This window comes from Triticum aestivum, chromosome 2A, assembly GCF_018294505.1.
Source record: "Triticum aestivum cultivar Chinese Spring chromosome 2A, IWGSC CS RefSeq v2.1, whole genome shotgun sequence".
NCBI lineage: Eukaryota > Viridiplantae > Streptophyta > Magnoliopsida > Poales > Poaceae > Triticum > Triticum aestivum.
The window spans coordinates 681,691,337-681,835,515 of NC_057797.1; the positions used below are offsets into that span (position 1 = coordinate 681,691,337).

The following is a 144,179-nucleotide window of genomic DNA, read 5'->3' on the forward strand; positions in this document are numbered from 1 at the left end:
GTAAGCACGAAGCAAAATGTAGCAAAATATAAGGCACCCGCCCATATTGACCCGCTTGAAGACTAACAACATCATATGCTTCTCCCCCTTTTGTCAGTGATGACCAAAAAGGTTTGAAGACATAGAGTTTTCTACGCGTTCCCAGGCGCAGCAGGGTCGTGGAGTTGTTTGGCGGTGCAGAGCTTGGTGCAGAGTCGACGCGCGCTGAAGGAGGTGGTGGTGATGTAGCATCGTCTTCTTCCTTGATGATTCTTGCAGTTACCGTGGCAGCATATGAAGAGAACTCTGAGTCTTCAAGTGACGGAGTTCCGCGCAGCACAGCTCTTCTAGGAGGTGTGGAGTCAAACTTGAATCTCTCTCTGAAGCCATCCTCGTGAAGATCTGCTTCAGGGCACAGCATTGTGAGTCCTTTCCAGGTGCGGCGACAAGTTTTATGAGCAACGAATGCATTCTTGGTGGCAAGATTTCTGATGCGGTTGACATCCACCAAGAGGCTTTTCATCTGTCTCTTCAACCAGTCGTGATGCCTATCCTGCTTTTGATGAAGGGCCACAAGAAGCTCTCGGTCATTGAGAGCACAAGCGCGCTTCTTGGGTCTTTGAGCAGGTGTGCTATCAGTGGCTTCAGTTGATGAAGGGTGTGGTGCACGTGTAGTGCCAGCCAACGGATACACTCTGGAGATGGCTTCAACACCTTCAACATTCTGAGTGAAGCTCTGGTGTTCTGCATTCTGAAGACACAAAGGTTGCTTGGCAGGCTCAGGATATATAGCTTCAGCAGAGGTATCCACATCTGGCAAGAGGATCCGATGGTTGCGGGCTGAGGGCTGATACGAGATTGCAGAGTGAAGCTTGATCCGTCTCATTACCCAAGGAGCATAGTACTTCAAACCAAATAAATCTGAGCCTGATGCTGCAAGTTGGCGTATGAAGAAGTCCTGGGCGTTGAAGCATTTGCCATGAAGGATACAAAATATCAGAGTCTTCATTGCACCCTCAATCTTGGCATGTGGAGAGTGTACCTTAATGGGCCAGAGAGTCCGCCGGATGATGTGATATATGGTTCTGGGCAGGTACTCAAGGTCTTCAACGAAGAACTCAGTTGGATAAGGTGCATCGTGGGGCAATGGCTTCATCATTGAGAGCATCTGACTCATATTTGGTTCAGGCTCTGGAATATGCTCTCAAGAGCTTCAGCATGTAGTTGACAGCCTTCCTCGAAGAATTCGCCAGGAGTGGGCAGGCCGGTAAGCTCAATGATATCAAATGCATTGGCTTCGTGATGGACATTGCCAGTCATCCACTCCAGGACCCAAGTCTTCGGATCTCTGTTGTATCCTTAGATGTGGAGGGTGGCATAGAATTGCAGCAGAAGCTCTTCATTCCAGTGCTCTTCATCAGTGACAAACTGCAGCAGACCCACTTGCTTAAAGCAATCCAAAGCTTCCTCTAAACAGGGCAGACCAGCAATGGCTTCAACATCAAGGCGCTTGTGCGGGAAGATGCGACCTTGGTTGTATAGGATGCATGAATAGTAGCTGCGCTGAGGATAGCTCCAGAACCTATCTGATACAATCCTTTCCCTTGAATAGGGGTTCTTGGAGCTGTTGAAGAACGTGTTATCTGCCTTGAAGCTAGTGATGTTGAAGGAGCCAGGAGCTGATGCAGGACCTGGGAACCTTGGCAGTCGTGGGATTGGCGTCTAGACTTGAGGCCTGTGCTCAACATGGTAATCAAATTGAGGGCCTGCAGCAGACTCAGGAACAGACGTGTTTGGATCAGTAGCTTCACTGTCTTCTGAAGCATTGGGTGGGGAGGGCTCCACATTGGCTTCATTGTTGGTTGTGGCAGCCTCAACATTTTCAGCCTCCACTTGTGTCGTTGGAGGGACAGACTCAGGCACGTTCTCCTGGAGAACTGCTTCTTGTTGGAGCGGGGGAGTTGGAGCTTGTGGTACTTCTTCATTCTCTTCGGCTGATGCAGCCGGAATGTCTTCAGCCAAATCTTGAGGCCGTGGTCCTTTGCGAAGCCTGCGGAATGCAGACGACGCCTGTGGAGTTGGAGTGGGCTGGACCTCAGATTCTTCTTCTTGTGGGTGATCCGCCCATGACGCAGCTTGTGCGATTGGCTTCAAAGGACAACCAATGCTGATGAGTTCGCTTGTCTCAAGCTGAGGAAGGGCTGCATCATCTTGTACATTGTCTTGGTGACCAATGTCTTCAGCAGCGATGGGGTCGGCTGCTGGAATGTCTTCAGCTTCAGGAGCAGGCTCATGAACTGTAAGCTGATGATCTGCGTCAGGATAGATGACAAAGAGGGGTTCAACCATCAAGGGCTCTGTGGGAGTAGCCCGAGCTTTCTTGATTTTGTGCTTCTTCTGAATGGGGGCAGAAGGAGAGGCTTCGGAGTGTTTCCTTTTCCTTGCTTCGGCCTCTGCAGTTCTTGTCTTCTTGAGCCCTGAAGCGGTTGACCGGCTCTTTGGCTTCGAGCCAGTCATTGCAATTGGGAAGACAATTGGAACTGCTTCTTGCCTTGGTGCCTCTGGTTCAGCCATAGCAGGCTTCTTCTTCTTCTTCGCGGTCATCCTGGGGTCGATGCCAGGACGCCCAAGTGCCTTGCGCTTCTCGGCCTCATTGTAGGCCTGCACACATCTGTCTGCCAGAGTCTTCATCCGCTCACGCGAACCCTGAGCTTCTGCACGCTTCTTCAGAAAGTTTTCTTTTAGCTCGTGCAACATGATCTTGAAGTTCTTCACTTCTTGCACGCTAAGCTTGGCCATGTGCTTCTTGAACTGAGCCTTTTCAAAATCAATTTTCTACTTCAGTTCAACAATGCGCTGAGCAATTGCAAGTTCTGAAGCAATAGCGCCTTGGAAGCGACGCTAAGGCCAACGGGCAGCTGCAGATCTTCGAAGCTTATGTTTGGTGTGGCAAACCACTCGTCAATGAAGTTGTGGATGATGGAGACTTCAAACAGAGGCAGATTGTTGAAGATTTCAGCTTCTTCTTTGCTTCTGATGAGCTGCTCAAGAGCGTCATCTCCAAGATCTTCATCGCTTGACAGATCAATGGTTTCACTGCGCAGAATGGCAGCAGCTGTGAGCTCTTTGCCGGTGTGTGGCTGAGGCACCTTGGCCTTCTGGGGCTTGGAGACGCGGATAAGTCTTCAGACTGCACACTGTCTTCAGGAGGTGCAGTTGCCAATGGCTTTGCCCTTGAGATCTTTGGTGAAGGGGCCGGCTTTGAAGCTTTTGGCTTCTTTGACTGCTTTGGCTTCGGTACAGCAGGCGCTTCATCAGACTCAGAGTCAGTAGGAGGGTCATTCACGGCAGTCCCTTGGACTAAGATGCGGGTGATGAGGCCCTCAAGGTTGGCATATGGACCGATGATATTGGGTTCTGCGTCGCGTGTGCCATCTGCCCTTGGTGCGGAGGGACCAGGGTTGAAGTCTAACCCCAACTTCTTCTTGTTCTGCTTCGCTGAGTTCTGGGCAAACTGGAAGTTGCGCTTGAACAGATTGTCGTCACGACACTAGAGTAGTGACGACGGATGTGCTTTAGCTGGCTGTGGTCCACGGACCATGCACGGGTAGAAGCCTTGAGCAATGGCTTCATCTTTGGACCTGGGTATGAGGTTCTTGTAAAGGATGTCCCCCCATGGTCTCTTGATGGCACTTTTCTCAGCATACTCCTGGGCGACGAAGCGGTATTGGAACCATTTCTCTGCCCAATAGCGTCGAATCCATTAGATTCGGGTCTTGCGCTGACCATAATTCTCTTCAGGATCAGTTTTGTACATTTCTGCCAGTTCATCAGGCAGATCTTTGGACGTTCCACCACGTCGCTGTCTGCCCCCTTTCCTTGCTACTGTTTCTGAAGCCATAAACCTTAACTTGGAAGGCTTCAAGATGTTCCAAGGCTTCAAAGGCTTTCTTTTGCTTGACCAACAGGAACTGGCTTTAGGAGAGTTGATGTGATGCTGTAAGAACTCTGCAAATGAATGCAGACTATGAGAACCAAAGGATTCTCCCACGGACATGTACCTGTGACAGCATTAAGGTGCGAGGGAAGGGGAAGAGGTCATATGCATTCTCAGAAGATTTTGAAGATAAATCGGTTTAGAAGACATTTACCTCATCGTGCGAAGACATTCACTCATAGAAAAGAAGTTGGTTCCAGATTTGTACGAACCCACAGATCAGTACAAGTGAGGAATCTAACTACTTCATGAAACACAAGTGAATATACTAGGCATGTTATGAGATGCAGATTGAGAGAGATCTAACTTGTGTGAATAGAAACTTCTTATGGCAGAAAGTGATAGAACCATAGGATCAAAAGGGGTTGTAAAAAGAAGATTTATTTACCACACTTGGAACTGCTAGACGGAGTGTGAGATGAGGCCGAGCAGTTCAATCCTCCGTGCCCTAACTTGGCGACGGAAGACACCTACGGCGACGGCGGAGAGGACGATGTCCGCGGTCGGCGTGAGAACGGCGTCGGAGAGGTTGCGGCAGTGAAGCGCTTCGTCGCCGGCGTCGTCGAGAGCTAGCGGTGGCGCTAGGGTTCGTGCGAGGGAGGAAGAAGGAGATAATGACCGCGGTGAGTGTGAATTTATAGGCACAGGGGCGGCACTGCGCTATTACTCAGGTGCCCCTGGCGATTCGCATCTGAACAGCACGTGGCCATCATGCGGAATATCGGGGGCAGTTCCACATCCCACGCACGCCTGGATTGTCGGGTGGTCGTTCCTACTTCTCCGGATTTCTTGTGGATGAATGAGCATTGAAAACGTTTTAAAGTTTGTCTCTGTGTCTTCTGCTGACAAGGACGCAGAGAAGACATTCGACAGTTTCAATAGAATGCATATGACTTGGAGAGATAGAATTTGAGATAGAAAGCATAGAGAGATTAGGGTCCGATCACATTCACTTAGTTCAAAAGATTCAGACAAGAAGCCATAGCTATAAGTGAATGCTGTAGAGGACAGAACACTAATATATATATCAATATAATCAACGTAGTGAAGATAATCATGAAAACATGTTGAGATTGAAGCCAAACCAAATGTGAAGACATTGCAAGGTAACGCCATGAGTGAAACACTTCAAAATAGAACGTTTGGTGGTGGCGTTACCCACCGTATAGGAAGTATTAGACCCAGACACGGCGCACAATTATCGTGGCGCTCTGAAGTCAATTTCCACATTAATGTATTCACACTTAGAATGTATGTCTTCATTGATTGAAGATATACGTTACTTCGTGTGTTGCACATCTAAGTGTTAGGATGTGTGCCTGATCACAGGACATTTGAGGATTCCAAGATATTTAGCTCACACCGTAACTTGCAAAATCTATTCTCATCCAAGGGCTTGGTGAAGATATCTGCCAATTGCTCTTCAGTGTTGACGTGTATGATACCAATATCTTCCTTCACAACATGATCTCTGAGAAAGTGATGACGAATTTCAATGTGCTTTGTCTTCGAGTGCTGAACTGGGTTGTTGGCGATCTTGATGGCGCTTTCGTTGTCGCAGTAAAGTGGCACTTGCTTCAGATGAATGCCATAGTCCTTGAGAGTTTGCTTCATCCACAGAAGCTGAGCGCAGCAAGATCCAGCAGCAATGTATTCAGATTCAGCAGTGGAGAGGGATACACAGTTCTGCTTCTTTGAAGACCAACATACAAGTGATCGTCCCAGAAAGTGACATGTGCCTGATGTAGACTTCGATCAACCTTGTCACCAGCATAATCAGCATCCGAGAATCCAACCAGATCAAACTCTGAGCCCTTTGGATACCATAATCCTAGAGTTGGGGTGTGAGCCAAATATCGAAGAATTCGCTTCACAGCTAAGTGATGCGACTCCTTTGGTGCCGCTTGAAATCGAGCACACATGCAAACACTAAGCATAATATCTGGCCTAGATGCACATAAATAAAGCAAAGAACCAATCATGGAGCGGTATACCTTTTGATCGAACTCTTTACCATTGTCGTCGGGACCCAGATGATGTTTGGCTGGCATTGGTGTTGTGAAGCCTTTGCAGTCTTGCATACCGAACTTCTTCAGGCACTCTTTAAGATATTTCTCTTGAGATATGAAGATGCCGTTGCGTTGTTGCCGTATTTGAAGACCGAGGAAGAACTTCAGCTCCCCCATCATAGACATCTGATATTGCTCTTGCATCATATAGCCAAACTCTTCACTGTACTTCTGATTGGTGCAGCCGAAGATAATGTCATCCACATATATTTGGCACACAAACAGTTCACCATCATATGTCTTCATGAAGAGAGTGGGATCGAGGGAACCAGGTATGAAGCCTTTGCTCTTCAGGAAGTATTTGAGTGTGTCATACCAGGCCCAAGGGGCTTGTTTGAGGCCATACAGTGCCTTATTGAGCTTGTATACCATGTCAGGATGTTTTGGATCTTCAAACCCTGGTGGTTGTGCAACATACACTTCTTCTTCAATCTTGCCATTGAGAAAGGCACTCTTCACATCCATTTGATACAGAATTATGTTGTGATGATTTGCATAGGCCAGCATTATACGTATGGCTTCAAGTCTAGCCACAGGAGCAAATGTTTCATCGAAGTCAATGCCTTCCACTTGAGTATATCCTTGAGCAACGAGGCGAGCTTTGTTTCTGACGATTTGACCATGCTCATCTTGCTTGTTGCGGTATATCCATTTGGTGCCTATTATGTTATGCTTCCGTGGATCAGGACGCTTAACCAGTTCCCATACATTGTTCAGCTCAAACTGTTGAAGCTCTTCTTGCATTGCTTGAATCCATTCAGGTTCCATAAAGGCTTCTTCAACTTTCTTGGGTTCTGAAATTGAAACGAATGCGAAGTGCCCACAGAAATTTGCCAGTTGAGTTGCCCTTGAACGAGTGAGTGGACCAGGTGCATTGATGCTGTCAATTATTCTGTCAATCTGCACTTCATTGGCAACACGAGGATGTACAGGGCGAAGACTTTGCTCTTGCTGATCTGTGTTGTCGTTGGGAGGAATGTCTTCAGGCTGAGCATTGTCTTCATGTGGATCAGGTGCTGAGATGATAAGTTCTTCTTCAGGATGAGCTTCAGAAGGTACAATCTCTCCAGTTCCCATAAGCTTGATTGATTCACTAGCTGGAACTTCATCTAGCACATTTGGCAGTTGCTCTCTTTGTGAACCATTGGTTTCATCGAACCGCACATCCACTGTTTCAACCACTTTGTAGTGAAAGAGATTGAAGACTCTGTAGGAGTGCGAATCCTTTCCATATCCAAGCATAAAGCCCTCATGTGCTTTTGGTGCAAACTTTGAGGTGTGGTGTGGGTCCTTGATCCAGCATCTTGCGCCAAATACTCTGAAGTAACTGACATTTGGCTTCTTGCCAGTTAGGAGTTCATAAGATGTCTTGTTCAGAAGCTTGTGAAGATAAACGCGGTTGATTGTGTGGCATGCAGTGTCAATGGCTTCAGTCCAGAATTTTCTTGGAGTCTTGTATTCATCTAGCATCGTTCTGGCCATCTCAATGAGTGTTCTGTTCTTGCGTTCGACGATGCCATTCTGCTGTGGCGTGTACGGAGCTGAGAATTCATGTGTGATGCCCAAGTATCAAGATATGTATCAAGGCCAGTGTTCTTGAATTCAGTGCCATTGTCACTTCTGATGTGCTTTATCTTGGCGCCATAATTGTTCATAGCTCGATTGGCGAAGCGTCTGAAGACATCCTGCACTTCAGTCTTGTAAAGGATTATGTGCACCCAAGTATATCTGGAATAATCATCAACAATGACAAAGCCATAGAGGCAAGCAGTAGTGGAAAAGGTTGAGTAGTGAGTGGGACCAAAAAGATCCATGTGAAGCAGTTCGAAGGGTCGAGTAGTGGTCATGTTGTCTTCGAAGGATGTTTTGCCCTTGTCATCTTCCCTGCTTCACAGGCACCGCATAAGTGATCTTTCTTGAACTTGACGCCTTCGATGCCTATGACATGCTTCTTCTTTGCAAGGGTGTGGAGGTTCCTCATGCCAGCATGCCCAAGCCTCCGAAGACATACTGCAAGCTGTGGCCCTGCTGAGAAATCTACCACATACAAATCATCTTTCCGATACCCTTCAAACACTAGAGACTTGTCAGATTCCATTAGTACCAGGCAACGATATTTTCCAAATATTACGACCATGTTCAAATCGCAAAGCATTGAGACAGACATTAAGTTGAAGCCAAGGGATTCAACAAGCATGACTTTATCCATGTGTTGATCCTTTGAGATTGCAACTCTACCTAGACCCAATACCTTACTTTTACCAGTGTCAGCAAATGTGATGTGGCTCTTGTCGGATGGACGTAAGGTTGAGTCCATAAGAAGGCTTCTTTTGCCAGTCATGTGATTTGTACACCCACTGTCAATAATCCATTCTGAAGACTCTGAAGACGCTGGTGTCGTACCCTACAGTGCAGTTAGGGGGATAGGCTTCACGAAGAGAATTGTGAAGCAAAAACATTTGACGAACCAGCGGGTTATGAAAACTTAGATCCAGATTAGGACTAATAGGGAGAGTAGCATGCGATTCAGGAACGAAATACATAGTGATGCCATTCGGGCATTTTATCTTGCGCCCCACAAGATTTTTAAGGTCCCCAACAATAGCGTCAGAAGATTTTGGTTTTCTGCTGGAGACCTTTCCCTGCAAAAGAGAGTTAAGCTTTCTTAACCACCCACATCTTCAAGGGTGGCTTAGAAGCAATAAGTCTAAGTGCAGCATCTGAGAATTTTGGCTTTGGAGCCCTAGCAAACAGTCTAGCAGGGGACAATAGTACTCATAAGAATAGGCAGAATAGTTCTTGGTCATATGAACATGGCGGTTTGATGAACCGTTCTCATATTCATATGCCTGAGTATGGTTTCCCTGCAAAACATTTGCGTTAGTGCGACTCAGGTGAGTCCTCTGTCTGTATGAAGCCTTTGGACCATATGAATCCTTTGGTCTGAGGTTTGTCTTCTTCATGTGAAGTGTCATGAAGACATTCACAGGAAGATTTTCCAGACACGTTTTCAGAACCCAGATCTTCTTCATAGGCGGTCCATTCCTGCAGTTAGTACCAATGTACCTGGCAAATACTTCACCATTCTGATTCTTAAACAGTTTATAGTTTGCATCAAAGGATCCATCAATGATAATGGGGTTAGCACAAGTGAAGCCAGATAGATTGGATGGATCTGCTGAGGATTCCTTTGCAGCAACCCATGTGGTTTTGGGGTACTGCTCAGGTTTCCAGTAAGAGCCATCTGCATTAATTTTCCTCATGAACCCAACACCCTCTTTCCTAGGGTTTCGGTTCAGAATCTGCTTCTTGAGGCACCAGAGGCCAGGCTAGTCGATAGAGATACAACAATCATACCATAGGCTAGCATCTAGGGTTTAGCCTCCTTGATCTCGTGGTAGATCTACTCTTGTAATACCCACATTGTCAATATCAATCAAGCAGGGTTTGATGTCCTTTGAGACTTTTGTACATCCCTGTTTCAAGCAATGTCTTCAACCTAGCATTCTCATCAGCAATAGCAGTGGTATCCTCAGCAGAGGGGTTAGTTACCACTTCAACAGTTGAAGATATTGCAACAGCAGTAGCAGTGGAACATTCAGCAACAGAAGTAGCATTATCACGCTCAATGCATTTAAGGCATGGTGGTTCAAATCCTTCCTGAGCGGAACTGATCTGTTCGGCGCGAAGTGACTCGTTTTCCTTTTGAAGATCTTCATGAGCCGCTCTCAATTTCTCAAGATCTTGCTTCCTTTGAAGATAATCATAGGAAAGCTTTTCATGAGTTGTTGAGAGAGTATCATGACGATCTTCAAGTTCCTGATACTTAACATGAAGATTTTTTATGTCTTCAATTAAGGATTCAGATCGAGTCATTTCAGCACCCAACAGATCATCGCTTCTGTCTAACAGTTTTTGAATATGTTCCATGGCCTTTTGTTGTTCAGTTGCAATTTTAGCAAGTGTTTTGTAGCTGGGTTTTGAATCACAATCAGAGTCATCGTCACTAGATGTTTGATAGTGAGTAGTGCGTGTGTTTACCTTGGCACCGCGTGCCATGAAGCAGTAGGTAGGAGTGGAGTCGTCCTTGTCATTTGCATCGGTGTCGGTGATGAAGTCATTGTCTTCAGTGTTGAAGATGGACTTGGCGACGTATGCTGTAGCCAGACTCGCAATGCCAGAATCAGACTCCTCCTCAGACTCCACCTCTGCCTCCTCAGAAGCGGACTCCTCCTCTGAATCCATTTCCTTGCCAACAAACGCACGTGCCTTGCCAGATGAGCTCTTCTTGTGTGATGAAGACTTTGAGGAAGACTTGGAAGAAGACTTTGAGTATTTCTTCTTCTTCTTGTCGTCAGAGTCATATTCCTTGCTCTTCTTCTTCCTTCTGTTCTCATTGTCCCACTGTGGACACTCAGAGATGAAGTGTCCAGTTTTCTTGCACTTGTGGCATGTTTTCTTCTTGTAGTCATGAGCAGAAGCTTCATCATTCCTTGAGCTTGATCGTGAAGACTTTCTGAAGCCTTTCTTCTTGGTGAATTTTTGGAACTTCTTCACTAGCATTGCAAGTTCCCTTCCAATGTCTTCAGGATCATCAGAACTGCTGTCAGATTCTTCTTCAGATGAGGAAACAGCTTTTGCCTTCAAGGCACGAGTTCGCCCATAGTTTGGACCGTAGATATCTCTTTTCTCAGAAAGCTGAAACTCATGTGTGTTGAGCCTCTCAAGTATGTCAGACGGATCGAGTGTCTTGAAATCAGGACGTTCTTGAATCATCAGGGCTAGGATGTCAAACGAACTATCAAGTGATCTAAGTAGCGTCTTGACGATTTCATGTTTGGTGATCTCAGTAGCGCCGAGGGCTTGAAGCTCATTTGTGATGTCAGTGAGCCGGGCAAATGTGTGCTGGACATTCTCATTGTCATTTCGCTTGAAGCGGTTGAAGAGGTTGCGAAGAACACTGATTCTCTGATCTCTCTGGGTTGAGATGCCTTCATTGACCTTGGAGAGCCAGTCCCAGACCAGCTTGGATGTCTTCAAGGCACTCACACGGCCATACTGTCCCTTGGTCAAATGACCACAGATGATATTCTTGGCAGTAGAGTCCAGTTGAGTGAACTTCTTGACATCAGCATCAGTGACACCTTCTCCAGCCTTGGGAACGCCGTTCTCGACGACATACCATAGGTCGACGTCAATGGCTTCAAGATGCATGCGCATCTTATTCTTCCAGTAGGGATATTCAGTTCCATCTAAGACGGGGCACGCAGCGGAGACTTTGATTATCCCTGCAGTCGACATAGCTAAAACTCCAGGTGGTTAACCGAATCACACAGAACAAGGGAGCACCTTGTTGGAAATATGCCCTAGAGGCAATAATAAATTGATTATTATTATATTTCCTTGTTCATGATAATCGTTTATTATCCATGCTAGAATTGTATTGATAGGAAACTCAGACACACGTGTGGATACATAGACAACACCATGTCCCTAGTAAGCCTCTAGTTGACTAGCTCGTTGATCAATAGATGGTTACGGTTTCCTGACCATGGACATTGGATGTCATTGATAACGGGATCACATCATTAGGAGAATGATGTGATGGACAAGACCCAATCCTAAGCATAGCACTACATCGTGTAGTTCGTATGCTAAAGCTTTTCTAATGTCAAGTGTCATTTCCTTAGACCATGAGATTGTGCAACTCCCGGATACCGTAGGAGTGCTTTGGGTGTGCCAAACGTCACAACATAACTGGGTGGTTATAAAGGTACACTACGGGTATCTCCGAAAGTGTCTGTTGGGTTGGCACGAATCGAGACTGGGATTTGTCACTCCGTGTGACGGAGAGGTATCTCTAGGCCCACTCGGTAGGACATCATCATAATGTGCACAATGTGACCAAGGAGTTGATCACGGGATGATGTGTTACGGAACGAGTAAAGAGACTTGCCGGTAACGAGATTGAACAAGGTATCGGGATACCGACGATCGAATCTCGGGCAAGTATCGTACCGATAGATAAAGGGAATTGTATACGGGATTGATTAAGTCCTTGACATCGTGGTTCATCCGATGAGATCATCGTGGAACATGTGGGATCCAACATGGGTATCCAGATCCCGCTGTTGGTTATTGACCGGAGAACGTCTCGGTCATGTCTGCATGTCTCCCGAACCCGTAGGGTCTACACACTTAAGGTTCGATGACGCTAGGGTTATAAAGGAAGTTTGTATGTGGTTACCGAATGTTGTTCGGAGTCCCGGATGAGATCCCGGACGTCAAGAGGAGTTCCGGAATGGTCCGGAGGTAAAGATTTATATATGGGAAGTCATGTTTTGGTCACCAGACAAGTTTCGGGGTCACCGGTATTGTACCGGGACCACCGGAAGGGTTCCGGGGGTCCACCGGGTGGGGCCACCTGCCCCGGGGGGCCACATGGGCTGTAAGGGGGTGCGCCTTGGCCTATATGGGCCAAGGGCACCAGCCCCAAGAGGCCCATGCGCCAAGGGATAAGGAAAGGAAGAGTCCTAAAGGGGGAAGGCACCTCCGAGGTGCCTTGGGGAGGAGGGACTCCTCCCTAGCCGCACCCTTCCTTGGAAGAAGGGCCAAGGCTGCGCCCCCCCTCTCCCTTGCCCCTATATATATGTGTGGGGGTGGGAGGGCAGCCATACCTTTGCCTTTGGTGCAGCCCTCCCCTCTCCCAAGTCCTTCTCCTCTCCCGCGGTGCTTGGTGAAGCCCTGCAGGATTGCCACGCTCCTCCACCACCACCACGCCGTTGTGCTGCTGCTGGATGGAGTCTTCCTCAACCTCTCCCTCTCTCCTTGCTGGATCAAGGCATGGGAGACGTCACCGGGTTGTACGTGTGTTGAACGCGGAGGTGCCGTGCGTTCGGCACTTGGTCATCGGTGATTTGGATCACGACGAGTATGACTCCATCAACCCCGTTCTCTTGAACGCTTCCGTGAGCGATCTACAAGGGTATGTAGATCCACTCCTCCCTCGTTGCTAGATGACTCCATAGATAGATCTTGGTGACACATAGGAAAATTTTGAATTTATGCTACGTTCCCCAACAGTGGCATCATGAGCTAGGTCTATGCGTAGATTCTATGCACGAGTAGAACACAAAGAAGTTGTGGGCGTTGATTTTGTTCAATATGCTTGCCGTTACTAGTCTTATCTTGATTCGACTGTATTGTGGGATGAAGCGGCCCGGACCAACCTTACACGTATGCTTACGTGAGACCGATTCTACCGACAAACATGCACTAGTTGCATAAGGTGGCTGGCGGGTGTCTGTCTGTCTCTCCCGGTTTAGTCGGGTCGGATTCGATGAAAAGGGTCCTTATGAAGGGTAAATAGCAATTGGCATATCACGTTGTGGTTTTGCGTAGATAAGAAACGTTCTTGCTAGAAACCCATAGCAGCCACGTAAAACATGCAAACAACAATTAGAGGACGTTTAACTTGTTTTTGCAGGGTATGCTATGTGATGTGATATGGCCAAAGGATGTGATGGATGATATATGTGATGTATGAGATGATCATGTTCTTGTAATAGGAATCACGACTTGCATGTCGATGAGTATGACAACCGGCAGGAGCCATAGGAGTTGTCTTAATTTATTTATGACCTGCGTGTCAACATAAACGTCATGTAATTACTTTACTTTATTGCTAACCGTTAGCTGTAGTAGTAGAAGTAATAGTTGACGAGACAACTTCAAGAAGACACGATGATGGAGATCATGATGATGGAGATCATGGTGTCATGCCGGTGACGATGATGATCATGGAGCCCCGAAGATGGAGATCAAAAGGAGCAATATGGTATTGGCCATATCATGTCACTATTTGATTGCATGTGATGTTTATCATGTTTATGCATCTTGTTTGCTTAGAACAACGGTAGTAAATAAGATGATCCCTCATTAAAATTTCAAGAAGGTGTTCCCCCTAACTGTGCACCGTTGCGACAGTTCGTTGTTTCGAAGCACCACGTGATGATCGGGTGTTTGATTCCAACGTTCACATACAACAGGTGTAAGACAGATTTACACATGCAAACACTTAGGTTGACTTGACGAGCCTAGCATGTGTACAGACATGGCCTCGGAACACAGAAGACCGAAAGGTCGAGCATGAGTCGTATAGAAGATATGATCAACATGAAGATGTTCACCAACGTTGACTAGTCCGTCTCACGTGATGATCGGACACGGCCTAGTTGACTCGGATCATGTAATCACTTAGATGACTAGAGGGATGTCTATCTGAGTGGGAGTTCATAAAATGAACTTAATTATCCTGAACATAGTCAAAAAGGATTTTGCAAATTATGTCGCAGCTCGCACTTTAGTTCTACTGTTTAGATATGTTCCTAGAGAAAAATTAGTTGAAAGTTGATAGTAGCAATTATGCGGACTAGGTCCGTAAACTGAGGATTGTCCTCATTGCTTCTTAGAAGGCTTATGTCCTTAATGCACCGCTCAGTGTGCTGAACCTCAAACGTCGTCTGTGGATGTTGCGAACATCTGACATACACGTTTTGATAACTACGTGATAGTTCAGTTAAACGGTTTAGAGTTAAGGCACCGAAGATGCTTTGAAACGTTGCGAAACATATGAGATGTTTCGAGGGCTGAAATTGGGATTTCAGGCCCGTGCCCACGTCAAGAGGTATAAGACCTCCGACGATTTTCTTAGCCTACAAACTAAGGAGAAAAGCTCAATTGTTGAGCTTGTGCTCAGATTGTCTGACTACAACAATCATTTGAATCGAGTGGGAGTTAATCTTCTAGATGAGATAATGATGTTTCTCCGAAGTCATTACCACCAAGCTGCTAGAGCTTCGTGATGAACTATAATGTATCAGGGACATATATGATGATCCTTGAGTTATTCGCGATGTTTGACACCACAAAAGTAGAAATCAAGAAGGAGCATCAATTGTTGATGGTTGGTCAAACCACTAGTTTCAAGAAGGGCAAGGCAAGAAGGGATACTTCATGAAACGGCAATTCAGCTGCTCTAGTGAAGAAACCCAAGGTTGAACCCAAACCCGAGACTAAGTGCTTCTGTAATAAGGGGAACAGCCACTGGAGCAGAATTACCCTAGATACTTGGTAGATTAGAAGGCTAGCAAGGTCGATAGAAGTATATTGGATATACATTGTGTTGATGTGTACTTTACTAGTACTCCTAGTAGCACCAGGGTATTGGATACCGGTTCGGTTGCTAATTGTTAGTAACTCGAAATAAAAGCTACGAAATGAACGGAGACTAGCTAAAGGTGAGCTGACGATATGTGTTGGAAGTGTTTCCAATGTTGATATGATCAAGCATTGCACGCTCCCTCTACCATCGAGATTGGTGTTAAACCTAAATAATTGTTATTTGGTCTTCGCGTTGAGCATAGACATGATTGGATTATGTCTATCGCAATACGGTTATTCATTTAAGGAGAATAATGGTTACTCTGTTTATTTGAATAATACCTTCAATGGTCTTACGCCTAAAATGAATGGTTTATTGAATCTCGATCGTAGTGATACACATGTTCATGCCAAAAGATATAGGATAGTAATGATAGTACCACCTACTTGTGGCACTGCCACGTAAGTCATATCGGTATAAAACGCATGAAGAAGCTCCATGTTGATGGATCTTTGGGCTCACTCGTTTTTGAAAAGTTTAAGACATGCGAACCACGTCTATTGGTGTATATGCATGAAACTCCATGCAAATGGACCGTTTGAACTCACTTGATCTTGAATCACTTGAGACATGCAAATCATACCACATGGGCAAGATGACTGAAAGCCTCGGTTTCAGTAAAATGGAACCAGAAAGCAACTTGCTGGAAGTAATACATTTTGATGTGTGCAGTCCAATGAGTGCTGAGGCATGTAGTGGATATCGTTATGTTCTTGCTTCATAGATGATTTGAGTAGATGTTGAGTATATTTACTTGATGAATCATGAGTCTGAATTATTGAAAGGTTCAAGTAATTTCAGGGTGAAGTTGAAAGATCGTCGTGACAAGAGGATAAAAGATCTATGATATGATCATAGAGATGAATATCTGAAATACGAGTTTGGCACAGAATTAAGACATTGAGGAAATTGTTTCACAACTGATACAGCCTGGAACACCATAGTGTGATGGTGTGTCCGAACATCATAACTGCACCCTATTGGATATGATGCATACCATGATGTCTCTTATCAAATTACCACGATAGTTCATGGGTTAGGCATTAGAGACAACCACATTCACTTTAAATAGGGCACCACGTAATTCTGATGAGATGACACCGTATGAACTATGGTTTAGAGAAACCTAAAGCTGTCATTTCTTAAAAGTTTGGGGCTGCGACGCTTATGTGAAAAAGTTTCAGTCTGATAAGCTCGAACCCAAAGCGGATAAATGCATCTTCATAGGACACCCAAAACAGTTGGGTATACCTCCTGTCTCAGATTCGAAAGCAATAAGCGATTGTTTCTAGAATCGGGTCCTTTCTCAAGGAAAAGTTTCTCTCGAAAGAATTGAGTGGGAGGATGGTGGAGACTTGATGAGGTTATTGAACCGTCACTTCAACTAGTGTATAGCAGGGCACAAAGAGTTGTTCCTGTGGCACCTACACCAATTGAAGTGGAAGCTTATGATATTGATCATGAGACTTTGGATCAAGTCACTCCCAAACCTCGTAGGATGACAAGGATGCGTACTACTTCAGAGTGGTACGTAATCCTGTCTTGGAAGTCATGTTGCTAGACAACAATGAACCTACGAGCCATGAAGAAGCGATGGTGGGCCCGGATTCCGATAAATGGCTCGAGGCCATATAATCCGAGAGAGGATCCATATATGAAAACAAAGTGTAGACTTTGGAAGAACTACTTGATGGTCGTAAGGCTGTTAGGTACATATGGATTTTAAAAGGAAGACGGACAATGATGGTAAGTATCACCATTAAGAAAGCTCGACTTGTCGTTAAGATGTTTTCTGACAAGTTCAAGGAGTTGACTACGGTGAGACTTTCTCACTCGTAGCGATGCTAAGAGTCTGTTGGAATTATATTAGCGATTACTGCATTATTTATGAAATCTTGCAGATAGGATGTCAAAACATTGTTTCCTCGATGATTTTCTTGAGGAAAGGTTGTATGTGATACAACCGGAAGGTTTTGTCAATCCTGAAAGATGCTAATAAGTATGCAAAGCTCCAGCAATCCTTCTAAGGACTAGAGTAAGCATCTCGGAGTTGGAATGTATGCTTTGATGATGATCAAAGATTTTGGTGTATACAAAGTTTATGAGAAACTTGTATTTCCAAAGAAGTGAGTGGGAGCACTATAGAATTTCTGATGAATATATGTTGTTGACATATTGTTGATCAGAAATGACGTAGAATTTCTAGAAAGCATATAGGGTTATTTGGAAAGTGTTTTTCAATGGAAAGCCTGGATTAAGCTACTTGAACATTGAGCATCAAGATCTATAAGGATAGATCAAAACGCTTAATGGTACTTTCAAATGAGCACATACCTTGACATGATCTTGAAGTTGTTCAAGATGAATCAGTCAAAGAAGGAGTTCTTGCCTGAGTTGTAAGGTATGAAGTTAAGACTTAAAGCTCGACCATGGCAGAATAGAGAGAAAGGACGAAGGTCGTCCCCTATGCTTAAGACGTAGGCTCTACAGTATGCTATGCTGTGTACCGCACCTGAAGTGTGCCTTGCCATGAGTCATTCAAGGGGTACAAGAGTGATCCAAGAATGGATCACAGGATAGCGGTCAAAGTTATCCTTAGTAACTAGTGGACTAAGGAATTTTCTCGATTATGGAGGTGGTAAAAGAGTTCGTCGTAAAGGGTTACGCCGATGCAAACTTTGACACTAATCCAGATTATTCTGAGTAGTAAACTGGATTCGTATAGTAGAACAGTTATTTGGAATAGCTCCAAATAGAACGTGGTAGCTGCATCTAGGAGATGACATAGAGATTTGTAAAGCACACACGGATCTGAAAGGTTCAGACCCGTTGACTATAACCTCTCTCACAAGCATAACATGATCAAACCCAGAACTCATCGAGTGTTAATCACATGGTAAATGTGAACTAGATTATTGACTCTAGTAAACTCTTTGGGTGTTAGTCACATGGGGATGTGACCTTGAGTGTTAATCACATATCGATGTGAACTAGATTATTGACTCTAGTGCAAGTGGGAGACTGTTGGAAATATGCCCTAGAGGCAATAATAAATTGATTAATATTATATTTCCTTGTTCATGATAATCGTTTATTATCCATGCTAGAATTTTATTGATAGGAAACTCAGATACATGTGTGGATACATAGACAACACCATGTCCCTAGTAAGCCTCTAGTTGACTAGCTCGTTGATCAATAGATGGTTACGGTTTCCTGACCATGGACATTGGATGTCGTTGATAACAGGATCACATCATTAGGAGAATGATGTGATGGATAAGACCCAATCCTAAGCATAGCACTAGATCGTGTAGTTCGTATGCTAAAGCTTTTCTAATGTCAAGTATCATTTCCTTAGACCATGAGATTGTGCAACTCCCGGATACCGTAGGAGTACCAAGGTGTGCCAAACGTCACAACGTAACTGGGTGGCTATAAAGGTACACTACGGGTATCTCCGAAAGTGTCTGTTGGGTTGGCACGAATCGAGACTGGGATTTGTCACTCCGTGTGACGGAGAGGTATCTCTAGGTCCACTCGGTAGGACATCATCATAATGTGCACAATGTGACCAAGGAGTTGATCATGGGATGATGTGTTACGGAACGAGTAAAGAGACTTGCTGGTAACGAGATTGAACAAGGTATCGGGATACCGACGATCGAATCTCGGGCAAGTATCGTACCGATAGACAAAGGGAATTGTATACGGGATTGATTAAGTCCTTGACATCGTGGTTCATCCGATGAGATCATCGTGGAACATGTGGGAGCCAACATGAGTATCCAGATCCCGCTGTTGGTTATTGACCAGAGAACGTCTCGGTCATGTCTGCATGTCTCCCGAACCCGTAGGGTCTACACACTTAATGTTCGATGACGCTAGGGTTATAAAGGAAGTTTGTATGTGGTTACCGAATGTTGTTCGGAGTCCCGGATGAGATCCCGGACATCACGAGGAGTCCCGGAATGGTCCGGAGGTAAAGATTTATATATGGGAAGTCATGTTTTGGTCACCAGACAAGTTTCGGGGTCACCGGTATTGTACCGGGACCACCGGAAGGGTCCCGGGGGTCCACCGGGTGGGGCCACCTGCCCCGGGGGGCCACATGGGCTGTAAGGGGGTGCGCCTTGGCCTATATGGGCCAAGGGCACCAGCCCCAAGAGGCCCATGCGCCAAGGGATAAGGAAAGGAAGAGTCCTAAAGGGGGAAGGCACCTCCGAGGTGCCTTGGGGAGGAGGGACTCCTCCCTAGCCGCACCCTTCCTTGGAGGAAGGGCCAAGGCTGCACCCCCTCTCCCTTGCCCCTATATATATGTGTGGGGGTGGGAGGGCAGCCATACCTTTGCCTTTGGTGCAGCCCTCCCCTCTCCCAAGTCCTTCTCCTCTCCCGTGGTGCTTGGCGAAGCCCTGCAGGATTGCCACGCTCCTCCACCACCACCACGCCGTTGTGCTGCTGCTGGATGGAGTCTTCCTCAACCTCTCCCTCTCTCCTTGCTGGATCAAGGCATGGGAGACGTCACCGGGTTGTACGTGTGTTGAACGCGGAGGTGCCGTGCGTTCAGCACTTGGTCATCGGTGATTTGGATCACGACGAGTATGACTCCATCAACCCCGTTCTCTTGAACGCTTCCGCGCGCGATCTACAAGGGTATGTAGATCCACTCCTCCCTCGTTGCTAGATGACTCCATAGATAGATCTTGGTGACACGTAGGAAAATTTTGAATTTATGCTACGTTCCCCAACACACCTTGCTCTGATACCAATTGAAAGTGTGTTATATCGACTAGAGGGGGGTGAATAGGCGATTTTTATGAAAGTCTTCAAAACGTGGAAGTTATGAAGACAAACCATAGAGATATGCCTATCACTATGCAGCGGAAGTTAGATTACACTAGGCAAGCCATGGTCAAGTATTCAATAGAGTGAAAGCACAATGACAAGTAGCTGCAGTGTAATAAGGATCGGGTAGGAAGAAGTTATGAAGCCAAACAAATCATACAGTTACATTGTGAAGACAAAAGATAGAGCAAGCATGCAATGGCTTCACAATGAGTAACAGTAAGTAAAAGGAAGTGAAGATAAAACCAGTGACTCGTTGAAGACAATGATTTGTTGGACCAGTTCCAGTTGTTGTGACAACTGTACGTCTGGTTGGAGCGGCTAGGTATTTAAACCAAAGGACACACAGTCCCGGACACCCAATCCTGAACACGCAGCTCAGGACACCCAGTCCTCACTGTATTCTCCTTGAGCTAAGGTCACACAGACCTCGCCCAATCACTCTGGTAAGTCTTCAAGGTAGACTCCCAAACCTTCACAGACTTCGTTCACTGGCAATCCACAATTTCTCTTGGATGCTCAGAACGCGACGCCTAACCGTCTGGAGGATGCACAGTCCTCAAGTGTAATAAGTCTTCAGATCACTCAGACAAGAAGACTCAAGTGATGCCCAATTTACTCTGGCTCTGGGTGGTTAGGGCTTTTCTCCTCGCTAGGAATTTTCTCTCAAAGGCTTCGAGGTGGGTTGCTCTCAAACGACAAAAGCCGTGCACTGAAATCTGAGCAGCCAACCGTTTATGGTTGTAGGGGGTGGACTATTTATAGCCACTGGGCAACCCGACCTGATTTGTCCGAAATGACCCTGGGTCACTAAGGAACTGACACGTGTTCCAACGGTCAGATTTCGAACTCACACGGCAACTTTACTTGGGCTACAAGTAATGCTGACTTGTCCGACTCTGGACAAGATTTGCTCTCATAGTCTTCGCTCGAAGACATAGGATTTGAATTAGGCATCACTTCAGTCATTCTGACTGGTTCTCTTGGACCCCACTTAACAGTACGGTGGTTCCTATGACTCAACACAAATGAAAAAGAACTACGAAAGATCTAAGTCTTCGAGTTCCATTGGCTTCACGTGGTGTCTTCTCTTGTCATAGTCTTCAATGTGAATATCTTCATATACCACCATTGTCTTCAATGTCTTCGTACATTTTTAGGGGTCATCTCTGGTAGTAAAACCGAATCAATGAGGGACTTCTACCTGTGTTATCCTGCAATTCTCACAAACACATTAGTCCCTCAACTAGGTTTGTCGTCAATACTCCAAAACCAACTAGGGGTGGCACTAGATGCACTTACAAGTAGCGCATTTCTAAACAAGCGTTGTAGCTAAAATACTTAGTAGTAGCGCATCTTTCTCTACCAACGCTACTACTATGATCACATAGTAGTAGCGCCCTATTTTCTCCCCGCACTACAACTAGGTAAATAGAAATTAAAAATAAAAAAAGAGTCAGAGGCAATATTTATGGAAATCAAGACAAGTCCAGTGCAAATAAACTAAGTTCACAGAACCATCTCACAAGCATTAACGACAAATACCACATTTAATATAACCACACAATCTCACAAACTCATATATAGTAGTCAATAATGCATGGATAGATCATAATTGATAAGTCTACTAGGTAGTCATACTAGCATATATATGGTTCAGCATCCACACGCATGCATGGATAGATCTCACAAGCATATATAGTTCTAGATGATATCGATGACGACCATCATCCTCAAGCCTGGGTGGTGGGTGTTCCTGATAGTAATTAGGATTGCATGTCCAACATGAAGATTCTTGCCGACGAGGAAGCTCTTCCACCCAACCGAGTTGAAGTGTGTGCGACCGTCCGTGTCCACGCCGTACGCACAAGTGGTGATGGAGCCCCTCGTGGTAAGGCGTATTCCAGCAGAGCCTTCTTCATCAGGCTTGATACCAAAACTCTCAGATAGGCTCTTTGACAATTTCCGAATAAGAAAAACATATCAATTAACAAGTAGCCTCACACATTCTACACTATCAAAATACAGTACTACATTTCTACACTAAGTATAACAATAAAGCATATATATAATTGGATTCACTAAGCATATAAGATTCACTAAGCATATATATCATCGGATTCACTAAGCATATAGATCATCGGATTTACTGAGCATATAAGATTCACTAAGCATATATATCATCGGGCTCTACACTAAGTATAACAATAAAGCATATCATCAAATTACTATAGTAAATGCAACATACCATGATATGCCGATCAACCATGGTACTTGTTAGGCGGGTCACGAATGGCACCCCGATGAAGTCAGCACGTGGCGGAATGATGTCTCATAGGTTGCACACCTCCTCCTCGCTCAACCTTATTCTTTGAGCAACGATGGCTTCACCAAGTGGGTCGTCATCATCCTCATCATCTTCTGCTTTGTTGACATAAATCACGGCCAACTTGGGTCTTCCTGCGCTGAAGGAGAAGCTGATCAACTCACCACCGGTGATACGCATGTGGGCGATGAAACGGACCCATCCATCTGCTCCCACCTGCGTCATATTTCGTCCTTTCTCGACCTCCATAGTGTAGGGGCCCCTAGGAGCCTCAAAGGTCACAGAGTCTCCGGTCAGCTTGTTGAATTCTGACCTCACATTGCATGGGACGATCTATGTGCAAAAAGCAAAATGATATATACACGATGCATTAATGTCAATAACACTAAAAATAAAATAGTGGTTACTAGTTCATATAATTTATTACTGCCGCATGAAGAAAACTTGACTAGTAGTAGATGTCGAACAGCGTGCCAGTTGCAAGGCTGCTGGTGCACCTTGACTTGCACCGTCGGCATGGTGGTGGTGGTGGTGGCGTCATTTCCCTAAAGCAATATGATTAGAGGATTAACGATCCAAAAAATAAATATAAAGTTTTCAATACACACATCAGGTTTTGAATAATATACACATCATAGAGAATACACATGAGGTTCACATGGAAAGCAAAATAACAACTAAATTGTAGTTTAGTTCAGACAATAACCTAATAGAGATCATGTAACCCAAACAGAGCCTAATAACCCAAACAGAGCCTAATAACCCAAACAGAGCCTAATATAGAATTCACAAGTGGGTCAAAATGTAGCCAGCATTTTCTACTACAAAATATAAGCACCAGACTAAGAGGTAATACAAGGTAAGAACAATCACACACACAGACAAAAGATAGCATCAACCTGTCCTAATTAACACAGCAAAGTTAGTTTTCTCATTCAAGAAAACAGAGACATGAGACAGATCAGTTAGCATTTTTTTCGAAACGGGTGTTAGCATATATTCAAATGCGCACCATAACAACTTGACAATTTGAGCATCACCACATACAGACACTCTCTTCAACCTGAAAGAGTACCGAATCAAGCATTGATTTTTCCATGAAACCACATAACAGTGAGGGCTTCTTGGTCATATCTTTATATGCATCAACAAAGAAGCTAGTGGATCAAATTCACACATAGGTTAGCTCATCACGAGGATACAAACATTTAGACCTTTAAGAAGAACTGGCACAATCAACATCATTCAGATGAAAGGAGGAGCATTCACGACATAACCCTAGTGTCAGGAAAGAACCCCTCTCTAAGCTGCATGGGTTTCATCGTGCAATCCCTAAATACCTTTCCCCCAAACGAAATCCCAAAACATGGTGAGCCGCCGCGGCGAATCGATTGGAGCCTAGCTATAGTAGTGGCGCGCGGGGAGGAGGAGATCGAGGGGGACTTACGGGGCTGGAGTGTCGGAGGAGGTGAGAGGCGACCGCGCGTGGTGGCGGCGCACCGCACCGTCGACGGGGGTGAGGCGGCCGGGGAGGAACCCTAACCGCGGCAGCGTCGTCGGAGGGGATCGATTGTGAGAGTGAGGGGTGCGGGGGCGCTCGCGGGCAGGTTTTCTTTTCCCCTAGTAGTTGCGCTGGGTAGAGGCCGGCGCTACTGCTAAGCCCACCAGCTGTAGCGCCCATTCGAAACAAACGCTACAGGTAAGTGGGCTACCATTTTTGCCCTGCGGCCCAAGTAACAGCAGCGCGGCCCAAGCTAACAAACGATGCTGTTATTTAATAGTAGTAGCGTGTTTTCTAACCAGCGCTACTGGTAAATACCAGTAGCGTGGGGTCAGAAACAGGTGCTACTGGTAAACTTCTACCTATAAGCATTTTCCTAGTAGTGTTCACGCAATACATGAGCGTGAGCCATGGACATAGCACTATAGGTGGAATAGAATGGTGGTTGTGGAGAAGACAAAAAGGAGAAGATAGTCTCACATCAACCAGGTGTATCAACCGGCTATGGAGATGCCCATCAATAGATATCAATGTGAGTGAGTAGGGATTGTCATGCAATGGATGCACTGGAGCTATAAGTGTATGAAAGCTCAAAAAGAAACTAAGTGGGTGTGCATCCAACTCGCTTGCTCACGAAGACCTAGGCCATTTTGAGGAAGCCCATCATTGGAATATACAAGCCAAGTTCTATAATGAAATATTCCCACTAGTATATGAAAGTGACAACATAGGAGACTCTCTATCATGAAGATCATGGTGCTACTTTGAAGCACAAGTGTGGTAAAAGGATAGTAGCATTGCCCCTTCTCTCTTTTTCTCTCATTTTTTTGGGGCCTTCTCTTTTTTATGGCCTCTTTTTCTCCTTTTTTTATTTTTCGTTCGGAGTCTCATCCCGACTTGTGAGGGAATCATAGTCTCCATCATCCTTTCCTCACTGGGACAATGCTCTAATAATGACGATCATAACACTTTTATTTACTTACAACTCAAGAATTACAACTCGATAGTTAGAACAAAATATGACTCTATGTGAATGCCTCCGGTGGTGTACTAGGATGTGCAATGACTCATGAGTGACATGTATGAAAGAATTATGAATGGTGGCTTTGCCACAAATACGATGTCAACTACATGATCATGCAAAGCAATATGACAATGATGAAGTGTGTCATAATAAATGGAACGATGGAAAGTTGCATGGCAATATATCTCAGAATGGCTATGGAAATGCCATAATAGGTAGGTATGGTGGCTGTTTTGAGGAAGGTAATGGTGGGTTTATGGTACCGGCGAAAGTTGTGCGGTACTAGAGAGGCTAGCAATGGTGGAAGGGTGAGAGTGCGTATAATCCATGGACTCAACATTAGTCATAAAGAACTCACATACTTATTGCAAAAATCTATTAGTTATCTAAACAAAGTACTACGTGCATGCTCCTAGGGGGATAGATTGGTAGAAAAAGACCATCGCTCGTCCCCGACCGCCACTCATAAGGAAGACAGTCAATAAATAAAGCATGCTCAGACTTCATCACATAACGGTTCACCATATGTGCATGCTATGGGAATCACAAACTTTAACACAAGTATCTCTCAAATTCACAACTACTCAACTAGCATGACTCTAATATCACCATCTCCATATCTCAAAACAATTATCAAGTATCAAACTTCTCATAGTATTCAATGCACTTATATGAAAGTTTTTATTATGCCTAAAAGCAAATTACCATGTTGTTCTAAAAGACTCTCAAAATAATATAAGTGAAGCACGAGAGTTCATCTATTTCTTCAAAATAAAACCACCTCCATGCTCTAAAAGGATATAAGTGAAGCACTAGAGCAAATGACAAACTACTCCGAAAGATATAAGTGAAGATCAATGAGTAATCGAATAATTATGCAACTATGTGAAGACTCTCTAACATTTAATAATTTCATATATTGGTATTTTATTCAAACAGCAAGCAAAACAAAAGAAAATAAAATGACACTCCAAGCAAAACACATATCATGTGGTGAATAAAAATATAGCTCCAAGTAAAGTTACCAATAAACGAAGACGAAAGAGGGGATGCCATCCGGGGCATCCCCAAGATTAGGCTCTTGGTTGTACTTGAATATTACCTTGGGGTGCCTTGGGCATCCCCAAGCTTAGGCTCTTGCCACTCCTTTCTCTACTACTATAGTACACCAATTTTCAAATTTGGATTGGCCAACCAGAGTGATGCCGAAGCATTTGTTAGCCGTTGATTTCTTCAACAGAATGAATCACTGCCATTTATCAATCTTGAACCGAACTTATCCAACGGCCATGGTTCATGGGATTCGCTCCCCACGGTGGCGCGCCAAAATGAGGTCAGGGATCTTTCTGGAGTTCAGCGGCCATGTGACCAACCTGACACAAAGTAACTTTCACGTGAGGAGCTGCTAGACTACAAAGTTCATGCTCGGAACTTTCTAGAGTTAAACGCATGCCAGTTCACATGAGGAGCTTCTAGCCTACAAAATTCATGCTCGAGAATTTGCACGTGAGGAGCTAGCTTTATATTGCGAACAAGTGTAGTACTCCAGTGTAGAATAGAAGTCTAAACAAGTGTGCGCGTAGAGCCTAGCAGCCTATATTACTGCGGTAGCAATTATCCCCTCGCATGCAAGAGTACTGTTGAATGCACACACGTAAGTATTTTTTATTTTTCTCAAATGAATTAGTACACTGCAGAAAACTTGTACGGATGGCAATATTGCTGTTTGTTGAGAGAAATATTTAAACAACCAGTAGAAAATTAAGACTTATATTTTAATTTATTTTCTTAATGGGATGTTAAGTTATTTAAAGCTTTGTGCGGTCGACAACGCACAAAAGAAATAGATTTTGTAAGGAAACGCCTATGGTTTGGAAAAGTAAATTATAACATCAAACTAATTTTATCTATAATTCAAATTCGAATATGAAAAAAATTAAAATATTTCACAAAGGCGTCAATAACATTTCTTTTGGAATAAAATCATATATTATTTCTATGCATGCTTCATATACTAGAAATCCGTTGTGCCACCATGATTTTATACAAATTGTAAGAAACAATTCACGAGTTCTCAACACGATAATTTTATTATAACATAACATATTTACTTTTAAGAAATGATTTAGCATTGTGATCACACATAATAATTTAACGTGCAAAGCACGTACAAATTACTAGTATTCCATAGTCCATCGAATCTTTACCCAAAACTTGAAAACTTCACAACACAAAACTTAACAGAAAACTCGTAAGCTCCGTTAATATAAGAAAATAAATCATCACTTAGGTACTGTTGTGAACTCATTCTAAATTCATTTTGGTGTAATATCTACTGTATTCCAACTCAGTTATGGTTCATACCCTCCTATACTACTCATAGATTCATCAAAATAAGCAAACAACACATAGAAAACAGAATCTGTCAAAAACAGAACAGTTTGTAGTAATCTGGATCAAACATATACCCCAAAAATTATAAAATAAATTTCTGGACGTGAGGAATTTTTCTATTAATCATCTACAAAAATAATCAACTTAATCGCACTCTCCAGTAAAAAATGGCAGCGAATCTCGTGAGCGCAAAAGTTTCTGCTTTTTACAGCAAGATCGCAAAGACTTCACCCAAGTCTTCCCAAAGATTCTACTTGGCACAAACACTAATTAAAACATAAAACCACTTCTAAACACAGGCTAGATGAATTATTTATTACTAAACAGGAACAAAAAGTAAGGAACAAAAATAAAATTGGGTTGCCTCCCAACAAGCGCTATCGTTTAACGACCCTAGCTAGGCATGATGATTTCAATCATGCTCACATAAAAGATAAGAATTGAAACATAAAGAGAGCATCATGAAGAATATGACTAGCACATTTAAGTCTAACCCACTTCCTATGCATAGGGATTTTGTGAACAAACAACTTATGGGAACAATAATCAACTAGCATAGGAAGGTAAAACAAGCAAATCTTCAAGATTTTCAACACATAGAGAGGAAACTTGATGTTATTGCAATTCCTAAAAGCATATATTCCTCTCTCATAATAATTTTCAGTAGCATCATGAATGAATTCAACAATATAACCATCACATAAAGCATTCTTTTCATGATCTATAAGCATAGAATTTTTATTACTCTCCACATAAGCAAATTTCTTCTCATGAATAGTAGTGGGAGCAAACTCAACAAAATAACTATCATGTGAGGCATAATCCAATTGAAAGTTAAAATCAAGATGACAAGTTTCATGGTTATCATTGTTCTTTATAGCATACGTGTCATCACAATAATTATCATAGATAGCAACTTTGTTCTCATAATCAATTGGTACCTCTTCCAAAATAGTGGATTCATCACTAAATAAAGCCATGACCTCTCCAAATCCACTTTCATAATTATCACAATAAGATTCAACACCCTCCAAAATAGTGGGATTATTACTTCCTAAAGTTGACACTCTTCCAAACCCACTTTCATCAATATAATCATCATAAATAGGAGGCATGCTATTATCATAATAAATTTGCTCATCAAAACACGGGAGACAAAAAATATCATCTTCATCAAACATAGCTTCCCCAAGCTTGTGGCTTTGCATATCATTAGCATCATTGATATTCAAAGAATTCATACTAACAACATTGCAATCATGCTCATCATTCAAATATTTAGTGCCAAACATTCTAATGCATTCTTCTTCTAGCACTTGAGCACAATTATCGGAATCCTTATTCTCATGAAAGATATTAAAAAGATAAAGCATATGATGTACCCTCAATTCCATTTTTTTGTAGTTTTCTTTGATAAACTAAACTAGTGATAAAACAAGAAACTAAAGGATTCGATTGCAAGATCTAAAGATGTACCTTCAAGCGCTAACCTCCCCGGCAACGGCGCCAGAAAAGAGCTTGATGTCTACTACACAATCTTCTTCTTGTAGACATTGTTGGGCCTCCAAGTGCAGAGGTTTGTAGGACAGTAGCAAATTTCTCTCAAATGGATGACCTAAGGTTTATCAATCCGTGGGAGGCGTAGGATGAAGATGGTCTCTCTCAAACAACCCTGCAACCAAATAGCAAAGAGTCTCTTGTGTCCCCAACACACTCAATACAATGGTAAATTGTATAGGTGCACTAGTTCGGCGAAGAGATGGTGATACAAGTGCAATATGGATGGTAGATATAAGTTTTTGTAATCTGAAAAAATAAAAACAGCAAGGTAACAAGTGGTAAAAGTGAGCGTAAACAGTATTGCAATGCTAGGAAACAAGGCCTAGGGTTCATACTTTCACTAGTGCAAGTTCTCTCAACAATAATAACATAATTGGATCATATAACTATCCCTCAAAATGCAACAAAGAGTCACTTCAAAGTCACTAATAGCGGAGAACAAACGAAGAGATTATTGTAGGGTACGAAACCACCTCAAAGTTATCCTTTCTGATCGATCTATTCAAGGGTCCGTAGTAAAATAACATGAAGATATTCTTTCCGTTCAATCTATCATAGAGTTCATACTAGAATAACACCTTAAGACACAAATCAACCAAAACCCTAATGTCACCTAGATACTCCAATGTCACCTCAAGTATCCGTGGGTATGATTATACGATATGCATCACACAATCTCAGATTCATCTATTCAACCAACACAAAGAACTTCAAAGAGTGCCCCAATGTTTCTACCCAAGAGTCAAGACGAAAACGTGTGCCAACCCCTATGCATAAGTTCACGAGGTCACGGAACTCGCAAGTTGATCACCTAAACATACATCAAGTGGATCACGTGATATCCCATTGTCACCACAGATAAGCACATGCAAGACATACATCAAGTGTTCTCAAATCCTTAAAGACTCAATCCGATAAGATAACTTCAAAGGGAAAACTCAATTCATTACAAGTGAGTAGAGGGGGATAAACATCATAAGATCCAACTATAATATCAAAGCTCGCGATACATCAAGATCGTGCTGAATCAAGAACACGAGGGAGAGAGATCAAACACATAGCTATTGGTACATACCCTCAGCCCCGAGGGTGAACTACTCCCTCCTTGTCATGGAGAGCGCCGGGATGATGAAGATGGCCACCGGTGAGGGATCCCCCCTCCAGCAGGGTGCCAAAACGGGTCTAGATTGGTTTTTGGTGGCTACAGAGGCTTCTGGCGGCGGAACTCCCGATTTTATTGTGCTCCTCGATGTTTTTAGGGTATATGGACATATATAGGCGAAAGAAGTCGGTCATGGGAGCCACGAGGGGCCCACGATGGTGGGGGCGCGCCTCCCTGCCTCGTGGCCACCTTAAAGCTTCCCTAACGTCTACTCCAAGTCTCTTGGGTTGCTTCCGTTTCAAAAATAACTCCCCCGAAGGTTTCATTTCGTTTGGACTCTGTTTGATATTCCTTTTCTTCGAAACACTGAAATAGGCAAGAAAACAGCAATTTGGGTTGGGCCTCCGGTTAATAGGTTAGTCCCAAAAATAATATAAAAGTGTATAATAAAGCCCATAAACATCCAAAACAGATAATATAATAGTATGGAACAATAAAAAATTATAGATACGTTAGAGACGTGTCAATGAGGTGGCAAACCAGGAAAACATGATCTCGCTTTAATTTGATGGCCACGCACATGACCGATGCGAGCTTCATATCAACTGGTTGATGTGATGTGTTCTCCAAAATAATTAGAATGAATTTTGTCCAAAATTGTGTTTGCAGAACAACCAAGTTAAGCATTAAAACACAAATATGGAAAATCTCATCACATTGTCCTGTATGTAATTAATTACGCTAGGAAAATCAAGATAAGTTGGATATTTTATTGATAATGCCGTGTAAGACATTATTTTTTTAGCAAAAGTAGCAGTAGAGGCTCCCATCGTGCCATTTTCAGTATTATAAGATGGCGTTTGGTTTTGGCCTAAGCTTACCTTGCCAGATTTTTGCCTAGTGGAAAGTTTGGTTGAAGTTATGTTAGCCAACAATTTGATGAGCATTAACAAGAAAATTTAATTAGAATGGACAAAAGATCATTGACATGCTAATATTATTTACTATGATTCAATCAAGATCCCATAATAAACTGTCTTCATGGATCTGTGGGCAGTAAGATCACTTAATTTTGCTAGTGTTAGCACTTTGTGTTGGCTCTTTTGTATCAAATACGTTAATGATGTTGTACCAGACAAACCGACTGTTTTCAATTTTTACAGGACATGCATGCACCTGTCTATCAATTTGCTAATTTCTTGCATGTTGTGATCAATGTTGTATCAATAGGATAATAAGTCGGAGCAAGTAGAGCATCTATGTTGCTACATATGTGGCATTTAGCAATGCAATTTGTAAGAGCAACTCTGGTAGAGTCATATGTTCCATCCCTACATAATAATTGTTAACATGGAGGCTAGAGACGCCAGAATTTACTATAGCGGATTCTCCGTACCTCCCTCTATCTCCATAATTTTGGGAGGGAGCTCCAAAAAGAGGGTAGAGCTTCTATATTGGAGGTTATGGGGGTGCAATATAGTGCACTCAAATTCAACTATTTTTTTCACACACAAAAAATCTAACTATTTTGGTTCACTAAACTTCAGCCACTCCTATTTACTCGTTTTGCAACTCATATCACTATACCAGTCCCAAATGCACTAAAACTGACTAGCAAGCCGATCTGCCCATTTGCATGGTAAGCTACCGTTCACTGTGTTCTTCAACTCGCCCCGGTCGATGGAGGTACGCCACGCGCTCCCGCTGCTCGTGCGTCGGGCCGGTGCACGGCTCGCAGGACGTGTGGCGCTCTGGCATTGGTCGGTATAGCGTGGCGCTCTGGCGTTGGTCGGTGTAGCGTGGCGATCAGTCGTTGGATGTAGCGTGGCGCGTATGAGTGAGCGACCCTACCGATCGAAGCTTGGGCGGTCGGTGGCAAACATTTCCATTTATATTTAGGACGCATTTAGCAGGCGCACGGCCGCCCGAGATGCTTAGGGGGTGTTTGTTTCCAGGAACTTTTTTGTGTAGGGACTAGAAAAAGTTCCTCTTAAAGACTTTTTTACCAAACAGGAGGGACTTTTTAGGGACTAAATTAGACATTTGGGACTAAATGAAGAAGACTCTCAAGGAGAGTCTTTTTTGGGACTTTTTGGGACTTTTCTAATAATGCCCCTCCATGCATTCAATGGCCTGCCATCCCATGGTGTTGTTTAATTGTTATTTTTCTATATACTAGGAGCAACATGGTTATTTAATAACCTTTGGAAAGGGATTAGGGACTTTCTCTGAAAACAAACAGAGAGGGACTTTTTAGGGACTAAAGTCTTTTTAGTTGGGACTAGAAAAAGTCCTAGAACTTATGAACCAAACAGAGCCTTAACCAGCGGCCCATCATTTTAGGTAATTTTTTGTCTCCTTTTTTAATTAGAATAGTCATCTAGTAGTCCTTTTTTCTGCTATGTATTAAATGCTAGCATATGCATCTTCTCCTGTGCATGCATATGCATGTGCATGTGTTTGTTTGCATTTATTTTATGATTTTAAAATTTTAAAAAGGCATAACTTTTAATCCGTGTGTCGAAATTCAAATCTGTTTTCACCGTTGAAGCCTTCACGATGTGCTTTTCAAAAGTATATCCCACATGAGAATGTTTCGACGAACTAATCTTCCTGTCAACTAAACATCAATATATGTGCAACTACACTGCATGCCGCGCCAACTGAGCATATGTGTATGACAATAATCCTTATACCAACTAAACAACAATGTGTGTGCAAGTAGACTACATTGCCGCGCCAACTGAGCATATGTGTGTGTCAATAATCCTGCCAACTAAACATCAATGTGTGTGCAACTAGACTACATTGCCACGTCAATTGCGCATATGTCTGTGGAACTAGTGTCCTGCCAACTAAACATCAGTATGTGTGCAACTAGACTAAATTACAAGCCAACTGAGCATATGTGTGTGCAATTAGTCCTTCTACCAACTAAATATCAATGTGTGTGCAACTAGACTACATTAAAAATAGGGACAAGGCTTGCAATCCACTACTATATAGTTGGTCGGGGTAGTAGACTAGTTGCACATCAAGTTGTTATGGTTGGTAGGTTGCAACCTCATATGAAGTTATATCATTTAGCTCCAAAGTTGGTTTAAAAAAAAGTTGCACCATGTAGTATTAAAGTTGTACAATGCAGTAATTTAGTTGCATCATATAGCACCAAAGTTCGCATCAAAAAAAATTCATCAAAACATACCCTGGGATCTAGTTTCGAAGATCTCGTCGCGATGAATCCAACGGTGAAAACGGATCTGAATTCCGACGTGTGGTTTAAAAGATATGACTTTTTAAAAATTTAAAATAAATGTGCATAAATCTGTTTCCCAGACCAGTCTGTACACATTTAATGCTAATAATAATATCCACTAGCTGACAAAAAACATACATGTGAGCCGGCCGCCCGTTCCTACGAAATAGTGCGCGTGCACTTTGAAGGTTTTAGATTATATTTATCTGTGTGGAAAAGATATGGCTATACGGTGGTGATGCTTCCATAGTTCATGCCAAGCTCCTGTGCCCCACCTCGCCACCTACTCCATCCAGATCCGGGGGGTCGCCGACCACGGCCCAACGACCCCGACCCGTTCTCCCCGATCGCCGTGCCGAGCTCCCTCCGCGCCCTTCCCCCCTCTCCCCATCCCCTAGCAGCTTCTACCAACTCCGGCCGCGCTCGTCACCAACCCAGGTCCGCCGCCACCCATCTCCTCCTCCACATCAGATCCGCCGCTCCCACCTTCCGCCGCGCCGTTGACCACCTCCCTCCAACGACCTCGTCCATCGCCGTGTCGCGGTGTCGCGCCGCCAGACCCCGCAGCCTGCCGCTGACCTCGGATGGCCAAGGCCGCATGCGTGGGCGCCGCCGGCGAACTCCTGGACGACCTCCTCCTCGTCGTCTTCGAGCACTTGCCGGGCGTCCAGGACCTCCTCCGCTGCGCAGCCACGTGCAAACAGTGGCTCTGCCTCATCAAAGACCCGGTCTTCCTCCGACGCATCGGCCTCTGGCCGGAGACAGCGCCGCACCCCTCGGTCCTCGTCGGCATCTTCTACCAGAACGTAGCGGCTAGCGCGATTCAGCCCGTGAGAAGGATACCCGACAGTCCTCCCCAATTCTTGAGCCTTCAGGCTGGCGGCGGCCATCTCACCTTCGACTCCTTCGTCGCCAACGACGACGGGCTCTTCAACTTTGCAAGGCCACTGGCGTCACGCCGTGGTCTTCTCCTCGTGCGCATCCTGCTGCCTACCCCGGCCGACCACCAACGCCGTGAGAAGCTCCATCTTGCGGTGTGCCGCCCTCTGATCGACAAGCGGGGTAGGCATTTGCTCCCACCGCCTCCCTTCTTGGTAAACCATGGATTCATCAACGGGCTCCGCCTAACTGGCTATGCTCTTCTCACCGATGAGGACCACCGTGCCATTGATGATCTGGATCAGCAACGACGGTCGTCGTTCCAAGTCGTCTTGACTTACACAGGCGCCAACAGAGTCATGTATGCCTGTGGGTACTCCTCTGCCACAGACAGTTGGAGCACGCCCATCAAGTGCCACCAGGTTTCACACCTCTCCAGGTGTGGACCGTATGCCGGCGTCGTCACCTGTGGCACCGTGCACTGGCTGTTCACAGACCAGAGAAGCTTCTACACACTCAATGTAAGTGTCGCCACCGCACATGTCTCATTGACCAAGATCCCCATCAACGTCCATGCTGGTGAGCAGCGGCGGCGAGTGCCGTTTCCATGTGTCACCGGAGAAAGAAAGCTCTCTTTTGTGAGCATACGAGATGATGGTGTGCTAGAGCTTTGGGCCAAGCAAGGGCAAGATGACAATGATCATGGCGGCGAGGCTGCTGCAGGAGGGTGGTTGCGCTCTGACCTGATAAATCTAGGAAGCGGTGATAAAATAAACCTTGTCTTCTTCGCGGAGAGGAGAGGTGCCATGCTCGTCGAGCAGGGTGGTGCTTTCTTCACCATTGATCTCAAGAGCAAGGAAAAGGCGTTGGTCGATCTCAAAGGCGAGGAAATGGAGCATGTCAGGGGCATCTGCAGGTTTCCAATGCATCGCTGTAGTAGTAGTTGGTGTAGTGGATTCCACTGCAGCTGGGGGAGGATCAGTCCTTGCGCGTATAACAAGCCTGTGCTGTACGAGGTGGATTGGATAATTGAGGCAAGATGAGGGCAGATTGAGTCTGCAATTTCTTAAAAACTTGTCCACACAGCATGTTGGATTTAAAGTTATGAGTGCCAATAAATCGGAGGTGCTGGAATAAACGCATAATAATGCACTGGAATGACAGCTGATGTTTCTTTTTGGGGCGCATGTGTTAATTCCATCTGCATTCATTCTGACTGTTCTATTTGGCTCAGTAGAACTGAAACTTTCTGTGATGCTGTTTTTCGTCTGGAATTCTGGTGTAGAAGATTGTTTACGAATGACTACAACTGCCATGTGCTTTCAGTTCTGAATATATCTAGGGTAGAAATGCATATCAGTGTCTAACTGTATGTAATCTCATCAACATTGTGAATTATATTTATTGTATATCTCATGATGGATTTGAGCAATGTCGTTAAATTTGACATGCCAACTACAGAACGGTCTTTGTCTGCCGGTTGTTTGGCTGTGAATTGGCCAAAATATGACCTGAGTTGGCATGCAACAAATCCAACACAAGCATAGCACTGGCCCAATCTGGTTAACACAACCAAACTTGGATGAGTGATGCTTGAAAGTTGAAGCTACAACATGTAAGTGTTGAACTTGGAGGAGTAGCGTACCAGGAGCAGCTGCTGTTGTGTCTTTCTTGGTGTGTGGCGGCTCTCACGGAACAGAGGAGGAGGAGCTCCTCTTCTAGGTCAACATTTCTCATGGGCTTGGGCCTAAGAGATAGGTACAGATGGGCTAGGGCCCATACCGGTTCAACACTCCCCCTCAAGATGGGTGGTAGATATCTATCATTCCCATCTTGTCGCAAGCTAGGTTGCATTCCTTTGCTGCCAAACCTTTTGTCAAGCAGTCTGCTATCTGTTGGCCTGTGTGCACATACTCAATCTTTATAATCCCAGCATCAAGCATCTCTTTGATGAAGAATCGATCAATCTCTACATGCTTAGTTCTGTCATGTTGCACTGGGTTGTTAGCTATGCATATAGCAGACCTGTTGTCACACCAGACATTCAGAGGTCCTTCTCTTAGCAATTTCAATTCACTTAGAAGGTTTCTCACCCACAACATCTCACTTAACCCCTGAGACATGGCTCTATATTCTGCTTCTGCTGTTGATTTTGATACAACTGGCTGCTTCTTGCTTCTCCATGAAACTAAGTTACCTCCCACAAACACACAATACCCAGATGTTGATCGACGATCATCCAGGCAACTTGCCCAGTCTGCATCACTATACCCATCAACTACCAAGTGGCCATTCCCTTCGAACCACAGTCCTCTTCCTGGTGTTCCCTTCAAATACTTCAGAATTCTGTGTGCTGCCTCCACATGTCCACTTCTGGGCTCATGCATATACCTACTCACTATGCTCACAGCATAGGCAATGTCTGGCCTTGTGTGACACAAGTATAGTAAACGCCCTACCAGTCTTTGGTATTTCTCCTTATCCACTAGATCTCCAGATTGTGCTGTTACCTTATGGTTTTGGTCAATTGGGGTAGTAGCAGCTCGACACTCTAACATTCCCATATCACTGAGGAGATCCAAGGTGTACTTGCGCTGGGACAAGGCTATCCCTTTGGCAGATCTTGCAATCTCAATACCCAGAAAATACTTCATCTGACCAAGATCCTTCACTTCAAATGCCTTTCCAAGACACTCCTTTAACCTTGCTATCTCCGTCCCATCATCTCCAGTTATGATTATATCATCTACATAGACTGCAAGGATGACAATCTTCCTATTCTGATGCCGGTAGAAGACAGTGTGATCCTTATTGCATTGTTTGTATCCCATCTCACACATAGCCCTTCGGAATCTATCGAACCAAGCTCTCGGTGATTGTTTCAGACCATACAAAGACTTTTTCAATCTACACACCTTGCCTTCAGTTTTAGATGAGTCCAATCCAGGGGGGACTTCCATATAGACTTCTTCTTTTAGTTCTCCATGCAAGAAAGCATTTTTCACATCTAACTGATGCAAAGGCCATCCAAAGTTTGCTGCACATGATACTAATATCCTCACAGTGTTCATTTTTGCTACTGGAGCAAATGTTTCGTCATAGTCTATCCCATAGGTTTGACTATATCCTCTTGCAACTAGTCTGGCTTTGTATCTCTCAATCTTGCCTTCAGGATTCTGTTTGACAGAATAAACCCATTTGCAGCCCACTGTTTTCTTTCCTGCTGGCAACTCAGCTAACTCCCAAGTCCTCTGTTTTCTCAATGCTTCTAGTTCTTCTCGCATAGCAGCACACCACTTAGGGTCCTTCTTTGCATTTCTCCAATCTGAAGGAATAACCATCGCTTGAAGAGAAGCAATGAACACTTTATATGATGCCGACAGAGCATCATAATTCACATAATTCCCAATATTATGCTCAAACCCATATCTCTCGACAGGTTTGGCAGCCGCAGCCCTAGTTCCCTTCCTCAACGCAATTGGCATCTCCGTGGATGAGTCCTCCTGTTCTATGTGTGACTCCCCCTGCATCACATTCTCATTTCCTGCTTGCTCCCCCTGGGGTTCATTTGCCTTGGCTCGCCGGGTGTAGACTTTAAGTGGCTTCTGTGCTATGCCCTGCTGCTGCTCAGGTTGCTCTTGAACCTGATGCGTTTCTGTTTCACCTTCTCCACTAGACAACGGCAACATGGGTATAGTGCCCACCATTGGCGGTCTTGCTTGCTGCATCACCTCTTCCTGACCTCTTCCTTGTTCTCTCCCTCTTGCTTCAGATACTTGAGGTTGCAACACCACCTCCCCCTCTGGACCAACCACAGGCTGGTCCAGACATTCAAACAACAAGCTCAAGTCAGTTTTTTCCCCATAGTAAGGATTAGATTCCCAGAATGTCACATCCATGCTCACGAAAGTGCGCCTATCAGAAGGACTCCAGCACTTATACCCTCTCTGTCCAGAAGGATAGCCAATAAAGATACACTTCACCGCCCGAGGATCCAGCTTGTTCACAGCAGGTCTATGATCCCTGACAAAACAAGTACATCCAAACACCTTTGGTGGCACACTAAATTTATTCTCTCCTAATAAGAGTTCACAAGGAGATTTCATACCCAGTATCATGGATGGTGTGCGATTGATCAGATAGGTTGCAGTCAGAACGGCTTCACCCCATAGACACTTTGGCACATTCATAGTGTACATGATTGAGCGCGCCACCTCAAGGATATGCCGATTTTTCCGCTCTGCCACGCCATTTTGGGGAGGAGTGTCCGGGCAAGATGTCTGATGCAGAATACCTTGGTCTGATAGGAACTCTCCCAGCCTTCTGTTGACATATTCTGTCCCATTGTCAGTCCTTATCATTTGAACCTGCACCTTGAATTGAGTTTTAACATACGCACAGAAGTCCTTGAAACACTCAAACACCTCATCTTTATGTCGCATTAGATACATCCATGTCATGCGAGTATTGCAATCAATGAAGGTGACAAAATATTTCATTCCATTTATCGAGGTTGATGGACATGTCCAAACATCTGAATGAACAAGCACAAATGGGACTATACTCCTGAGCCCCTTACTCACATACGATATCCGAGTGTGTTTAGCATACTCACATGCCTCACACCTTAACTTGGTTTTATCTAAACCATTCATTACATCAGGGAAAGCTTTCTTCATTTTCTCAAAAGAAACATGTCCAAACCTACAATGGTGGATCATAGCTAATGCTTCCTTCTCTGTCGCAGTCGCAGCAAGAGCCATGCCAGCAGTCTTCACATCCTCCTGGCGATCCATGTACCATAGTCCTCTATGCCTGGTTCCTGCCCCAAGCCTCCTCCCAGTTCCCATCTCCTGAATCAAACAGCGGTACTTATTAAGAGTTACGTCACAATCTATCTGATCAATCAAAGCACTCAATGACACTAGACTAACTGGGAAAGCTGGAACATGCAAAACTGATTCCAACTTAATACTTGGAGTACATTGCACTGCCCCAACCCCCTTAATAGGTTGTGCAGTACCATCTGCAGTTTGAATAGTTCCATTGTACGATTGGGGGTACTGTTGATAGCATTCAAACTCTCTAACGTTGCCGGTTACATGTTTCGATGCCCCTGAGTCTAAAACCCAATCTACACCAGCCCTATGAACAGCAACAGATGCAGTTTCATTACCTTCATCAGAGTACACAAAATGAGCAAAGTCACCAAACACTGTCTCTGCTTGCTGTTCGTTCCTCTTGTCTTGACCCTGCTGCTCATTTCTCATGTCTTGACTATGAGAAGAACTGGACTGACCCTCACTCATGACAGATACATTCGCTCTGGCCTCCCCTTGGTAGCGATTGTAGTTGTTATAGTTACTTGGAGCACTTCTGCCCCTGTTGTTGCTTCCACGATAGTATCCCCTGCCATCTCCTCTGTAGCTGCCTCTGTAACCTCCTCTGCCTTTGTTGTCTCTCTTCGGTGGGGCTGTGCACTGGTAACTGAGATGCCCTTTCAGCCCACAATTGTGGCAGTCTCTTGTCTCAGGCCTATTCATTATGTGATAAGCAGGTCTGGAAGCCACCTTTGACCGCTCCACAGCTTTCAGTCTAGTCTCCTCCTGTGCTATAGCAGCAATGGCATCTCTTAGTGACGGCAACTCAGCTTGTTGCATTAAGATAGCCCTTCTATTCTCAAACATGGAGTCCAGCCCCTTCAAAAACTTGAGGACACGCCTATCCTCAACCCACTTTCTAGCTATCACTGCACACTCAGCATGTGGCAACACAATAGGTGCAAGATAGTCTAAATCAGCCCAAAGATGTTTCAGCTCTTCAACATACATCATTACAGTCCTATCACCTTGAGTGAGATCATGCACAGTTTCTTCAATTTTGGAGACCAACATGACATTTCCCTTCCCTGAGTACATACTAGCTAACGCTGCCCATACCTCAGCAGCAGTAGGGAGGTCCTCCACCGAAGCAGCAACAGAAGGGGATAGAGAACTCAGCAGCCAATTCAACACGAAACTGTCCGTGGCATTCCATTTCTTCCATGAAGCTCCCCTCTTGTCTTCTGGTTCCTTCACCTCACCAAGAGCATAGTCTTCCAGTGACTTAGTTCTGAGGATGAGTTTACCTCTCCTCGACCACCTCAGGTAGTTTTCTACACCTTCTAACTTCACCTCGTTTGGAGCCAGCTCAATCTTCTGCACCATCTCTGCCTGCGCAGCGCTCGAGCCCACATCAGCAGGTGCCTTCTCACCTGCAGCCACCATCTTCGCGGCCATGATGTCCGCAAGCTTGTCCATTGCAGCCGCCAGTGCTTCCTCCGCCATTTTCCCTTTCAGTCAGCAGCAGACCAAAAACAGCGGGACTTTCAGCACCTGCAAGCAGCAATAGCACTCCTCTTCTCCTCTTCTCAACCAGCAGCAGTTCGTCACCTCTCCTTCCTTTACCAACCCGCAGCAATCAACAGCCGAGAGCAGAAGGGGACTTGGAGACAAACTGCAGCTTCTCGCGGTGGACCTGACAGCGTTGCTGCCGTGTCAGGTGAGATGCGTGACCTGCCCTTCCTTTTCTCTCTTCCCCTCAATCTCTCTCTCGCTGCCTCACGCAGCAGCAGCAGCACCTCCAGCACGCAGCAGCTCCAGCAGCACGTGCGCACAGCAACCTTCTCTCCCGAGCCGGCCGCGCCGCCTTGCTGCACTCTGCCACCAGCCGCAGCCACTGCGCCTAGCTCGCCGTCGTTCGCCCCCGGCAGGTCCTCCTCGCCGGACTACACCACCGGCGCCGCCGCTGCCGCTGCAGCCTGGTCTGATACCATGTTGAACTTGGAGGAGTAGCGTACCAGGAGCAGCTGCTGTTGTGTCTTTCTTGGTGTGTGGTGGCTCTCACGGAACAGAGGAGGAGGAGCTCCTCTTCTAGGTCAACATTTCTCATGGGCTTGGGCCTAAGAGATAGGTACAGATGGGCTAGGGCCTATATCGGTTCAACAGTAAGTATACTTATTAAAAACAAGCCAAAGAGAACAACTAGTAGAACAACTGATCACCGTATAGTTTGCAGATGTTGCAGAAAGAAAGATACCCAGCAACTGAAGCTTTCTTTCTGGTCGTCTTTGGTTGGTACTGGCAGAGATTATTTTCATCCATCTATATAAGGCTAAGTGCATGTAAGTTGTCAATAGTCTTAGTTCTTCAGTTAATGTTTTACTTAACTGATCATGTGTTTCACTTTTGTGAGGTTGTCGTCAACAAGGATGCAGATGATGTACTGTGGGAGAAGACCGGATTCGCCACAGCCCAGTCTGATGAAGAGGAGGAAGAGGAAAGAAAAAAACTGATGAAATAGTGTGCCACGAAGAAGTTGCCTGAAAATAGTGTACGGTGATGCTGAATAAAAGTGCCACCCACGGTGCTCTTGCTAGTATGTCTTACTGTATTTTCCAGTCTTGTTGCAGATAGTAGAGCTGGTAAAACAAAGCCACACCGTGGCCTGGTTTGAAGGGGCCCGTGAGGATGTCCCTTGCCACACCGTGGCCGCTGCGTTCGCCGCCACCTTCGGCTTCCGGCCGGCGAACGTGAGTGTTGTGCGGCACTTCCCCGAGCAGTACCTCGTCAAGTTCATGTACCAGCACAATTGCGCGGACGCCGTCAACCGTGGCGACTTCCTCGTCGGCAACTCCTCTCTCTTCGTCCGTGCCTGGAGGCTCGAGGCGCACGCTGACAATGAAGACATGATGCACCACGTCCGTTTGTGCATCGAGGGGATCCCGGTCCATGCCTGGAATGAGTACGTCGCTGCGTTCATCATCGGTCGTTGGTGCTCCCTCGACTACATCGAGCAGCGGTCTCTGCGCCGGGAGGACACACGCGACCTGTCGCTCTGGGCGTGGACGTCCGACCCCAACGCCATTCCTAAGGTGAAGTGGCTCACGTTGCCCGCCCGCGGCCTCCGACGCCGCGGCCGGCGCGGCCTGAGACACCGTGTGCTGCTGCACCTGGACCTGCTCGAGGACCACTCCAAGGCGCGGGACGACGACGACGACCCACCACCTCCTGACCTCTACGAGTACACCTGGTTCCGCCGTACAGTGGACGGCACGGTGCGGCGGGGAGACAGGCGTGCTGGTCAGCCCAGCGACGTCCAGCGCCCCGCGCGGCGCGACGACGACGATGACGACCGCGGCGGCCGCCGCGGGCGTGATGGCCCGCGCGCACAGGGCGGTTGGCGCGACCGCATCAGTCGCTCCCTGTCCAGGGGCGCCCGTGACCGTCAGCGGCAAGATGGCCAGGAGAGGTCCCGCGATCGCTCGAGCGGCACGGGCGGGAGGCGCCATGGCGCTCAAGCTGTGGCCGCCCTGGGTGACGCTGCGCCGGCCGCGCCACCCTTGGTCCTGATGGGCTCTAGCTCCGCTAGTGACGAAGGGGCAGGCGCCTTGGAGCTACAGCCGGTGCGTGGCCGCAGCCCGGCATGCCAAGGCTCGCCGCGGGCTGCACACAGACGCTCCCAGGAGAGTCTTACGCCACCGGTCTCGCCCCCGCTTTCCCCCACGTCGGTGCTGCCTCGACTTGCCTGCTCCAGGAGGGACGAGGCTCGGGCAGTGACAGCACCTCTGGCGGTCCCGTCCCCGACGGTGTTGCAGTTGTGCTCACCAACGCATCTGCTCCCTCCTCTATCGCCGGTGAAGCCCCCTGAGTTCGAGGCTTCGCCCCCCCCCCCCCCCCCCGCTCATCTCCAATGGGCCGCTTCAGCGCACGCCATCCCCGGTGCGGCTCCGCAGGGCTGCTACTGATCTGCAGCCAGCTGGGGTTGGCCTGACCGTGCTCTTTGAAGATCGGCAGGAGCCCTTGCTGCCCTCCCCTGCATCAACGCCTCCCAGGCCTCCTGCTATGCGTCGTAAGACTCTTGCTGGAGTGAACATTGCCCGAACAAGTGCGGGCCTCTCGCTGCACAGGACCAGTGCAAGGCTCAAAGCTACTGGCAGAGCAAGGGTGGTGCCGGCGCCAGCGGCTAAGGCGGCTGAGATCCTGGTTGCTCGTAGTCTGGGGATCTTTAAGGACGGAGAAGACATCACGGCCAAGGCCCTGGATGCATTTGCTGAGCGTTTCAAGGAGCAGCTGCCGCTGGAGGTGATATCTGCCATGCGAGACTTGTTCAGGTTAGATGATGTGCAGGCAATGGGTGTGGAGGACGCCCTCATCCAGCACGGAGGGGAGGGTGCTATGGACATGGAGAGGATGGAGGATGCCGCTGCTGCTCTGCAGGCCTCCACCTGAGCAAGTTGATGTCTCTGGGTTGAAATGTTCTCTATGTTAGCTAAATCCTGGTCCATGTGTGTTGGTCCATGTAATTGTGGTTGGGTTGCATGGCACAAGCATAACCATAGCTGGGTCGTGTGTGGCATGTGGCCAAGCTCAGAAGTGCACTCCATGTTGCCATGTTAGTGCAACCTATCAATGTTATGTGTTGGAATGTCCGGGGCCTCAACTATCCGGATAGACGAGCTACTGTCAGCGCCACCATCGCTGCTTCTTCTTGCCATATTGTGTGTCTTCAGGAAACAAAGCTTCACAATGTCGACATCTTCACAGCTTCCTTCTTAGGAGGGAGCAGACTCCGCAGTTTTGCGCAAAGGCCGGCGGACGGCACTCGTGGAGGCATTTTGCTGCTCTGGGACGATCACCTTGTGGAAATGTCCAACATCACAGCTACCACCTTCTGCCTGTCCGCCATGGTCCGTATTCGTGACTCCGATGTGCAATACAAGCTCACCACCGTGTACGGCCCCGCGGATTCTTCTCGCAAAGATGCCTTCTTCGCGGAGCTTTTCAGCCAAAAACCGCCCAATGGCATGCCATGGCTTGCGGCTGGGGATTTCAACCAAATTTATCGTGCAAGAGACAAAAATAAAAGGCATGTCAATCGAAGTAGAATTAATCGGTTTCGAGCGACACTGCAAAGTTGTGAGCTTAAAGAGATACACCTGCAAAATAGGAGGTTCACTTGGAGCAATGAGAGGGAAAACCCGACTATGTTCAAACTGGACTTGTTTTTTTGCAATGCCGAGTGGGACACCACTTTCAGCACTCATCTGCTTCACACCCTCTCATCCTCTCTATCTGATCACTGCCTGCTTCTCCTCGCAGATGACAAGGGGCCTCGGAGGCCTAGAACCTTCAAGTTTGAAAAATTTTGGATTGCTATGCCCGGCTTTATGGAGGTGGTCAAAAAGGCTTGGATTGAGCCGCTCGAGCATGTTGAGCCATATCAAGTCCTGTTCCATAAGCTCAAGAAGGTGGCTCTCCGCCTTTCCGAATGGAGTAGGGGCCTTTTCTCCAAGGCAAAAGTTTACCTACACGCTGCACTATTCGTGATCCTACGCCTCGACATCGCTCAAGAGACCCGACAACTCTCCCCCGAGGAGAGTGACCTTAGGGCGAGGCTTAAAAGGAGGGTCATTAGCTTGGCCGTGCTTGAGAGAGCTCGGAAAAAGCAAAGTGCGAGAATTGCTAACCTCAAGGAGGGTGATGCCTAACACCAAGTTCTTCCATCGCCGGATTAATGCTAGAAGGAGGAAAATCACATTCATATGCTAAAACATGACCAAGGGTGGATCACCGAGCATGACGCTAAGGAGAAGCTCATTCTGGACCACTTTTCTGAAGTGATGAAAAAAGGAAACACGTGCAATAAGGATCTAAACTGGGAGGAGCTCAACTTAGAGGTACATGACTTGCACGGCCTCGACTCACCCATCACCGTTGAGGAGGTACGTGAGGCAATCAATGACATGCCAAGTGACAAGGCGCCCGGCCCAGACGGCTTCACTGGAGCTTTTTTTAAGAAGTGTTGGGACGTCATTAAGTTCGACATGATGAGGGTGATACACCAGTTTGACTCCCTTCACACATCTAGACTCCATTGGCTCAACTCCGCAAATATAGCGTTGTTGCCCAAGAAAGAGGGCGCGGAGGGGATTGCGGACTACAGGCCCATTAGTCTCATTCATGCCGTCGCCAAGATTATCGCAAAAATTCTTTCCATCCGTCTCGCCCCGCGCATGAACAGCTTGGTCTCTAACGCCCAAAGTGCATTCATCAAGAGCAGAAGCATCCACGATAACTTCATGTGTGTCCGGAACTTGGCCCGTAGGCTACACAAATGCAAGACTCCGTCTCTCCTGTTCAAGCTAGATATATGCAAAGCCTTCGACTCGGTCAGATGGGAATACATCCTCGACCTCCTTCGGCGGAGGGGGTTTCCCCCCAAGTTTCGGGATTGGATTGCGGCTCTTATTTGCACATCATCTTCTAGGATTCTGTTAAACGGGGTGGCTGGCACCCCCATCAAGCACGGTAGGGGCCTTCGGCAGGGGGACCCCCTATCCCCGCTCCTTTTTGTCATTGCAATTAACACACTCCAACAACTACTGGAGCTGGCAACCCGAAAAGGACTACTCCACAAAATTCGTGGGAGAGGGATCATGGTGCGAACTTCACTATATGCAGACGATGCGGCTGTTTTCATGGCTCCAATCAAAAAAGATATTGACAACCTCTCGGCCATTTTGCGCGGATTTGGGGAGGTCACCGGACTATGCACCAATTTTCACAAGAGCTTGGTTGTGCCCATTCGATGCAATCACCTAAACCTGGAGCACATTCTGCAAGGATTGCCAGCTAACAGGGCGTCCTTCCCCATAAGATACTTGGGTCTCCCATTGTCCGTCTGGCAGCTTAAGAAGGTGGATTTGCAATTTCTTGAGGACAAAATTGCGGCCAAGTTGGTGACATACATGTTGAAAATATGCCCAAGAGGCAATAATAAATTGGTTATTATTATATTTCCTTGTTCATGATAATCGTTTATTATCCATGCTAGAATTGTATTGATAGGAAACTCAGATACATGTGTGGATACATAGACAACACCATGTCCCTAGTAAGCCTCTAGTTGACTAGCTCGTTGATCAATAGATGGTTACGGTTTCCTGACCATGGACATTGGATGTCATTGATAACGGGATCACATCATTAGAAGAATGATGTGATGGACAAGACCCAATCCTAAGCCTAGCACAAGATCATGTAGTTCGTATGCTAAAGCTTTTCTAATGTCAAGTATCATTTCCTTAGACCATGAGATTGTGCAACTCCCGGATACCGTAGGAATACTTTGGGTGTGCCAAACATCACAACGTAACTGGGTGACTATAAAGGTGCACTACGGGTATCTCCGAAAGTGTCTGTTGGGTTGGCACGAATCAAGACTGGGATTTGTCACTCTGTGTAAACGGAGAGGTATATCTGGGCCCACTCGGTAGGACATCATCATAATGTGCAGAATGTGACCAAGGAGTTGATCACGGGATGATGTGTTATGAAACGAGTAAAGAGACTTGCCGGTAATGAGATTGAACAAGGTATCGGGATACCGACGATTGAATCTCGGGCAAGTATCGTACCGCTAGACAAAGGGAATTGTATACGGGATTGATTAAGTCCTTGACATCGTGGTTCATTCGATGAGATCATCGTGGAACATGTGGGAGCCAACATGGGTATCTAGATCCCGCTGTTGGTTATTAACCGGAGAGTCATCTCGGTCATGTCTGCATGTCTCCCGAACCCGTAGGGTCTACACACTTAAGGTTCGGTGACGCTAGGGTTATAGAGATATTAGTATGCGGTAACCCGAAAGTTGTTCGGAGTCCCGGATGAGATCCCGGACGTCACGAGGAGTTCCGGAGTGGTCCGGAGGTAAAGATTTATATATGGGAAGTCTTGTTTTGGTCGCCGGAAAAGTTTCGCGCATTATCGGTATTGTACCGGGAGTGCCCAAAGGGGTTCGGGGTCCACCAAGGGGGTCCACCTGCCCCGGGGGCCACATGGGCTGTAGGGGTGTGCGCCTTGGCCTATATGGGCCAAGGACACCAGCCCCAAGAGGCCCATGCGCCAAGAGATAAGGGAAAGGAAGAGCCCTAAAGGGGGAAGGCACCTCCTAGGTGCCTTGGGGAGGATGGACTCCTCCCTGGCCGCACCCTTCCTTGAAGGAAGGGCAAAGGCTGCGCCCCCCCACCCCTCTCCCTTGGCCCTATATATAGTGTGGGAAGGGAGGGCAGCAACACCTAAGCCCTGGCGCCTCCCTCTCCCTCCCATGACACATCTCCCTCCTCCCGCAGCGCTTGGCGAAGCCCTATTGGAATCCCGCTACTTCCACCACCACGCCGTCGTGCTGCTGGATCTCCATCAACCTCTCCTTCCCCCTTGCTGGATCAAGAAGGAGGAGACGTCGCTGCTCCGTACGTGTGTTGAACGCAGAGGTGCCGTCCGTTCGGCGCTAGGATCATCGGTGATTTGGATCACGACGAATACGACTCCATCAACCCCGTTCTCTTGAACGCTTCCGCGCGCGATCTACAAGGGTATGTAGATCCACTCCTCCCTCGTTGCTAGATGACTCCATAGATAGATCTTGGTGACACGTAGGAAAATTTTGAATTTATGCTATGTTTCCCAACAGTGGCATCATGAGCTAGCTCTATGCGTAGTTTCTATGCACGAGTAGAACACAAAGTAGTTGTGGGCGTTGATTTTGTTCAATATGCTTACCGTTACTAGTCCAATCTTGATTCGGTGGCATTGTGGGATGAAGCGGCTCGGACCGACCTTACACATACTCTTACCTGAGACTGGTTCCACCGACTGACATGCACTAGTTGCATAAGGTGGCTAGTGGGTGTCTGTCTCTCCCACTTTAGTCGGATCGGATTCGATGAAAAGGGTCCTTATGAAGGGTAAATAGCAATTGGCATATCACGTTGTGGTTTTTGCGTAGGTAAGAAACGTTCTTGCTAGAAACCCATAGCAGCCACGTAAAACATGCAAACAACAATTAGAGGACGTCTAACTTGTTTTTGCAGGGTATGCTATGTGATGTGATATGGCCAAAAGGATGTGATGAATGATATATGTGATGTATGAGATTGATCATGTTCTTGTAATAGGAATCACGACTTGCATGTCGATGAGTATGACAACCGGCAGGAGCCATAGGAGTTGTCTTAATTTATTTATGACCTGCGTGTCAACATAAACGTCATGTAATTACTTTACTTTATTGCTAACCGTTAGCTGTAGTAGTAGAAGTAATAGTTGACGAGACAACTTCATGAAGACACGATGATAGAGATCATGATGATGGAGATCATGGTGTCATGCCGGTGACGATGATGATCATGGAGCCCCGAAGATGGAGATCAAGAGGAGCAAAGTGATGATGGCCATATCATGTCACTATTTGATTGCATGTGATGTTTATCATGTTTATGCATCTTGTTTACTTAGAACGACGGTAGTAAATAAGATGATCCCTCATAATAATTTCAAGAAAGTGTTCCCCCTAACTGTGCGCCGTTGCGACAGTTTGTTGTTTCGAAGCACCACGTGATGATCGGGTGTGATAGATTCTAACGTTCACATACAACGGGTGTAAGACAGATTTACACACGCGAAACACTTAGGTTGACTTGACGAGCCTAGCATGTACAGACATGGCCTCGGAACACAAGAGACCGAAAGGTCGAGCATGAGTCGTATGGTAGATACGATCAACATGAAGATATTCACCGATGATGACTAGTCCGTCTCACGTGATGATCAGACACGGCCTAGTTGACTCGGATCATGTAATCACTTAGATGACTAGAGGGATGTCTATCTGAGTGGGAGTTCATAAGATGAACTTAATTATCCTGAACATAGTCAAAAGGTCTTCGCAAATTATGTTGTAGCTCGCGCTTCAGTTCTACTGTTTAGATATGTTCCTAGAGGAAATTTAGTTGAAAGTTGATAATAGCAATTATGCGGACTAGGTCCGTAAACTGAGGATTGTCCTCATTGCTTCATAGAAGGCTTATGTCCTTAATGGACCGCTCAGTGTGCTGAACCTCGAACGTTGTCTGTGGATGTTGCGAACATCTGACATACACATTTTGATAACTACGTGATAGTTCAGTTAAACGGCTTAGAGTTGAGGCACCGAAGACGTTTTGAAACGTCGCGAAACATATGAGATGTTTCGAGGGCTGAAATTGGGATTTCAGGCTCGTGCCCACGTCAAGAGGTATGAGACCTCCGACGATTTTCTTAGCCTGCAAACTAAGGGAGAAAAGCTCAATTGTTGAACTTGTGCTCAGATTGTCTGAGTATAACAATCGCTTGAATCGAGTGGGAGTTGATCTTCCAAATGAAATAGTGATGGTTCTCCGAAGTCATTACCACCAAGCTGCTTGAGCTTCGTGATGAACTATAATATATCAGGGACATATATGATGATCCTTGAGATATTCGCGATGTTTGACACCACAAAAGTAGAGATCAAGAAGGAGCATCAATTGTTGATGGTTGGTGAAACCACTAGTTTCAAGAAGGGCAAGGGCAAAAGGGATGCTTCATAAAACGGCAAATCAGCTGCTGCTCTAGTGAAGAAACCCAAAGTTGAACCCAAGCCCAAGACTAAGTGCTTCTGTAATAAGGGGAACAGTCACTGAAGCAGAATTACCCTAGATACTTGGTAGATGAGAAGGCTGGCAAGGTCGATAGAAGTATATTGGATATACATTGTGTTAATGTGTACTTTACTAGTACTCCTAGTAGCACCAGGGTATTAGATACCGGTTCAGTTGCTAAATGTTAGTAAACTCGAAATAAAATCTACGGAATAAACGGAGACTAGCTAAAGGTGAGCTGACGATATGTGTTGGAAGTGTTTCCAATGTTGATATGATCAAATATCGTACGCTCCCTCTACCATCAAGATTGGTGTTTGCGTTGAGCATAGACATGATTGGATTATGTCTATCACAATACGGTTATTCATTTAAGGAGAATAACTGTTACTCTGTTTATTTGAATAATACCTTCAATGGTCTTGCACCTAAAATGAATGGTTCATTGAATCTCGATCATAGTGATACACATGTTCATGCCAAAAGATATAAGATAGTAATGATAGTACCACCTACTTGTGGCACTGCCACTTAAGTCATATCGGTATAAAACGCATGAAGAAGCTCCATGTTGATGGATCTTTGGACTCACTCATTTTTGAAAGGATTGAGACATGCGAACCATGTTTGTTGGTAGATATGCATGAAGAAACTCTATATAGATGGATCGCTTGGACTCACCTGATTTTGAATCACTTGAGACATGCAAATCATACCACATGGGCAAGATGACTGAAAACCTCGTTTTCAGTAAAATGGAACTAGAAAGCAACTTGTTGGAAGTAATACATTTTGATGTGTGCAATCCAATGAGTGCTGAGGCATGTAGTGGATATCGTTATGTTCTTACTTCACAGATGATTTGAGTAGATGTAGAGTATATTTACTTGATGAATCACGAGTCTGAATTATTGAAAGGTTCAAGTAATTTCAGGGTGAAGTTGAAAGATCATCGTGACAAGAGGATAAAATATCTATGATATGATCATAGATATGAATATCTGAATTACGAGCTTGGCACAGAATTAAGACATTGTGGAAATTGTTTCACAACTAATACAGCCTGGAACACCATAGTGTGATGGTGTGTCCGAACATCATAACTGCACCCTATTGGATATGATGCATACCATGATGTCTCTTATCGAATTACCACGATAGTTTATGGGTTAGGCATTAAAGACAACCACATTCACTTTAAATAGGGCACCACGTAATTCCGATGAGATGACACCATATGAACTATAGAGAAACCTAAGCTGTCATTTCTTAGAAGTTTGGGGCTGCGACGCTTATGTGAAAAAGTTTCAAGCTGATAAGCTCGAACCCAAAGCGGATAAATGCATCTTCATAGGACACCCAAAACAGTTGGGTATACCTCCTGTCTCAGATCCGAAAGCAATAAGGGATTGTTTCTAGAATCGGGTCCTTTCTCGAGGAAAAGTTTCTCTCGAAAGAATTGAGTGGGAGGATGGGGGAGACTTGATGAGGTTATTGAACCATCACTTCAACTAGTGTATAGCAGGGCACAAAGAGTTGTTCCTGTGTCACCTACACCAATTGAAGTGGAAGCTTATGATATTGATCATGAGACTTCTGATCAAGTCACTCCCAAACCTCGTGGGATGACAAGGATGCGTACTACTTCAGAGTGGTACATAATCCTGTCTTGGAAGTCATGTTGCTAGACAACAATGAACCTACGAGCTATGGGGAAGAGATGGTGGGCCCGGATTCCAAAATGGCTCGAGGCCATATAATTCGAGAGAGGATCCATATATGAAAACAAAGTGTAGACTTTGGGAGAACTACTTGATGGTCGTAAGGCTGTTAGGTACATATGGATTTTAAAAGGAAGACGGACAATGATGGTAAATGTCACCATTAAGAAAGCTCGACTTGTCGTTAAGAAGTTTCTCGACAAGTTCAAGGAGTTGACTACGGTGAGACTTTCTCACTCGTAGCGATGCTAAGAGTCTGTTGGAATTATATTAGTGATTATTACATCTTGCAGATAGGATGTCAAAACATTGTTTCCTCGACGATTTTCTTGAGGAAAGGTTGTATGTGATACAACCGGAAGGTTTTGTCAATCCTGAAAGATGCTAATAAGTATGCAAAGCTCCAGCAATCCTTCTAAGGACTGGAGTAAGCATCTCGGAGTTGGAATGTATGCTTTGATGAGATGATCAAAGATTTTGGGTGTATACAAAGTTTATGAGAAACTTGTATTTCCAAAGAAGTGAGTGGGAGCACTATAGAATTTCTGATGAATATATGTTGTTGACATATTGTTGATCAGAAATGACGTAGAATTTCTGGAAAGCATATAGGGTTATTTGGAAAGTGTTTTTCAATGGAAAGCCTGGATTAAGCTACTTGAACATTGAGCATCAAGATCTATAAGGATAGATCAAAACGCTTAATGGTACTTTCAAATGAGCACATACCTTGACATGATCTTGAAGGTGTTCAAGATGGATCAGTCAAAGAAGGAGTTCTTGCCTGAGTTGTAAGGTATGAAGTTAAGACTTAAAGCTCGACCACGGCAGAATAGAGAGAAAGGACGAAGGTCGTCCCCTATGCTTAAGACATAGGCTCTACAGTATGCTATGCTGTGTACCGCACCTGAAATGTGCCTTGCCATGAGTCAGTCAAGGGGTACAAGAGTGATCTAAGAATGGATCACAGGACAGCGGTCAAAGTTATCCTTAGTAACTAGTGGACTAAGGAATTTTCTCGATTATGGAGGTGGTAAAAGAGTTCGTCGTAAAGGGTTACGCCGATGCAAACTTTGACACTAATCCAGATTATTCTGAGTAGTAAACTGGATTCGTATAGTAGAACAGTTATTTGGAATAGCTCCAAATGTAGCGTAGTAGTTGCATCTACAAGATGACATAGAAATTTGCGAAGTACATACGGATCTGAAAGATTCAGACCCGTTGACTATAACATCTCTCACAAGCATAACATGATCAAACCCAGAACTCATCGAGTGTTAATCACATGGTAATGTGAACTAGATTATTGACTCTAGTAAACTCTTTGGGTGTTAGTCACATGGGGATGTGACCTTGAGTGTTAATCACATAGCGATGTGAACTGGATTATTGACTCTAGTGCAAGTGGGAGACTGTTGGAAATATGCCCTAGAGGCAATAATAAATTGGTTATTATTATATTTCCTTGTTCATGATAATCGTTTATTATCCATGCTAGAATTGTATTGATAGGAAACTCAGATACATGTGTGGATACATAGACAACACCATGTCCCTAGTAAGCCTCTAGTTGACTAGCTCGTTGATCAATAGATGGTTACGGTTTCCTGACCATGGACATTGGATGTCATTGATAACGGGATCACATCATTAGAAGAATGATGTGATGGACAAGACCAAAACCTAAGCCTAGCACAAGATCATGTAGTTCGTATGCTAAAGCTTTTCTAATGTCAAGTATCATTTCCTTAGACCATGAGATTGTGCAACTCCCGGATACCGTAGGAATACTTTGGGTGTGCCAAACGTCACAACGTAACTGGGTGGCTATAAAGGTACACTACAGGTATCTCCGAAAGTGTCTGTTGGGTTGGCACGAATCGAGACTGGGATTTGTCACTCCGTGTAAACGGAGAGGTATCTCTGGGCCCACTCGGTAGGACATCATCATAATGTGCACAATGTGATCAAGGAGTTGATCACGGGATGATGTGTTACGAATGAGTAAAGAGACTTGCCGGTAATGAGATTGAACAAGGTATCGGGATACCGACAATCGAATCTCGGGCAAGTATCGTACCGATAGACAAAGGGAATTGTATACGGGATTGATTAAGTCCTTGACATCGTGGTTCATCCGATGAGATCATCGTGGAACATGTGGGAGCCAACATGGGTATCCAGATCCCACTGTTGGTTATTAACCGGAGAGTCATCTCGGTCATGTCTGCATGTCTCCGAACCCGTAGGGTCTACACACTTAAGGTTCGGTGACGCTAGGGTTATAGAGATATTAGTATGCGGTAACCTGAAAGTTGTTCGGAGTCCCGGATGAGATCCCGGACGTCACGAGGAGTTCCAGAATGGTCCGGAGGTAAAGATTTATATATGGGAAGTCTTGTTTTGGTCGCCGGAAAAGTTTCGCGCATTATCGGTATTGTACCAGGAGTGCCCAAAGGGGTCCGGGGTCCACCAAGGGGTCCACCTGCCCCGGGGGCCACATGGGCTGTAGGGGTGTGCGCCTTGTCCTATATGGGCCAAGGACACCAACCCCAAGAGGCCCATGCGCCAAGAGATAAGGGAAAGGAAGAGTCCTAAAGGGGGAAGGCACCTCCTGGGTGCCTTGGGGAGGATGAACTCCTCCCTGGCCGCACCCTTCCTTGAAGGAAGGGCAAAGGCTGCTCCCCCCCTCTCCCTTGGCCCTATATATAGTGGGGGGAAGGGAGGGCAGCAACACCTAAGCCCTGACGCCTCCCTCTCCCTCCCATGACACATCTCCCTCCTCCCGCGGCGCTTGGCGAAGCCCTGTTGGAATCCCGCTACTTCCACCACCACGCCGTCGTGCTGCTGGATCTCCATCAACCTCTCCTTCCCCCTTGCTGGATCAAGAAGGAGGAGACGTCGCTGCTCCGTACGTGTGTTGAACGCGGAGGTGCCGTCCGTTCGGCGCTAGGATCATCGGTGATTTGGATCACGACGAATACGACTCCATCAACCCCGTTCTCTTGAACGCTTCCGCGCGCGATCTACAAGGGTATGTAGATCCACTCCTCCCTCGTTGCTAGATGACTCCATAGATAGATCTTGGTGACACGTAGGAAAATTTTGAATTTATGCTACGTTCCCCAACAATACGAGGGGCAAAACATCACCACCATTGGACGGACGACACTTGTTAAGTCTGTCGCCACCTCGCAAGCGGTCTATTTCATCACATCTTTGGTCATACCGCCGGGCATTCTTCACAATATCAACAAACTGGAGCGGGCTTTCCTTTGGTCGGGATCGGATAAGACGACGGGCGCCAAGTGCAAGGTCAACTGGGAGATGGTTTGCCGCCCGTGCGAATATGGCGGCCTAGGGGTTCTCAACACCGATAAATTCGCACGGGCCTTGCGCTTGAGATGGCCATGGTTTGAATGGACGACACCACAAAAGTTGTGGGTGGGCTTGGGAAATCCATGTAATGAGGAGGACCTTGACTTCTTCTATGCATCCACGACCATCACCATGGGGAACGGCGCTAAAACGCCTTTTTGGGATTCAGCCTGGCTCCATGGGTGCAAGCCTAAGGATGTTGCCCCGCTCGTCTTTGTGGCCTCCTCAAGGAAGAATTGGAAGGTGCGGGAGGCCCTACAAAATAATGCATGGATTCTCAAGATCAACACCTCCACGGTTGTCTCCGCTGAGCACATCCAACAATTCTTCACACTATGGACACTTGTGAATGATGTACATCTGGATGCACTCTCTGAAGATACTATTGTGTGGAAGCATACGACAAGCGGGCACTACACTGCAGCCTCCGCCTACAAGGCCCAATTCCTTGGCTTGGTTCTCTCTCCCATGGACCAAATGGTTTGGAAAACTTGGGCGCCACCAAAGGCTAAATTCTTCGCTTGGTTGGCTATCCAAGACAGAATTTGGACCGCGGATAGACTACAAAAACGTGGATGGCCAAATTGTGGTCTTTGCACCCTTTGCAAGCGAGAGCAAGAAAGTGGACCGCACCTTTTCTTCAAGTGCCGCTTCACTATTAGGCTATGGAACTTGGTCATTGCAAAATTTGGGCTTCATCATATGAACACCTCTATGTGGCATCTTGAGAGTTCGGTCAAGGAATGGTGGACAAATAGGACCGACGCCGGAGTCCCCAACAGGAAGGCCATGGCCTCTCTAACCATGCTCGTGTCATGGACCATTTGGAACGAGCGGAATGCCCGTGTTTTCCGGAACAAGAGTGCTCCGCCACCAATCTTGCTAAACAACATCATCTGCGAGGCAAACCTTTGGATCACCGCCGGAGCAGAAAAATTAGGGAACATTATTTTGTGTGAGTAATCTTCCATGCCGTCTAAAAGTGTGCCCTTGTAACAAACTCTATCCTCTTCTTATTTAATAGATGAGGCAAATCTTTTGCCTCCGTTTCAAAAAAAAAAGCCACGCTGTCAAGGTTCTGCATTGTTTTGACAACAGACTTATCTCATATCTTCCCCGTGTCTGCCAATAGATCGCGGGTGCTGGAACCAATGCAGAATAATTCATTGGAATAACAACTGATGTTTCTTTTTGGCTACATGTGTTAATCCCTGTACATTCATTCTGACTGTTCTATTTGGCTCAGCATAACTGAAACTTTCCATGATGTGTTTTTCGTCTGGAATTATGGTGTAGAAAACTGTTTACAAGTGACTATGACTGCCATCTGTTTTCACTTCCGAATCTATCTAGGCTAGAAATGCAATATCAGTGTCTCACTGTAATTTCGTCTGACACTGTGAATTATATTTATTTTATATCTCATGTTTGATTTGAGCAATGTGGTTAAATTTCGCAACTATGGAACGGTCTTTGTCTGGCGGTTGTTTGGCCGTGAATTGGCGAAAATATGACCTGGGTTGGCATATGCCGCCAATCTATTGATGAGTGGTTATACAATGGTGGTCCTTATGAGCTAACTGTTCTACACTTCTTACTTGGTGTAGCTTGTTATATGGGTCGTGCGTGGGATATGCGTCCTTGGATTGTTGTTGGATATTCAGCTCCCGTTGCAGCTGCTACTGCTGTTTTCTTGATTTACCCTATTGGTCAAGGAAGCTTTTCTGATGGTATGCCTTTAGGTCTAAAAGCGCAGCGCTGGCCTAATCTGGTCAACACAACCAAACTTGGATCAGTGCACGTTGAGGCTACGACATGTAAGTACACTTAAAAATAAGCAAAAGAGAACAACTGGAAGAAGTGATCACGGTATAGTTGCAGATATCACAGAAAGAAAGTTACCCAGGAACTGATATCACGGTATAGTTGATACTGGCACACGTTTTTTTTCATCCATCTATCGAACATATAAAGGACGCTACCCAACCCGCCATTTTTTTTTTTGAAGGGTACCCAACCCGCCATTCTGAGGCCTCCGCGCGCGCGACGCTGGTTGGACCGTGCGATTCTTTTACTGTGCTTTTTTTTGACCGCTGGCAATTGGTCAGCCGTCGTTTTTTTTCACGTTTATGACTGCTTCGAGAGTGGATGACGAGTGGGTCTCTTTATGTGTGGGGCCGAGAGAATGGCGTGCGTGGGAGCCCCAGACCGACGAGGGGTAAAAAGAAAAAAGCAAGCCAGCCGCCTCCTCTCTCCCCGCTCGTCTCCTCCTCTCCCCACGCCGCCCCTCCTCTCCCCGCTCGTCTCCTCCTCTCCGGCCGCTCCCCCCAGCCGGCGGCCCGGCGCCCACTAGCTGCTCTCCAGATGCATCCTCCCCATGATCCTGGGATGGAGGGAGTCGTGGTGGCAGGGGACAGATGCGTGATGAGGAGGAGGCCGTGGTCAATTGGTCATGGTGGCGTGACGGAGGTCGTGGCTCGCCCCCCGCCGCCTCTCTCGCGGGCCCATTTTCCCTGCCCCCTTCCCGGCGTCCTTACCTCTGCCATGGCCTCCACCCTCCCTCTCCATCGTCCTTCCCGAGCTCTTCCTCTTCGGGGGTCGCCGCCATCCGATGCCGCGCGCCATGATTCTAGATCGGCCGTAGGTCGAGAAGGAGCGGTTGCTACAGTGAGGGCAGCAGGGTCCCCACCCCGGCGGCTGTGTGCAGAGGGGGAGAGGTCAAGGACGGTTGCCAGTTCATGGAGGAGAGATGCGACACAGGTGAGCTCTTTCTTCCTCCTTTCCTCATTTTCCCATGGTGAACTGAGATCATCCTTCCTTTTTTCTTCTTCTTATGCACATAGTGTTTGGGTTGCTGTTGATTCCTACACTGATTTTTCAGTGGTGGCATGGTGTTCATCTCCAGGTCGGTTGCAACCTTCTGCCCCCATCATTCCCTGTGTTTTCTTTTCATGATCTACACACTAATTTGTAGATTGGTCGGATCTGTTGGCATTAGGCAGCACAAGAATAAGAACATTTCTCAGTTTTTTCATGTGAGACCGGATTCCAAATGGAAAGGAAGGGGATTTTCAATCCAAGTTTAATTTTCCTTTCTATCTATATGCTTCTGCATAATATTTGTTTTTATGTTGTGTGTGTTTGACGAAATGACAAGGCCTTGCAGCAGAGGATGAAGATGGAGCTGGCAGCAGGGATCATGGGAGCAACGGGGGTGGCTGGCCTCCCGAAGCTAGACGAGAAAGGGGGCAGCAGTGCAGGGACGGAAGAGGGTGTCCATGTGCTATCCATTTCTGCTCATCTTCAGCTTGCAGGTTGCTGGGTTTTCTCCTCTCTGCTTGTTGGTTTTCTTTGATTAGTAGAACAAGTAGCACAGCATGTGTTTGTGAAAATGCTTCTCACAGATGAAACTTTTGGTGTGCCTAGACTTGCCTTCTTTCTTAGGAGAATATGCTTGCTGAGACATATGGTCTAAATTTCATAAAGGACCAGCATCAATTAGTACAGACTTTTCGATTACCTAAGTATTATTAATGTAATTATTTCGTCTCCTATGACATATGCATGTGGCACTTTGATTTTGCTGTAGAAGGATGTACAAATGTTTACTGTTGAGTGATATTGATATTTTTCCTTGGTGCACCATCAAGAACTAGGAAGAGCAACATCTGTATGGCTAGATGTATCTTTTATGAGCACCTGAGTTCATGTATAATGAGCAACTGAGCATATTTGGTGTACATTCCTGAGATATATCTGTATGTGTCTCCTTTTTTTAGATTTTTATCTAAAAGCAGAGCTACCTACTAATGGCTCACAAGATAGAAAACTAAGCCTGATTTCTCAGGTAAATCGTGTTACTGAATACACTGCTTTTATATCTTAGTAAGAAATAAGAAATATATCATGATTTATAGTGTGCAGGTGCTCACAAGATCTTTTTTTTTGCATAACCGTCTTAGGAATCTTCTGCTGTGGCGCTTATGCGTCTAAGATATTAACAGGGCAGAGGCTCTAGAGAGGAGGTTTGATTTTCCTTTTCGGGATTTGTAGCATGAATGCAAGAATTTCTCCTGTAGGTATGGCTTCATTCCTCCATTCGCCATATGCAAATCTTGGTCTTCGATTTGTTTTATTTCCCATGAGTGACCTAAGATTACTGTCATGCTATGGAAGCCTAGAGTGTAGAGTGAGTCAAATATGTACTAGATGCACTAATTTAGCTCATTGCCTTGCTTCATGCACCTCAGGTTTGGATATGTCCTTACTTTCATGGCTCAATCATCAAATGACGTCAAAATTGAATTCCTGAAAGCAAGGTATATCAAATCATCCTTGTTTTGTTGTCCAGTGCTTATTTCATTGTGGATATACATATTTACTATCACATATGGCGCAGATCTTGAATGACCTTTCTCTTGCAACCTCTCTTGACAATTAGATTTCATTTGTCTATGTAGGCTAATTAATGATGGAAAACTAACTGATGCTCTTGTTGTATCCGACTGTTGTTTGCGCAATGGAGCGTCTGATAAATTACTTTGATTGTCCATTGATCAAAGGGAATAAATAATAAGTCTAGGCACAGGACAACGTAACAATATGTGCTTGAGTCCTTACATCATACGTGATCGTGTAATTCTATGACACAACCTGTTTATGGAGTTAAATCTTGACAAGGCATATTTCCCATTTCTCAGCTTACTTTCTCATATCTTGCGCTAACCACTCCCAGGACACCAGATCCGCGTCCTCATTGTCCCCCCAGCCTTTCTCATTGGACGAAGATGACAGGGAGGAGAGGATGCTAGCCAGGAAGGTGCACATGGCATTGGCGTCGCCGACCCCACACCAGCGATGGTACAATAAAATCACCTTAACCATCACCAGAATTTGATCCTCTTTCTTTCCTAATTTATTTAATCACATAGGCCAAGGAGCCATCGGCGATGGTGTAGCTGCAGCAGCCTGTCAATTGGAGGAGAGGCCAAGGACCATGGTTGATCTAAGAGCAGTCTCAACTTGCTTGTAGATCTGTTCTGGAGCATGGTTCATTTATCTATGATTCCCCACCCTAACAAAGCATGGTCCACATCTTGAATTTGAAGTGAACTTCAGTCTAATTTGTTGCTGGTTGTGCTGAACAGTTCGGTCAGGGTGGACGTGCTTTTGTTCTATTTGTGAGTTCCTTTGTCCGAGTTGAGTGCACCCAAAATTGACTGCCGGGAGAATTTGTACTGCCCATTTGACGGTTTTGGAGGCTCATGGTTTTGTGGCATGGATTGCTGCATATAACATCTTCTATATCGTTTGCCGGTAGAAAGATGTTATTGTCCTGAGATATACTCTTCTGGGATTATGGTGTACAACTCCTGCTCTGTTGCAAACTGAAATTCCCATCGGGTTCCATGTGTTTATAGGGTTTCTTAGCCCCAATAGGCAGTGTGATAGGCACGACCTTGTTGGTGATATTTCTCAATTGTTCTTTGAATGCCCTTTGGCCAAGCTGTGGTGGCCTGATCTTTCTAAATTAGTTGAGATCAATATGGGCATATTGCTAAATGTTGGTTCAGCAGTAACAAGAATAGGTATTGTTGTTGCCTTTTGGTTGTTGGTTTCAGTTTCTGCTCTGGCAGAGTAGCAGTTCCAGTTCCGTGTAATACTGAATCTGTCAATTGGGCTGTAACGCTTATCGTTCTGTTCCATCACCTGGGATGAGGAAATATGTCTGTTTTGTGGGTCAAACAGAGTTAGCATGGAGAAACTTTCTTTCTCCATTTAGTATTGAAACCTATGAACGAAATGACCAATCATGCAAAACCTGGCATATCTTGTTGGATACCCAATGTTATATGGATACTTGCTAGATACATATCCACCAAGTATTGGGAATAACGAAACAAACAAGTATTTATTTCACTCTTACTACAGTTGAAGAATCAAAAAATTTCAGTAAACAGAAGAATCAGTATATCACCCTGCCTCATCGTGTTCTGCCGTAAACATGCCAAATGAGGCGTTCTTAAATGGGCCACGAAAAAAACAGGCCCACAACAGATGGCACCCAATCGAATCTATACCTAATAATAAAGTATCCCTCAAAAAAACTTACAAGAATAAAGTCATTCGTGCGTTTGGCGGTATGTCACATAAATTACCCCGAAAATTGCAAAATATTCCCACCGATGCCAACTATAAGCCAAAAAAAATTCACACAGGGGAATCCACCACTTAAGCCGGCCCACAGAGTAGGGACCTCCTATAATACGCTCTGCACGCTGGGAGAAGACGCAGCGCCCGTTAAGCCGGCCTGTTTTTAAATTTCGTTTTTATTTTTTATTTTAATTTTATATATTCTTTTGTTCTCCTCTAAATTATATAATTTTATACCTAAAAATGTTCTAAAACTTAAAAAATATAAATTTTGAATAAAATAAAAGTATTCAATAAACAATAAAATATCTGTGGATTCAAACAATGTTTATAATTTTTAAAAAATATTTGCATATTCATAAAATGTTCAAAATTTTGAAAACAAATGTGTTAGAAATAAAAAAATGTACATGATTTAAAAAAGTTCATGTATTATTTTTTTAATGAAATTGAACAAAATGTTCGCCAAAATGTTATCGGTGATGCAGCAAAATATTGTCATGGCCTGTGGAGGTTATGATTTTTTTTCTGGCATTAGAACGCACTGGCTCTTTTACTATTAAATATTACAGAAAGTATATAGACTTATCAAAAAATGCATTGAAAAGTTCTATCATTTTATGCATCTAACAATTAATTCTACTAGGCATCTACCATGCAAATGATCCAAAGTATTTCGTTACCGATCCACACCACTTCACCAAAGAATGCACATCAACATCTTATGGCACACACAAAGGAAAATAATCTTCCTTTTTCTACAGCATGTTCTCTTTGCAATTATGCAAGCTCTACCTTTTGAAATTTTTAGTGTGAAGATGCCTTATCAAGAATATTAGCTCAGATAAGTCCAGATGTATGCCAACTAAAAAGGCTCTTACATATGTTTCAATCTGTATCCACATATTTCAATGCACACTCCTCCAATACCTGGCTTGCGCTCGGTCTTTGCGCCATGGGCGCAACGGGTCATCTAGTAAGGCTAAAAGTATGTAAATTGTCAGCAGTCTTAATGCTTCAGCTAATAATGTTATAATTGATGGTGTGTTTCACTTTGTCAGGTCGACAAGGATGCAAATGATGTACTGCAGTATGAGAGAAGAAGCCGGATTCAGCACAACCCAGTCTGATGAAGAGGAAGAGGAAGAAGAAGAAACTGATGAAATGGTGTGCCAGGAAGAAGTTGCCCGAAAATAGTGTCGATGCTGAATAAAAGTGTCACCCACAGTGCCCTTGCTAGTATGTCTTACTGTATTTTCCAGCCTTGTTGCAGATAGTAGAGTTGGTAAAACAAAGCAACGCCGTACGTCAAGATGGTTCCGCATTTGTTTCGACAACAGGATTATCTCATCTCTTCCCCTGACTTTTTCCTTCTCTGGCCTGGCAACCCAAGTCGTTGATCTAAAGAAACTGAATGAAGTGGATGTAACCTTGCACTGCTGACTACGCATGCATATGCGACTATGCAAGTGTGCTTCCAATCAGTTCAGTAATTCAGTCTGTTCCTTGGCTCTGACCACACCAACCCCAGGTAATCTTATCTCGGAGCCCGTCAAAACAATCTTCCTTTAACTAAAGCAAATATTGATGGATTCATGATCTCTCATAATACTAAAAGCTTAGTGTGCCATCCAATGTAGAAAACCTGGACGCCCGGCCCGGCATGGCGCCTCGCTCACCGGACCGGTCCGGCCAAGCCTAGCTTCACCAACCCCGGCTTTGGAGTCGACGAGTTTATTTATAGGGACTACGTCCACTCTCCAGGCAGACACAAGCGCGAGCTGATCATCACGCACGCAGGCACGAACAGCGCGCGATGGCCTCCACCAAGAAGAGCTGGGCGCACGAGATCGAGGCGTCCGTGGCGGCGCCACGGCTGTTCCGCGCCGGCGTCATGGACTGGCACACGCTGGCGCCCAAGCTGGCCCCGCAGGTCGTCGCCAGCGCCCACCCCGTCGAGGGCGAGGGCGGCGTCGGCAGCGTCAGGCAGTTCAACTTCACCTCCGGTACGTACCGCATACATGCAGTTCAACTTCGCCTTCAGCAGGCACGTGAACGTGACACGCAGGTTGGTTGGCCTTGCATGCAGCCATGCCCTTCAGCGTCGTGAAGGAGAGGCTGGACTTCCTGGACGCGGACGGGTGCGAGTGCCGGTCGACCGAATATGGCGATGTCTAACTGTATGCGCGCGCAACGCCAATCGCTGCCGTCGCTGTTTCATTTGGATGCGAGCGAGCGTGGCCCACCTGGCCCCATCCAATCATCCCTCTTCCAATTTTCTTCTGGATATACGGTATGAATACAGTCAAATCATATGTACCATGCCTACGCCCCGTACCTACTCGTACTCGCCCACGACTGCCATCATTTACACCACGACCCAGCTACCCCATCCACGCCGAGCCAATCCAGATTTCAATTTTTGAATCGCGTCCGGAAGACGCTCCTCATCGCCGTGAACCACTCCGGTCGGCCAACGCAGTACCGCGCACCCCCGCCGGCCAACGCAGTACCCACGATGGAGCCAACGGATCTTGAACCGGAGTCACTCACAGATCTGCTGTTCAGGTTGGTTTCCATCTCAAAAGCTTTTCTTTTCATCGCGTTCTCCACCATGGCCTTCAATCTCTCTTGCGTGGGATGCCATGAACAGCTTTTGTTCGGCGCCGCCCGCTGCGGTGTGCGTCCCAGATACGGGATGGACCGAGGATGAAGACGACGGGGAGCATGTCTTATCTCCAATAAGCACCTCCTTCCCCAAGCGAAGACGGAGGAAATCTTCGGCTACTGATTAAGAATCCGAAGTTTCACGGTCCAATCCAATTTTTTCCACCGTCCCAGATATTGATTCCAAGGACACCACTGCCAGCCACAGTTCGCCCTCGCCTGAATCGCTACACACTCCTGCTCCAGGCCGGGAAGGTACTCTCTCTCCATCTCATTAATGTTTGTCCTCGATCATGATTTTGTCTCCACAGAGTATAGATGCATCATAATCAATATTTTTGTGTCGAGGAATCATTCCAGTGGTTTATTCTTTCTAGTCAAATAATAATCAGGTCGGTTACAAATTCTCATTGGTCTTATATTGTACAGTAAGATAAAATATGGATGAGAGGGACAGTTCGACCAGTGCGGGCAGAAGCCCTGCAATTAGTTATGAGTTCGATCCACTCTTGTCGGATTTGGGGAGCCAAACTATATCTCGATAGCAATATAATTGTGCAGATTTCTATCCACATTATAGTTGCGGTGAGAATCATGCAGATGTGTTGAACAATATGAGACACATTTCCAAATCAGAGCCCTATGAGGATTTTTCACTTTTGTGGATCAAATTGTTGTTATTTCTTGGTACGTGTTGAATTCAAACTGCTTGATGGCCATATATGATTTGCGTATAAAGTGCTCATAAATATATATAGTCCATGCTGGCAAGTAATGCAAGTAATTTTCAGTCTTAGTTGTGTGCAAGGCAAGTAATTCTGGACCCATATTGGAGCAATGTGCACTTCACTTTTCCTATTTTTAAATTTCTTTGCAAGATGTTTAACAATTCTCAATTATGTAGTGTCTGACATGGCAAGATACCAGACTGCTGTGCCACATTACCAGGAAGGAGAAGTGCTTTGGACAAGGCCATGAGAAATTATGCGGATAGGGAGTTAGAGTGCGTCATAAATCCAGAGATCAGCCAAGAGTTCGATTCTTTGGCTGAAGCTTACGACTCCTACGACCTGTACTCTTGGGAAACAGGATTTGGTATTAAGTATGGTCAATGCCAAAGAAACATACAGGGATGCAAGACAGTCTTCAGCGAGCTGGGATTAATTCTTGCTGCTTGCTTACAGATTTGTAGTTCAAGATGAATACGGTTTAGTAGCACATAGACCGTACCATCACCTTTGGAATGCCTACAGTTCAGCTGGTTGCCTCTTTTTATTTATTTATATCTTCCTGCAACCGACTTTCACGCATGCAGTATATGCCTTTTTCTGTTGATTGTTAAGTTCTAAAGCTAGCTAAATGGATTTTTGTCCTCAAAAGACTAGCACTGCAATGAGCTTTGTACAGATCAACTAAGGTGCAGCTTATTTTACGTGTATTTGTTTGTGCTGGCCAATAGAATTTCTTTGATATGTTCATTGTGTTTTCCCACTATTTAGTGCTATGGAATTTGGTCAGCATGCTTTATTTAGCTCCTTGATGTAGCCAAAATATGCCTGTGATATTGTCAACACTAGACACTTGGTCGCATATAACACTAGACAATTTGATCAAACGTGCTGGACACTTACGACCTTGAGACCGATGGAATTTATCAAGTTTTTTTTCCAACCGCACACGATTCTTGCCATATCACTTTGATATATTAGTTTTCAGTGTTTCAATTGGACCTTTGTAGGATATTAGTATTAAGCTAGTCCCCCGGATATAGAACTTTGATTCAACATGACCGGTGCTTCAGTGCTCAATCACAAAGGACTTTAGATGCTACTCGCGTTTCATTTGGACCTTTGTAGGATATTAGTACGAAGATGGTCCCCCGGATATAGAACTTTGATTCAACGTGCCCGGTGCTTAAGAGCGCAATCACGAAGGACTTTACATGCTACTCGTGTTTCAGTTGGACCTTTGTAGGACAGCAATATGAAGCTAAACCCTTGGATAAACATCTTTGATTCGCCATGCCCGGTACTTAAGCGCTTGATCATGAAGGATTTTGATTCAACATGAACGGTGCTTAAGTGCTCGATCCTGAAGGACTTTGATTCAACATGATCGGTGCTTAAGTGCTCGATCACGATGGACTTTAGATGTTAATCATGTTTCAATTGGACCTTTGCAGGACATTAGTATGAAGATAACCCCCTGGATAAAGAACTTTGATTCGACATGCTCGGTGCTTAAGCGCTCGATCATGAAGGACTTTGATTCAACATGACCGGTGCTTAAGTTCTCGATCGCGAAGGACTTTGATTCAACATGATCGGTGCTTAAGTGCTCGATCATGAAGGACTTTAGATTCTATATGTGTTTCAAATTGGACCATTTTAGCACTTTGAACCAATGTGTCTGGTACATAAGCCCACGAACCAGAAGGACTTAACAAGTTCACTCCAACTACAAATGATTCTTGCTATATCACTTTGATATATTAGTTTTCGGTGTTTCAATTGACTTTTGTAGGATATTAGTACGAAGCTAGTCCCCCAGATATAGAACTTTGATTCAACATGCCCGGTGCTTAAGTTCTCAATCACGAAGGACTTTAGATGCTACTCGTGTTTCAACTGGACCTTTGTAGGACATTATTACGAAGCTAGATGCCCGGATAAAGAACTTTGATTCAATATGCCTGGTGCTTAAGCGCTCGATTTCGTTCCATGTCGATTTCGTTCTCGACTAGACACACGATATTATTTGAGATGGCAACCGCACCCGTAATATGGACTTTCACATAATATGGCCGGTCTTTTATGGCATATGTAGAAGAACTTTACTGGCACACACCCGATTTTGGATCTTTACAATTTGACATTCACATGCCATGATCAGTCTTTCATGGACTAGGTAGAAGGACTTATATGAGTTAAAATCGCACCCCTTATATGAACTTTCACATAATATGACATGTCTTTTATGACATATGCAGAAGAACTTTAGTGGCTAATCTTTACAAATTGATATTCGCATACAATGGCCGGTCTTCTATGGCCTTGGTAAAAGGAGTATAGCGATACATATATCAGATCGGGACTCTCCTCGTCCCATGTCGAATTCATTCTCGACTAGACACAAGATATTATTTGAGTTCGCAACCGCACCCCTAATATAGATTTTCACATACTATGAGCGGTCTTTTATGGCATATATATAAGAATTTAGTGGCACACACCCGTTTTCTGATCTTTACAAATTGACATTCACATACCATGATCGGTCTTTCATGGCCTAGGTAGAAGGACTTTAACAATACACAAAGGATATCGGGACTCTCCTCGTCCCATGTCGGTTTCGTTCTCGACTTGACACAAGATATTATGAGCTGGCAACCGCACCCGTAATATGGACTTTCACATAATATGGCCGGTCTTTTATGGCATATGTAGAAGAACTTTAGTGGCACACACCCGATTTTGGATCTTTACAAATTGACATTCACATGCCATGATCGGTCTTTCATGGCCCATGTAAAGGGACTTATATGAGTTTCACACAATAGGACATGTCTTTTATGACATATGTAGAAGAACTTTAGTGGCTAATCTTTACAAATTGATATTCGCATACAATGGCCGGTCTTCTATGGCCTTGGTAAAAGGAGTATAGCGATACATATATCAGATCGGGACTCTCCTCGTCCCATGTCGAATTCATTCTCGATTAGACACAAGATATTATTTGAGTTCGCAACCGCACCCCCAATATAGTTTTTCACATACTATGACTGGTATTTTATGGCATATATATAAGAATTTAGTGGCACACACCCGATTTCGGATCTTTACAAATTGACATTCACATACCATGATCGGTCTTTCATGGCCTAGGTAGAAGGACTTTAACAATACACAAAGGATATTGGTGTTTCATTGCAACCTATGTCTGACCAACTGCACCTAACCAGGCATCAATTTTACGAGTGATCTAAGATGAAGGACTTGAGTTTAGGTAAATGACTAGCCAGCTACACATAATTTGACCTTTGTACTTTAGCACTTTAGCAAGCATCTAACTAACCGCAATTCCTCCAATTGTCTTCTCCGGCAATTCGTTCAATCTCTTGTGTCGTGCCCATGGTCAGCTAGAGGAGGAGGACGACGACGAGTGCCTTCCTCCAAATTTCCAGAGCTATCCTCCTTCCTCATATATCATCATATACACAAAGACGTGCACATCTCTTGTTGTTGAGCAAATCTTACAGTATCCTTTGGCAATACATTTTGGTATATAGTATTTTTTTTGTGGGGAGGTATATACTACTGATTCATTCATTCCACTACACATTCATATTCACATAACACTGCGTACACATCTAGAACATTGGACCATGTGATGCTTCTCTTCTGTTCGGAGTCAAGTCATCAACCACACACCACCTCGCGGATCCGCATCTCCATTTAGGTGGAAAGGTGGTGTACTCAGCTCTATCATCAAACTCGTTAGATATCATACTTGCATTTTACCTCGGTTTCGTCGTCCATAATATCCTCGTCATACTAATGTTGATGTATTAATCGAGGCAAGTATTTGTCACTACTTACGGGTTCATATTTTTGTACAATGCGATAGAAGTATAGCTGCCTATTTTTAGTATTAAGTTTAGCGTTACCAATTTTTAATTAGTATTTTTTCTAGAGAGATTTTTGTACATTTAGTTGAATGGTATGGTTTTTTTTTTGAAAATTTACTTGAACGTTACATTGTATAAACAGTTTAAGAAAATTACACATACTATTTTGCATGTCCACCGCACTTGCCAAAGGTCCTAATTAATTTAACAAGTATAGTTCATCTGCCGAGTATTTGCTACGCAGTTATCGGCAAGGCCGTTTTTGTGAGTGACTAAAATAATGCAGTGGACACAATGGGCGATCGGGTAGTGGTAAAGCTGGACCGAGTTTCTTTTTGTGGTACGACTGAGTTTTTTTGTTGTGTGCAATCCGTGAGGTGTTATAGCCTAACCTCTGTTCGAACGCTGGTATTAATTTACGAAAATGTTAACGCCCACACGTGTGGACGCTTGCACATCGCTCACACGCCTCCATCATCACTCATTTTGCCACGTATGAATAGATGACATCAGCCGATTTTTTTTTGGTTTTCGGCTTAAAAATGTTGTATCTCTTAAATAAAAAGTGAACTAAAAATCCGTTTTCACCATTAAATCCGTCTCGACGAGATCTTCAAAACTAGACTCCATGTTGATATGTTTCGACGAATTTTTTTTTGCCAGAAGTTGTCATGATGTTTACACTGCAGTTGCCATAGGGCTTAAACTAAATTTGCCATGTGGCAATTTTAGTTTGTAGATCATGGCAATTTTAGTATTTTGATGATGGCAACTCCAGTACTTTGACCATCAAAATTATTTTTTGTATGAACCATGGCAATTTTACGTGCATGTATCATGGCAATTTTAGTTTATGGTTCATGGCAAGTCTAGTTTCTTAATTCCCCGTTTTATAAATGTCAAAATTTACTTTTAAATGTAGAAGAAAATAACTGAAACATATCATGGCAACTTCAGTGTAAACATCATGACAATTCATATGCAATAGACATGGCAACTTTTAATCCAATTTTTTTTCATCAAAGCATATCAATATGGGATCTAGTTTCGAAGATCTCATCGCGAGGGATTTAATGGTGAAAACGGATTTTCAATCGTATCTTTTGTTTAAGAGATAAAACATTTTAAAAACTGAAAATCCAAAAAGATTGCTGCATGCATGCATGCGATGACGTGGCAATCTGTTTACATTAGAGACGTGTGGTGCGTCTCCCTTCCTACCACATGTGTGACAGTTAGCGCGACCCTTAATTTAATCTGTTCCCAGCTGAGCCTAACCTCTGTAGAGTTGTCCCTTCCTTTGGCAACATGCACTGTTCACGCCGCTTGAGCCAGTGCATTGTCAAATCATGTTTATGCCTCCGAAGAGCGCACGCCATGCTTGATTCCAAAAGCTCGCAGGCGTTGACTTCTAAACGAAAATTGCAAGCAGTAGGAAATTAGACATATTCTAGAACATAATTTACACTGACAAAATGATAACAGTGAAGAACAAACCAATGGCGCCAAAAAGACGCACTAAGTTCTGTACTATACTTCATTAAAGTCCTGCGTGGACTACATATGTGGCCTCCCCCGCTGAAGGTGCTGGTCCCACCTATCCCGGTTGTGAAACTATCTGGTGCAGTACTTTTTGTTTGCGTGTGTCGTGCTATAGTATGGCAAAACGAAGAACTTGAGAACCGTAAGTCATTTTTTTATGCCAAATCAATGGCGCCTAACGCGGTTAGCAGAAAAAAATATAGTGTGCTATTTTCGGGTAATTAGTAGTACCAATCCATACAATTAGCAGCATACTAAGTACTAGTATGGTAGGTCTGACTGATAAAAGGCAGCATGGAGCGATAACAATGCATGTGAAGGACCTGACGACAACCGAATCTATAGACCTGTCAGCTAGCATGTCCAATCAGATGGAATACAGCACCATATACACGCCGACGAAAATCGTGGAACGTTGAAATACCATCTAGAGCTGACAACATAGTGGGCCATGTTGAATTGACGGCAAGGTAGATGTGCGTCTCAGATACTAGTTGCGCGCCTAACTGGTTAGGAAAAATCCATGTCCCCGGTCGACCCTTCTCGAGGGCGGGCACGTGGGCACGGTGATCGAGACGGCCACGTCGTGCATCAAGGTGGAGCCGGCGGCCGGCGGCGGCGGCAGCGTCGTCAAGGTGGAGTCCACGTACAAGCTGCTGCCGGGCGTGGGGGAGGCCCAGTACGAGGTCGGCAAGGCCAAGGAGTCCGTGACCGCCATCTTCAAGGCCGCCGAGGCGTACCTCATCGCCAACCCGGACGCCTACAACTAAATCAACAATATATTTTTGTGTGCTTGCTTCCCAAATCCCAACCCAATAAAGCTGCTCCAGCCTCCAAGTATGTCGATGGTGAAACGAGAGCAGTGAGCAAGGACGTGGACGCTGGACTTGAAGTTAAGAGGTTGTGTATTTTGTAAGTGTCAAAGAGTGGTTTTGTTTGATGATGTTGCTGCTTGCTTATGTGTGTGTGGTTTTACACATGGATAAAAGGGTGTATTTGATGATTGAGATACAATACATAGTCACGCCGACACGCTTTTACCTTCTCTTTCAAAGAGGAAGGTCGTACCTCCTGGCCTCTGCATATCCATGATTTGATTAAAATTGGCACACATCAACGAGTCTAAAACATCTATAATAATACTCCTAGTACACAACAACGTACGGCAGAACCAAGACAAGGCACAACCTAAATCTCTACAGCTAAGTTATACTTTCTTCCATAACAATGCCTTCAAGAAGAGAGAACACACACGTGCCAACGTCGCCAACTCTAGCACGTGGCGGCTAGAAACAAAAATATTTTCCATCGTTGGGTTCAACAAATCATGTCCACATCAACTCATCTGCAGCCGGGCCTCTCATATCCGTCTCAAACGCTCAGACAGATGGTCCGGTCAGTGACCGGTCACAAAAAATTGAACCAGCCGGATCTCTCAAACTACAGACGAATGTCGGGTTCATGGGCTGACCGGCACCCCTCATATCCAGCCCAAATGTAGGGCGGATATGAGGTAGCCCGGGACGCCCGGGCGCGTTCGCCTGACAGGCCCGGCCCACCACGGACCCCACAAAAAACCCAATCCGGGTGGCGAGCTCAAAACCTTAGCTCACTTTGTCCCTCTCTTTCTCGCTCTGTCCACTCCTCTCCCTCACACTTTCCGATCCCATCCACCATGATGAGCAGCTCCGGCAGCGACTCCGGCTCGGAGCTCAACTACGAGGAGGAGATGGCCCTCCGCATTGTGCTGGAGTGGTCCAAGGTGGACATCGACGGCAGCTTCGAATCTGGAGCGCCGTCGCACCTCCCGCGCCGGTGCAGCGCGGACGCCGAAGCTGGACCCTCCCGGCCCGCGCACAACGACGCCCGGTCAGCACAGTCCGTGCCGGCCCCGCGTCGTCTCCTTCCCCCCGTCGGCCGCTCCTGCATGTGGCTAGCGTTGGGTGCTTGTGCCCGCGCCTCCGGCCCGCACGCGCACTCTGGAGTTGGAGGCACGCGCCGCGAGAGGCAGCCTGCACGGGAGAGGGAGGCGGCGGAGCAGTCCGCGCGCCGCCACCCCGGGACGGAGCCGGACGCCGACGAGGACGCGCATCTCCTCGCCTGGGTGTACCGCCGCTCCCTCACGGCTGTGGAGACGGACGCTCGCCGCCTCCGACGGAAGAACGCCAAGGCGCTCCGACTAGCTATTGAGCAGTCAGAGTGAGGCGAAGGAGGCAGCGGCGGAGAAAGGCTCGGGTGGCAAGGCTAAAGCGGGAGCAGGATAGGGCGGTCCGTCGGATGAAGGGGCTCATTGTCCTCTCCGACTCCAACTCTGACGCTGGCGACAGCTGCACCTCGTCGTCCGACGACCAAGACCCTCCACCAGCCACAGACGCCTGCAGTTGTGCCGGTGACCGAAAGGGCAAAGGCCCGGCGAGCAAGTGGTGATCCCCCTCCTCCTCCTCCTCCTCCTCCTCCTCCTCCTCAATAGTTATATCAATTTCAGTTGTAGAAGTTCATGAACTTGTCCGTGGACAAACTATGATTCTTTTGGATGTGATGAAGTATGTTATGTTCGTTTGCAGTCGATCTTGTGTTCCTTTGCAGCTCAATTTTATTGTCTGTTATTTGATCATTTAGGATAGATCAACGTGTGCATTGATAATACGGATATAAAGCGTTGGATATGAGATACGTGGATGCAGAATGGAAAATATAAGGGGTGTCCGATCAGTACCTGCGGACATGCCCGGACGCGTCCGCGAACGTTTGACGAGCGGGATTTGTAAAGTCCGACTGTAAATGCTCTTAGCAACATAATGACTAAAGTGTCATTGTTGTGTCCAACTAGTAAAAGTCAGATCGTAAATTTTCACGCCAATGTAATGGCAAAAGGTCATGCGGATGTTCGATGAGGCAATCACGTGTAGGGGCAAGTTCTTTTTTTTTTTTTTGAGTAACCACGTGTAGGGGCAAGTAACTAGTGTGGCGAAGAGAGTAGGCCCATTTTCGAAAATAAGTATATAGCTCTGTCCTCAAAATTGTGGGTCAATTAGGCCATAGTTAGGAGGGTCTTGGAATATGCCAGCGTGGGGAATAATGACCTTGACTAGATGCTCTTGACAGTTGACACTGATCCTTTCTCGTGCAGCACTGAGACTTTGTGGCTTAAATGAAACGGCCACTCCGAGAGCATTTGCTACTCCCTGCGTCTAAAATTGTTTGTCGCTTAAATGAATGTATCTATAACTATTTCGATGTTAGACAAGCAATTCCGGGCGGAGGGAGCGTTTATTTTCGTATTTGTCCTACTCAGAGAGTCACGGTACCAAAAAGACAGCACGCGTCATTGGGCCTTATGGGCCAGACAGCAGACACGCAGCACACAAAGGTCGGAAACAGGCAGCCGACAGACCTTGTATGGGCTATCGGGCCTCATGGGCGAGGTAGCAGCAGAGAGAGACAGGCGGTATGTAATCCTTATCTCGAAAAAAAAAGGCAGTAATCCGAAACAGTCAACAGATCTGGCGTTCGGAGAGGCGAGGGAAACGGGACGGAGACGCGCCACTCGCGAGCGACGCCTTCTTCTCGTCTCCCCCGTTGTAGTGGGTGAGATCAGATCGATCACTCGCCAGAAGAGAACAGTTGGCATCCATTCCTTGGTACTAGTATTCCTAATCGCTCCTGCCATTGATGTTGCCCGTCGACGGCGCCGTTTTTGTCGCCGACATGAGTGCGTAGCCCGGGACGACGCCGGCCGCGGAGGAGGGAGGCCACCGTCGACTCGACTGCAGCGAGAGGTACGGCGCCGTGTCCTGGCTACTCGTTCATTCACCGAGACGGACGGGAGGGGAGGGGACGCCGTAGTTTTCTCTTTTCTGAATCGGATCTTTTTCTTGCTGCGCCTTGAGAGTTGAATCTGCTACCTGGGAGTATGCAAGCAGTGCAGCACCAACCGGCCTAGCGCGCGGTCCAGTCCACGTTTCTCGAGGCACTCGGCGCACAGGGAAAGGGGTAGTAGTACGTGGTCCTCGTCTGGTTCACTAGCGGTAATTTAAAGGTTAAAATACGCACCTGCTAATGTGATTTCCCATCAGCCGTGTCACTGTATCTGAATGTGATGGATGCAGCTAGCTTAGATTACATTGCTGGTGAGGTTAGGGAATTGGATTCCTTGCTGCTGCTGCCCATCTTATCTCTTGGATCCTTTCGGTGGCTCAGGCTCAGAGTCAAGGAAGAGCATCTCATTCGTCTGGCCAGACTCAGGGATTCTTGTGATGATAACGATGATCCTTTCTTTATCCATGTCCATGGATGACTGGATGGAGAATGCGGGTGTCATCTCATCTTGGTAGTACTAATATCTACTGTGAGGATTCAGATGAGAGAGACCAATAATTGGGAGGGAGGGGCGATCAAAGTCTACCTCCCTCCTCACGCGCAGGGTAGGGCTAGCACAAAACTCGCTGGGGCTAGGCTAGTCGGGCAGCTAGGCAGACGCCATAGACCTTGATTCTTTAAAGCCAAGCGGTGTGCTGGTTCTTAGTAAATGCCAACGCTGAAGCCATGCCAATGCCATGCACACATGCAGCGCTATGGAAGCACAAGAAATTCGCCTCAAAAAAGAAAGGAAGAAAGAAAATGAGCTTACAACAAGCAGAGATTGCACTGACTTGATCAGACAAAAGGCACATGTGTCACAATTAAAAAGAAGCAGGAGGGACACCTTCTGCATCGAGGCGAGCTGTTGCCTCATTTACGTATAGGCAATAAAAACCGCCGAGTCCAGTCAGTCAAAAGACAGTGAGTGAGCAGAGGCAGGCATGGGCAAAGCGGAGCAAAGAAAGAAAGGAAGAAATGGCTCCACCTCCATCACCTCCATTCCATCAACCACCACCCACGGTTGGCGCGACGTCTTGGCTTCCCTCCCCGGCCTTGCCTTGTCCAGTAGCGGCCGTGGCGCGAGGAAGGACGCCACCATCATTACCCACACCACCGAGCAGCCCGAGGGCGGGAGGGACGGTTGGACGACACTGTCACAGTCCACGCATGAGCGAGGAGCGAGCGTCGCCTTCACTTGACGGAATCACCAGACGGGGGAGACGGAGAGGCATCTGTCAGATCGGGCCGGTAAAACAAAGAGAGAGAGAAAGCGGAGGCCGCCTTTGCTGCCCTCCTGCGACTCCTCCTACTCCTACTCCCAGTGCGTCGTGCTCCTGGCCTTCCTCGCGCACCTCCTGCTGTCATTCTCCCTCCCTCCCGGTCTCCTCCTCCTCCTCTCCCCAACCACCTGGCCTCTGCCTGCGCGGACCGACCTCCATGGCCACCGCACCGTAGCCCTGGCCCGTAATAAGGTCAGTGCTCCTGCTCTGCTCGGCCTCCTCGTTTCTTGCCGGCCGCAACCACTCCTTTTTCTTTCTTGCTGATTTTTTCCAACTCAAGTTCGAGAGCAGTAGTAGTTTGCTTTCCCCAATGGATTTCCGTGTTCTACGGGGAGGGAGCCTAGCGTTTTTTACTAGTACGATTGTGTGCCAAGAGCATGCGCATGCTCTTGTTCATGCGAATATGCCAAGATTTGTGGTGCTTGCTGCTGTGCTGCTTGCCTGAGTGGTAATACTAGTGCTTTGTGTGAGGTTTTGGATCTGGATTCCGACACCCGAGTGCAATATCCTCGGCGTTTATCTGTGATTATTTATGATCAGTAAATCGTTTGCTTCTCTCGTTAAAGAATCCACAGAAACGCCATCCTTTCCGGTGCAAAGTAAAATAAAATAATTATGGTAGTACTAGTATTGCTCAGGTCTTTGCTCCCCCCCTCCCTCCCTGCCTACTTTTCTCCTGGTCAGAGATTTGTCTTGGAACCATGAGCTGCTTACTAATCTCCCAAGCAGAAGTTCCTACTGGGTGGGTTTGTTGAGTTATCTCCGGTGCATGTGTGTGTGTGTGCGCGCGCTCAAAAAGGGGATTTTTATTCTCCTTTTTTTGCGAAACAAAGAGATATTTTGTTCAAAAAAAGTAGCAACAATTGGGCTTGGGACATAGGGCAGATCACCATAGCCAGCATCTTACAAAATCGACTAGTCCTCCTGGTTAAAAGAAGGATACTAGCAGTAGTACCTTTTTAGCAGCTACACTCTTGAGTTTGTGCGGCTACACCCTTTTGTCGAGGAGCTGGGATTAGCAAGTTCTATTAGTAGCTCAACTGAGGTATCAGGATTCAGGAGTGGATTTGAACAGGCTCAGCTCATGTTCTGCAAACACCTTTTCTGTAGTGCTCCCATAAAAGCCTTGTCCCATCAGCTTTCCTTACAGACGGCTCCAGACCGCCAGCGTATTATTATTTCAGCAAAGTACATAAATGCTTGACTGCATGCCTCTTTCACAGTAAGCTCCATGTGTTTATATGCTTCATTCAGATGCTTACCATTTCCTTGCATGATTTAGGATGTTTTAGGCAGACAGGATCCTGTGGCTTGCACTTCCCAAACGGGATCATGGTATATATGGACACTCCAAACTCTTTCTATAATTCAGTAGTAATATTTGGCAGGTTTTCTTAATTCATACTTCTTGCCTACCTGCCTAGGTTAATACCAAACGCGAGCCTGCCGGAGAGGGGTTACCTGATGGTTGGTTGAAAGAGTACAGGCCTAGAAAGGTTCGGCATGGAACTAGGGCCAGGAGGGACAAGGTGCAGTATGTTTCCTTTGGTTAATTGTGGAAATATTTGGAGTAAATTCCATTTTTTTTATTTTTCAGTTGTGATCCTGTGAGCCCTGTTAAATCCTGCCACATTTTACCCCCTTAGTTGTGACATTGCGACAACTTTTACCCCATTTCTTTTATTATTTATTATTATATCAAACGGACGAGTTAGATCCCTAGGGCATGCTATGGAAACTTCAAACTTGTTAGGATGACATGACATCTTACTGCATAAGACAACTAGGACACATACTTGTTAGGGGCAATACAAAATTATGTTGAAATCCCTCAAATTTCATCAAATTCAGTTAAGCTCTATGGAATTTTGTCAACTTTGGCGGATAAGTTTTGGCTAGCTCCGCCTCCACCGCACTGCTCCTTCGCCATATTGCAAATACGGCCTGAGTTTCAGACTAGTCAGCTTCCACATCATCCTGATATATGGGTCCACCTTGTCAGTCTGAGGGGAAAATGGGTAAATAAACATCACAAGATCACAACTAAGGAGTAAATGTGGCAAGACCGTTTAAATATGGTAAATATTGTCACAACGTCGTTACTAAGGAGGTGAAAGTGGAATTTACTCAAATAATTTAACTCTGTGTGTACGTGTTTATGCTACCACTCTGATGCCTGTTGCAGTCTCGGTTCCAACGAAAAAGGTACAAAGACCTTAAAAACAAGTTTTGTTAGTTTTTTGATAGAAAACAACTCCTCACTTGCAGTTGAATTTGTGCGGTTTTCTGTAGTGGGGCTTAGACTACTACTAACCTTTCCCTTTTCACACTGTAAAAAAAACTTTCATTTTTCATTAGCAATCCTCGGGTCAATTTAGTTCAATTAAATAACTCCGCCTATGTCTTCTAGGCATAGCCGGTCCCAAGCCCGGGTAAAGGAGGAGGGGTGTGATAGGCTTGGCGAGCCAACGTAAAAACTAGCCAGTCCCATAGGTATGAAACCCATTTGAGCGAGAATAGTACTAGGATGGGTGACCTCCTAGGAAGTCCTCGTGAAAGGGTTTCATATCTAAGGGTTGTGATAGGCTTGGCGAGCCAACGTAAAAACTAGCCAGTCTTTTGGGTATGAAACCCATTTGGGCAAGAGTAGTACTAGGATGGGTGACCTCCTGGGAAGTCCTCGTGAAAGGGTTTCATATCTAGCCTACCCCAACTTGTTTGGGATAAAAGGCTTCGTAAGTAAGTAAGTAAGTAAATATGCTGGTGATCTAGGTTGTATATTGCATTGTTGTTTGCCAACAACTGTATGCATGAGCAACGCGGTGAATCTTGAATAGTTTTACGGCTTCAACGCAAAAATTCATTGAACCTTGTTCTTGTCATGGTATGAATATGAAATTGAGTTGAAAGCAGCTAAGCCTCTTTCCTACCTTTGAACCTTATATAGTACTCCCTCTGTAAACTAATATAAGAGCGTTCAGATCACTACTTTAGTGATCTAAACACTCTTATATTAGTTTACGGAGGGAGTACTACCTCTGTCCGGAATTACTTGTTGCTCAAATGGATGTATTTAGCACTGAAATATGTCTAGATACATCCATCTGAGCACAAGAAGATACATGCCTTTTTTAAACGAAATGAATCCTTAATGAGCTGTAAGTGATTGTGTCCTACCTAGAAATTATATAATCGATAGAGACTACTCCTACTTGAGTTGTTTTCTTAGAATAGCTTTTAGGCGTTTTTCCACAAGGTGTTATGACCAATTTATGTTGGACTTTGACATCATTCTGTTTCTTGTCCACTTAACCCTCTGTTTTGTACTTATAGTTGATCTAATCATTTGATATATACAGTTCTACATTGATCCTACAAATAGCTACGAATTTCGTTCTCTCAAAGAAGTTCACCTCTATCTCGAATCCCAAGATACCAGTGACCGTGTTGTGACGCCAAACAAGAGAAAAATTGAGGACCTGCAGGTTTCAGGGAACCAGTCTCAACATGTATGTTCCTTCTCTTATGGCATTTCTTATTTGAATTTTGTCTACATATTAAACATCTTGTGTCAACTAATTATTCAATTGATAAAGTAAAAACGTTGTGAAATAAAAAAAATGTTCCCTTTTTGAGGGCTACTTGAGTTTGGGTTTACCTAATTATGCATCTAAAAAAAATCATACAAGTGCATCATGTTATAGCACAAGTGCCTATGGAATATCGTACAGAAACATGACCAAATGCACCCTGCACGAAAAAGACAAAATGTTTGACTTACTGTTGCATCATGTTATAGCACAAGTGCCTATGGAATATAATACAGAAAGATGACCAAATGCACCCTGCACAAAAAACACAAAATGTTTGACTTATTGTTTGAACAGTGTAATAGCAACCACTTATCTTTTTGGTACAGTAGAAACTTGATCATATTTATTTTTTCAGGTGTTCATGTATCATTATCATGGATATGTATGATTTTTTTGTGAAATTTAAAATTCATATTTAGGTAAATCGTTGCATGTACATTTGATTTCCCCTTTTCCGGTAGTATTAAATTAGTTCTAGGATAGTGCAAAAATGTTTTGTTTGCTAATGTACACTAGATAACCTATGATTTCTTGACGCACCTACAAAATTCTTACAGTTTTTTCTAGAACATGCCATGCCCATTTTTTTACCTGAAATGTCAGGAGCTCTGCATTCGCATTAAAGATGAGGAATGTACAAAACTTTAGGCCAGTTGCCAATCTGGCGCTGTCTGTACATTAGCAGCAATCTAAAGGGATACATTGATTAATTCTATCAGCTTTTCTGAAATATAAGAGAGAAGGGGTATGAGAAGTCCTAATCGCTGAACTAAACATAGTTTGGATGGTTGGATTGTCAAATTATTCATTTAAAATAAGTACCTTCTTACTGATTGCAATTTTGAAGGGCGGGCCAGTAGTAGAGTGTTTCCACTTGTGGCCTGGAGTTCCTGGGTTCGAACCTGCCTCCTTGCAGAATTATGACTCCAGAATTATTATGCAAGGGAAAGGCTCTAGAAATTCCCTTCCCCAGACCCCACCTTTGTGTGGGAGCTTTCAGCACTGGGTATGCATCTGTGAATTACCAATTTTCTAGTATCCTACAGCGTATGCCACGCTTTCGCAGCCTGTTAAATTCCCCATATTGACCTAAACATCAGCATTCATGTTCTCGATGAATATTAAATGTCTTGGACTGTTAGTCATATACCTGAAAGTGGTGCTAAACTGACGATGCCCTCAGGTTTCTATTGTACTTACAATGAGTGAATCACAAAGAATCTTTGTTGCTACCTATGTTTTCATTGTCAACCTAACTATTACTGCACCATCTAATAGCCTTTATTTTAAAATATACAGTCTGGGCGGCCATCATCGGAGCCGAAGGGTGTCTCCAAAGGGAGGCTGGCTGAATTGAAGCTTCAGATGGCAAGAGAGAAAGATCAGCCTCTGAAGCATGAATCTGCTGGAAGAGAAGAAGCAAATGTGGAGCCGAAACCCAAGGGGAAAAAGCAAAAAACTGAACCTGTGAAACAGATTGCTGCACCTGTTCGATCGTCACCTCGTTTGACTGCAGTGAAAAGGGACCAGGAAGCGAATGATGTGCCTGGTGATGCACTTGTCGGCGCTACAGATACCAATGGTCAGTTACAACCAGCAAAGCAGGTCAAAAATCCTAAGTCAAAGGCAATTTCCTCTCCAGTAATTCAGAATAAAGATGGTGCACATGCCCCAAGTACTTCTGGAAATGCTGAAGACAAGTATCCTTCAGCTCCTGAACAGATACTAGGAGCATCTGCTGCATGCTCGTTAACAGACGTTGGATGCCAGAATGTGGATGCTCCGCCGCAACCGAACGGACTTGTTGGAACAGCTGATGCTATGCCCGGATATTCCCTGTCGTCGCTGTTTCGAAGTATCTGGTCAGACCCATGCCTGGAGTTTGCATTCAGGACTCTTACAGGTGATATCCCTGTCCTTGACAACAACGTAGCTGTTGCAAATTACTTCCTTCCACCACAGGACTTGAACAAGGGGACCGTGCCGCCCAATTGTTCGTCTTCCACTTATGACGGTGCTCGGAAGAACCATGGCCAAGTCGACAGTGTCAGGCTGCCAATGCCAAGGCCATCAGATAAGCTCTACAGCAGTGGCTGGTTCCCTCCCCAGTGAACTCCATCTGGGAAATAAGCAACAACTGCCCAAAGTGCAAATAAGAAGGAATCCTTAGTTCAGGTCATAGATAAGCCTCGTAGCGCTCATCGTTAGGGTACCTCGACAATGATGCATGTTTTAATAAAGACTTGTGTCTTGTTGTAACCGCAGTAGATGATCCATCGCTAATATTACCCATCATATGGTAGACTTTGGCAGAACTTTTGAATCTGTGTAGTAAGTTGACTTGGTAGCAACTCTTTTGTTGTCCGGTTAGCGGATAGAGAAGCCGACGGTACAGAGAAAGCCCCCTGATTTTCATGGCTGGGGTTTTCACTCTGTCTGCCAAAAGCCCTTCCAGTTTAATCATGGATGATGCTTGTAAGACATGTTATGTTAACTGGACTAAGTTATAGGTGGATTTGGCTTCTGTGATTAGTGTCCTTGTGAATGATGGGGTGGTAGCAAATGTTGTTGTGATGTACCCCTCTTCCATTGATTCTTGGAGTACTTTAGGTTAGGGTGGCTGGCAGTGGCATCTCATCCTGTGTTGTGTTATGTTTCTCCGTTTGGTCTGGCATGTACACTGTGGTTGAGTAATAATAATTGGTGATGATGCGTCCTTCCTGCAACAGTTGGTGTGAAGTTGATGCATTGGATGCCATGGAAGTACAGGTCACTGGTCTAATCCTATGTGCACTGTGGTCCTTGAACTACTCCCACACCAGTAATCAGATAGCTAAAGTGTTTGCTCCTGTGAGAGGTCCACACACTATGACACTGCACTGCACACTCACCTGCATTGTGAGGCTACCAAGTCAAAGTTTCTATTGCAAATTGTATTTGATGTGTTGTGATTTTTCTGCTGAAAATCTTTGATTGGGCATGATCTTGTGATGATGCAGAAGTGACTGCTGGCACATTGTCATCAGCCAGCACCGGTACCCTGTCTGCTTAAAAAGCTCATTTGTAGATGGTGCAAGCAAAGCTGCCGAGGCTTCCCAATGGAGTATGTAGGGTTAAAATGAGTCCATGATTGCTAGCTGCTCACCCAAGTTGCAGCTGCCATAATAAGGCTAGAGATCCTGCCTGTTACTATATCATTACAATATCTGGTGCCATCATCTCATGATAAGACGCAGCTTTTAACAGAATAATGCGCTAATCAACAGCACTAAGCAGGCTCACACATCCTCTTTCTCAACAAGCATATTCTCTGCATCAGGGCCGGTCCTGAGATTTTAGGGGCCCGGGGCGAAACCAGAATCCGGGGCCCTTTGTACTTTCAAAAATTATTTTCAGTATATATATTTTGCACAACTTTAAGATTTTGCTTGTACACCATACTACTAACAAATCATGTAGGGATGATTATCATTTTCTATAGAAGAATAATGTTCGATTACTTCATGTGCATTCGTTTGCATATTACCGAAAAAGGCTTTCGCCCCACTTTAGATATAAAGCACCAATCCCTTCCTTTACACTGCTCCTTTACACTGCTGAAGTCCTTTAACAACACCAGACAGAGTAATGAAGTTTTTACTAACTGGCTTATCAGGTTTGATCACATTAGCATTATCATGTTCTTATTTTATTGACGGTGCGCCAACTAGTCCTAATTAATCCAACAGAATCGACCACATAGTCATATATTGGGCTGTGTCTTACATTTCGTTGGTATTTTTTCAGAATGAAAAAGTGAATATAATATCGCATTGCAAGTGCATACAAACACTACCTTTCATCAAACAGTTTTACACAGCCAAGATGCAAAAAGCTGAAAGCTACAAAACTTTCCTTGCATCAAGAGTTTACATGGTATCTTACGTACCTGGATGTGGTAGCCCGGCAATGTACCACTGATCCTTGTACAAATCCTTGAAACTGTTCACAGGCTTCCACGCCTGGTTCTGAGGATTGAAGACCATGATCAAGGGGACCTTCGCTTTCATACTTGTGTCGTTCTGTGCAACACTACGGCCGACAAAAGCCTCACCACGTCAAGCAGCAGTTCTAGGGCATAATTTAGGACAAAATCATTAAGGAAAAGGACGTCTTATCTGAAATCGTCGGCGGATGGCGTAGGCTGGAGCTGCGGCATCGATGTGCCATGGTGTGGCGTGGGTATCTAGTGTCTGCTCCATGGCGGCGGCCAGTGGCTGCGGGCGATTAGGTTTCCAGGAGATCAGGCGAAAAAATAGGAGGCTACAGGCGAGGATGGACGATGGTCATCGTGCGTGATCAGCGTGGGTGATCGATCTCTCCCAAACGTGATTAGTGCACGTAACGTAGGCCCAATTATCATTTTTTACGAACTAGAGCCCAATCGTATTAACAGGAAAGAGCACAAACCTGGGGGCCCCCCATTTTCGGGGGCCCGGGGCGGCCGCCCCCCCTGCCCCCCATCAGGGCCGGGCCTGCTCTGCATATTATATGGTACGTGCCTACAGGGCTACAAGGTGCTCCCGAATCCAGAAGATTTTTCTGCTAGCAACTGGGCATTTCCCTTCTTTGTTCCTTGCTTGTCGAGATTTCGTCGTAAATTTCTTATTGTTTTCCTTGTTGGTAAGAAAATGTTTCCCCAAGTATTGAGTACACTGATGATGGAACATTTCTTAACTTTTTTGTCTGGTGAAAGAACTGTTTTTCCTCACTTGTGGAACTGCTCGTTTACAGTGCAAAACTGTCCCCGATTCACAACATCGAGGCCAGAAAATGTGCTGGTTTATCACCACCAGGCACCAGCAGAGATCCAGGAAAGCCGGTTCCTACAACTCTTGTCAAAAAAGAAATTTGCGGGAAAACATCCGATCTTGTCAAAATTAACCTTTAGAAAAACTCTTGTGAAAATTCATGCGGGCAATAGGAAAAAGATTCTTGTTCAAATGCTTAATAAAATAAAACCTGAAGAACCTAATCAACATTTTCTTGCATCGCTTGGAGAAAGATTCAGTGTTATTGCTCAAGGCTTGCCTAGTGTCCATCTACACATATTATGCACTCAGTTTCTTCTTCCTGAAAAGAATAAACTTTGATTGCAAAAGAATCTCTACTCCTAATGGACGAATTGGTTGAATAGTTCCCCCCACTTTCAACCGGTTTATTTTCAACCGGTTTTTCTTCGTCCCACCTCCCACCAGCCCCTCCCATCGGTTTTTCTCTTTTCTCGTCTGACCGGCAATACCCAACGTATTTATGGTAATCAATCATAATTAATCCACGTATAGTAATAAATCAATCCAGGTATGGTAAGGTCATAACTCAGGAAATTTTGAATATGGCAATTATATGGTAATAAATTTAAATTACCCCAAAGGCTATCAATCCAGATATGGTAAGGCCATAACTCGGGAAATATCGAATATGGTAATAAATTTAAATTACCACTAGGTATGGTAAGGCTATCCACGTATAGTAATAAATCATATAGTAATAAATCATAATTAATCCACGTATAGTAATAAATCAATCTAGGTATGGTAAGGTCATAACTCAGGAAATTTTGAATATGGTAATAAATTTAAATTACCCCAAAGGCTATCAATCCAGGTATGGTAAGGCCATAAATCGGGAAATATCGAATATGGTAATAAATTTAAATTACCCCAAAGGCTATCAATCTAGGTATGGTAAGGCCATAACTCGGGAAATATCGAATATGGTAATAAATTTAAATTACCCCAAAGGCTATCAATCCACGTATAGTAATAAATCATAATTAATCCACGTATAGTAATCTCTACTCCTAATGGACGAATTGGTTGAATAGTTCCCCCCACTTTCAACCGGTTTATTTTCAACCGGTTTATTTTCAACCGGTTTATTTTCAACCGGTTTTTCTTCGTCCCACCTCCCACCAGCCCCTCCCATCGGTTTTTCTCTTTTCTCGTCTAACCGGCAATACCCAACGTATTTATGGTAATCAATCATAATTAATCCACGTATAGTAATAAATCAATCCAGGTATGGTAAGGTCATAACTCAGGAAATTTTGAATATGGCAATTATATGGTAATAAATTTAAATTACCCCAAAGCCTATCAATCCAGATATGGTAAGGCCATAACTCGGGAAATATCGAATATGGTAATAAATTTAAATTACCACCAGGTATGGTAAGGCTATCCACGTATAGTAATAAATCATATAGTAATAAATCATAATTAATCCACGTATAGTAATAAATCAATCTAGGTATGGTAAGGTCATAACTCAGGAAATTTTGAATATGGTAATAAATTTAAATTACCCCAAAGGCTATCAATCCAGGTATGGTAAGGCCATAAATCGAGAAATATCGAATATGGTAATAAATTTAAATTACCCCAAAGGCTATCAATCCAGGTATGGTAAGGCCATAACTCGGGAAATATCGAATATGGTAATAAATTTAAATTACCCCAAAGGCTATCAATCCACGTATAGTAATAAATCATAATTAATCCACGTATAGTAATAAATCAATCCAGGTATGGTAAGGTCATAACTCAGGAAATTATAGTAATAAATCATAATTAATCCACGTATAGTAATAAATCAATCCAGGTATGGTAAGGTCATAACTCAGGAAATTTTGAATATGATAATAAATTTAAATTACCCCAAAGGCTATCAATCCAGGTATGGTAAGGCCATAAATCGGGAAATATCGAATATGGTAATAAATTTAAATTACCCCAAAGGCTATCAATCCAGGTATGGTAAGGCCATAACTCGGGAAATATCAAATATGGTAATAAATTTAAATTACCACTAGGTATGATAAGGCTATCCACGTATAGTAATAAATTATATAGTAATAAATCATAATTAATCCACGTATAGTAATAAATCAATCCAGGTATGGTAAGGTCATAACTCAGGAAATTTTGAATATGGTAATTATATGGTAATAAATTTAAATTACCCCAAAGGCTATCAATCCAGGTATGGTAAGGCCATAACTCGGGAAATATCGAATATGATAATAAATTTAAATTACCACCAGGTATGGTAAGGCTATCGATCCAGGTATGGCACGCCCTCACCTGATCACCTATCACAATCTCCAGCCCCACGCACGCACCAAAGAATCCACCCGGCACCAAACGCAGCTCCTCTCGACCCCCTCGAGTAAACGCCGCCACCGTCGTGCGATCTTCCTGACACAGACGCCGTCGCCGCCTCCTTCCCACCTACGGCGTCCCCCACGTCCATGGTGACGGCGCTCACGTCCTACACTGACCCTCCGCCTCATATAGGTTGGTCGTTGATGGAGTGGGATGTGCCGCTGCGGTTTGGGGAGGCGCAATCACGATCTGGTTGGGATCTCAGTGTGGACTCGTTCTCTACGATGAAGGATGGCGCTACCTCCCTGGCAAATGGGATCGGAGGAAGGGGCTCTACTTCGTGAATGTCGGCGACGCAGCGGCCGAAGGCGAGCCCGACGGTGAGCACGGGTGTTCGTCCCATGAAATAGGCGGCCACGGAGGCGGATCTGAGGCCACCCCAATCGCCGGTGGCCCTTCCTCCCATCGCTCATCGCCTCCATTCTCTCTCTCCTCTAAATCTTTGTCGCCCCTGCCTGATTCTGGCCGACGCCATCCGGCTCTCGCATCGACCACCACCAGCACGGGTGCGGACGAGGCGCAACCGCAGACGCCGCCGCCGCCATCCTCATCCACCTCCTCCACCATCCTTCCCAGCCGTCGTCGGGGGCACCCGCCATCTGCGCTCTAGCCCACCCGCTCCCTCCTATCCCCTCCCCCTGCCTGCCAGCCCCGTGATCCATCGCACAGATGGCAGGTTCTACAGCGACCTCCTCCCCAGCGGATCCGGCCTCCTCCGATGGAGATCCATCCTGGGCACCGCCTTATTCTCATGCGTGCACGTCTATATCAACGTCTCATTCCACCTCACCTCACCTGAGCCTTTACCTTCCCACCTCTGCTTCAGATCCACATCACTTTGCAAGGTATGTGCTTGATTGTTCCGAACTGGATCGATGGATTATGCAAGGTACTTTGGGTGTCGTCATTGACGGCAATTGTCACGCCATGCTACCATCGGAGGGGTCCCTCATCGATGATTAGGGTCTTCCGAACTGCACGAGCTCCATTGAGAAGGATGTTTTTAATTCTGGTTTTGCCTACATGCTTTCTTTGCCTGTATCTACTTAGCTAATGTCTTCTTATAGATAGTAGCTGCTGAAGTGGTGATCAAAGTTGTTCACTATAAGGAAACAACCATGATAACAAAAGTGTATATTCCCTGACCTTTGACCTGAAGTACTTTTTCATTAGAAACTTGCAACAGCCAGGCATTGAAATTAGCAACAGCTTCGTACGTACTGAACTAATTTGCAGCAACACGTACTGAACTAAGTTAGGTTATGCTCATCGTTCCAACATGCTTAGTGATAACCACCTAGCAAGCTGATCAAACATGAAAAAATTGAAGTGCTACTGCTAATCGTACTATTCTGAATGTGAAAATCTATTTAATTGGCTCTTCTCTAATTGTACACTTGCATAAATCTCAGATCTTGCAAATTACAGTATAACCATAAAAGTCATGCTTTGACTCCTATAGGGCCTTTTGCACTTTAATATGACTAATAATTTGCCTTAATATCACAGATTGTATTACTACCTTTCTAAGTGAATGACATTCAAGAAGGTCATTAAATAAAACCAAGAAATCCTTCTGGTATTGGAGTGTAGAAAAGTTGAGACTATAAAACCAAAAGGTTATATTTACGTTTATTAGAGAAGGTTCTTTACTTTTTATAGGAAAACACAAAATGTTGCGATGTAGAGTCTAGGTGGTGGGCCTCCTTGATCCACTTGGTGGATGAGGGCGACTCCGGTCCTGGCACCCATAGTGCCAGTGATCCAAAAATCATAGGGCCTGGATATAGCTCTAGCAGACGTATGCGGCTTGCGCATCGAGCTTGGTCGTCTCGAGCATGGAGATAGGCGAGTTGTAGACCAAGAGCTGGTACAGAGATAGGCGAGTTGTAGACAAGAGCTGGTGGGCAGCAAGAAACGCATGCACACCAAAGAACAAATCTGAGTCACATGCCTACTTCTATTGGTTTCTACAAAGAGCGGCTAGCTTAGATCTTAGACCAGTCGGTCACTGTCGAGGTCGCCAAGGTGATCTTACAGCACCGCCGTGGGGATTTCTCATGATTTTATGTAGGCAAGCCTCAAGCGGTGGTGGTGATTGGCTGGGTGGTGTCGCTGCCTTGGGAAGAGACGAAGTGATGGTAAAAGTAAGCAGGATCCGATGATTCTTCCGTGGGGATAGCCAAAGTCAAGATGTCGACTACAGACTCGTCGCAGACTTGCAGTGAACCTGGATGCGGCAAGCCTGATTTGTGGATCGATGGCGGGTCTTGACTTTGTTAGGCCGAGATTGGATGGTTGCGGAGGGTGGTGTGCTTGATTGGGTTCCCATGGAAGAATGTGGCCTCCTCGTGGATCTGGTCATGCCCATCCTAGAGAACATTGTGTCCCTAGCTCCCTCGAGGAGCAAGGACAGTGCAAGCGGCAGCAAGGGGTAGGGGTAGATGTGGGGAGGGATGTCGGCGGCTGCTCGAGGTTTGACGTCCCATCTTTATCAATGGAAGTGGAAGAGCACGAAGTCGAGATTGGATAGGAGTTTGAGTTCTTTTTGGCACCGATCGGTTCCCCACTTTAGAGATGTATTTTTTTGCGTGCGAGCAAACAGTGGGTTGATTCTAAAAGGGATAGGCACTTTTCAACAGAAGTGCATGACGGACCAAAAATATGACCTCATTTTATTTGTTTGATAGATATCGTATTATTCGTTGTTGTTCGTTCGGTGAAATTTCCTAATATTTGATTGTTGTGTTTCTAATTAGAGCACCCCATAATCACCCAATATGAGGGGATGATAAATGAAAGATACTGATTATAAATTTTAAAGAGCCCGTGGCAACGCACGGGCGTTATACTAGTATATATTGCGGTTTGGACGTCGGGTTCGGGCGCAGGTAGAGGTTTAGCTTTCATGAGAGCGACTCGAGACCTGTGAATGAGTGCATGCAGGTGCAGTGCTAAAGGCCAAAGCTGCCGCTGGCCGTAAGCAGAGAAAAGAAACCAACACCTACTGCTATCGTATCGTTCGTTGATAAGGCCGACACGCGTCTGGTGTTTCCCAGTCAGTCCATTACCAAAACGGATTAAGAAAAGGACGCCGACTATCGTTCAAGGATAACCTATTGGGAGTTGGAACCATTTCTTCAGAGAAGATTGTTCATACATACTGTGTTGGAGAAACAAATAAATTCTCTGCATTACTCTCTACTCCTTCCGAGCGATCACATGCAGTGCAGCCCTTCTGCATGGTTCGAAAAAAGAAATACTTCCTCCGTCTCTAAATACAAGTCTTCCTAATTAGGTGTTAACCGCTCTTCGTTTATCCGTTCTTGCTAATTCGGGTTTTGGTGCATTCTTGTGCACGCACCATCTATAGAAGAAGAAGAAGAAGAAGAAGAAGAAGAAGAAAGCATATATCGATTCATACAGTGGCTTTGCAACTGCTTTCAGAAGCTGGAGTACACGCTTCTCCCTCTATCCCTGGAAGAAAAGAAAATCATTTTCTCTGAATTTTCTCCTGTGCTTTGCGTGCTTGCCGGGCAAGCCTACCGTGGCAACGCCGTCCCAACTTTTGTTTTTCCAGGCTGACCACCGCACCCGCGCACACCCGTGTCAGGCTTACGCCTCATCCTGCCATGCATTCACTCCTCGTGCCGCACCGGCAGCATCGCACTGACGGACTACTGCAGCCGGGGGCCGGCCGGCCGGCTGGTTGGTGCACGCGGCCGCACTGCACATATGATTGTATACAAATCTACTACTACTAATACCGACCAGCAGGCTGCTGACAGAAACCAAGATCAGTAACGTCTTTGTCAGCCGATCGACGGTTGGCGTTGATGGATCGCATGGTCATACGTCTCGTCGACCGGCCGTCGACGCGCCACCAAACCGGTTCGTCCGTTGATGATGCTCTTGTGATGGTTCGCAATTGCACATCACACCACGGCCTGGGTTTTGGATCGGTCCGCCCCGCTAGCTGTTGCCTTGATGAGTGAGGCGCAAGGCTCCAACCGCAAAAGCCATGCATGCAGACGCAGTGCAGGTGGCGACACAACGAAGATGCAACCAAAAAGGCCCAGAGTGGGAGAAATACATATGAGATTTCTCGTTTTTCGTTTCTTTTGGCCGTGTGCATCTTTAATGTCTAGCTTATGCCTTGAGATCATGTTGTTGCAGAGCCCGGGTGTAACCGGTATCATCCTGGCATTAGTATTCCCTTTTGTATCGTAATAATGAGAGTTATCTTCGTTTTAGCATCAATAACTTCTTGCTTGCTACTCAAAAAAGGAGAAAAAAACTCTATGCTTGCTTGTTATTACAGGAGAAGAACTCGTAGTACTATATTGATAAGTGGGACAAAGCCTACAACCACAATGCTGTAAAAGCTACTGCACTGCCTGGTACCGGTAGTGGCAGTGGTAGTTGATGGATCGAGAAAATGTGCGTACTTATCATTATTATTATTAGTTGTGCCTTTAACCTTTTCTTTCTTTGTTTGGGTAGACAGAAAAAAGACAACCTAACTTGGAATTCAAGCCTTTGGTCGTCGATCGATCCGCCCCGCCCAGCCAGCAGGCAGCAGGTCGGTCAGGTACGTCGTCCTGTCGGTGACCGCTTCTTCTAGATTAGGAAGAGGATCGGCTCATTGGCATTTTTTTTTCCGAACCGGGCTATACCCCTTTCCATTGTAAATGAACGGAAATACAGAGTTCAGAAACATGTCAGGAGGAGGGAAAGAGGTAAGGCTCATTGGCATTGGCCATTGGTTACTTGTTTTTCCATTCATCGGAATAAATTTATGTTACTAAGGTGTTTATATTCAGTTTCAGGTTCATTTGTACTTGCTCTGTAAGGAAATGTACGTTCTTAAATTTCTTTACGGAGGAGTACTACCCAACTACTACTTCAGCCTCCGGTGTATTGTTCAGGCAAGTAATCCTGATCCTGTATTCTCTCGTCAGATCATATCTACAATTCAGAAGTGGCCGCATACATCTTTTTGATGCAGAGGCTGGAGGATAACCTCATTTTCTAAAAGAAGAAAATTCTACAATTCAGAAGCTTGATTAGGATAAGGGGGGCTGATCTTGCCGACTTGCCCCACTTGCCGACGCTGTACCACTGTAGTATCTGAGATGTTTTGCTGTTGAGATGCATGGATGGATGCCAGTGAAGTCAATCAATTCACTGCCGTGGTCCATTACAGTTGCAGGGAGCATGAATGCAAAGTAGTAGTAGCAGTAGCATCATGAACTGGAAGGGAGAGATGGGTTGGGCCATGAATGAATGGATCGCCGAGGCTGGACACTTGTTACCACCCTCGATCGTATTGCATACGGCAACAACAACACATGCACGCACGATAGTTACAAATAGAGCAAAGCTGCTGTCCAAATGCCAGAGACAATGTATACTTGTACTAGAAATCACATGATCTACCTAAATTGGTACAAGCGGCCGTGGACAGGGCTGTCACGTGCTGCTACTGCTACTGCGAAAGCTATGCTGCTATCAGGGCACCTCCGGTCCAAGCCTAAAAAAGGATTAACCTCTGAGAAGATTCTCCTTGAGTTCCACATCTATCAGAATTCTCATTTGAGTTAACTTCTCAAAAAATGAGAAATTAACTCAAATGAAAATAATTATGTTGCTGACCATCTTCCAATTTTGAGCAGCTGAAACAACTTCTGAGCAAAAGATTCCACTCTACCGCTCGGCCTTCTCCACATCACCGCCTTCTTTCTTGCCTCGCCGGTCACCATGCACCTGTGCGGGCACCTCGTAGCCCTCACCTTCCACACGCCTCACCTAGATTCGATTGCCGCATGTCGCCTCGGTCTAAATTGATGCATTGATTCATCGCCGCGAGCTCGTCGATTAGAAGGGCCATCGCGGCGCCTCGTTTCGTCCGAAACGAGCCAACGCAGCCATCCCGAGCGTTGGCCGCGAACGCCTCCTCGAGGTCCATGTCACAATGACCACCGCTAAAGTATCACGACGTGCGGTAGCGGCGTGGCGCACTTGGGCGGTAGAGATCCGAGATCCGAACACACGGGAGAAGCGGTGGCTTGGCACATTCGCCACCTTGGAGAAGGTGGCGCACAAGTATGGCATGGCGGCAGTGTGCTACTACGGCAGTTGGGCAAGGATTAACTTTCCCCTTGGTAGTCGTGCGCCCCAAACTTCGTCGAGCCTCCTCCTGTTAGAGTGGTCTCCCGCGCTAAGGAAAAGGAGAACCGCATGGCCATGAGACAGCTCGAGGCCGAGCACATCAACACGGCCCATATGGCTGACTGCATCGTGAAGAATCTGCAGCTCATCACCAAGAACCAAGCATGGTTCGAGTGCAAGGATGATGTCGTGAATTGGGATGAGATCCCCAACAAGGAGAAGGAGATGTCGTTAGTCGGCCCTAGCAACAATGACGATGAGGACGACCCCTTTTGTGTGGGGTGATCCCTATCTCAGATGACTTCGACGCGTTCTTCTTCTGTCATGGTGATGACAAGTGGTTTAAATTTATTCAGTTATGCTATCTAGTGATACCATCTACTTATGCTATATATGTTGTGTTACCCTTTTAAATTATGTATAATCAAGTACTTTAGGTTTGGGCCTGAAGTAATCTTTATGTATTTTTTAATGAGTTAGGTTTTGGGAGTTCGGCTAGGATCGCTTCTTTTTAACTCAAAACTTGAAGGAGGCTTTTGAAGGGCTGAATTTTAGGGATTCAATTAGAGATGCCCTTAGGGCATCTCCAAGGCAGACCCGTAAATCGCCCGCATCCGTTCGGACCACGCTGTCTGGACCATGGGAGTCATCCAACGTGGGTCTAGTACAAGTCATTGTTCAAGTAGCTTAATCCAGGCTTTCCATTGAAAAACACTTTCCAAATAACCCTATATGCTTTCCCGAAATTCTACATCATTTCTGATCCATAATATGTCAACAACATATACTCATCAGAAATTCTATAGTACTCCCACTCACTTCTTTGGAAATACAAGTTTCTCATAAACTTTGTATACACCCAAAACTTTGATCATCTCATCAAAGCATACATCCCAACTCCGAGATGCTTACTCCAGTCCTTAGAAGGATTGCTGGAGCTTTGCATACTTATTAGCATCTTTCAGGATTAACAAAACCTTCCGGTTGTATCACATACAACCTTTCCTCAAAAATCGTCGAGGAAACAATGGTTTTTGGCATCCTATCTGCAAGATTTCACAAATAATGCAGTAACCGCTAATATAATTCCAACAGACTCTCAGCATCGCTACGAGTGAGAAAGTCTCATCATAGTCAACTCCTTGAACTTGTCGGAAAAAATCTTAACGACAAGTCGAGCTTTCTTAATGATGATACTTACCATCATTGTCCGTCTTCCTTTTAAAATCCATATGTACCTAACAGCCTTACGACCATCAAGTAGTTCTCCCAAAGTCTACACTTTGTTTTCATATATGGATCCTCTCTCGGATTATATGGCCTCGAGCCATTTTGGAATCCAGGCCCACCATCGCTTCTCTATAGCTCGTAGGTTCATTGTTGTCTAGCAACATGACTTCCAAGACAGGATTACGTACCACTCTGAAGTAGTATGCATCCTTGTCATCCCACGAGGTTTGGTAGTGACTTGATCTGAAGTTTCATGATCACTATCATAAGCTTCCACTTCAATTGGTGTAGGTGTCACAGGAACAACTTCCTGTGCCCTGCCACATACTAGTTGAAGAGACGGTTTAATAACCTCATCAAGTCTCCACCATCCTCCCACTCAATTCTTTCGAGAGAAACTTTTCCTCAAGAAAGGACCCGATTCTAGAAACAATCCCTTATTGCTTTCGGATCTGAGACATGAGGTATACCCAACTGTTTTGGGTGTCCTATGAAGATGCATTTATCCGCTTTGGGTTCGAGCTTATCAGCCTGAAACTTTTTCACATAAGCGTCGCAGCCCCAAACTTTTAAGAAATGACAGCTCAGGTTTCTCTAAACCATAGTTCATACGGTGTCATCTCATCGGAATTACGTGGTGCCCCTTTTAAAGTGAATGTGGTTGTCTCTAATGCCTAACCCATAAACTATCGTGGTAATTCGATAAGAGACATCATGGTATGCATCATATCCAATAGGGTGCAGTTATGATGTTCGGACACACCATCACACTATGGTGTTCCAGGCTGTATTAGTTGTGAAACAATTTCCACAATGTCTTAATTCTGTGCCAAACTCGTAATTCAGATATTCATCTCTATGATCATATCATAGATCTTTTATCCTCTTGTCACGACGATCTTTCAACTTCACCCTGAAATTACTTGAACCTTTCAATAATTCAGACTCGTGATTCATCAAGTAAATATACTCAACATCTACTCAAATCATCTGTGAAGTAAGAACATAACGATATCCACTACATGCCTCAGCACTCATTGAATTGCACACATCAAAATGTATTACTTCCAACAAGTTGCTTTCTAGTTCCATTTTACTGAAAACGAGGCTTTCAGTCATCTTGCCCATGTGGTATGATTTGCATGTCTCAAGTGATTCAAAATCAAGTGAGTCCAAACGATCCATCTGTATAGAGTTTCTTCATGCATATCTACCAACAAACATGGTTCGCATGTCTCAATCCTTTCAAAAATGAGTGAGTCCAAAGATCCATCAACATGGAGCTTCTTCATGCGTTTTATACCGATATGACTTAAGTGGCAGTGCCACAAGTAGGTGGTACTATCATTACTATCTTACATCTTTTGGCATGAACATGTGTATCACTATGATCGAGATTCAATGAACCATTCATTTTAGGTGCAAGACCATTGAAGGTATTATTCAAATAAACAGAGTAACTGTTATTCTCTTAAATGAATAACCGTATTGCGATAGACATAATCCAATCATGTCTATGCTCAACGCAAACACCAATCTCGATGGTAGAGGGAGCGTACAATATTTGATCAACCTTGGAAATACTTCCAACACATATCGTCATCTCACCTTTAGCTAGTCTCCGTTTATTCCGTAGCTTTTATTTTGAGTTACTAACACTTAGCAACCGAACCGGTATCTAATACCCTGGTGCTACTAGGAGTACTAGTAAAATACACATTAACATAATACATCCAATATACTTCTATCGACCTTGCCAGCCTTCTTGTCTACCAAGTATCTAGGGTAATTCTGCTCCAGTGGTTGTTCCCTTCATTATAGAAGCACTTAGTCTCGGGTTTGGGTTCAACCTTGGGTTTCTTCACTAGAGCAGCAGCTGATTTGTCGTTTCATGAAGCATCCCTTTTTGCCCTTGCCCTTCTTGAAACTAGTGGTTTCACCAACCATCAACAATTGATGCTCCTTCTTGATCTTTACTTTTGTGGTGTCAAACATCGCGAATATCTCAAGGATCATCATATATGTCCCTGATATATCATAGTTCATCATGAAGCTCTAGCAGCTTGATGGTAATGACTTCGGAGAAACATCACTATCTCATCTGGAAGATCAACTCCCACTCGATTCAAATGATTGTTGTACTTAGACAATCTGAGCACAAGCTCAACAATTGAGCTTTTCTCCCTTAGTTGCAGGCTAAGAAAATCGTCGGAGGTCTTATACCTCTTGACGTGGGCACGAGCCTGAAATCCCAATTTCAGTCCTTGGAACATCTCATATGTTCTGCGATATTTCAAAAACGTCTTTGGTGCCTCAATTCTAAGCCATTTAGCATTACGCACTGAACTATCATGTAGTCATCAAAACGTGTATGTTAGATGTTCGCAACATCCACAGATGACGTTCGAGGTTCAACACACTGAGCGGTGCATTAAGGACATAAGCCTTCTATGAAGCAATGAGGACAATCCTCAGTTTACGGACCTAGTCCGCATAATTGCTACTATCCACTTTCAACTAAATTTTCTCTAGGAACATATCTAAACAGTAGAACAGAAACGTGAGCCACGACATAATTTGCGAAGACCTTTTGACTATGTTCAGGATAATTAAGTTCATCTTATGAACTCCCACTCAGATAGACATCCCTCTAGTCATCTAAGTGATTACATGATCCGAGTCAACTAGGCCGTGTCCGATCATCACGTGAGATGGACTAGTCATCATCGGTGAACATCTTCATGTTGATCGTATCTACCATACGACTCATGCTTGACCTTTCGGTCTCTTGTGTTCCGAGGCCATGTCTGTACATGCTAGGCTCGTCAAGTCAACCTAAGTGTTTCGCGTGTGTAAATCTGTCTTACACCCGTTGTATGTGAACGTTAGAATCTATCACACCCGATCATCACGTGGTGCTTCGAAACAACGAACTGTCGCAATGGTGCACAGTTAGGGGGAACACTTTCTTGAAATTATTATGAGGGATCATCTTATTTACTACCGTCGTTCTAAGTAAACAAGATGCATAAACATGATAAACATCACATGCAATCAAATAGTGACATGATATGGCCATCATCACTTTGCTCCTCTTCGGGGCTCCATGATCATCATCGTCATCGGCATGACACCATGATCTCCATCATCATGATCTCTATCATCGTGTATTCATGAAGTTGTCTCGTCAACTATTACTTCTACTACTACAGCTAACGGTTAGCAATAAAGTAAAGTAATTACATGACGTTTATGTTGACACGCAGGTCATAAATAAATTAAGACAACTCCTATGGCTCCTGCCGGTTGTCATACTCATCGACATGCAAGTCGTGATTCCTATTACAAGAACATGATCAATCTCATATATCACATATATCATTCATCACATCCTTTTGGCCATATCACATCACATAGCATACCCTGCAAAAACAAGTTAGACATCCTCTAATTGTTGTTTGCATGTTTTACGTGGCTGCTATGAGTTTCTAGCAAGAACGTTTCTTACCTACGCAAAAACCACAACGTGATATGCCAATTGCTATTTACCCTTCATAAGGACCCTTTTCATCGAATCCGATCTGACTAAAGTGGGAGAGACAGACACCCGCTAGCCACCTTATGCAACTAGTGCATGTCAGTCGGTGGAACCAGTCTCACGTAAGAGTACGTGTAAGGTCGGTCCGGGCCGCTTCATCCCACAATGCCGCCGAATCAAGATTGGACTAGTAACGGTAAGCATATTGAACAAAATCAACGCCCACAACTACTTTGTGCTCTACTCGTGCATAGAAACTACGCATAGACCTAGCTCATGATGCCACTGTTGGGCAACGTAGCAATAATTCAAAATTTTCTACGTATCACCAAGATCAATCTATGGAGTCATCTAGCAACGAAGGAGCAGTGGATCTACATACCCTTGTAGATCGCGCGCGGAAGCGTTCAAGAGAACGGGGTTGATGGACTCGTACTCGTCGTGATCCAAATCACCGATGATCCTAGCGCCGAACGGACGGCACCTCCGCGTTCAACACACGTACGAAGCAGCGACGTCTCCTCCTTCTTGATCCAGCAAGGGGGAGGAGGGGTTGATGGAGATCCAGCAGCACGATGGCGTGGTGGTGGAAGTAGCGGGATTCCAACAGGGCTTCGCCAAGCGCTGCGGGAGGAGGGAGATGTGTCATGGGAGGGAGAGGGAGGCGCCAGGGCTTAGATGTTGTTGCCCTCCCTTCCCCCCACTATATATAGGGCCAAGGGAGAGGGGGGGGCGCAGCCTTGGCCCTTCCTCCAAGGAAGGGTGCAGCCAAGGGAGGAGTCCATCCTCCCCAAGGCACCTAGGAGGTGCCTTCCCCCTTTAGGACTCTTCCTTTCCCTCATCTCTTGGCGCATGGGCCTCTTGGGGCTGGTGCCCTTGGCCCATATAGGCCAAGGCGCACACCCCTACAGCCCATGTGCCCCCCAGGGGCAGGTGGACCCCCTTGGTGGACCCCCGGGACCCTCCTGGTGGTCCCGGTACGTTACCGATAAAACCCGAAACTTTTCCGATGACCAAAATAGGACTTCCCATATATAAATCTTTACCTCCGGACCATTCTGGAACTCCTCGTGACGTCCGGGATCTCATCCGGGACTCCGAACAACTTTCGGGTTACCGCATACTAATATCTCTATAACCCTAGCGTCACCGAACCTTAAGTGTGTAGACCCTACGGGTTTGGGAGACATGCAGACATGACCGAGATGACTCTCTGGTCAATAACCAACAGCGGGATCTGGATACCCATGTTGGCTCCCACATGTTCCATGATGATCTCATCGGATGAACCACGATGTCAAGGACTTAATCAATCCCGTATACAATTCCCTTTGTCTAGCGGTACGATACTTGCCCGAGATTCGATCGTCGGTATCCCGATACCTTGTTCAATCTCGTTACCGGCAAGTCTCTTTACTCGTTCCGTAACACATCATCCCGCGATCAACTCCTTGATCACATTGTGCACATTATGATGATGTCCTACCGAGTGGGCCCAGAGATACCTCTCCGTTTACACGGAGTGACAAATCCCAGTCTCGATTCGTGCCAATGCAACCGACACTTTCGGAGATACCTGTAGTGTACCTTTATAGCCACCCAGTTACGTTGTGACGTTTGGTACACCCAAAGCACTCCTACGGTATCCGGGAGTTGCACAATCTCATGGTCTAAGGAAATGATACTTGACATTAGAAAAGCTTTAGCATACGAACTACATGATCTTGTGCTAGGCTTATGATTGGGTCTTTGTCCATCACATCATTCTCCTAATGATGTGATCCCGTTATCAATGACATCCAATGTCCATGGTCAGGAAACCGTAACCATCTCTTGATCAACGAGCTAGTCAACTAGAGGCTTACTAGGGACATGGTGTTGTCTATGTATCCACACATGTATCTGAGTTTCCTATCAATACAATTCTAGCATGGATAATAAACGATTATCATGAACAAGGAAATATAATAATAACTAATTTATTATTGCCTCTAGGGCATATTTCCAACAGCATGTTGAGTTGCTTGACGACTCGTCGGACGAGGAGCACTTCGATGAGACGGCAATGATGCAGGCGGTTCTTGAAGACGCGGATCGTGCGGAGGAGCATGTTCTCAATTTCAAGGGCTCGATCAAGGGTCATCGAGTGCTCAACTGCAACAAGGCGCGCGACCATTTGATACTGATGGCCGGCTACTTTGCCTCTGATGCACTATTTGCTAACCATTTTCGTCAGTGTTTTCGGATGCGCAAGACTGTCTTCGATCGTTTGTACCATGGCATCTCGTCTTGCGATGACTACTTCATCCTGAAGAAGGACGTCGTCAGAACTATTGGCTTCTCTGGTTACTAGAAGTGCACATCCACACTCTGGATTCTTGCATATGGCACGCCTGCTGATTCGTCGGATGAGTACCTATGGATGTCTAAGAGCACGTGTAGAGATGCCATGGTCAGGTTTGCAACTGCCGTGGTCGAGGTGTTCGGACCTCCATGAGAGAACCAACTGTGGCAGACACCAAGAGGCTCTTGGCAATCTCAGAAGTAAGAGGGTGGCCAGGTTTGCTTGGATCTCTTGACTGCATGCATTGAAAAATGGAAGAACTGCCCGAAGGCTTTAAAAGGGCAATATTAGGGTCATGTTAAGAAGCTCACCATGATTCTTGAAGCAGTTGCATCACATAATCTTTGGGCTTGGTACGCTTTCTTTGGCATGCTCGGGTCTCATAATGATATCAATGTGCTGCAACGATCGTCGTTGTTGTTTGCGAGGCTGGCTGAAGGAAAAGCTCATCCTTGCCATTATAATGTCAATGGACATGAGTACAATATGGGATACTATCTAGTTGATGGTGTCTATCCTCCATGGGCTACCTTTGTCAGCACCATCTCAAACTCAGTTGGCCAGAAAAAGGCTCACTTTGCCCAAAAGACAAGAAGCAACTAGAAAGGATGTCGAGAGGGCATTTGGAGCTCTGTAGGCTTGTTTTGCAGTTGTTCGTGGACATGCTAAACAATTGGATCCGAAACCTTGTGAGAGGTGATGACATGTTGTGTGATCATGCACAACGTGATTGTCGAGGATGAGGGTGATGATGCTTCTGCAGCTCTGGAATTTGAGAACATGGATGATCCTATCCAACTTTTGGACCAGAATCCGGCCACATTTGAAGAGTTTATTCAAATGCGTCAAGAAATTCGACATCGACCAACTCACAAGAAGCTGAAGGAAGATCTGATTGAGCATCAGTGGGCGGTGAAAGGGGGACAACAATGTTGGGATGCAATATTTGAACTTTTTTAAATTTGAACTAGTGTTGCATGCGACTACTTGGTCGTGCGGAGTTGAAAAAAACAATAAGGAAGGTCGGATGTATGCGGTTACGATTAGATGACCTCCTTCCGCATCCGTGTGTGCGGACTGGTCCCTCTGTCCGTCACAGATGCGAAAGAAAATTTGCGGGTTACCATTGAAGATGCCCTTACACATGTAATACACAGATGAGCTGAATAAAGATCAACAAGAAATATGCAGATTTGGGTTAGTGCTTAAATCCGCATATGGAATTATGACACAAAGAAGACACTCCCTTCGGATGGGAATATAAGCAGGCACGGGTTTATAGGTCTTACGTTTGACAAAAAGAATCAGTATGGCATAAAACTACATGATCCTCCATTCGATTCAATACATCTATTCAGCGACGAGTAATACGGGGTCGGAGGGAGTAAGAAAATTCGTCCAACAACGATTGTAGAACCGCTTGTTCGCTATCTAAAAAAACAATCAACAACGGTTGTAGAACCGCTTGTTCGCTATCTCAAAAAAACAATCAACAACGGTTGTAGAGATATATGTATATTTTGTGGCAAGCAACGTACTCCATATTTTGCTAGTCAAATGCAGTAGATAACCTAAGAAAATACTTATATTCCTATATCTAGAGGCAGTAAAATTATGAGCCAAGTAGATTGATTATTCGCCGTAAACATCCAAATGGCGTGGTCGCCATGGCAGCATGCGTAGCTTCCTCCCCCTTCCCTCTGTACGTTTGCAACCTGCTCCGATCCAAAAGCCAGAGAGGAGACACCTGCAGCGCACCGCACCGCACCGCGCCGTGGTATATAACCTCGCCCCGCGCGGCGGCACACGCACCGGCAGCGGCACCACCACGCCTCCCCTCCCTACCTACGCCTACGCGGCCCACGCCCACGCACGCACCGGCGAACAATCCGAGCTGGCTCTTTTGGCCATAGGCACAGCGGATCATTACCCAATCACGGATCTCTAGCCTCGCCTCGCCACCGCCCGCTGCTCCGCTCTGCCTCTGCCTCTGCCTGCTCACAATCTCCCTCGCCCCGCCACCGTCGCCTGCTGCCGCCCCTGCCGCTTCTTGTGCTGCCGCCGCGGCGACGAGGAGGAGGAGATGAAGGAGATGATGGTGGGGTCGGTGGCGCCGGTCGGCCCGGTCGGGAGGTGGGGGGCGGCGCCGCCGCAGGAGCTGCTGGAGCGGATGAAGGACTACGGCCAGGAGGGCGCCTTCGCGCTCTGGGACGAGCTCTCGCCCGAGGACCGCGACCTCCTCGTCCGGGACATCGAGGTGAGACCGACCGACCGACCGACCCCAATGCGCTGCTCTTCCGGTCGCCTCCGGGCGGGATTTCATGGCCGGATTTGGCTTTCTTGCGCTGGGATTTCTGTTCGCGCGAGGAGCTGATTCCTCGCGCAGGGACTGTCGGCGGAGGTTTTTTCGGCATAGGAAGTTACTTTCTGCATCGGGATTGTTAATCATGAAAGAAAGATTTCGGTTTTGTGTTGGAATTATGCTTGTCGATTCGGTCGTGGGCTGGAATTCTGCACGCGGAGCTGGTTTGATTTGATTTCAAGTAGAAAGTGCTGCTGGGATTTGTGGGGTGGAAGATGAGGATTTGAGTAGCAATGTAAATCTCCATCAGTTGCAGATGCTGCACATTTCGATTGTGGTGTTGCCTGACCTCAATCGAAATTTGCAGCATCTGTTTGCCATTTTGACACCGAATGAATACTGACGGAGCTGTGTGTACTAACTATGTTGCAGAGTCTAGATCTTTCGAGGATTGACCGGATCATTCGACGCTCTATGGGATCACAAGGTCAGAGTTCCTTCATTTGAACAAATTGCCATCATTCCAGTGAAGAAGAGAACAATGTGTATCTTTGATCAGCATTCTTAACTAACGTGGTGATCTTGCTAAACACAGGAGGCTATCTGGCGCCCGCCGAGCCCGTGCCGGAATCCAGCGTGTCGAGGGTGGAGGAGAGGTCTCCAGAGGACAAAGAACGGTGGTGGAAGAAGGGGCTGAGAGCCATCTCCGAGGGGAAGCTGGCCGTTGTCCTTTTAGCTGGTGGCCAGGTAATCTCATGAAATATAATCCCCCCAGTCCTGTTTTCTGATACTGCAGTCTCTGTAGTCTCTACCGCGCATTCTGTAGCATTATACTTATGATGATCTGATTTCTTCTCATGTTGTGCCTTGTGTGTAGGGGACTCGGCTTGGAAGCTCAGATCCTAAGGGGTGTTTCAGTAAGTCGATCCCATCTGAATCCTTGTATGTTAGTAGTTGACTGCATATGTGCAGTGGTGTGCTCTTCTTTTAAAACTAAAAAATAGTACACCATAGTGATTTTTTTAGTTCTTGGCACAATTCTTTATTCCATAGAGGCAGATTTCACATGCTGTAAATTGTGTACATCACTGTTATACACCATCTTTTAATCAAAAAAGGTGATTGGATGTACTTACTGTATCCAGTGTGGCATATTTGTTCATCCATACTAGTATGGAATTGCATTTTCTGCTGATAATTCCATAGCGGCAGATTTCACATGTTATAAATTTTGTACATCACTGTTATGCATTGTGTCCTGATCAAAAGGAAATGGATGTACTTACTATATCCAGCGTGGCATCTTTGTTCATCCATACTTGTGTGGAATTGCATTTCGCTGATAATTCGAATCTCCTTATATTACATTGATCATTGTGATTTTCTCTTGACACCTCATGTTGGCCTTCCAGGTATTGGACTTCCATCTGGAAAATCACTTTTCCAACTCCAAGCGGAACGCATTTTGTGTATTCAAAAGTTGGCTGCTCAGTCCAGTGATAGTAATATACACAAGCTTGTAAATTTTTCTTTGTCCTTTGCTTCACTTCACCTCCTTACCCTTGATTTGAAAATAATTTGCAGGTCCAAGAAATACTTTACCAATCCACTGGTACATAATGACCAGCCCCTTCAACGATGATGTCACACGCAAATTCTTTGAAAGCCGTAAATATTTTGGCTTAGAGGCTGACCAGGTAAGAACAAGTACAAAATTTTCCGTTGCATTGAATATTCATGGCAATTCAACAAACACGTGCATACTGTTGAATCTAATAGTAAGAGTTATCTTTAATAGCTAGGCTTGAAACGTTGATATCTTCTTGGCAGGTGACCTTTTTCCAACAAGGCACCCTTCCATGTGTTTCTGACGATGGCAGATTTATTATGGAGACTCCATACAAGGTACCGTGTTTCATCTTCTCTTTAACTTTTCATTCATGATCCATCTTACCATGTACGGCCAGGACGTTACAGTTTATAGCAATTTGTTTTCTAAGTTTTACTCATGGTGTGTGATCTAAGAGTTTAAATGCAAATTTTGATGCCTGCAAAGCTACTTTGATACTGCATATCTGCAATGCCAAATGATTGAATTGTTCTTACATGATCTTAAACCAGGTAGCCAAGGCACCTGATGGAAATGGAGGAGTTTATGCCGGTAATCTCCCATAGATATGGACCAGTTATTATGCATCTTGCAGTAGTTGTATTTTACCCACTATTAGATACTGATGCTTATTTTTTACAACTGTAACATCCCACAGCTCTGAAGTCTAAGAAGTTGCTTGACGACATGTCTTCACGGGGTGTAAAGTATGTAGATTGCTACGGAGTTGATAACGTATTGGTGAGGACATGCGCTTTGAGGTCTCATCTGATTTCCGCACCTTCTCGTTCGCTAATCGATGTCTTATGCGCAGGTTCGTGTTGCAGATCCAACGTTCCTAGGGTACTTTATAGAAAAGGGTGTATCTTCTGCTGCGAAGGTTGTTAGGAAGGTAAGGTCAAATATCTTTCGAGCTCGCAAAAGGAAATTCTCATAGTTCATCACTTGTTTTTTTTGGCAATTGTCATTTTTAGCATACTATGCACTTTGTTGATAGTCTGTCATATCCTTAACAGGCTTATCCACAAGAGAATGTTGGAGTATTTGTTCAAAGAGGTTGTGGTGGACCTCTTTCCGTGGTCGAGTATAGTGAAATGGATGCGGCTATGACTACTGAAATTAATCAATCAACAGGGCGCCTTCGTTATTGTTGGAGCAATGTATATTTCTATCCTTAGCTTGTCGCTCCCTCCTTCCCTGAATAACTGTGAGTCTGTGACAGATGATAAAACTAACATATTGCTTTGTTCTTTGCAGGTATGCTTGCATATGTTCAGTTTGGAATTTCTGAATCAAGTGGCAAACAGCCTTGAAAAGGACAGCGTGTGAGTGTTTCTATATCCAGTTTGAATTCTGAAATCATATAATTTTTGCGCCCTCTTCCCTCAATAACTCTTGAGTCTGGTTTTACAGTAGTTTTTTACCTACTTGCTGCTTATGTCTCTTAATCTTTCTGGGAGAGTGAGAGTTATAACTACAGTTTGTGATATAAGGATCTGCTAGGCATATCATGGCAAGTAATTTTACTTGGCACATGCTCTAGCATAAATTATGTTCTGTTGCAGCGCCTGACATTTGGAAATTTGGTGGCCAGGTATCATCTTGCACAGAAGAAGATACCTTCGATTCATGGGTATACAATGGGCCTGAAGCTTGAGCAGTTCATATTCGATGCATTCAATTACTCCCCGTCCATGACACTTTTTGAGGTTCAATTTCCATTCTGTTCCCTCTCCTTCTTTCCCCCCATTTTCTTTGGGTTTAAAAGCTTGAGATACTCACTGGCGCATATCTGAAAATCCAGGTGCTACGCGAAGAGGAATTTGCTCCAGTGAAGAATGCGAATGGCTCAGCCTACGACACCCCCGATAGCGCCAAACTGATGCTGCTCCGACTCCACAGCAGATGGGTAGTCGCTGCTGGCGGCTTCCTGACCCATTCTGTGCCCTTGTACATGACAGGTAATTCCTCACGTTTGCCTGTACCGTGAAACTTGCAGCACTAAATCACAACTCAGGCATTTCAAGACAAAACAGACTGTGATGGCCACCATTCTCATGACCCCTTTTCTCATAGGCGTCGAGGTTTCTCCGCTCAGCTCCTACGCCGGAGAAAACCTGGAGGCGATCTGCCGCGGACGGACATTCCACGCGCCCAGTGAGATCTCGTTCTAGGCGCATTGGTTGGTGACAGCGGCAGCAGATGGAGGAAGCAGTGTTGCACAGGGATTGCAAGGTCGAACGAATGCCTCGCAGTTTGGGACATTGGTTGTATTGAGCTGAGCTCTTTGAGCTATTGGCATTAGGGTTTTCAGGTACTGGCCAGACTGTTGTATCTTTTGTGAGTAATTGGCCCAGATTCTGAATGCGTCTTGGCTTTTGCCATTTGTAACTCTTTTGGCTGTTGCTGCCCCTTTAGATGAGCATCTTCAACTGTACTAATTTGGTGCCCCATTTATCTGCTGTCACGTTTCGACAGTGTCCGCTCTGAACCCCATTTATCTGTGCACGCAGCCTTGTCCTATCAAATTGCCTGGACACATATATAATTGGCGGGGGTGAAGAGAGATGAAAAAAAGAGAGAAATTGCTGCGGATAGATCGGGTCCAATGTGGCAGGCTATCCGGTCATCACATTTCCTCCCCACATAGGAGCTTGGGTTGGAGACCATTACCGTCCTTAGGGCCAACAATGCGGTCCACCAACACGGACACCATCAAATGTCCGTGAACACGGCACGACGTGTCCGAAGACAGGAATAGGGCGAAGGCCATTCAACCGGAGTCACTAAATGTCCTCTCATTTCTTGAAAAAGGTTAAAGAAAAACAAACCAAATGACCGTCTCTAGTCACTTTGACAAATTTATCTAGATCAATAGCAATTTAACCACACATTTAAATCCGACAAACACTCCTTGAAAGATGTTCGACAAGTTTTTCAATTCCATCGATCCCAAATACTCCCTTCGTCCTTCCTTTCCTTTGAGTTTGAACTTCTTCACATGTAATTCAGTTAGTGTGCCCATTGAGCTTTATTCAACAATGCATCATTGCGAAGGGGTTGCACTCGTCTTTGGTAGAACGTGCAAGCTAGCAATGAAGTGATCAACAAGTTGCAACATTGAGCAAATCAATAAAATGATCAACACATAGAGCAGCAAGAACGAAAACATGTGAGCTCTTCGGCACAATGCACCTTGCTAGCACTTGTGCACACACACTTCAATACTTGACATGTCCATGATCTTCTTCTATGTCGTAAGCTGTGTGTCCATGATCATCTTCTATGTGGTAAGCTGTGTAGTGCTTGTGTTCATTGAACCAAATATGCACACTTTGCCAAATTATGCTTCGTGCCTTGAAACTCCACACATCACACAGCAATTCATCCTCTTTATTCGAGTACGTAGCCATCGTGTTTACTACAACTTGATAAATTGTCAGGCGTTGTCGTGCCAGCAGTCAGGCAGGCAGATTTCTTAACGATAGCACTGTCCAAGGAGGTTCGGCAAGTCCTAGGTGTGATACAACAACGGTCGATCCAGGGTGCAGATACAGAACACAAGGGAGGGCAGAGTTCAAGGAAAGATGAATTCTGAAAATTTAGTTCTCAAGTCAACAAATCGACATGCCTACATATGGAGCTCTTTTTCTGTCATTCTCTGCTAACTCATACATACTAAATTATACTCCCTCTGCAAACAAATATAAGAGTGTTTACGAAGGGAGTAGTACATCATAATATTTTGTTACAGTTGATCACAATTGCAACTTTGCAACTTCAAATAATGCCAGCCATCAATTTTAGTTTTGCTTCATTAGATTAAAAACCTAATGCTGGAGAAGTTACTAACAATAGGAACAAGGCAACACACGGCTCGAGTAAATATCATATAACATCTGGGCAAACAAATTCACAAGGAACTGAGCAAAAGGACAATAAGGCAGTACAATTAAAGCGAAACTATTAATGATAGATAGATTCCACAAAACATGTTCAGATCACGACATTCGGTTTGACAGATAACACGGAATCAAATCTCGAAACAGCAGCCTGGTAGATTTCAAGTGCGAAAAAGTTCTGACTATGAACTACTCATGAATCAGAGTCTGGGCTTAGGCAGCGACGAAAGCCTTCTTCCCGCCTCCGGTGGTTCCAGCTGGAACGACCTTCAGGACATTGAATCTCACGGTTTTCGACAGGGGCCTGTTTCAGACAAGCAACATACTTCAGCACAAAAGAAAATAAGCTTTCTGCAGTAATCAATACATCAACTATATAATGATGAAGTGGAATATCACAGCATGTATGTAACAGTAACATAACTGCACAAGGGTCAACATACTAGAACAACCAGGCTAACATTCTCAAGTTGATAGTCATGCAAGAGTAATGAGTATTACCTGCACTGGCCAATGATGACATGGTCGCCTTCCTTGACACGGAAGCAGGGGGAGATGTGAGCTGGGATGTTGGAGTGCCTCTTCTCATACCTGCAAGGAGCACAATTGATTTGAGTTAGAAATGCCACAGGGAAGAAGCAATGCATTATGTTCTCAGAATCATCAATGGGTTTACTTGCCTCTGATACTTCTTGACAAAATGAAGGTAGTTCCTGCGAACAATGATGGTCCTGTTCATCTTGGCACTGTGGCAGGTTCCAGCTATGATTCTGCCCCTGATGGCAACAGTTCCAGTGAATGGGCACTTCTTGTCAATGTAGGTACCTGGAAATGAATAGGAATTAATACACCGTCGCAAGCTTAACAGAAAATAAGGCACAATTAACTATTCGTGATTTATGTCAACCACAGTACTAGCCAGACACTAGCAACAGAACATCAAGAAACAGTACATGGTACAATTCATGGCTCAATTGTTTCCACATGACCAAAAGAAAATGGGCTGTGGATCTAGAATTTACTAGCTTCAATTCTTTGTGTAGACTAGGCTAGCAAAGCCAGGAGAAATGTACTTAAGTATGATCTTAGGCACACATACTTGCATTCAAAGACTAGCATCACCTACTCAAGTATCAAACAGTGCTAAAATAGACGGATTGGCCCACTATAGTTTACCATCAATCGCCTCCCTTGGGGTCTTGAAACCAAGGCCAACACTCTTCCAGAAGCGGTTGCCAGCCTTGCCGGGCCTCTTTGCCTTGTCGGCCTTTTTGGTGCTAAATTGAACAGAAAACATTGTTAGGGTACAGGCATTACATGGGATCAATAAAAGATATGAACATTGCTAAACAACAACAGCACACAAGAAAGGTAATCAAACTCCTCACCTGAGGAAAACCTTTGGCTGCTTGAGGAAAGACTTCTCGGTCTGCACAACATATCAAGTTTAAACTACCATTAGAACAATTACAGCAACAAATTATGACATATTGTACACAGGAATAGAACAAACTAGAAAAACAATCTATACTTCACTCAGTGCTTGGCAAACTCAAAATGAACAATAGAACAATGGACACCAAGATCCTATCGGGTTCAAATGATCAGAGAATAGCACAAAGTACCAGTGGAACATAAGGATTTAGTCACAACACACAAGTCATTTAGCATAAGCTGCTAACAACTACGCCGAGACAGCAGAAATCAATGGATGAACTGGGAGTTAAACGCACAACCAATACATCGAAACGACGGCAAGTTCGTCTGACAGCAAAAGACTACGAACTCGCTACTGCAAGACACACCACGCTACCACTCGATTCGCAACGAACGCACAAGCTTCTACACGAACGGATCTAAGCATACATGGCCGATAAGCACGAAGGCGCCGCATCACACATCCCGAGCATCCGGCGACGGCAAGCGAACGGGGGGAGCAGAGGTAGAGCGCTACACGGGGAGGAGGAGGAGAGCCTTTACCTGCTCCGCCATGGCTGCGAGGTGGGCTTCGAGCGGCTCGGAGGCGGCGGCGGCGGCGGAGCGCGGAGATGCGGGTGCGAGGCTCTGAGAGGAGTTGGCGGCGGGGCGCAAACCCTAGGGGTGCATTCTTTCTTATAGCGCTGGGCGCCGCTGCGGAATGCGCAGCCCTTCCGGGCCTCTCCACCCGTCTCCCGGGCCGGCCCGTCACCGAGGTCCATAGGAGGCCCATCTATGATCGATTACTACTCGCGGCGGGGCCCGCCTCGGGGTTCTGGGCAGATCAGGCCGTTGATGGTGTGTTAGCCGCGGACCTGGGCCGTCCGATCTTAATGCTCGCTCCGACCGTCCTCCGTGCTGCAGACATAACCCAGAGAGAGAGAGAGAGATTGAGAGAGAGAGAGAGAGAGATCCCCTCGCCGTGGTCTCTCTTCCTTCCCCCACCTCCCTCCCCCCTCCGGTCACCGGCGCGGCGAGGCGGCCACCGCTGCTGTCTCCCCCCTCTTCCTCCCTCTCCGCGCGATAGGGTCTGGTGGAGCGGATTCGTCCCGAAGTCGATCGAACTGATTCGTTCGGTAATCTCCCAAACCTGCGCTGGTTCTGCGAACTCCTCGATCCGTCCCGTGCTTGCGGCGGCCGGCGGCGTGGGGGCACGCGCTGGGCCGCTGCGTGCGATCCGCGCAGAATGGCGACTCGATTGGTTGCGGCTGTTGTCTTTTCTGTCTGGAGAAATTAGTGACTGTGCTCCGCCGCTTTTGTGCAGTAATGGCGAACCTGCAGCCTTCCGTCCCCGAGCCCTCCTCCTTCGCAGGGGCCTCGCCGCCGTCTCCATCCTCGATCGGTGGAGGCGCTGCCTCGGCGGCGCAGGAGCCCAGGAAGATGGCGTCGGCGGAGCAGCTGGTGCTCGACCTCTGCGACCGCGAGCTGCGCGAGAACGCCCTCCTCGAGCTGTCGAAGGTCCGTCGCGTGCTCTTCTACTTCCAGGGTTCTAGCGCCTCGTCACGAGGACGGGTTGTGTGATTTGTGATTTTAAGTTACCATGAAGAGAGCGATTGTAGCTTAATTTTGGTTGCCATGAACTGAACAATTGCATACTGCGTGTTCTTCAGTCATTAGCATGCTATATAAGGTGTTTTGTAAGGCCAAAGTAAATCGGTAACCAATTGTACTCGTTTCAGAAACGAGAGATATTTCAAGACCTGGCCCCGCTTCTCTGGCACTCTTTTGGCACAATTGCTGCACTGCTTCAGGTATGCGTAATTCATCTATCTTCTATGTTTATGGTTTTCATGCTTCAAAATTACATAAAAGAGCCGGGAGCTATGTACCTTATGCTGTGTTTATGTTGTCGAACTGTGGAAGCAGTCACTATTCTATTCGTGTTTTCAAGTCGGCACTTGCTGTTTTTTTCGATGCAACTTGTCAAAGTTTGACCCTGCCTTGCTCACTTGGTGTATTTGACAACTTGGAAACAAACTCAGGAAATTGTGTCGATCTACCCTGCACTTTCACCCCCAGTTTTGTCGGCAGGCGCATCAAACCGAGTCTGCAACGCACTTGCACTTCTTCAGGTACAGCTCCAAATAAAAAGGGGGTGATTACATTCGCAAAATTGCTTGAAGGTTCCCATGTTATTAGATTTATTATTGCGTATCTTTATTGTCTAATTTTGTGTGTTTGTATTACAATAATTGCAGTGTGTTGCATCTCACCCTGATACCAGAATCCCTTTCTTACATGGTAACGAATTCAGCCATTTGCATTGTATCTCACATATCCTGATTCCTGGTAGCTTGATATGACAAAAGAGCCATTCGGCTTTTGATATTGTTGTTGTTAGCGATTCATTTTCTTCTCTCTGTCCTCCATTTGTTCCTTTCAGCTCATGTGCCCCTGTTCTTGTACCCGTTCCTGAATACATTCAGCAAGACAAGGCCTTTTGAGTACTTGCGGCTTACAAGCTTGGGTGTCATCGGTGCTCTTGTTAAGGTATTTTTTGTACAATTTTACATGAACTAACCAATTTTGTATGATGCATCTAACTCTGCAATGTTATATACTACAAATTCTACAACCAATGAAGCTTCATGTTGTTTTTATTCCAATACCCTGGCATGAACGATGAATCTAATAAGGTCACTAGGGATACATCCTTGTTACTTTGTTGTGTAACGAAGACATAAACAATTGAGTAGCTTATAACAAGCAAATGTTCTATCTAATGTTTTCTTCTTTCTTTTTTTGAATACTGCATGTGTTTCCAAATACCAAACGTTTTATTTTTGCCTTTGGGAGAAGCTTCTTTACCTTATTATTAAAAATGCAGGTTGATGATACTGAAGTTATCGGCTTTCTGCTGCAAACTGAAATAATTCCTCTGTGCTTGCGTACCATGGAGATGGGCAGTGAACTGTCAAAAACCGTATGTATCTAACCATCTCAATCCTCGTCTAAAGTAAAACAATCTTTCTTTTCTGTTTAGTCCTAGAAAAGATCAAATTGCTTCTTCTTTTCAAAAATTATATTTTGCTGTCTGAAGTTCATGTGGAACGCTATATTAAGAATTTACTTGTCTGTTAACATGTTTGTGATTATCTATAGCCTTCTATGCCACGCCAGGCTTCTCTCTGGTAATAACATAAAAACCACTTCACAGTTTATGGACTTATAAAAGGCGTATTATGCGAGGAACCTCAAAAGCTGTTTGGCTTTGGCAATTCAGTAATTGACCTATGCTGCTAATTTTATCACGTTACTATTATCAGTTATCATGAGGTCATGGGTTCAAGTCCTGGAAACAACCTCTTACAGAAATGTAGGGAAAGGCTGCGTACTATAGACCCAAAGTGGTCGGACCCTTCCCTGGACCCTGCGCAAGCGGGAGCTACATGCACCAGGTTGCCCTTTTTTTTTTTTACTATTATCAGTTATCACTTGGACTGGAAGATCAAAAACTTTGTGGACACAAAAATATGCCAACATTTTTGCAACATCTTTCCTGTATAACCCACAGGAGCTGAATATTTTGAGGTGCTTACGATTTCTTTGGTTGGAATACACAAGTTGAGGCTAGGCCAAACAGGGTCTTATACAGATAATGAGATAAATGTATAGCTGTCATTCCAATTTCACTAATTTAGTCAAATATGCATAAGCAGGTTGCTACCTTCATTGTTCAGAAGATTCTGCTGGATGATATTGGACTGCGTTACGTGTGTGCCACCCCTGAGCGTTTCTATGCTGTGGGCAGCGTTTTAGGAAATATGGTAATTTCACTTGCTGATCAGCCTTCCACAAGGTTGCTCAAGCACATTATCCGATGTTACCTCAGGCTGTCAGATAACCCCAGGTTTGTGCTGTCATTCATATGGCACCAAATGATTTTACATCTATCTTCCCATGTGCTAATTTTTGTCTTTCCCCGCAGGGCCTGTGTTGCACTGCATAATTGCCTCCCTGACATGCTGAAAGATGGGACATTCAACATCTCTCTTAGGGTGAGTCATGCTAACATATCTGTCGTTACCAATTCATTCATGAATTCAAATCAAATGGAACAAAGTTACCGACCAGATACTAATCGTGCTTATATATCTGAAACGAAGGATGACCCGGCGACAAGGCGCTGGCTCCAGCAACTGCTGCATAACGTGACAGTGGGCGGCATGGGAGGACCTGGCATGGGGGTGCCTCCCCAGCCAGGCCTGGATCACATGATGGGGATATGATCCAGTTTAGTTGCTGCAATTCACAACAATAATAGTCTCTCTTGTGAATTGCAGGTAGGGGAAGATTGTCTTCCCTCAGCCGTCTAGAAGTAGGCTGTGCGGTGTCCGTGTAGTTTCAACCTTCCGGAAAAAGGAAATGTTGTTTGTGTGTGTGTGTGTGTGTGTGTGTGTGTGTGTGTGTGTGTGTGGAAACATCAACAGCAGCTCTAACTGGTTTGCTTATCCTGTAATACTGTGAACACAAGCAAAGCAAGCTGTTTTCTGGCGGGGTTTTTAGGTCTTGCAGCGTTTTTTTTTTTCGCTATCGAGGTTGAGCTTCTACTAGGGAAGTAGTAGCACATTATGCGGATGGAATTCTGAAGAGTAAAAACCTGAAATGCTACCTTTTCAATTCTTTAGGAACTATAAATTGAGTCCCTTTCAAACGGGCCCATCTCCATGAAACTTTCATATCACACAGAAACTCATTGCATTAGACAAAGCATGCCATCACGTTTGCTTTGCTGCTGTGAGGTCACGGATTCGAGTCCAGAAAACAACCTCTTGTAAAAATGCAGAAAACAGCCTCTTGTAAAAACGCAGAAGAAGGTTGCGTACAAAAGACCCAAGGTGCTTGGACCCTTTCCTTGACTCTGCTCAAGTGGGAGCTATATGCACCGGGCTGCCCTTTTAGAGCATCTCTAGCAGACCCCGCATAACGCTCGGCCCGCAAAAATTCCGGCGAGTATGCGGGCTCGGGCCAATTTTGCGGTCAGAACAGAGCCCGCATACTCGCCCGGCCGGCAAAAACTTTTGTCGCAGCCCGCAAACCGCATGCCCCAATCACTATAAGTGCGGTTCCGTGACCCTTTTGCGGGTCCAAACCCTATCCCCCGCCGCCGCGAGCCACCCAATTCCCCTTTCTCCTCTCCCAATTTCTCGCCGCTGGCGACCCTCCGCCCCGCCTCCAGCCGCCATGTGGAGGCGAATGTGGAGCTCCGGACGCGGCTCCGGCAGCCGATCCGGCCGTGAGAGGGACTCGGAGCGCGAGCGGCGCGTCCGGTCCGACGACGCGAGGAAGTGCGGCGCGCAGAGGTGGACGAACCGTGGGCTTTCGCCGCCGGCGAGCTTCGACCGCCGCGAGACGGTGGAGTACGACCGCCGGCGCGCGTCGTTCTCCTCCGCGCGGTCTTCGTACGTCGGATCCTCCTCCTCCGCCGCGGGCTTCCTCCCCGTGAAAAGGGAGTGGTCGGACGAGGAGGAGGAGCCGGAGCCGCTGGCGTCGTTCCCCTTCGTGCCGGTGAAGGAGGAGCCCGAGGACCCCGCTCCGCTCGGCCGCCGCGGAGTCGTCGGGCCCGAGGACTTCGTCACGGAGTTCGACGCCATCGCCGCCACCATCGCCGAGCGGAGCGTGCGCGAGGAGGATGAGCGCCGACGCCACGTCGAGGAGCTCGAAGCCTCGAGTGGCGGCAGGCGGTCGCTGCCAACCTCGCCGCCAAGGAGAAGGCCGAGGAGTGACGCCGCATCCGCGCGGAGCAGGCGGAGAAGTTCATCGATCTGCAGCTCCGGCGAGGACAAGTGAGCGTACGGCTCATCCACGACGTCGTCCGGTTGCCGCGACCTCACCGCCGTTACCCCCTAGTACTAGTTTAACGTAGTATGTAGTATAACTATGCTTGTAGCTTGATGAACTATGTAGTATGCGATGAACAATGTAGTATGTGTGATGAACTGTGTTTGCGCAATTTCTCCCGCGAAAGAAGTTTTTCAAATTATGCAGGTTTAGATACGAGTTCTTCTCGGACGCGTATGTTTTTGACCCGCAAAAGCGATTTTCGTGAACCCGCAAACGCGTTTTGCGGGTCGTATTTTTGCGGGGTCTACTAGAGTTGCTCTTAGTAGCTAAGAGCATCTTCAACAAGTCCCCTTTCCTGGTTTAGGGTGAGTTGTGCCCAAAAAACTTGTCCCACAAATCCTGTAAATGCGAATTTTTCTAGGGTTCCTCGTATAATCAGCCTAACTTCTCCTCTATCTATAGGGAAAAGATCTTCTAATAAACCTTCCCCTAAAAGAGCCACATCAGCACACTGCCGCCATGGAAAAGATCTTCTTGTAAACCTTCCCCCTAAAAGTGCCACGCTAGCACATCATGGCCATACCCACCATGTCGCGACCACTGCCGTCCATTATAAGCCGCCATCACCCGCCCGCCAAAAACCACTCATAGGTGGAGTTTTTAAGGGGACTTATTGGAGATGCCCACTTGCAAACCTCGCCTAAATTATATGGACACCATGTATAACCACTTTTAGGGGAAGTTCTACCCATATGTTATTATGGATCAACAAATTCCTAACTGGAAATTGCTTTCGGATCCCAGGCACCAGTGAGCCTGCTTTTCGACAAAAAATATGCTCACCGGCAAACCTCAACTATTTTTTGCATGGAATGTGGAAAGTTTTATAAATAGAGAGGGCAGCCAACAGGCTGCTAACCGAAAAAGTAGGGAACTGAATTCAACCAACAACACTTCACCATCAATGTGCATGCTAACTTTGCACAAAGATGTGTTAATTGATTGGCATTCCTCTTAGATGATGAATAAAAAAGAAGTAAACCAACTAGCTATGTGTCCAATCTCTGTCAGAGGAGGGGCACGGGATCAAACAATCAGCCGACGTGATTTAAATGATCGATATAGTTGACTAGAGGGGGGTGAATAGGCAACTAACAATTTTTAACTTTTCTTTACCAAATTAAACTTTGCATCAAAGTAGGTTGTCTAGACATGCAACTATGTGAGCAACCTATATGATGCAACAACGACAAGCACACAAGCAAACAAGGGAAATAACACAAATAAGCTTGCACAAGTAAAGGTACGAGATAACCAAGAGTGGAGCTGGTGGAGACGAGGATGTGTTACCGAAGTTCCTTCCTTTTGAGGGGAAGACGTCTTCGTTGGAGCGGTGTGGAGGCACAATGCTCCCCAAGAAGCCACCAGGGCCACCGTATTTTCCTCACGCCCTCACACAATGCGAGATGCCGTGATTCCACTATTGGTGCCCTTGGAGGCGGCGACCGGACCTTTACAAACAAGGTTGAGGCAATCTCCACAACTTAATCAGAGGCTCCCAACACCACCACGAAGCTTCACCACAATGGAATATGGCTCCGCGGTGACCTCAACCGTCTAGGGTGCTCAAACACCCAAGAGTAACAAGATCCGCAAGGGATTAGTGGGGGGAATCGAATTTCTCTTGGTGGAAGTGTAGATCGAGGCCTTCTCAACCAATCCCTAGAAAATCAACAAGTTTGATTGGCTAGGGAGAGAGATCGGGCGAAAATGGAGCTTGGAGCAACAATGGAGCTTAGGGTTGGGAGAGGTAGTCAACACAGAGAAGAAGACACCCCTTATATAGTGGAGAGAGAAATCCAACCGTTATCCACTTAACCAGCCCGCGATAAGCGGTACTACCGTGCCTGCCAAGCGGTACTACCACAAGGAAGGGGTGGACCAGCCTGGGAAGGCCGTGGACAGAAAAACGTCCGTGGCTAGTTCCGCTGAATACCAAATAGTGCAAAAAGTCCGACACGGTACTACCGCTGAAATCACGCGGTACTACCGCGCGGGGAGCAGATGTAAAAAATTACATCCGCTCCTACCTTCGCTACTGGTGATGTGCCGGACCAGGGCTCATGGTACTACGACTCCCAAGGAGCGGTACTACCGTGACCACCTGCGGTACTACTGCAAAGGCATGTGGTACTATCGCAGTGGCCTGCAGTACTACCGCTCCGAAGAGCAGTACTACTGCAAGCCTCAGAACAGCACCAGATAGGAAGACTTCTTTTTGCACAAACATGAAGAAACGAAGGATGCTCCAAGGTGCTAAAGGAAACGCGGTGCAAAGAGGAGTAAACATGTACGTGACGATTCCACCCAAACCTTTCCAAAGCGAACCCCCTCTTAATAGTACGGCTTTCCTACGACTCAAATCCACCGAAAAGGGAACGTAGAAAAATGTCGTCTTCAATAATCTTCGAGGGGATCCCTAACTGTCTCGTGCCTAGTCATGAAATATCTGAAATACTCGAGACACATGATTAGTCCACACATGCATTGTCATCAATCACCAAAACACCTTAGGGATAAATATGCCCTTACAATCTCCCCATTTTTGGTGGATTGATGACAATACAGGATGTGCACAAGGGAGAAAGAATAGAACATGAGCAAGCCATACATCTCTAAAATATAGACGAGCTCCCCTAGATGTGTGCTAGTTAGATGAGTGCTTTGGACTGCATGGCACACATACTATGATCAACACTCCCCCTATATTTTATAGACATGGCATATCTTGCAATAACAATGCTAACACTAAGCATGATAGTAGATAAGAGCAAGAACTAAGTAGCACAATATATCATGAGCAAGAACTAAGTAGCATGATAGATAGAGTGCATATGTCTTACACCATATGATAGATAAGTCTCACATGCTCAAATAAACTCAAACCAAACCAAAGCAAACACGGTTCAACAAAACACAAACGAAGCAAACACGACACGACACGGAAAATCCCTACTCTCTCTCCCCCTTTGGCATCGAGAAGCCAAAAAGACAGAGAGGACACCTACAACACAAGTGGTGGCTCAAGCGGAGTAGTCGCTCGCACGCTCCTCGTCAGACTCGGCAGCGGGAATGTGCTCCTCCTCAGAATCAGTCCACCGGTAGCCTTGTTTTGCCATCCATTCAGCCTCTGGAGTGATGTGCTCCTCAGAGCCGCCAGAAACATCCTCTCCAAACACCCTCATGATCTTCTTGTCGCGGCGGCAACTCTCCTTGGAGGCCACTTGAGTCCGATACTGCCCCTTGGCCTGCATGCAGAACAAGGCCTTCATCTTGGCCTTCAGCTTCTTCGCCCATGAGGGCTCAGTGGAAGGAGGTGCATATCCCGCAGAGCTGTCCTCAGCCGCACTCTCCTCCTTAATCTCCTCCTCATCAGCTGCCCTCTTAGCAGCCTCAGCTTCGGCACGAGTAGTAGTGTTAGCCCACTGGGGCTTGATGTGGAGTCTGATGGAGTCATGACGGATCCAGTCAGGGGCCAGAAACTCCTCATTGGGATAGATCTTCTTGCAAGTCTTTGAGATCAGGAGGAACAAATATGGACCATAGATGGGTACCTTGCGGGTGAAAACCGCGAACCGAAGCTCACACCACATGATATGTGAGACATCAAGTGGTTAAGTCTGAGAAACTCGGGCCTCCTCACAAATGAGCAACATGTCCACAAGAAAGGCATGCACCTTGTCCTTGTCCCCAATGCGAGGAAAGAGGGAGTGGCGGAAGATCCGGTGCATGATGTCAAGGAACGGGTTGAGCACCCACGTCGACTTGCCACTGGCTAGTTTCTTCTCAACATAGAACGACATAAGCTTGTCCTTGTTAGCTGACTCGGTGTTGGCATGAGGGCGAACACCAACTGGCGTGTGGAGCCCCTCATTAGGCACTCTGAGCAAATCCATGAACTCCTTCCAAGTAGCAGTCAACTGACGTCCATTGGTCATCCAGGTCATCCTCCGATCCTCCCCAGAGTGGAAGTGGACCGAGGCAAAGAACTGGGCCACCAGCTCGGGGTCATAGTCCAGATGAAAAGAGATCACATCCTCAATGGCAAACTGCTCCACAAGGTCCAAGGCATCACCAAAGTAGTGACGATGCTTATCCTCCCTCATGTGATGCATGTCGATCCAGTGCACATCTACATACAGATTCTGCTTGGCCTTGATCACATCCAAGTAAATGCGATTCTGCCGCTTGGTCCAAAACAATTCATTCCCTCTGAAGTTTGCACGAGGATGCACATAGGGCTTGATCTTCCCGAGAGAGACAAACTCAGCAAGAGGTATCTCATCCATGTCCCTTGTTGGTTCCTTGACCTTGCTAGCAGTGGTCTTGACATTGCGCTTGGGGGCATTGGAGCCCTGTGGAACATCCTCTTGGTTGCGCAGACGCTTGGAACCCATGTCTCGGCTTGGATTGGAACGACGAGCAGGGACACCGGAGCCACCACCTGAGACATGAAGGAAATATGCCCTAGAGGCAATAATAAAGTTATTATTTATTTCCTTATATCATGATAAATGTTTATTATTCATGCTAGAATTGTATTAACCGGAAACATAATACATGTGTGAATACATAGGCAAACAGAGTGTCACTAGTATGCCTCTACTTGACTAGCTCGTTAATCAAAGATGGTTATGTTTCCTAACCATGAACAAAGAGTTGTTATTTGATTAACGGGATCACATCATTAGGTGAATGATCTGATTGACATGACCCATTCCATTAGCTTAGCACCCGATCATTTAGTATGTTGCTATTGCTTTCTTCATGACTTATACATGTTCCTATGACTATGAGATTATGCAACTCCCGTTTGCCGGAGGAACACTTTGTGTGCTACCAAACGTCACAACGTAAATGGGTGATTATAAAGGTGCTCTACAGGTGTCTCCAAAGGTACATGTTGGGTTGGCGTATTTCGAGATTAGGATTTGTCACTCCGATTGTCGGAGAGGTATCTCTGGGCCCTCTCGGTAATACACATCACATAAGCCTTGCAAGCATTGCAACTAATGAATTAGTTGCGAGATGATGTATTATGGAACGAGTAAAGAGACTTGCCGGTAACGAGATTGAACTAGGCATTGAGATACCGACGATCGAATCTCGGGCAAGTAACATACCGATGACAAAGGGAACAACGTATGTTGTTATGCGGTCTGACCGATAAAAATCTTCGTAGAATATGTAGGAGCCAATATGAGCATCCAGGTTCCGCTATTGGTTATTGACCGGAGACGTGTCTCGGTCATGTCTACATTGTTCTCGAACCCGTAGGGTCCGCACGCTTAAGGTTTCGATGACAGTTATATTATGAGTTTATGAGTTTTGATGTACCGAAGTTAGTTCGGAGTCCCGGATGTGATCACGGACATGACGAGGAGTCTCGAAATGGTCGAGACATAAAGATTGATATATTGGACGGCTACATTCGGACACCGGAAGTGTTTCGGGGAAGTTTCGAATAAAACCGGAGCACCGGGGGGTTACCGGAACCCCCCGGGTTGTTAATGGGCCTCATGGGCCTAAAGTGGAGAAGAGGAGGGGCTGCCAGGGCAGGCCGCGCCCCCCCTCTCCCCCTAGTCCGAATTGGACAAGGAGGGAGGGGTGGCGCCCCCCTCTCCCCCTAGTCCGAATTGGACAAGAAGGGAGGGGTGGCGCCCCCTCTCCCCTCTCCCTTCCTTCCCCCTCTCCTAATTAGACAAGGAAAGGGAGGGGAGTCCTACTCCCGGTAGGAGTAGGACTCCTCCTGCGTGCCTCCTACTAGGGCCGGCCACACCCCCCCTTGGATCCTTTATATACGGAGGCAAGAGGCACCCCATGACACACAAGTTGATCCACGTGTTCATATTCTTAGCCGTGTGCGGTGCCCCCTTCCACCATAGTCCTCGATAATATTGTAGCGGTGCTTAGGCGAAGCCCTGCGACGATAGTACATCAAGATCGTCACCACTCCGTCGTGCTGACGGAACTCTTGCCCGACACTTTGCTGGATCGGAGTCCAGGGATCGTCATCGAGCTGAACGTGTGCTAGAACTCGGAGGTGCCGTAGTTTCGGTGCTTGATCGGTCGGGCCGTGGAGACGTACGACTACATCAATCAAACGCTTCCGTTGTCGATCTACAAGGGTACGTAGATCACACTCCCCCCCTCTCATTGCTACGCATCACCATGATCTTGCGTGTGCGTAGGAATTTTTTTGAAATTACTACGTTCCCCAACAGTGGCATCCGAGCCTAGGTTTTATATGTTGATGTTATATGCACGAGTAGAACACAAGTGAGTTGTGGGTGATATAAGTCATACTGCTTACCAGCATGTCATACTTTGGTTCGGCGGTATTGTTGGACGAAGCGGCCCGGACCGACATTACGCGTACGCTTACGCGAGACCGGTTCTCCCGACGTGCTTTGCACATAGGTGGCTTGCGGGTGACAGTTTCTCCAACTTTAGTTGAACCGAGTGTGGCTACGCCCGGTCCTTGCGAAGGTTAAAACAACACCAACTTGACAAACTATCGTTGTGGTTTTGATGCGTAGGTAAGATTGGTTCTTGCTTAAGCCCGTAGCAGCCACGTAAAACTTGCAACAACAAAGTAGAGGACGTCTAACTTGTTTTTGCAGGGCATGTTGTGATGTGATATGGTCAAGGCATGATGCTAAACTTTATTGTATGAGATGATCATGTTTTGTAACCGAGTTATCGGCAACTAGCAGGAGCCATATGGTTGTCGCTTTATTGTATGCAATGCAATCGCACTGTAATGCTTTACTTTATCACTAAGCGGTAGCGATAGTCGTGGAAGCATAAGATTGGCGAGACGACAACGATGCTATGATGGAGATCAAGGTGTCGCGCCGGTGACGATGGTGATCACGACGGTGCTTCGAAGATGGAGATCACAAGCACAAGATGATGATGGCCATATCATATCACTTATATTGATTGCATGTGATGTTTATCTTTTATGCATCTTATCTTGCTTTGATTGACGGTAGCATTATAAGATGATCTCTCACTAATTATCAAGAAGTGTTCTCCCTGAGTATGCACCGTTGTGAAAGTTCTTCGTGCTGAGACACCACGTGATGATCGGGTGTGATAGGCTCTACGTTCAAATACAACGGGTGCAAAACAGTTGCACACGCGGAATACTCAGGTTATACTTGACGAGCCAAGCATATACAGATATGGCCTCGGAACACGGAGACCGAAAGGTCGAGCGTGAATCATATAGTAGATATGATCAACATAGTGATGTTCACCAATGAAACTACTCCATCTCACGTGATGATCGGACATGGTTTAGTTGATTTGGATCACGTAATCACTTAGAGGATTAGAGGGATGTCTATCTAAGTGGGAGTTCTTTAAGTAAATTAATTGAACCTAAATTTATCATGAAACTTAGTACCCTGATAGTATCTTGCTTGTTTATGCTTGATTGTAGATAGATGGCTCATGCTGTTGTTCCGTTGAATTTTAATGCGTTCCTTGAGAAAGCAAAGTTGAAAGATGATGGTAGCAATTACACGGACTGGGTCCATAACTTGAGGATTATCCTCATTGCTGCACAGAAGAATTACATCCAGGAAGCACCACTGGGTGCCAGGCCTGCTGCTGGAGCAACACCAGATGTTATGAACATCTGGCAGAGCAAAGCTGATGACTACTCGATAGTTCAATGTGCCATGCTTTACGGCTTAGAATCGGGACTTCAACGACGTTTTGAACGTCATGGAGCATATGAGATGTTCCAGGAGTTGAAGTTAATATTTCAAGCAAATGCCCGGATTGAGAGATATGAAGTCTCCAATAAGTTCTATAGCTGCAAGATGGAGGAGAACAGTTCTGTCAGTGAGCATATACTCAAAATGTCTGGGTATAATAATCACTTGATTCAATAGGGAGTTAATATTCCAGATGATTGCGTCATTGACAGAATTCTCCAATCACTGCCACCAAGCTACAAGAGCTTCATGATGAACTATAATATGCAAGGGATGAATAAGACTATTCCCGAGCTCTTCGCAATGCTGAAAGCTGCGGAGGTAGAAATCAAGAACGAGCATCAAGTGTTGATGGTCAACAAGACCACTAGTTTCAAGAAAAAGGGCAAAGGGAAGAAGAAGGGGAACTTCAAAAAGAACAGCAAACAAGTTGCTACTCAAGAGAAGAAACCCAAACCTGGACCTAAGCCTGAAACTGAGTGCTTCTACTGCAAGCAGACTGGTCACTGGAAGCGGAACTGCCCCAAGTATTTGGCGGATAAGAAGGATGGCAAGGTGAACAAAGGTATATGTGATATACATGTTATTGATGTGTACCTTACTAATGCTCGTAGTAGCACCTGGGTATTTGATACTAGTTCTGTTGCTAATATTTGCAACTCGAAACAGGGACTACGGATTAAGCGAAGATTGGCTAAGGACGAGGTGACGATGCGCGTGGGAAACGGTTCCAAAGTCGATGTGATCGCAGTCGGCACGCTACCTCTACATCTACCTTCGGGATTAATATTAGACCTAAATAATTGTTATTTGGTGCCAGCGTTAAGCATGAACATTATATTTGGATCTTGTTTGATGCGAGACGGTTATTCATTTAAATCTGAGAATAATGGTTGTTCTATTTATATGAGTAATATCTTTTATGGTCATGCACCCTTAAAGAGTGGTCTATTTTTATTGAATCTTGATAGTAGTGACACACATATTCATAGTGTTGAAGCCAAAAGATGCAGAGTTGATAATGATAGTGCAACTTATTTGTGGCACTGCCGTTTAGGTTATATCGGTGTAAAGCGCATGAAGAAACTCCATACTGATGGACTTTTGGAACCACTTGATTATGAATCACTTGGTACTTGCGAACCGTGCCTCATGGGCAAGATGACTAAAACACAGTTCTCCGGTACTATGGAGAGAGCAACAGATTTGTTGGAAATCATACATACAGATGTATGTGGTCCGATGAATATTGAGGCTCGTGGCGGATATCGTTATTTTCTCACCTTCTCAGATGACTTAAGCAGATATGGGTATATCTACTTAATGAAACATAAGTCTGAAACGTTTGAAAAGTTCAAAGAATTTCAGAGTGAAGTTGAAAATCATCATAACAAGAAAATAAAGTTTCTACGATCTGATCGTGGAGGAGAATATTTGAGTTACGAGTTTGGTGTACATTTGAAACAATGCAGAATAGTTTCGCAACTCACGCCACCCGGAACACCACAGCATAATGGTGTGTCCGAACGTCGTAATCGTACTTTACTAGATATGGTGCAATCTATGATGTCTCTTACTAATTTACCGCTATCGTTTTGGGGATACGCTCTAGAGATGGCCGCATTCACGTTAAATAGGGCACCATCAAAATCCGTTGAGACGACGCCTTATGAACTGTGGTTTGGCAAGAAACCAAAGTTGTCGTTTCTGAAAGTTTGGGGCTGCGATGCTTATGTGAAAAAGCTTCAACCTGATAAGTTCGAACCCAAATCGGAGAAATGTGTCTTCATAGGATATCCAAAGGAGACTATTGGATACACCTTCTATCACAGATCCGAAGGCAAGACTTTTGTTGCTAAATTTGGAAACTTTCTGGAGAAGGAGTTTCTCTCGAAAGAAGTGAGTGGGAGGAAAGTAGAACTTGACGAGGTAACTGTACCTGCTCCCTTATTGGAAAGTAGTGCATCACAGAAAACTGTTTCTGTGACACCTACACCAGTTAGTGAGGAAGCTAATGATGATGATCATGAAACTTCAGAACAAGATACTGTTGAACCTCGTAGATCAACCAGAGTGAGATCCACGCCAGAGTGGTACGGTAATCTTATTCTGGAAGTCATGCTACTAGATCATGATGAACCTACGAACTATGAAGAAGCGATGGTGAGCCCAGATTCCGCAAAATGGCTTGAAGCCATGAAATCTGAGATGGGATCCATGTATGAGAACAAAGTATGGACTTTGGTTGACTTGCCCGATGATCGGCAAGCAATTGAGAATAAATGGATCTTCAATAAGAAGACTGACGCTGACGGTAATATTACTGTCTACAAAGCTCGACTTGTCGCAAAAGGTTTTCGGCAAGTTCAAGGGATTGACTACGATGAGACCTTCTCACCCGTAGCGATGCTTAAGTCTGTTCGAATCATGTTAGCAATTGCCGCATTTTATGATTATGAAATTTGGCAGATGGATGTCAAAACTGCATTCCTGAATGGATTTCTGGAAGAAGAGTTGTATATGATGCAACCAGAAGGTTTTGTCGATCCAAAGGGAGCTAACAAAGTGTGCAAGCTCCAGCGATCCATTTATGGACTGGTGCAAGCCTCTCGGAGTTGGAATAAACGCTTTGATAGTGTGATCAAAGCATTTGGTTTTATACAGACTTTTGGAGAAGCCTGTATTTACAAGAAAGTGAGTGGGAGCTCTGTAGCATTTCTGATATTATATGTGGATGACATATTACTAATTGGAAATGATATAGAATTTCTGGATAGCATAAAGGGATACTTGAATAAGAGTTTTTCAATGAAAGACCTCGGTGAAGCTGCTTACATATTAGGCATTAAGATCTATAGAGATAGATCAAGACGCTTAATTGGACTTTCACAAAGCACATACCTTGACAAAGTTTTGAAGAAGTTCAAAATGGATCAAGCAAAGAAAGGGTTCTTGCCTGTGTTACAAGGTGTGAAGTTGAGTAAGACTCAATGCCCGACCACTGCAGAAGATAGAGAGAAAATGAAAGATGTTCCCTATGCTTCAGCCATAGGCTCTATCATGTATGCAATGCTGTGTACCAGACCTGATGTGTGCCTTGCTATAAGTCTAGCAGGGAGGTACCAAAGTGATCCAGGAGTGGATCACTGGACAGCGGTCAAGAACATCCTGAAATGCCTGAAAAGGACTAAGGATATGTTTCTCATATATGGAGGTGACAAAGAGCTCATCGTAAAAGGTTACGTTGACACAAGCTTTGACACTAATCCAGACGATTCTAAATCGCAAATTGGATACGTGTTTACATTAAACGGTGGAGCTGTCAGTTGGTGCAGTTCTAAACAAAGCGTTGTAGCAGGATCTACATGTGAAGCGGAGTACATAGCTGCTTCGGAAGCAGCAAATGAAGGAGTCTGGATGAAGGAGTTCATATCCGATCTAGGTGTCATACCTAGTGCATCGGGTCCAATGAAAATCTTTTGTGACAATACTGGTGCAATTGCCTTGGCAAAGGAATCCAGATTTCACAAGAGAACCAAGCACATCAAGAGACGCTTCAATTCCATCCGGGATCTAGTCCAGGTGGGAGACATAGAGATTTGCAAGATACATACGGATCTGAATGTTGCAGACCCGTTGACTAAGCCTCTTCCACGAGCAAAACATGATCAGCACCAAGGCTCCATGGGTGTTAGAATCATTACTGTGTAATCTAGATTATTGACTCTAGTGCAAGTGGGAGACTGAAGGAAATATGCCCTAGAGGCAATAATAAAGTTATTATTTATTTCCTTATATCATGATAAATGTTTATTATTCATGCTAGAATTGTATTAACCGGAAACATAATACATGTGTGAATACATAGGCAAACAGAGTGTCACTAGTATGCCTCTACTTGACTAGCTCGTTAATCAAAGATGGTTATGTTTCCTAACCATGAACAAAGAGTTGTTATTTGATTAACGGGATCACACCATTAGGTGAATGATCTGATTGACATGACCCATTCCATTAGCTTAGCACTCGATCATTTAGTATGTTGCTATTGCTTTCTTCATGACTTATACATGTTCCTATGACTATGAGATTATGCAACTCCCATTTGCCGGAGGAACACTTTGTGTGCTACCAAACGTCACAACGTAAATGGGTGATTATAAAGGTGCTCTACAGGTGTCTCCAAAGGTACATGTTGGGTTGGCGTATTTCGAGATTAGGATTTGTCACTCCGATTGTCGGAGAGGTATCTCTGGGCCCTCTCGGTAGTACACATCACATATGCCTTGCAAGCATTCCAACTAATGAATTAGTTGCAAGATGATGTATTACGGAATGAGTAAAGAGACTTGCCGGTAACGAGATTGAACTAGGTATTGAGATACCGACGATCGAATCTCGGGCAAGTAACATACCGATGACAAAGGGAACAACGTATGTTGTTATGCGGTCTGACCGATAAAGATCTTCGTAGAATATGTAGGAGCCAATATGAGCATCCAGGTTCCGCTATTGGTTATTGACTGGAGACGTGTCTCGGTCATGTCTACATTGTTCTCGAACCCGTAGGGTCCGCACGCTTAAGGTTTCGATGACAATTATATTATGAGTTTATGAGTTTTGATGTACCGAAGTTAGTTCGGAGTCCCGGATGTGATCACGGACATGACGAGGAGTCTCTAAATGGTTGAGACATAAAGATTGATATATTGGACGGCTATATTCGTACACCGGAAGTGTTCCGGGGAAGTTTCAGATAAAACCGGAGCACCGGGGGGTTACCGGAACCCCCCGGGGGGTTAATGGGCCTCATGGGCCTAAAGTGGAGAAGAGGAGGGGCTGCCAGGGCAGGCCGCGCGCCCCCTCTCCCCCTAGTCCGAATTGGACAAGGAGGGAGGGGCGGCGCCCCCCTCTCCTCTCTCCCTTCCTTCCCCCTCTCCTAATTAGACAAGGAAAGGGAGGGGAGTCCTACTCCCGGTAGGAGTAGGACTCCTCCTGCGCGCCTCCTACTAGGGCCGGCCGCACCCCCCCTTGGATCCTTTATATATGGAGGCAAGAGGCACCCCATGACACACAAGTTGATCCACGTGTTCATATTCTTAGCCGTGTGCGGTGCCCCCTTCCACCATAGTCCTCGATAATATTGTAGCGGTGCTTAGGCGAAGCCCTGCGACGGTAGTACATCAAGATCGTCACCACGCCGTCGTGCTGACGGAACTCTTCCCCAACACTTTGCTGGATCGGAGTCCGGGGATCGTCATCGAGCTGAAAGTGTGCTAGAACTCGGAGGTGCCGTAGTTTCAGTGCTTGATCGGTCGGGCCGTGGAGACGTACGACTACATCAACCAAACGCTTCCGTTGTTGATCTACAAGGGTACGTAGATCACACTCTCCCCCTCTCGTTGCTATGCATCACCATGATCTTGCGTGTGCGTAGGATTTTTTTTGAAATTACTACGTTCCCCAACAAGACACACACAAAACACAAACACACACGATAAGCGAGACGGGTCAAAACAAAGACCACGTCAAAACACAAGAAACCAGTAGAAAATGCATATGGTAATTGCCATGAAGAAGGTTTGACAGCAGCGGTAGTATGGCCTGGTCGCGCGGTACTAAAAAATTAGTGCCGCTCCTAGTCGTGGTAGTACCGCGCGTCAGCATAGTAGTACCAGGGCTCGGAGCGGCACTAGAGCTTTAGTACCGCGGCCCGTGCGATAGTACCACGCCTGCTAGGCGGTTGTACCGTACGAGCAGTAGTACCGCACCTGCTAGGCGGTAGTACCGCACGGCATCAGATCCGAACAGATGAATCTGAGAACAACCGCGACAATGAGGCGGTACTACGGTTGATCAAAACTACCACGGGACAACATATCAAGTACACTTTCTATGCATCACTACTCTCCTACATCCTACTCTTGCAAAGATTTGACCTAAAATCTCAAGAATCAACACGCATCTCCCCAAAACCTAGAAGCGAAAGCACGAACAAAAAAGAGAGGGATTTGGGGAGAGACCTTGATCCATGGCAAGAGGAAGTGGTGGGGAACGATCCCACCGGTCGGAATCCGAGGAGAGCAGCCAGGGACGAAGATCCGGCAAGGCTCTCCGGCGCTGTTCTTGAGCAGGAGAGAGAGACAGTGGGGAGAGAGAAAGACAAATGGGTATGGGGGAGTTGGAACTCCCCCTGCCCGGGTCTTAACCCCATGCGCCCTCGGCAGCGCGGTAGTACCGCATCTCATCGTGGTAGTACCGCTCGGGCGGAAGTGCCGCACCAAAGCGGTAGTACCGCTCCCCCAGGCGGTGGTAAAAATTACTGTCGCGCTGGGTGCGGAAGTACCGCACTCTCCACAAGCGGTGGTACCGTGGCAGGCCGCGGCAGTACCGTGAGCTCAAAACGATGCAAGTTTCAAACACAAGGAAGGGGCTACGAGAGAAAAAACGACAAGCGAACAAGACACTGCAAGAACACGCTCAGCACGGAGAAAGACAGAAAGGCAAGAGACAACAAGGACCAACCACGAGAACCTCTCCAAGGAGAGGGCGGTGGCCGGAGCCACCTATGTTTGAGTCAATTGGTATGGCACCGCGAAGAATTATCCTTGGGCCCATGACCAAAACTCGTCTTTGAAGCACAAGTGCCATAAAAAATGGCTAATGTAAAAAAGTTGATCAATTTATGCATAATGGGGGGAGGGAGAGTTCATTTAGAGAACAACACTCCCCCTATGTCCATGCCTACACCTAAACAAGATAACAAGTTGAGTATGGTGGGGTGTGCACGGGTTCAAGCAACATTGCTCGAATCAATGATATTTAGCTCATGCCTTAACTCGCGAAATCTTGCTTCATCCAAGGCTTCGTGAAGATGTCTGCAAGGTTATCAAGAGTGTTGACATAGTTGAGCTCGATCTCTCCTCGCCTAATATGATCCCGGATGAAGTGATACCGGATCTCAGTATGCTTTGTCTTGAAGTGTTGCACCGGGTTGAGAGAAATCTTGATTGCACTTTCATTGTCACACCAAAGAGGCACTTTGTCACAAATGACACCGTAATCCTTTAAAGTTTGCCTCATCCATAAGAGTTGTGCACAACAACTACCGGCCACCACATACTCCGCTTCGGTGGACGAGAGAGACACACAACTTTGCTTCTTGGAAGACCAACTCACCAAACAGAAATCGAGAAATTGGCACCCTCCAGAAGTGGACTTCCTATCCACTTTGTCTCCCGCGCAATCCGAGTCCGAATAACCTACAAGCTTGAAGTTTTCTCCTCTTGGGTACCATAGGCCAAAGTTTGGGGTATGAGACAAATATCGAAAGATTCGCTTGACCGCCACGAAGTGACTTTCCTTAGGTGCAGCTTAAAACCGTGCATAAATTCACACACTCAACATGATATCCGGTCTAGATGCACAAAGGTAAAGCAAAGAGCCAATCATGGAGTGATATACCTTTTGATCCACCGCTTTACCATTGGGATCTATGTCAAGTTGGCATTTGATGGGCATAGGAGTGGACGTTGGCTTGACATCACTTAGCTTGAATCTCTTGAGCATGTCTTGAGTGTATTTGGCTTGGTTAATGAAGGTTCCTTCTCTTCTTTGCCTCACTTCGAACCCGAGAAAGAACTTCAACTCTCCCATGGAAGACATCTCGAACTTTGAGGTCATGAGAGCAGCAAATGCCTCATTGAAAGCTTTGTTAGGGGAACCAAAGATAATATCATCAACATATAATTGGCACACAAACAACTCCCCTTTGACCTTCTTAGTAAAAAGAGTGGGGTCGATTAGCCCAACTTCAAAACCACGGTCTTGTAACAACTCGGTAAGGTGGTCATACCACACACGTGGGGCTTGTTTAAGGCCATAGAGTGCCTTATCGAGTTGATACACATGATCGGGAAAGTAGGGTGTTGGGGAACATAGTAATTTCAAAAAAAAAATCCTACGCACACGCAAGATCATGGTGATGCATAGCAACGGGAGGGGAGAGTGTTGTCCACATACCCTCGTAGACCGAAAGAGGAAGCGTTAGCACAACGCGGTTGATGTAGTTGTACGTCTTCACGATCCGACCGATCAAGTACCGAACGCACGGCACCTCCGAGTTCAGCACATGTTCAGCCCGATGACGTCCCTCGAACTCCGATACAGCCGAGTGTTGAGGGAGAGTTTTGTTAGCACGACGGCGTGGTGATGATGATGATGTTCTACTGACGCAGGTCTTCGCCTAAGCACTGTTACAGTATTATTAAGGTGGACTATGGTGGAGGGGGGCACCGCACACAGCTAAAAGATCAAACGATCAATTGTTGTGTCTCTAGGGTGCCCCCTGCCCCCGTATATAAAGGAGCAAGGGGGGAGGTGTGGCCGGCCAGGAGGGGGCACGCCAGGAGGAGTCCTACTCCCACCGGGAGTAGGACTCCCTCCCTTTTCCTTGTTGGATTAGGAGTGGAGGGGGAAAGAGGAGGGGGAGAGAGGAAGGAAAGGGGGGGGGGGCGCCGCCCCCTCTCCTTGTCCTATTCGGACTAGGGGGAGGGGCGCGCGGCCTTGCCCTGGCCGCCTCTCCTCTTCTCCACAAAGGCCCACTATGGCCCATTAATTCCCCAGGGGGTTCCGGTAACCCCTCGGTACTCCGGTAAAATCCCGATTTCATCTGGAACACTTCCGATATCCAAATATAGGCTTCAAATATATCAATCTTCATGTCTCGACCATTTCGAGACTCCTCGTCATGTCTGTGATCACATCCAGGACTTCGAACAACCTTCGGTACATCAAAACTCATAAACTCATAATATAACCGTCATCGAAACTTTAAGCATGCGGACCCTACGGGTTCGAGAACTATGTAGACATGACCGAGACATTTCTCTGATCAATAACCAATAGCGGAACCTGGATGCTCATATTGGCTCCCACATATTCTACGAAGATCTTTATCAGTCAGATCGCATAACAACATACGTTATTCCCTTTGTCATCGGTATGTTACTTGCCCGAGATTCGATCGTCGGTATCTCAATACCTAGTTCAATCTCGTTACCGGCAAGTCTCTTTACTCGTTCCGTAATACATCATTCCACAACTAACTCATTAGTTGCAATGCTTGCAAGGCTTAAGTGATGTGCATTACCGAGTGGGCCCAGAGATACCTCTTCGACAATCAGAGTGAAAAATCCTAATCTCGAAATACGCCAACCCAACAAGTACCTTAGGAGACACCTGTAGAGCACCTTTATAATCACCCAGTTACGTTGTGACGTTTGGTAGCACATGATACGTCCATTTTGCATCATGCTTTTATATCGATATTTATTGCATTATGGGCTGTTATTTCACATTATGTCACAATACTTATGGCTATTCTCTCTTATTTTATAAGGTTTACATAAGGAGGGAGAATGCCGGCAGCTGGAATTCTGGGCTGGAAAAGGAGCAAATATTAGAGACCTATTCTGCACAACTCCAAAAGTCCTGAAACTCCACGAAATACCTTATAATAAATAATGAAAAATCCTTGCCAAAGATGAAGACCAGGGGGCCACACCCTGTCCACGAGGGTGGGGGGCGCCCCCCACTAGGGCGTGCCCCTACCTCGTGGGCCCCTTGGTGGCTCTCCAATGACCATCTTCTGCTATATGAAGTCTTTCATCAAGAAAAAAACCAGAAGCAACCTTTCAGGACGAAACTCTGCCGCCACGAGGCGGAACCTTGGCGGAACCAATCTAGGGCTCCGGCAAAGCTGTTCTGCCGGGGAAACTTCTCTCCCGGAGGGGGAAATCATTGCCATCGCCATCACCAACGCTCCTCTCATCGGGAGAGGGCAATCTCCATCAACATCTTCATCAGCACCATCTCATCTCAAAACCCTAGTTCATCTCTTGTATCCAATTCTTGTCTCCAAGTCCGGGATTGGTGCTAGTAGTGTTAATTACTCCTTGTAGTTGATGCTAGTTGGTTTAATTGGTGGAAGATCATATGTTCAGATCCTTTATGCATATTATTACCCCTCTGATTATGAACATGAATATGTTTTGTGAGTAGTTACGTTTGTTCCTGAGGACAAGGGAGAAGTCTTGCTATTAGTAGTCATGTGAATTTGGTATTCGTTCGATATTTTGATGAGATGTATGTTGTCTAGCCTCTAGTGGTGTTATGTGAACATCGACTACATAACACTTCACCATTATTTGGCCTAGAGGAAGGCATTGGGAAGTAATAAGTAGATGATGGGTTGCTAGAGTGACAGAAGCTTAAACCCTAGTTTATGCGTTGCTTCGTAAGGGGCTGATTTGGATCCATATGTTTCATGCTATGGTTAGGTTTACCTTAATACTTTTGTTGTAGTTGCGGATGCTTGCAATAGAGGTTAATCATAAGTGGGATGCTTGTTCAAGTAAGAACAGCACCCAAGCACCGGTCCACCCACATGTCAAATTATCAAAGTACCGAACACGAATCATATGAACGTGATGAAAACTAGCTTGACGATATTCCCATGTGTCCTCGGGAGCGCTTTTCCTTATATAAGAGTTTGTCCAGGCTTGTCCTTTGTTACAAAAAGGATTGGGCCACCTTGCTGCACTTTATTTACTTTTGTAACTTGTTGCTCGTTACAAATTATCTTATCACAAAACTATCGGTTACCACTTATTTCAGTACTTGCAGAGAATACCTTGCTGGAAACGGCTTATCATTTCCTTCTGCTCCTCGTTGGGTTCGACACTCTTACTTATCGAAAGGACTACGATAGATCCCCTATACTTGTGGGTCATCAGGACACAAAGTGTTCCTCCGGTAAACGGGAGTTGCATAATCTCATAGTCATAGGAACATGTATAAGTCATGAAGAAAGCAATAGCAACAAACTAAACGATCAAGTGCTAAGCTAACAGAATGGGTCAAGTCAATCACATCATTCTCCTAATGATGTGATCCCGTTAATCAAATTACAAATCATGTCTATGGTTAGGAAACATAACCATCTTTGATCAACGAGCTAGTCAAGTAGAGGCATACTAGTGACACTCTGTTTGTCTATGTATTCACACATGTATTATGTTTCCGGTTAATACAATTCTAGCATGAATAATAAACATTTATCATGATATAAGGAAATAAATAATAAATTTATTATTGCCTCTAGGGCATATTTCCTTCAGTCTCCCACTTGCACTAGAGTCAATAATCTAGTTCACATCGCCATGTGATTTAATACCAATAGTTCACATCACCATGTGATTAACACCCATAGTTCACATCGACATGTGACCAACACCCAAGGGGTTTACTAGAGTCAATAATCTAGTTCACATCGCCATGTGATTAATACCCAAAGAGTACTAAGGTGTGATCATGTTTTGCTTGTGAGAGAAGTTTAGTCAACGGGTCTGCCACATTCAGATCCGTAAGTATTTTGCAAATTTCTATGTCAACAATGCTTTGCACGGAGCTACTCTAGCTAATTGCTCCCACTTTCAATATGTATCCAGATTGAATTTAGAGTCATCTGGATCAGTGTCAAAATTTGCATTGACGTAACCCTTTACGACGAACCTTTTTGTCACCTCCATAATTGAGAAACATATCCTTATTCCACTAAGGATAATTTTGACCGTTGTCCAGTGATCTACTCCTAGATCACTATTGTACTCCCTTGCCAAAAACAGTGTAGGGTATACAATAGATCTGGTACATAGCAAGGCATATTTTATAGAACCTATGGCCAAGGCATAGGGAATGACTTTCATTCTCTTTCTATTTTCTGCCGTGGTTGGGCTTTGAGTCTTACTCAGTTTCACACCTTGTTACACAGGGAAGAACTCTTTCTTTGACTGTTCCATTTTGAACTACTTCAAAATCTTGTCAAGGTATGTACTCATTGAAAAACTTATCAAGCGCCTTGATCTATCTCTATAGATCTTGATGCTCAATATGTAAGCAGCTTCACCGAGGTCTTTCTTTGAAAAACTCCTTTCAAACACTCCTTTATGCTTTGTAGTATAATTATACATTATCTCCGATCAACAATATGTCATTCACATATACTTATCAGAAATGTTGTAGTGCTCACATTCACTTTCTTGTAAATACAGGCTTCATCGCAAGTCTGTATAAAACTATATGCTTTGATCAACTTATCAAAGCGTATATTCCAACTTCGAGATGCTTGCACCAGTCCATAGATGGAACGCTGGAGCTTGCATATTTTTGTTAGCACCTTTAGGATTGACAAAACCTTCTGGTTGCATTATATACAACTCTTCTTTAATAAATCCATTAAGTAATGCAGTTTTGTTTATCCATTTGCTAGATTTCATAAAATACGACAATTGCTAACATGATTCGGACAGACTTAAGCATGGATACGAGTGAGACAATCTCATCGTAGTCAATACCTTGAAGTTGTCAAAAACCTTTTGCGACAATTCTAGCTTTGTAGATAGTAACACTACTATCAGCGTCCGTCTTCCTCTTGAAGATCCATTTAATCTCAATGGCTCGCCGATCATTGGGCAAGTCAATCAAAGTCCATACTTTGTTCTCATACATGGATCTCATCTCAGATTTCATGGCCTCAAGCCATTTCGCGGAATCTGGGCTCATCATCGCTTCCTCATAGTTCATAGGTTCGTCATGGTCAAGTAACATGACCTCCAGAACAGGATTACCGTACCACTCTGGTGCGGATGTCACTCTGGTTTACCTACGAGGTTCGGTAGTAACTTGATCTGAAGTTACATGATCATCATCATTAGCTTCCTCACTAATTGGTGTAGTAGTCACAAGAACAGATTTCTGTGATGAACTACTTTCCAATAAGGGAGCAGGTACAGTTACCTCATCAAGTTCTACTTTCCTCCCACTCACTTCTTTCGAGAGAAACTCCTTCTCTAGAAAGGATCCATTCTCAGCAATGAATATCTTGCCTTCGGATCTGTGATAGAAGGTGTACCCAACATTTTCTTTTGGGTATCCTATGAAGACGCACTTCTCTGATTTGGGTTTGAGCTTATTAGGTTGAAACTTTTTCACATAAGCATTGCAACCTCAAACTTTAAGAAATGACAGCTTAGGTTCTTGCTAAACCACAGTTCATACGGTGTCGTCTCAACGGATTTAGATCATGCCCTTTTTAATGTGAATGCAGCTGTCTCTAATGCATAACCCCAAAACGATAGTGGTAAATCGGTAAGAGACATCATAGATTGCACTATATCAAATAAAGTACGGTTATGACGTTTGAACACACCATTACGCTGTGGTGTTCCAGGTGGCATGAGTTTGTGAAACTATTCCACATTGTTTTAATTGAAGACCTAACTCGTAACTCAAATATTCGCCTCTGCGATCAGATCGTAGAAACTTTTATTTTCTTGTTACGATAATTTTCCACTTCACTCTGAAATTATTTGAACTTTTCGAATGTTTCAGACCTATGTTTCATCAAGTAGATATACACATATCTGCTCAAATCATCTATGAAGGTCAGAAAACAATGATACCGCCGTGAGTCTCAACACTCATTGGACCACATACATCAGTATGTATTATTTCCAACAAGTTTGTTGCTCGCTCCATTGTTCTGGAGAATGGAGTCTTAGTCATCTTGCCCATGAGGCATGGTTTGCAAGCATCAACCGATTCATAATCAAGTGATTCCAAAAGCCCATCAGCATGGAGTTTCTTCATGCGCTTTACACCAATATGACCCAAACGGCAGTGCCACAAATAAGTTGCACTATCATTATTAACTTTGCATCTTTTGGCTTCAATATTATGAATATGTGTATCACTACGCTCGAGATCCAACGAACCATTTTCATTGGGTATATGACTATGGAAGGTTTTATTCATGTAAACAGAACAACAATTATTCTCTAACTTAATGAATAACCGTATTGCAATAAACATGATCAAATCATATTCATGCTCAACGCAAACACCAAATAATATTTATTTAGGTTTAATACTAATCCCGAAAGTGTAGGGAGTGTGCGATGATGATCATATCAATCTTGGAACCAGTTCCAACACACATCGTCACTTCACCCTTAACTAATCTCTATTCATTCTGCAATTCCCGTTTCGAGTTACTACTCTTAGCGACTAAACCAACATCAAATACCAAGGGGCTGCTGAGGGAGTCCTGGATCAGGGGGTCTCCAGACAGCCGGACTGTTGGACTATGAAGACACAAGATTGAAGACTTCGTCCCGTGTCCGGATGGGACTCTCCTTGGCATGGAAGGCAAGCTTGGCAATACAGATACGTAAATCTCCTCCCTTGTAACCAACTCTGTGTAACCCTATCCCCCTCCGATGTCTATATAAACCGGAGGGTTTAGTCCGTAGGGCAACAACAATCATACCATAGGCTAGCTTCTAGGGTTTAGCCTCTACAGTCTCGTGGTAGATCAACTCTTGTAATACTCATATCATCAATATCAATCAAGCAGGACGTAGGGTATTACCTCCATCAAGAAGGCCCGAACTTGGGTAAACATCGTGTCCCTCGCCTCCTGTTACCATCTACCTTAGACGCACAGTTCGGGACCCCCTACCCGAGATCCGCCGGTTTTGACACCGACATTGGTGCTTTCATTGAGAGTTCCACTGTGCCGTCACTGTAAGGCTTGATGGCTCCTTCGATCATCGGTAACAATGCGGTCTAGGGTGAGGTTTTCCTCCCCGGACAGATCTTCGTATTCGGCGGCTTCGCACTGCGGGCCAACTCGCTTGGCCATCTGGAGCAGATCGAGAGATACGCCCCTGGCCATCAGGTCAGGTTCGGAAACTTAAACTACACTGCCGACATCCGTGGAGACTTGCTCTTCGACGGATTCGAGCCCATGTCAGGTGCGCCGCACAATCACGACGAGCATGACGTAACTCTGCCGTCGGACAGTGTTTGGGAGATCGCATCTGCAACTACTCCGGCCCTCAATCCGGAGCAAAGTGCGCCATCCGAGGACGGGTGGATAGACCCCGCCATGGAGGCCGCACTCTCAATGGCGATAGAGCTGAATACTGAGTTCACCCCTTGCGAGAGCCGTGCGGCCGAACCATTGGATTCGTCCCCGGCCATAGGCTCCGAGCCGCCTGTGTCTATGCTTATCGAATCCGATTGGGCACTGATCATGGAGTTTACCTCCGCGGATATCTTTCAGCACTCGCCTTTCGGTGATGTGCTAAATTCATTAAGATCTCTCTCCTTGTCAGGAGAACCTTGGCCGAACTATGTCCGGCTAGAAGGGGATGCAGACGACGAAGAAATTCGCTGCCCACCCACCACCCACTTAGTAGCCACTATCAACGATTTAACCGACATGCTCGACTTCGACTCCGAAGACATCGACGGTATGGACAACGATGCAGGAGACGAATAGGAACCACCGCCCACAGGGCGCTGGACCGCCACCTCATCATATGATATATACATGGTGGACACCCCCAAAGAAGGCAATGGCGACGAGACAACAGAGGATGACCCCTCCAAGAAGCAACCCAAGCGCTGACGTCAGCGCCACCGCTCTAAGTCCCGCCATAGCAAAAGTAGTGATACCGGCACAAGAGACAATGACACCCCAGATAGTGCCGAAGACGACAACAATCCCCTCCAGCACGATTTAGAGCAGGAGGGTGAACAAGCTAGCCCTCCAGAGCGGGCAACAGATGGAGAATCGGAGGAGGACAATTGCATGCCTCTCTCCGAAGACGAGGTGAGCCTCGGCAACGAAGAATTTATCGTGCCTGAGGATCCCGTCGAGCAGGAGCGCTTCAAGCGCCGGCTTATAGCCACAACAAATAGCTTGAAGAAAAAGCAACAACAGCTTCGAGCTGATCAAGATTTGCTAGCAGATAGATGGACCGAAGTCCTTGCGGCCGAGGAATACGAACTCAAGCGCCCCTCCAAGAGTTACCCAAAGCGCAGATTGCTACCTCACCACGAGGAGGAAGCATTAAAACCTACATCACCAGTGTACGATGCGGCTGACCGGCCACCTCGTGGCCGAGCTAGAGAGGCGTTTCAGCCTGAAGTTCAGCCTGCATCCCGCCGCCACTCAAACAAAAATACCAAGGCCCAGGGCAACACGCGGGACCTGCGAGACATATTGGAAAGCAGGGCAAAACATGCAAGGTCGATATACGGGTCACGGGGACGCGCGCTAACGCGGGACGATGACCGTCACGCTGGATACACTAAAAGTAAATCCGGCCGGGCCGAATACAGCAGGCAAGACTCATATGAACTGCATCGTGATATAGCCTGGCACAGAGGTGCCACACACCCCCTATGCTTCACGGATGAAGTTATGGATCACGAATTCCCGGAGGGTTTTAAACCCGTCAATATCGAATTGTATGATGGTACAACAGATCCCGCTGTATGGATTGAGGATTTCCTCCTCCACATCCACATGGTTCGCGGTGATGATCTGCATGCCATCAAGTACCTCCCATTAAAACTCAAAGGACCAGCTCGGCATTGGCTAAATAGCTTGCCAGCAGACTCCATCGGCAGTTGGGAGGATTTGGAAGATGCATTCCTTCACAACTTCCAGGGCACTTATGTGTGACCACCGGATGCTGATGACTTGAGCCATATAACTCAGCAGCCCGGGGAATTGGCCATGCAATTCTAGACACGGTTCCTAACTAAGAAAAACCAAATTGTCGACTGTCCGGATGCAGAGGCCTTAGCCACATTCAAGCATAACATCCGTGACGAGTGGCTCGCCCGGCACCTTGGCCAGGAGAAGCCGAAGTCTATGGCAGCCCTCACGACACTCATGACCCGCTTTCGCATGGGCGAGGATAGCTGGCTGGCTCGCAGCAACAACACATCAAGGAAGCCGGGCACTCCAGATACTAAAGATGCCAACGACAGACCACGTCGTAACAGACACAAGCGCCACAACAATGGCGATAACGCCGATAACACGACAGTCAATGCCGGATTCAAAAGCTCTAAATCCGGTCAGCGGAAAAAGCCATTCAAAAGAAGTACTTCGGGCCCATCCAGTTTGGATTGCATACTCGATCGCTCATGTAAAATCCACGGCACCCCCGATAAGCCAGCCAATCACACTAACAGAGAATGTTGGGTGTTCAAGCAGGCCGGCAAGTTGAATGCCGAAAACAAGGACAAGGGGGTGCATAGTGATGATGATGAGGAGCCCCGGCCGCCGAACACGGGAGAACAGAAGAGGTTCCCCCCACAAGTGAAGATGGTGAACATGATATACGCAACCCACATTCCCAAGAGGGAACGGAAGCATGCACTAAGGGACGTCTATGCAATGGAGCCCGTCGCCCCAAAGTCCAACCCATGGTCCTCTTGTCCGATAACCTTTGATTGCAGGGACCGACCCACTAGTATCCGTCATGGCGGATCCGCCACATTGGTCCTAGACCCCATCATCGACGGATTTCACCTCACTCGAGTCCTTATGGATGGCGGCAGTAGCCTGAACCTGCTCTATCATGATACAACACGCAAAATGGGCATAGATCCCTCGAGGGTCAAACCCACGAAAATCACCTTTAAGGGCGTCATCCCAGGTGTAGAGGCCCGTTGCACGGGCTCAATCACACTGGAAGTGGTCTTCGGATCTCCGGACAACTTCCGAAGCGAGGAGTTAATCTTCGATATTGCTACCTCTTTTAGCACTGCGTTGGTATTCCCCGAAGAGGAAGGGATGATGTAGCAAAGTAGCGTAAGTATTTCTCTCAGTTTTTGAGAACCAAGGTATCAATCCAGTAGGAGGCTACACGCAAGTCCCTCGTACATGCACAAACAAATAAATCCTTGCAACCAATGCAAATAGGGGTTGTCAATCCCTATAGGGCCACTTACAAGAGTGAGATCTGATAGATATGATAAGATAATATTTTTGGTATTTTTATGATAAAGATGCAAAGTAAAATAAAGGCAAAGTAAATAACTAAGTAGTAGGAGATTGATATGATAAAGATAGACCCGGGGGCCATAGGTTTCACTAGTGGCTTCTCTCGAGAGCATAAGTATTCTATGGTGGGTGAACAAATTACTGTTGAGTAATTGACAGAATTGAGCATAGTTATGAGAATATCTAGGTATGATCATGTATATAGGAATCACGTCCGAGACAAGTAGACCGACTCCTGCCTACATCTACTACTATTACTCCACTCATCGACCGCTATCCAGCATGCATCTAGAGTATTAAGTTAAAAACAGAGTAACACCTTAAGCAAGATGACATGATGTAGAGGGATAGACTCATGCAATATGAAGAAAACCCCATATTGTTATCCTCGATGGCAACAATACAATACGTGCCTTGCTGCCCTTACTATCATCGGGAAAGGACACCGCAAGATTGAACCCAAAGCTAATCACTTCTCCCATTGCAAGAAAGATCAATCTAGTAGGCCAAACCAAACTGATAATTTGAAGAGACTTGCAAAGATAACCAATCATACATAAAAGAATTTTCAGAGAAGATTCAAATATTATTCATAGATAGACTTGATCATAAACCCACAATTCATCGATCTCAACAAACACACCACAAAAAGAAGATTACATCGAATAGATCTCCACAAGAGAGGGGGAGAACATTGTATCAAGATCCAAAAAGAGAGAAGAAGCCATCTAGCTACTAACTATGGACCCGTAGGTGTGAAGTAAACTACTCACACTTCATCGGAGAGGCTATGGTGTTGATGTAGAAGCCCTCCGTGATCGATGCCCCCTCCGACGGAGCTACGGAACAGGCCCCAAGATGGGATCTTGTGGATACAGAAAGTTACGGTGGTGGAATTAGGGTTTTGGCTCCGTCTCTGATCGTTTGGGGGTACGTGGGTATATATAGGAGGAAGAAGTACGTCGGTGGAGCAACAGGGGGCCCACGAGGGTGGAGGGCGCGCCTGGGGGGGGGGGCAGGCGCGCCCCCTACCTCGTGGCCTCCTGTTAGTTGCCTTGACATAGGTTCCAAGTCTCCCGAGTTGTATTCAGTGAGAAAATCACGTTCCCGAAGGTTTCATTCCGTTTGGACTCCATTTGATATTCCTTTTCTTCGAAACCCTAAAACAGGCAAAAAACAACAATTCTGGGCTGGGCCTCCGGTTAATAGGTTAGTCCCAAAAATAATATAAAAGCGGATAATAAAGCCCAATAATGTCCAAAAAAGTAGATAATATATCATGGAGCAATCAAAAATTATAGATACGTTGGAGACGTATCAAGCATCCCCAAGCTTAATTCCTGCTCGTCCTCGAGTAGGTAAATGATAAAAATAGAATTTTTGATGCGGAGTGCTACTTGGCATAATTTTAATGTAATTCTTCTTAATTGTGGTATGAATATTCAGATCCGAAAGATTCAAGAACAAAATTCATATTTACATAGAAAATAATAATACTTCAAGCATACTAACAAAGCAATTATGTCTTCTCAAAATAACATGGCTAAAGAAAGTTATCCCTACAAAATCATATAGTCTGGCTATGCTCTATCTTCACCACACAAGAATATTTAAATCATGCACAACCCCGATGACAAGCCAAGCAATTGTTTCATACTTTTGACATTCTCAAAACTTTTTCAATCTTCACGCAATACATGAGCGTGAGCCATGGATATAGCACTATGGGTGGAATAGAGTGGTGGTTGTGGAGAAGACAAAAAAGGGAAGATAGTCTCACATCAACTAGGCGTATCAACGGGCTATGGAGATGCCCATCAATAGATATTAATGTGAGTGAGTAGGGATTGCCATGCAACAGATGCACTAGAGCTGTAAGTATATGAAAGCTCAAAAATAAACTAAGTGGGTGTGCATCCAACTTGCTTGCTCATGAAGACCTAGGGCAATTTTGAGGAAGCCCATCATTGGAATATACAAGCCAAGTTCTATAATGAAGAATTCCCACTAGTATATGAAAGTGATAACATGAGAGACTCTCTACTATGAAGATCATGGTGCTACTTTGAATCACAACTGTGGTAAAAGGATAGTAACATTGCCCCTTCTCTCTTTTTCTCTCATTTTTTTTATTTGGGCCTTTTCTCCTTTTTTTTATTTTTCGTCCGGAGTCTCATCCCGACTTGTGGGGGAATCATAGTCTCCATCATCCTTTCCTCATTGGGACAATGCTCTAATAATGATGATCATCACACTTTTATTTTTCTTACAACTCAATAATTACAACTTGAAACTTAGAACAAAATATGACTCTATATGAATGCCTCCGACGGTGTACCAGGATATGCAATGATGCATGAGTGACATGTATGAAAGAATTATGAACGGTGGCTTTGCCACGAATACTATGTCAACTACATAATCATGCTAAGCAATATGACAATGATGGAGTGTGTCATAAACGGAACGGTGGAAAGTTGCATGGCAATATATCTCGGAATGGCTATGGAAATGCCATAATAGGTAGATATGGTGGCTGTTTTGAGGAACATATATGGTAGGTGTATGATACCGGCGAAAGGTGCGCGGTATTAGACAGGCTAGCAAAGGTGGAAGGGTGAGAGTGCGTATAATCCATGGACTAAACATTAGTCATAAAGAACTCATATACTTATTGGAAAAATCTACAAGTTATCAAAGCAAAGTATTACGCGCATGCTCCTAGGGGGATAGATTGGTAGGAAAAGACCATCGCTCGTCCCCGACCGCCACTCATAAGGAAGACAATAAATAAAGAAATCATGCTCCGACTTCATCACATAACGGTTCACCATACGTGCATGCTACGAGAATCACAAGCTTCAACACAAGTATTTCTCAAATTCACAACTACTCAACTAGCATGACTTTAATATCACCATCTCCATGTCTCAAAACAATTATCAAGTATCAAACTTATCATAGTATTCAACACACTCATAAGAGAGTTTTTATTATTAATCTTGCATACCAAGCATATTAGGATTTTAAGCAAATTACCATGCTATTTAAGACTCTCAAAATAATCTAAGTGAAGCATGAGAGATCAATAGTTTCTATAAAACAAATCCACCACCGTGCTCTAAAAGATATAAGTGAAGCACTAGAGTAAAATTATATAACTCAAAAGATATAAGCGAAGCACATAGAGTATTCTAACAAATTCCAAATCATATATGGCTCTCTCAAAAGGTGTGTACAGCAAGGATGATTGTGGTAAACTAACAAGCAAATACTCAAATCATACAAGACGCCCCAAGCAAAACACATATCATGTGGTAAATAAAAATATAGCTCCAAGTAAAGTTACCGATAGAAGTAGACGAAAGAGGGGATGCCTTCCGGGGCATCCCCAAGCTTTGGCTTTTAGGTGTCCTTAGATTATCTTGGGGGTGCCATGGGCATCCCCAATCTTAGGCTCTTGCCACTCCTTGTTCCATAATCCATCAAATCTTTACCCAAAACTTGAAAACTTCACAACACAAAACTTAAAGTAGAAAATCTCGTGAGCTCCGTTAGCGAAAGAAAACAAAAGACAACTTCAAGGTACTGTAATGAACTCATTCTTTATTTGTATGGGTGTTATACCTACTGTATTACAACTTCTCTATGTTTTATAAACTAATTTACTAGCCATAGATTCATCAAAATAAGCAAACAACACACGAAAAACAGAATCTGTCAAAAACAGAACAGTCTGTAGTAATCTGTAGCTAGCGCAAGATCTGGAACCCCAAAAATTCTAAAATAAATTTCTGTACGTGAGGAATTTATCTATTAATCATCTGAAAAAAGAATTAACTAAATAGAACTTTCCAAATAAAAATGACAGCAGTTCTTGTGAGCGCTAAAGTTTCTGTTTTTTACAGCAAGTTCAACAAGACTTTCCCCAAGTCTTCCCAATGGTTCTACTTGGCACAAACACTAATTAAACACAAAAACACAACCAAAACAGAGGTTATATAATTTATTTATTAAATAACAGCAAAGATAAATATTGGGTTGTCTCCCAACAAGCGCTTTTCTTTAAATCCCTTTTAGCTAGGCATTGATAATTTTAATGATGCTCACATGAAAGACAAGAATTGAAGCACAAAGAGAGCATCATAAAACATGTGACAAACACATCTAAGTCTAACATAATTCCTATGCATAGGCATCTTATAGGCAAACAAATTACCAAGGCAAGCAAAGACTAGCATATGCAATGAAGTGGAAAGAAACAATAGCAATCTCAGCATAATGAGAGGTAATTTAGTAACATGAAAATTTCTACAACCATATTTTCCTCTCTCATAATAATTGCATGTGGGATCATAAGCAAATTCAACAAAATAGCTATCACATTAAATATTTTCAACACGACCCACATCCA

At 45.3% G+C, this 144,179-nt stretch overlaps 7 protein-coding genes and 1 long non-coding RNA gene across 10 annotated transcripts; 7 read left to right on the forward strand and 1 right to left on the reverse strand.

Annotated features, from left to right (window-relative positions):
- Positions 1–33,506: 33,506 nt before the first annotated feature.
- On the forward strand, positions 33,507–35,509 carry LOC123185918 (uncharacterized). The gene has a single exon (XM_044597726.1). The coding sequence runs from the start codon at positions 33,861–33,863 to the stop codon at positions 35,196–35,198; it is 1,338 nt and encodes a 445-aa protein (XP_044453661.1). The 5' UTR covers positions 33,507–33,860; the 3' UTR covers positions 35,199–35,509.
- Positions 35,510–56,907: 21,398 nt separating this feature from the next.
- LOC123191846 (uncharacterized) lies at positions 56,908–60,361 on the forward strand. Its single transcript, XM_044604422.1, has 8 exons — positions 56,908–57,519; positions 57,641–57,664; positions 57,926–58,073; positions 58,539–58,606; positions 58,722–58,838; positions 59,010–59,078; positions 59,495–59,619; positions 59,691–60,361. Exons 1-5 carry the CDS (start codon positions 56,908–56,910, stop codon positions 58,758–58,760), a joined length of 891 nt encoding a protein of 296 aa, XP_044460357.1. The 3' UTR covers positions 58,761–58,838; positions 59,010–59,078; positions 59,495–59,619; positions 59,691–60,361.
- Positions 60,362–62,728: 2,367 nt separating this feature from the next.
- Positions 62,729–70,521, forward strand: LOC123185919 (pathogenesis-related protein 1-like). The gene is made up of 3 exons (XM_044597727.1): positions 62,729–62,918; positions 63,002–63,065; positions 70,266–70,521. Exons 1-3 carry the CDS (start codon positions 62,729–62,731, stop codon positions 70,519–70,521), a joined length of 510 nt encoding a protein of 169 aa, XP_044453662.1.
- LOC123185920 (uncharacterized) lies at positions 63,246–65,082 on the forward strand. The gene is made up of 3 exons (XR_006493527.1): positions 63,246–63,480; positions 63,566–63,834; positions 64,484–65,082. It is a non-coding gene; the product is annotated as an uncharacterized lncRNA (long non-coding RNA).
- A 2,736-nt stretch (positions 70,522–73,257) lies between the features above and the next one.
- On the forward strand, positions 73,258–81,017 carry LOC123190189 (uncharacterized). 3 transcript variants are annotated; one of them, XM_044602786.1, is made up of 5 exons: positions 73,258–73,530; positions 76,175–76,227; positions 76,317–76,421; positions 78,252–78,401; positions 79,785–81,017. In XM_044602786.1, the coding sequence occupies exons 2-5, from the start codon at positions 76,225–76,227 to the stop codon at positions 80,595–80,597; spliced, it is 1,071 nt and encodes a 356-aa protein (XP_044458721.1). In that variant the 5' UTR covers positions 73,258–73,530; positions 76,175–76,224; the 3' UTR covers positions 80,598–81,017. The 3 variants fall into 3 exon arrangements, with proteins under 3 accessions (XP_044458721.1, XP_044458720.1, XP_044458722.1); XM_044602785.1 differs by lacking the exon at positions 73,258–73,530 and adding an exon at positions 74,806–75,084; XM_044602787.1 differs by lacking the exons at positions 73,258–73,530; positions 76,175–76,227; positions 76,317–76,421; positions 78,252–78,401 and adding an exon at positions 78,482–79,491.
- A 19,663-nt stretch (positions 81,018–100,680) lies between these two features.
- On the forward strand, positions 100,681–105,325 carry LOC123190191 (UDP-N-acetylglucosamine diphosphorylase 1). The gene is made up of 15 exons (XM_044602788.1): positions 100,681–101,230; positions 101,708–101,762; positions 101,871–102,022; positions 102,153–102,192; positions 102,688–102,777; positions 102,860–102,972; positions 103,106–103,180; positions 103,397–103,436; positions 103,543–103,625; positions 103,699–103,776; positions 103,901–104,044; positions 104,142–104,209; positions 104,479–104,593; positions 104,689–104,845; positions 104,961–105,325. The coding sequence occupies exons 1-15, from the start codon at positions 101,057–101,059 to the stop codon at positions 105,056–105,058; spliced, it is 1,482 nt and encodes a 493-aa protein (XP_044458723.1). The 5' UTR covers positions 100,681–101,056; the 3' UTR covers positions 105,059–105,325.
- A 1,506-nt stretch (positions 105,326–106,831) lies between these two features.
- Positions 106,832–108,976, reverse strand: LOC123190193 (40S ribosomal protein S11). The gene is made up of 6 exons (XM_044602790.1): positions 108,767–108,976; positions 108,175–108,215; positions 107,963–108,063; positions 107,467–107,611; positions 107,288–107,377; positions 106,832–107,090 (listed from the first exon to the last, which is right to left on the reverse strand). Exons 1-6 carry the CDS (start codon positions 108,776–108,778, stop codon positions 107,000–107,002), a joined length of 480 nt encoding a protein of 159 aa, XP_044458725.1. The 5' UTR covers positions 108,779–108,976; the 3' UTR covers positions 106,832–106,999.
- A 116-nt stretch (positions 108,977–109,092) lies between these two features.
- LOC123190192 (CCR4-NOT transcription complex subunit 9) lies at positions 109,093–112,767 on the forward strand. Its single transcript, XM_044602789.1, has 10 exons — positions 109,093–109,338; positions 109,527–109,720; positions 109,942–110,013; positions 110,245–110,334; positions 110,461–110,503; positions 110,646–110,752; positions 111,090–111,185; positions 111,922–112,112; positions 112,191–112,260; positions 112,369–112,767. Exons 2-10 carry the CDS (start codon positions 109,529–109,531, stop codon positions 112,489–112,491), a joined length of 984 nt encoding a protein of 327 aa, XP_044458724.1. The 5' UTR covers positions 109,093–109,338; positions 109,527–109,528; the 3' UTR covers positions 112,492–112,767.
- Positions 112,768–144,179: the final 31,412 nt, after the last annotated feature.

Coding starts and splice junctions, on each gene's coding strand:
- LOC123191846 (XM_044604422.1), top strand. CDS start 56,908: ATGACGAGTGGGTCTCTTTATGTGTGGGGCCGAGAGAATGGCGTGCGT. Junction 57,665..57,925: donor GGCATGGTGTTCATCTCCAG/GTCGGTTGCAAC, acceptor AAGGCCTTGCAG/CAGAGGATGAAGATGGAGCT. Junction 58,074..58,538: donor TGCTCATCTTCAGCTTGCAG/GTTGCTGGGTTT, acceptor TCCTTTTTTTAG/ATTTTTATCTAAAAGCAGAG.
- LOC123190192 (XM_044602789.1), top strand. CDS start 109,529: ATGGCGAACCTGCAGCCTTCCGTCCCCGAGCCCTCCTCCTTCGCAGGG. Junction 109,721..109,941: donor CCCTCCTCGAGCTGTCGAAG/GTCCGTCGCGTG, acceptor TACTCGTTTCAG/AAACGAGAGATATTTCAAGA. Junction 110,014..110,244: donor CAATTGCTGCACTGCTTCAG/GTATGCGTAATT, acceptor AAACAAACTCAG/GAAATTGTGTCGATCTACCC.
- LOC123185918 (XM_044597726.1), top strand. CDS start 33,861: ATGGCCAAGGCCGCATGCGTGGGCGCCGCCGGCGAACTCCTGGACGAC.
- LOC123190189 (XM_044602786.1), top strand. Junction 76,422..78,251: donor CTAGGGCCAGGAGGGACAAG/GTGCAGTATGTT, acceptor TGATATATACAG/TTCTACATTGATCCTACAAA. Junction 78,402..79,784: donor CAGGGAACCAGTCTCAACAT/GTATGTTCCTTC, acceptor TAAAATATACAG/TCTGGGCGGCCATCATCGGA.
- LOC123185919 (XM_044597727.1), top strand. CDS start 62,729: ATGGCCTCCACCAAGAAGAGCTGGGCGCACGAGATCGAGGCGTCCGTG. Junction 62,919..63,001: donor GCAGTTCAACTTCACCTCCG/GTACGTACCGCA, acceptor CCTTGCATGCAG/CCATGCCCTTCAGCGTCGTG. Junction 63,066..70,265: donor GCGGACGGGTGCGAGTGCCG/GTCGACCGAATA, acceptor CTAACTGGTTAG/GAAAAATCCATGTCCCCGGT.
- LOC123190191 (XM_044602788.1), top strand. CDS start 101,057: ATGAAGGAGATGATGGTGGGGTCGGTGGCGCCGGTCGGCCCGGTCGGG. Junction 103,777..103,900: donor CTGCGAAGGTTGTTAGGAAG/GTAAGGTCAAAT, acceptor TATCCTTAACAG/GCTTATCCACAAGAGAATGT. Junction 104,210..104,478: donor AGCCTTGAAAAGGACAGCGT/GTGAGTGTTTCT, acceptor TTTGGTGGCCAG/GTATCATCTTGCACAGAAGA.
- LOC123190193 (XM_044602790.1), bottom strand. Junction 108,064..108,174: donor CAGCCAAAGGTTTTCCTCAG/GTGAGGAGTTTG, acceptor TGTTCAATTTAG/CACCAAAAAGGCCGACAAGG. Junction 107,612..107,962: donor CCCAAGGGAGGCGATTGATG/GTAAACTATAGT, acceptor ATTCATTTCCAG/GTACCTACATTGACAAGAAG.